At 33.3% G+C, this 142,348-nt stretch overlaps 16 protein-coding genes and 1 pseudogene across 20 annotated transcripts; 8 read left to right on the top strand and 9 right to left on the bottom strand.

The window, feature by feature from the left end:
- Nucleotides 1-3,828: 3,828 nt before the first annotated feature.
- On the bottom strand, nucleotides 3,829-5,931 carry LOC123893734. The gene has a single exon (XM_045943533.1). It carries the CDS (start codon nucleotides 5,929-5,931, stop codon nucleotides 3,829-3,831), a length of 2,103 nt encoding a protein of 700 aa, XP_045799489.1.
- Nucleotides 5,932-19,575: 13,644 nt separating this feature from the next.
- LOC123893711 (protein NRT1/ PTR FAMILY 1.2) lies at nucleotides 19,576-22,714 on the top strand. Its single transcript, XM_045943506.1, has 4 exons — nucleotides 19,576-19,751; nucleotides 19,907-20,124; nucleotides 20,814-21,367; nucleotides 21,839-22,714. Exons 1-4 carry the CDS (start codon nucleotides 19,640-19,642, stop codon nucleotides 22,677-22,679), a joined length of 1,725 nt encoding a protein of 574 aa, XP_045799462.1. The 5' UTR covers nucleotides 19,576-19,639; the 3' UTR covers nucleotides 22,680-22,714.
- Nucleotides 22,715-25,551: 2,837 nt separating this feature from the next.
- LOC123893712 (bark storage protein A-like) lies at nucleotides 25,552-28,257 on the bottom strand. The gene is made up of 5 exons (XM_045943507.1): nucleotides 27,948-28,257; nucleotides 27,614-27,681; nucleotides 27,348-27,503; nucleotides 26,312-26,569; nucleotides 25,552-26,037 (listed from the first exon to the last, which is right to left on the bottom strand). Exons 1-5 carry the CDS (start codon nucleotides 28,177-28,179, stop codon nucleotides 25,684-25,686), a joined length of 1,068 nt encoding a protein of 355 aa, XP_045799463.1. The 5' UTR covers nucleotides 28,180-28,257; the 3' UTR covers nucleotides 25,552-25,683.
- Nucleotides 28,258-32,900: 4,643 nt separating this feature from the next.
- On the top strand, nucleotides 32,901-33,437 carry LOC123893739. The gene has a single exon (XM_045943540.1). The coding sequence runs from the start codon at nucleotides 32,901-32,903 to the stop codon at nucleotides 33,435-33,437; it is 537 nt and encodes a 178-aa protein (XP_045799496.1).
- Nucleotides 33,438-34,799: 1,362 nt separating this feature from the next.
- Nucleotides 34,800-39,750, bottom strand: LOC123893713 (tocopherol cyclase, chloroplastic). The gene is made up of 10 exons (XM_045943508.1): nucleotides 39,314-39,750; nucleotides 38,972-39,216; nucleotides 38,740-38,819; nucleotides 37,843-37,919; nucleotides 37,595-37,764; nucleotides 37,072-37,169; nucleotides 36,658-36,765; nucleotides 35,928-36,044; nucleotides 35,242-35,391; nucleotides 34,800-35,142 (listed from the first exon to the last, which is right to left on the bottom strand). Exons 1-10 carry the CDS (start codon nucleotides 39,553-39,555, stop codon nucleotides 34,966-34,968), a joined length of 1,464 nt encoding a protein of 487 aa, XP_045799464.1. The 5' UTR covers nucleotides 39,556-39,750; the 3' UTR covers nucleotides 34,800-34,965.
- Nucleotides 39,751-40,464: 714 nt separating this feature from the next.
- LOC123893714 (probable beta-1,4-xylosyltransferase IRX9H) lies at nucleotides 40,465-43,827 on the bottom strand. Of its 3 annotated transcripts, none has more exons than XM_045943511.1 (5): nucleotides 43,566-43,827; nucleotides 42,256-43,151; nucleotides 41,878-42,130; nucleotides 41,372-41,593; nucleotides 40,465-40,983 (listed from the first exon to the last, which is right to left on the bottom strand). In XM_045943511.1, the coding sequence occupies exons 2-4, from the start codon at nucleotides 43,146-43,148 to the stop codon at nucleotides 41,417-41,419; spliced, it is 1,323 nt and encodes a 440-aa protein (XP_045799467.1). In that variant the 5' UTR covers nucleotides 43,149-43,151; nucleotides 43,566-43,827; the 3' UTR covers nucleotides 40,465-40,983; nucleotides 41,372-41,416. The 3 variants fall into 3 exon arrangements, with proteins under 3 accessions (XP_045799467.1, XP_045799465.1, XP_045799466.1); XM_045943509.1 differs by having other exon boundaries at nucleotides 42,256-43,448; XM_045943510.1 differs by having other exon boundaries at nucleotides 40,465-41,003; nucleotides 42,256-43,448.
- Nucleotides 43,828-48,319: 4,492 nt separating this feature from the next.
- On the top strand, nucleotides 48,320-55,761 carry LOC123893716 (ER membrane protein complex subunit 1). Its single transcript, XM_045943512.1, has 12 exons — nucleotides 48,320-48,636; nucleotides 48,970-49,097; nucleotides 49,289-49,351; nucleotides 50,151-50,272; nucleotides 50,885-51,000; nucleotides 51,106-51,907; nucleotides 52,228-52,959; nucleotides 53,501-53,722; nucleotides 53,805-53,900; nucleotides 54,040-54,234; nucleotides 54,374-54,487; nucleotides 55,193-55,761. Exons 1-12 carry the CDS (start codon nucleotides 48,536-48,538, stop codon nucleotides 55,451-55,453), a joined length of 2,952 nt encoding a protein of 983 aa, XP_045799468.1. The 5' UTR covers nucleotides 48,320-48,535; the 3' UTR covers nucleotides 55,454-55,761.
- Nucleotides 55,762-62,334: 6,573 nt separating this feature from the next.
- On the top strand, nucleotides 62,335-63,852 carry LOC123893717. Its single transcript, XM_045943513.1, has one exon. It carries the CDS (start codon nucleotides 62,636-62,638, stop codon nucleotides 63,566-63,568), a length of 933 nt encoding a protein of 310 aa, XP_045799469.1. The 5' UTR covers nucleotides 62,335-62,635; the 3' UTR covers nucleotides 63,569-63,852.
- A 2,677-nt stretch (nucleotides 63,853-66,529) lies between these two features.
- Nucleotides 66,530-69,572, bottom strand: LOC123893718 (UPF0329 protein ECU05_1680/ECU11_0050-like). The gene is made up of 2 exons (XM_045943515.1): nucleotides 68,998-69,572; nucleotides 66,530-66,943 (listed from the first exon to the last, which is right to left on the bottom strand). The coding sequence occupies exons 1-2, from the start codon at nucleotides 69,376-69,378 to the stop codon at nucleotides 66,773-66,775; spliced, it is 552 nt and encodes a 183-aa protein (XP_045799471.1). The 5' UTR covers nucleotides 69,379-69,572; the 3' UTR covers nucleotides 66,530-66,772.
- An 8,323-nt stretch (nucleotides 69,573-77,895) lies between these two features.
- On the bottom strand, nucleotides 77,896-84,815 carry LOC123893719 (protein EMBRYONIC FLOWER 1). Of its 3 annotated transcripts, XM_045943516.1 has the most exons (8): nucleotides 84,431-84,713; nucleotides 83,547-83,634; nucleotides 83,233-83,438; nucleotides 81,987-82,372; nucleotides 81,802-81,906; nucleotides 80,359-81,650; nucleotides 78,479-80,137; nucleotides 77,896-78,375 (listed from the first exon to the last, which is right to left on the bottom strand). In XM_045943516.1, exons 3-7 carry the CDS (start codon nucleotides 83,328-83,330, stop codon nucleotides 78,503-78,505), a joined length of 3,516 nt encoding a protein of 1,171 aa, XP_045799472.1. In that variant the 5' UTR covers nucleotides 83,331-83,438; nucleotides 83,547-83,634; nucleotides 84,431-84,713; the 3' UTR covers nucleotides 77,896-78,375; nucleotides 78,479-78,502. The 3 variants fall into 3 exon arrangements, with proteins under 3 accessions (XP_045799472.1, XP_045799474.1, XP_045799473.1); XM_045943518.1 differs by lacking the exon at nucleotides 83,547-83,634 and having other exon boundaries at nucleotides 84,431-84,815; XM_045943517.1 differs by having other exon boundaries at nucleotides 83,233-83,634.
- A 13,447-nt stretch (nucleotides 84,816-98,262) lies between these two features.
- LOC123893720 (protein tesmin/TSO1-like CXC 5) lies at nucleotides 98,263-104,064 on the top strand. Its single transcript, XM_045943519.1, has 9 exons — nucleotides 98,263-98,572; nucleotides 98,670-99,037; nucleotides 99,808-99,921; nucleotides 100,059-100,236; nucleotides 100,392-100,745; nucleotides 101,060-101,160; nucleotides 101,265-101,359; nucleotides 101,636-102,028; nucleotides 103,222-104,064. Exons 2-9 carry the CDS (start codon nucleotides 98,688-98,690, stop codon nucleotides 103,431-103,433), a joined length of 1,797 nt encoding a protein of 598 aa, XP_045799475.1. The 5' UTR covers nucleotides 98,263-98,572; nucleotides 98,670-98,687; the 3' UTR covers nucleotides 103,434-104,064.
- Nucleotides 104,065-106,267: 2,203 nt separating this feature from the next.
- Nucleotides 106,268-110,402, top strand: LOC123893721 (putative esterase YitV). Its single transcript, XM_045943520.1, has 13 exons — nucleotides 106,268-106,843; nucleotides 106,947-107,023; nucleotides 107,110-107,193; nucleotides 107,295-107,429; nucleotides 107,595-107,681; nucleotides 108,151-108,204; nucleotides 108,370-108,460; nucleotides 108,541-108,611; nucleotides 108,702-108,771; nucleotides 109,229-109,281; nucleotides 109,498-109,591; nucleotides 109,831-109,928; nucleotides 110,146-110,402. The coding sequence occupies exons 1-13, from the start codon at nucleotides 106,537-106,539 to the stop codon at nucleotides 110,251-110,253; spliced, it is 1,329 nt and encodes a 442-aa protein (XP_045799476.1). The 5' UTR covers nucleotides 106,268-106,536; the 3' UTR covers nucleotides 110,254-110,402.
- A 1,308-nt stretch (nucleotides 110,403-111,710) lies between these two features.
- On the bottom strand, nucleotides 111,711-116,699 carry LOC123893722 (protein PEROXIN-4). The gene is made up of 5 exons (XM_045943521.1): nucleotides 116,540-116,699; nucleotides 116,151-116,270; nucleotides 115,397-115,525; nucleotides 112,622-112,751; nucleotides 111,711-112,046 (listed from the first exon to the last, which is right to left on the bottom strand). Exons 1-5 carry the CDS (start codon nucleotides 116,543-116,545, stop codon nucleotides 111,958-111,960), a joined length of 474 nt encoding a protein of 157 aa, XP_045799477.1. The 5' UTR covers nucleotides 116,546-116,699; the 3' UTR covers nucleotides 111,711-111,957.
- A 1,581-nt stretch (nucleotides 116,700-118,280) lies between these two features.
- On the top strand, nucleotides 118,281-119,382 carry LOC123897766. Its single transcript, XM_045948542.1, has one exon. The coding sequence runs from the start codon at nucleotides 118,363-118,365 to the stop codon at nucleotides 119,137-119,139; it is 777 nt and encodes a 258-aa protein (XP_045804498.1). The 5' UTR covers nucleotides 118,281-118,362; the 3' UTR covers nucleotides 119,140-119,382.
- A 1,989-nt stretch (nucleotides 119,383-121,371) lies between these two features.
- LOC123893743 lies at nucleotides 121,372-124,160 on the bottom strand (annotated as a pseudogene).
- Nucleotides 124,161-125,015: 855 nt separating this feature from the next.
- Nucleotides 125,016-133,268, bottom strand: LOC123898620 (TOM1-like protein 9). Its single transcript, XM_045949628.1, has 10 exons — nucleotides 132,876-133,268; nucleotides 131,844-131,922; nucleotides 131,244-131,342; nucleotides 131,033-131,146; nucleotides 129,274-129,434; nucleotides 128,355-128,436; nucleotides 128,128-128,213; nucleotides 127,806-128,003; nucleotides 126,456-126,910; nucleotides 125,016-126,006 (listed from the first exon to the last, which is right to left on the bottom strand). The coding sequence occupies exons 1-10, from the start codon at nucleotides 132,974-132,976 to the stop codon at nucleotides 125,300-125,302; spliced, it is 2,082 nt and encodes a 693-aa protein (XP_045805584.1). The 5' UTR covers nucleotides 132,977-133,268; the 3' UTR covers nucleotides 125,016-125,299.
- A 2,083-nt stretch (nucleotides 133,269-135,351) lies between these two features.
- LOC123898804 lies at nucleotides 135,352-139,147 on the top strand. Its single transcript, XM_045949819.1, has 3 exons — nucleotides 135,352-135,956; nucleotides 137,830-137,910; nucleotides 138,046-139,147. The coding sequence occupies exons 1-3, from the start codon at nucleotides 135,578-135,580 to the stop codon at nucleotides 138,468-138,470; spliced, it is 885 nt and encodes a 294-aa protein (XP_045805775.1). The 5' UTR covers nucleotides 135,352-135,577; the 3' UTR covers nucleotides 138,471-139,147.
- Nucleotides 139,148-142,348: the final 3,201 nt, after the last annotated feature.

Raw genomic sequence — 142,348 nt, forward strand, 5'->3', positions numbered from 1 at the left:
TTTATTTTAATGTCAACCATAAGTGTGACATATAAATATTATTAGAAAAATGGCACAAAATTGCCAAATAATAATATTGAATATGTAATGGCACTAATGCTTTGCCTATATCAATTTTATTTGTTGGTTTATTCGAAATTAGACTTAAGAATAATTTTTTTTTTACTAAATATCCCTTTTGATCGGTTTCTTCTGTGTTCTGAGAAAACAGGGTTAAACAAATATACTTCGTACTGGTGTAAGTATACTACAATAGTAGATCGACAGTTGGTTTGGTAGATAATGCAAAGGTCAGTTGTCTAAGTTTGGGTGTGGTTTGCAATAGGAAAAATTGATTTTCGTAGAATTGAATTTGAGCATATTTCTTCTTGATACAACTTAATATTTTTATTTTTTTGGTATTGATACAACTTAATATTTAAATATAGTGAATCTTTGCATATTTTTATTAGACAACATTAGTTTTGTTTTTCATAAAATAAATAAAATAAATAATTAGTCTTTGACTAAAATATAGTTTCTCCATTTTTTAACAACAAGCTTCTTCTTTATTGTTACAAAGTAGACCAACTAATCCAAGGGGACCAATCTCATCGCCTACTTTCGGGGTCTCTATTTAAAGTCAAAGTTTTTTTTTTTGTTTTATGACCGACTAATCCATGTGGACCAATCTCAACGCCCAGTTGCGGGGTCCCTATTTAAAACCAGAGTTTTTTTTGCTCTGTATCGACTTAGCCTATCGAAATTGGTACCAGTGAGAATCAAAGATGAGACCTTGAGAGGAGCATATTTCAAGGGTCTAAGGCAACACCACTCGACCAACCCCAAGTGGGTTAACTGATATATAATTTAAATAATATTTATCGTAAAGCTGTGATCTTATGATTAAAAACTTAATTAAAAATTATTTTTTTTATATTAATATCTTTTTTGATCAATTAACATAGTTTATTTATCTTTTATTTTATTCAATTTTTAGATTTTTTTTTTGTTAGTTATTTTTTAAAAAATTATTTTCTTCTTTATTGAAAATCACACGAGGGAATACTTTACTTTTTTTTTGTTTGGGCTTCTTGTGGGTTTAAGTTTCTTTGTTTTGTTCAACATTAGTAGCCCATTACATTATTGTATGTTAAATAAATAACAATAAACATTTTTTTTTATTTTAAATTAAATTCATTTGTTATTATTATGTTTATACCATAAAGGGAAAGTAAAGGTCACTATCTGTATCATTTCTCCAAATGTCTCCTCACGTATCTTTCCTTCGAATCGTCTCTCAGTGTATCTTTTCTGCGAATCGTTTTCTCCTTGCAGAAGATCTGATTTCATAGCGTGTCTCCTGGTATATATTCTGTGTATCGTTTCATAGCGTATCTCCTTGCAGAAGATTTGATTTCATCAATGGATTCTTCGAATAAGAGGTTTGTTGCGATTTCTTAAAGCTTTTCTGATGATTTTTTGTTTCGTTGTATAGTTTATTAGTTGTTCATTGTATAAGTTCGAGTTTTGTTTTTATTGTTGGTGAAATATTATCTCAGTTTCTTGCTAGCATTTTACTTTCTGCATGTTATCTGTTTTAGTAGTTTTTTGTTTGGACATAATTTATTTTCGTTGATTTGTAATTAATGATTAGATTTTAGTCTATGTTTGATGGTTTTGTTGATTTTTTTTTTTTTTTATGTTTGTGGTTAGTTTTTAAGTAGTTTTTTTTTATTTTTTTATAAAACATAAATAGTTTATTTTTGTTTGTTTATAACTAATTGTTAAATTTGAGTATATGTTTGAGAGTGTTATTGATATTTTATTTAATTTTTTTAGTTAGTTTTTAAGTAGGTTTTTGTTTCGACGAATATGAATAGTTTGTTCTGTAGTTAATGGTTAGATTTGAGCATATGTTTAATAGTGTTGTTGATATTTTGTTATGGTAAGGTTTATTGATATTTGATTTTGAATCTTTGTAGATTAACAAGAAGTGGAATAAAGAAGATACTTAGCAAAAGTTTTGAGACTGTTGTTGATACAAGAGTGGTATGAATTAAATTTTATTTCATATTTTTCTTTTTTTATATATTTTCCTGTATTAATTTATGGCTAAATTGAATGATTTGTTGAAATCTGGCACGCAGTGAACACAATGCTGCACAAGATGCTATAGCACACGTTGCAGCAAGACAGTCGCAGAACACAGTAAATAAATAAATAAATTGCAGAACAATAAATAACGCAGATAATTGTTAACCCAGTTCAGTGCAACGTCACCTACTCTGGGGGATACCAATCCAGGAATGAATCCACTATAATAGCTCTAGTTCAAAGCCCTCGACCAACACCCGGTACTTGACTTATCACCTAGACACTACCCGTGCAATCCTACCTAAGAACCTCTTAGATAATGAGACCCCGTCCCAAATTCCCTCTAACAACACATACCATGTTGCTGTTAATAATAACGATCAAGATGGAGACACTCTCCTAGAAACTAGACCACACTCTTGCTTAAAAGCTTATGAGTGAATCACACAAACTAACTCCGTGCTTAAAAGCTTAGGAGCAGCTTACAATAAACAACCCAAACACAGTCCTAAACTTGCATCAAAAACGACACAAGAAAGGCTCACAAAAAGGACACACTAAACCTTAAAAAAACTCACGCTTTAGTAATACACGGTTTAGAAAATACATAAAAAAAAATAGCTTGAGGCTTCACATATTTATAGTCTTCAATGTCTTGATGTCCAAGTTAGGTTTGCAGACAAAAACCCTTGCAGCAGCTGCGGCCAAACCTAGATTAAAATTGAAAATATGTTTTGTGTTGTACCAAACAAAAAAAAACGAACAAAAATATAATATAATTATATTTTTGTTTTTAATAACTTTCCTTAGGCCGACTTGGACAATTCTTGTGCAGTAAGTCTCGTCTTGCATATACACACGTGCTGGAATTAATATTTGAAGCAAATCTTGAACGAGATTGACAGAAAAAATTCTGCACTTAAAACAGAGCATCAGGATGCTGTACGAGGATGCTGCAGCATCTTTGTCCAGCATCTGGCAAAGTTGGATTTTACAAAATGTAGCCAAACACAAAACCCAACAATCTCCCCCTTTGGCAAATTTTGGCTAAAACAACTTTGGCCCAGTGCATGGAGAGATACTGTCTAGACTTTCCTTCGAGTCAACATAAACACACAACTAGGAAAGAAAGTAGAACAATGCTAGGCTATTTAAACTTTCCTTCAAGTCAACATGAGCACACAACTAGGAAAGAAAGTAAAATTTCATCAGATGAAAAGGTAGCTAGCATGTAAGCATCAGAGGCATGCAACAGCGGAACATAACACATCTTAGCCTCAAAGTACAGATAGAGAGAAATAAACTCTCACATAGTAGATTCAAGATCGGAGAAATAAACTCCTTAAAATTTAAGCAACGCCACAGAGAATAGGAAAAATAAATTCCTATATAAGCATGCATATTAAAAGTAGTAGAAAAATAAATTCTACCTACTCCCCCTCAATTTATGCATAAACATTCACTCCCCCTCAAAACATGCATATCACATATAACATGCTATACTAGATGCTATAGCATTCTTCATCACATCATGCACACAAACACTTTTACTCCCCCTTTTTAGCCATAAATTCTGACAAATAAAGTCAGTGTCATAGAATAGGATCAAAGCAAAGATCCATAGAGTACCAAGTCACAGAAGTCAGAAGATAGGGGATCACATAGTACATATTACAACCCAAGAGGCCTAAGCCTTCAAAAATAAAATCCAGATAAAGACAAAAACAAAACAGCCAAAAGAAAATAGGCAGCTCATATGGAGGGGCTTTCATCAGAGGCCATCTCCTCTTCTACAGTATCACCACCTGCAAGATCATCATCATGAGAAGCATCATGAGAGGGACCGACTCCATCCTCATTAGCCTGTGGCTGAGCAAACTCTAGGGCTTGGATTACACCATCTACCAGCTCCTTCTTCTCACCAAGCATTTTACTAACCTCCTTGAGATTAGCAATCATCTGTTGCTTGGTCATTCCTACAGCTGGTGTCTTTGCAGATGCTGCAGCAATGTCTGCAACATGTTTGCCTTCCAATAATCTAAAATCCATGGTTAGAGCTGAAGGTCTAGAGACAGGCACATCAGAGTTAGTGCAGATGTCAGGATGTTGAGACAAAACAATACTACAGATCAGAGTGGGAAATGCTATAGGCATTTTTACAGCAGTAGAAGAGCCATGGAGAATTGTAGCATGAAAAATATGAGTGCCATAATCATAGCATGTGCCAGTACCTACAGCATATATAAATTTTGCCAGACCTGTAGCTACACTGTTGGAATGTGTAGTGGGGACCCAGTTAGAGGCTGCAATTTTGTTGAGAAGTGCATATTTGGCAGTCAATTTTGCAGCAGGCAACTTTCCAGTCCTAGGCCAAGTCTTCATACCACCACCTGTGAGAATGCTGCAGATCTTTTTCATAGATACTTCTAACTCAGGTGAGGGATCAGTACTCCTTCCCAGACTTTGATTGATGATGGCTGGAGAGAAGTCCACACATCTTCCTCTAACAAAAACTTTCAAGTACTCAGAGCTCAGAGGATTACCACAGTCAGCTGTAACATTGACCAAGAATTCTCTGGTCAATTTCTCATAACAGTTTCCAAGACCAGTCACAGTCTTCAGCAGCCCAGCCTTATTGATCAAGTCCATAATCTCTTGACAATCAAGAAAGTCTTCATGCAAGTTTCTTTCCAAAGCCAATCTTCTGTTAACTACAATTTTCCACCTTTCTGCATTTTCTACACGATGGAAGGATATATTATCAATAGGAACAGGAGGAATATCTTCCACAGTCTTCTTTTTCTTAGCAGCCTTCTGTGAGGATGCTGCAATAGGTGCTGCAGCATCATCCTCAAAGTCTGAATCACTTGAGGAGACAACCTTTCTCTTCAGGCTTTTCTTCTTGGACTCAGAGGGTCCAATAACCTTACTCCACTGCTTCTTAGGACCAACAGCAGTAGCCTTCTTTTGTGGAGTCTTGGCAGGGGTACCAGAGACATCTTTTTCTTTGCTAGCACTACTTCTTAACCTCCTAGACATAGAGGCAGGAGGTTGTCTGACACCACTAGAATTGAAGTTGTCAACATCAATTACAACTTGATGACCATTACCAGGATTATCATTAGCAGCAGCATTAGACAAATGATCAGCATCAGAAGTATTATCAATCACATTATCAGACACAGGATGGATAATAGGAGTATTAGGATCAGTAGAATTAGGGACAGTCTTGTTAGGAGTGTTGTTAGGACCAACATTCCTTTCAGGAGAATCAGCCACCAAAGAGCTATTAAAATCAACAGGCACTGTAGATGCTGTAGCATGATGTGCAGCATCCTGCTCAGTGGAAAATTTCTTAATTAATTCCAACACAGAGTCAAATTTGGCTTTAGAATAAGCCCCAATATCATCATCAGCACTAACAGAGGTCTCTAAATCCTTTTTCCCCAAATTCTCAGCAGACCTAGGGTTTGATAAACCTAAGGGAACAGACTTTAAATCAAACGGAGAGGTTGTTTTCTCATTTACAGTTGCTCCAGCACTAGCATCAACATTTGGTTCTTCTAAGTTCTTAATGTATAGTTCATGCATTGTATGAACAGATTTGGAAACAGATTTAGATTTCGATTTCTTACCCTTTTGATTCGAAACCTTCGTTGTAGCAGGGGATGAAGTTGATTTGCGTGCTCGACTCCCCTTCTTACTTGACGAGACCTTCTTCGTTGTCGATTCTTCTGGAAACACGGTTTGTAAGGGATAAGCAACGGTGATTTGTTGCGAGAGTGGGTCGATTGGAGGTGTTAGTGGTGGTTCTTCGTTGTTCTTGGTCGGCGAAGTGATTGGAGAGTTTGACATGATGATTTTGATAATAGGATGAAGTTTTTGAGAATGGAGATTGAACCGAGAAGTTGGATGATCGCTGTAGTGAGAGAACGGGAGAGAGTAATGCGAAAAAATGAATTGGAGTAGTTGGAGAGATTTTAGCGTGTAATGGAGGAAGTTGTGGTAGTTACTTCCTAATTTTGCGTGCACCAATGAATGAAAACTGAAATCACCTGCACGCTCTCCAAACTGTAATTGCTACAAGTCTTCAAACAGGCAAACTCCAAGTTTGCCTCGCAATTTTTCAAATTGAACTGCGTCAAGAGCTTTAGTGAAAATATCAGCTAGTTGTTCTTCAGTGGCAATGTGCTCGAGCTTCACAACTCCTTCTTCAACAAGATCTCTAATAAAATGGTGCCTAATATCAATATGCTTTGTCCTGCTATGTTGGATAGGGTTTTTTGATATATTGATGGCACTAAGATTGTCACAGTACAATGCCATAGCATCTTGTACCACATTGTACTCCAGCAACATTTGTTTCATCCATAATAGCTGGGAGCAGCTGCTACCAGCAGCTATGTACTCTGCTTCAGCTGTAGATAAGGATACACAATTCTGTTTCTTGCTGAACCAAGAGATAAGGTTGTTGCCCAAAAAGAAACAAGCTCCTGAGGTGCTTTTTCTATCATCTGCACAACCTGCCCAATCAGCATCACAGTATCCTACTAGCATAGAGTTCTCACCATGAGTATATAAGATCCCATAATCACATGTACCATTCACATACTTCAAAATTCTTTTCACTTGAGCAAGATGACTCATCTTTGGCTCAGCTTGGTACCTAGCACATACTCCTACAGCAAAAGTAATATCAGGCCTGCTGGCTGTAAGGTATAATAAGCTTCCTATCATGCTTCTATAAAGACTTTGATCTACATCAACTCCCTTTTCATCTTTGGTAAGCTTTAAATGGGTTGCTGCAGGTGTTCTTTTATGAGCAGCACTTTCCATACCAAACTTTTTCACTATATTTCTTGCATACTTGCTTTGGGAGATAAAAATAGTATCTTCCATCTGCTTTACTTGGAGCCCAAGAAAGTAGGTTAGTTCACCTACAAGACTCATCTCAAACTCAGACTGCATTTGCTGCACGAAATGCTGTACCATCTCACTAGACATTCCTCCAAAGACAATGTCATCAACATAGATTTGTGCTATTAGAAATTTGCCTTGATCTTCTTTCACAAATAGAGTCTTGTCATTTCCTCCTTTCCTGTAGCCTTGACTAGTAAGGAACTCAGTCAATCTTTCATACCATGCTCGAGGTGCTTGTTTTAATCCATAAAGAGCTTTCTTTAATTTGTAAACATGATTTGGAAAGCTTGGATCAACAAACCCCTTTGGTTGTTCCACATATACTTCTTCATTTAAGTACCCATTGAGGAAGGCACTTTTCACATCCATTTGGAATAACTTGAATTTTAGAATGCATGCCACTCCTAGAAGTAATCTAATGGATTCAAGACGAGCAACCGGAGCAAAAGTCTCATCAAAATCTATCCCTTCAATCTGTGAATATCCTTGTGCAACCAGCCTTGCCTTGTTTCTGGTCACAGTTCCACTTTCATCAGACTTGTTCTTGTAGACCCATTTGGTACCAATTACATTTGCATTTTCAGGTCTAGGAACCAAGTCCCAAACTTCATTCCTCTTGAACTGATTTAGCTCTTCTTGCATAGCATTTATCCAGAACTCATCAGTCAGAGCTTCCTTCACATTTTTTGGCTCAAATTTAGACACAAAACAAGCATTAGAAACTATGTCAAGTGTCCTTCTAGTAGCAATTCCTTGATTGGGATTACCAATAATTAGATCTGTAGGATGATTCTTTTGAGTACGTGTAGAAGGTCCTTTCTTTGGAGTAGCAGAGATTTGGTCAGGTGCAGTAACCTCTGTATCATTCTTTGATTCATTAGTAGTTTCACAATCTACATCACCTGTTATAGATGCTGTAGCATCTTCTGCATCATCTTCAGCCGTTTCACTTGAGGTGTCATCTATTACCACATTTATAGACTCCATCATGGTTTTGGTTCTATTATTATATACTCTGTAGGCTCTACTATTTGTTGAGTATCCCAAGAATATGCCCTCATCACTTTTAGGATCCATTTTGGTTCTTGGTTCTCTATCAGACAAGATGTAGCATTTACTACCAAACACATGGAAGTGCTTAACAGTAGGTTTCCTTTCCTTCCATAATTCGTATAGAGTAGTTGTTGTTCCAGATCTCAGGGTGACACGATTATGAATATAGCAGGCAGTATTCATAGCTTCTGCCCAAAAACCATGTGAAAGCTTCTTTGCATGTAACATTACCCTTGCAGACTCTTGTATAGTTCTATTTTTCCTTTCTACTACACCATTTTGTTGTGGTGTAATGGGAGATGAGAATTCATGTATGATGCCTTCAGAGGCACAGAAGTCAGAGAAACTGGAGTTCTCAAACTCCTTACCATGATCACTTCTGATCCTTAATACCACATTGTTTTTCTCCCTTTGAAGTTGAATACATAGGTCTTTGAACACATTAAAGGTTTCTGATTTCTTTCTAATAAAATTTATCCAGGTGTATCTAGAAAAGTCATCAACAACAACATATGCGTACCTTTTTCCTCCCAAGCTTTCAGTTTGCATAGGACCCATTAAGTCCATGTGTAGAAGTTCAAGAACTCTGGTAGTGGTAAGATGCTGCAGCTTTGGATGTGGCATCTTGGTTTGCTTTCCAATCTGACAATCTCCACATATGCTACCTTCTTCAATTTTGAGATTTGGCAGTCCTCTAATGGCTTCTTTGGATATTGCTTTCTTCATGCTTCTTAGATTGAGATGACCAAGCTTTTGGTGCCATAGTTTTACTTCATCTTCTTTAGTGGTTAAGCATGTTGACATATTTTCTCCTTCTTGGGGAACCCATAGATAGCAGTTGTCTTTCGATCTGACACCTTTCATCAAAATCTCACCTTCGTTATTTGTAACCAGACATTCAGATTTGGTGAAGTTTACTTTCATTCCTTGGTCGCATAGTTGACTAATACTTATCAAATTTGCAGTCAATCCTCTTACTAACAATACATTGTTTAGTTTAGGCAAGCTATTACTTCTGAGCTCCCCTATCCCAACAATTTCTCCTTTTGCACCATCACCAAAGGTAACAAAGCTAGTTGAGTAAGACTTTATTCCGACAAGAAATTTACTTATTCCGGTCATGTGTCTTGAACAGCCACTATCGAAGTACCAGTCTTCCCTTGATGAAGCTCTAAGTGATGTGTGAGCAATCAGAGCAGTAATCTCTTCTTCAGGTTGAGTTGTATCACTTTTCTCCTCATTTTCTTCTTTAGGTTTCCATTCTTGTTGAGTAGGAGCAGTTGTGGAAACAGGTTTGTGCTGAGGACGTCTGTTAGGGTACCCATATAGCTTGTAGCAGTAAGGCCTTATGTGCCCTTTTCTACCACAGTAATGACATCTCCAAGCATGGTGCTTTCTTCTATTTCTTGACATGGGATGCTGCTGATGATGCTGCGGCTTCTGATAAGGCATCCTTTGCTTTTGAGTTTCTTTAGGCTCCATGTACATGAGTTCAGGACTGTAATTTTTGAATTTATTGACATTCTCATAGCTAAGCCCAATATTTCTAGGCTTTCGAACATTTTTCTCTAAGATTTCCTCCAGTTGTCCATCAGCCTTATGAAGTTTGTCAAGATGCTCATCATCTTTATACAACATGTCAGAGAATTTTCTCAGCCGCCAAATGTCAGTATTTAATTTTTCAATGACTCCTTTAGCTTCTTCAAGATCAGAGGATAGATAATTTACCTTCTTTTGAAGTTCCTCCATCTTTGAGATATTCTCAAATTTTTCTGCTTTTAACTCATTGATGGTTACCTTTTGTTTCTCAATAACACTGCAGATTTCTTCACTTTTAAGACAAAGTTCCTTGTAGGATGCAGCAAGTTCTTCATAGGTTACCTCTCCATCATCAGATTCTGTATCAGATGTAACAATACCTGTTAAGACTGAGATATGTTTAGCAGTTACAGATGCTGTATCATCTTCTGAGTCATCATCCTCAGACCAACTGACAGTTAGCCCTTTCTTTGCTCTCTTCTGATATGTTGGGCACTCCGGTCTGATGTGACCATATCCTTCACATTCGTGACATCGAATGTTTCTGTTTAAGTTTGATTTTTCATCACCTTTTGGTTTTCCTTGACCTTCATTGCTGCGTATAGTGCTTGGAGCATTGTTTTTGAAATTTGATCTGGGTCTCTTATCCATTCGTTTCAGAACTCTATTGAATTGTTTTCCCAATAACACCATGGCCTCAGAGATACTCTCATTAGATTCTTCTTCATCCTCCAGTTCTTCTTCATTATTTTTAGATGAGAAGGCAATGCTCTTATTTTTCTTTTCACTTCTTCCATTTGCAACACTTTCAAAAGTTTGGAGTGATCCAACCAGTTCATCCAGCTTCATCTCAGATATGTTTTTGGCTTCTTCTATAGCTGTGACTTTCATATCAAATTTCTTTGGAAGTGATCTAAGCATTTTTCTTACTAACTTTTCTTCGGGAATTTTCTCACCCAAAGCATCAAATTGATTATCATAGTCTAGAATAGTCATATGAAAATCTTGAATTGTTTCCTCCTCCTTCATACGTAAATTTTCAAACTGAGTAGTAAGAATCTGTAATTTAGACATTTTTACCTGAGGAGTACCTTCATGAACAGTTTCAAGAATCTTCCAAGCTTCCTTTGCTGAGACACATTGCTTGATTAGTTTGAAGATGTGCTTATCTACCCCATTGTATAATGCATATAATGCTTTTGAGTTTCCCAAAGCAAGCTCATCCTCTTCTTTAGACCAGTCCTCCTCAGCTTTTAGTTCAGATGTTGGCTTTCCATCCTTGTCCATGACCACAGGGGGGTCCCATCCTTTCAGAACAGCCTTCCAAGTTTTGCTATCCATAGATTTTAGGAAAGCAATCATGCGTGATTTCCAATAATCATAGTTGGAGACACCAACTAGAAGCGGTGGTCTGCTTACAAGCCCTCCTTCTTTTTCAATGTTGCCAGACATTCTCCCTGGAGCTCACCCTATAACCAGAAAGGGTGCCTGCTCTGATGCCAATTGAAATCTGGCACGCAGTGAACACAATGCTGCACAAGATGCTATAGCACACGTTGCAGCAAGACAGTCGCAGAACACAGTAAATAAATAAATAAATTGCAGAACAATAAATAACGCAGATAATTGTTAACCCAGTTCAGTGCAACGTCACCTACTCTGGGGGATACCAATCCAGGAATGAATCCACTATAATAGCTCTAGTTCAAAGCCCTCGACCAACACCCGGTACTTGACTTATCACCTAGACACTACCCGTGCAATCCTACCTAAGAACCTCTTAGATAATGAGACCCCGTCCCAAATTCCCTCTAACAACACATACCATGTTGCTGTTAATAATAACGATCAAGATGGAGACACTCTCCTAGAAACTAGACCACACTCTTGCTTAAAAGCTTATGAGTGAATCACACAAACTAACTCCGTGCTTAAAAGCTTAGGAGCAGCTTACAATAAACAACCCAAACACAGTCCTAAACTTGCATCAAAAACGACACAAGAAAGGCTCACAAAAAGGACACACTAAACCTTAAAAAAACTCACGCTTTAGTAATACACGGTTTAGAAAATACATAAAAAAAATAGCTTGAGGCTTCACATATTTATAGTCTTCAATGTCTTGATGTCCAAGTTAGGTTTGCAGACAAAAACCCTTGCAGCAGCTGCGGCCAAACCTAGATTAAAATTGAAAATATGTTTTGTGTTGTACCAAACAAAAAAAAACGAACAAAAATATAATATAATTATATTTTTGTTTTTAATAACTTTCCTTAGGCCGACTTGGACAATTCTTGTGCAGTAAGTCTCGTCTTGCATATACACACGTGCTAGAATTAATATTTGAAGCAAATCTTGAACGAGATTGACAGAAAAAATTCTGCACTTAAAACAGAGCATCAGGATGCTGTACGAGGATGCTGCAGCATCTTTGTCCAGCATCTGGCAAAGTTGGATTTTACAAAATGTAGCCAAACACAAAACCCAACATTTGTCCATAACTAAGAAGCCAGCTATTGAGACAACTTCTAAGAGATCCACACCATTTGTGAACATTGCTGAGGTTTCTGGAAGAGGTGAGAGTAGAAGACAACCTAAAGGTATTAGTGGTCTTCTTTCTTTATTGGATGGTGTTCATGGTTGGAAGAAAGTAATTACTGCTGCAGATGTTAGGAAAGACAAATTTCAAGTAATGGTAATATGATAATATCTTTGTGCATCGTTGTTTTTTTTTTTTTATATATAAAATTATGTTGTTACTGATTATTCATTATAAATAAAATGAACAGCACTTCCCGAAAAAAGTTGCGATGAATGCGTTGGACAAAAAACAAAGTTTAATCATGGTGCAAACTAAAAGAAATGGAGGATTTATTAAGTGCAGAATTCTTACTGCAAAAAGGAATAAGTTTGAGAAGTATATTTCGAAAGATTGGAGGAAGGTTATGAAGGAAATTTCTGTCGAAGTTGGTGATATTTTGATTTTTAGGTTAACTAATACAGGCAAAAGTATGTTGGTTTTCAATCCATATTCAAGTTGGTAGCTAATGGGTTCTCCTGAAGGATTAGTAATTTGTAATGAAAATCAGTGTCTCTTTCCCTTTATTCTCTGCTATTTTCTCAAGTTGTTAGATTATGAACCTTTTAAGTTAATGTATTTTGTGTTTTTTTCTATGTTGCTACTCTGAATCTTCAAATTTTAAGAATAGTATTATGGTTAGTTGTATTATGTTATGAGTTGAAATGTTTGATTGTGTTTGTTCATCTACTGTTATTATTTGGCAATTGTTCCATGGTAAAAGTTCAAAAGAAGTAGAAAGGAAAAAAAATGATGTGTGCAAGTAGAATTTACGTGTAATGAATAAAACCAGTGTATTTTTTCATGATTAATGTTTTTGGAGAAAATTTGTTTCGAAGGAAGAGCTAACTTTATGGGCTCGATAATTCTATGACAGAGTTTAGTAATGACTAACATTGATAAAAATTTCGTATTAGTTATCATCATAACTCATCAAATAAAAACAATTTGTTGTTACCTTCACTCTCCCCACATCTAACTTAATATATTTCTATACATTGATATTAGTTTTTTCTATAATTTAGTTGTGACTAACATTGGTAAGAAATTCGTATCAAATATAATCATATTCATGAAATAAAAACAATTTTTTTTTAGGCAAGTTAAGTCGTAATTAAGTGATGAAAATTTTTATCCTAACTTTATAATATTTCTATTTATTAAAAAAATTAAAATTTATAATTTGGATATCCAAAAACCGATCCAAAATAAACCGTATAATATTGAATCGGCTTGGATCAGATTTTTTTTATTTATCATCCAAAACTGAACCAAACCATAAATGAATTTATTTCTGGATCGGATGATTTTTTGCCCGAAAATCGATCCAAACCGAATCGCAGCACCCCTAATAACCACCACTAAATAGAAAAAACAGTTTTTCTTTTACAACCAACGTGCATCGCACGGGTCTTGCACTAGTAATAATACGATTGAACATTTCTTACATATATAGTGCTGAGTTGTCTATCAAAGAGGAGCAAGTCGAGTCACAATTTCAATTTTTGTTTGTTTTTAATCTAGTTCGAATGTCAGTTTTGACATCAAGAGATTTGGATCCTCTCAAATTTTCCCTCATGTTTTTTCTCATTTTTTTTAATATAAGAGTTGGTACATTACAAAAAATAAAAATTAAGGAGATAAAATCAACCATTGGATTAAGAAAAAATGAGATAAAACATGAAGGGAAATTGGAGAGGATCCAAATCCATAATCAAGTGGTTACAACGTACCCCTTCCGATCGCAATTGGCAGTTCCGCCATGTCTGCTTGATGGCGCAGTTGTGGGTTCCGCCATTAGATGAGACCTGCAACGCGTCAATTTTTGTCCTAAAAGAGGGGCATTACAGAAAATTTTTTGGGGTATTGCTGCAACAAAAAAAATTGAGGGTACTGAAAAAAAATCATAATAATAACCTGACCAAAGACAAAAATACTAGTATAATAATAAATAAAAAAAAGGTGATACAATCGAAAATAAAAGTGTGGATTGGTCAAAGAAAGATGCTTGCCTACAGCCTGATCACAAGTGTCCAAGTGCACGCTTATGGGTCAAACCTATCCACTAATGGGAGGACCAAATACAATTAGCATGGGCAATCTCTCAACCAATATATTAGACCTAAGGTAAATACAAACTTACACTAATGTTATTTTGACAATGATCAACTATTTTTTTTAGTCGAGTATCTTTCGCGTTCAACTATGAAGATTAATTACTAAAGTAGTGTGAGATTCAAATGAGCAGAAAATTCACCCTAACAGTTTTAACGTTGCTACATGGGAAAGTTCATGTTCGAATCAGAGGGACATTAGTTAAGTTATAAGAGACTCGTGTCATTTGGATATTTCAATTTGTACGCATAAGTGGAGGTACCCATGGGAGGAACGACTATGTTTGGGACTCTGAAGGCGTAAATTTTTTCAGTCGATAGGGAAATGCCGAATGGGAGACAAGACAAGCCCCCTAAGAGGGTTTGTATGAGATCTTACATCTCACATTGTAGGGACCCTATCACGAGTGTTTTATTAAAATAATATTTATGTGTACGGTTTAGTGAGATAGAAGACTATGTATTTTAATTTTATTGATAAGACCATGTATTTTAACCGGAAAAGGAAGATTATTAAAATATATAGAGAAATTTGTAAGTTTAGGGTTGAGTCTCGGACAATTTTTTATGGATTGCATATTATTTGGAATCTTGATTTCAGAGACATCATTTATTCCACTTATGCATTTTTATGCTCCTTTTATCAATAATACTCGTTCTTTTATTTTGAGAGATTGATATGTTGTCTTGACTAATACCTTATGTGAATAAGACTCTTGTGTAGATTGATTCGTTAAATTAGGTGTTTCATTTTCTCATGAACTCAATATCATTTCAAAATGTTTATCTTCGTTATCTTTGTTATTACTTAGCTGATACTTGGATAATCAATTTCTCCATTTGTAATTTTTTTTCTTTCTTGGTTGCCTTTTCTATTTTCTATTGATATAAAAAAAATATATAGATAGAGAAATGTAGTAGCTGTGAAATTCTTTTTCCAACCCTCCAAGCCCCTTGAAAATGTGAAAGGAAAAAAAAAAGTAGAATCCGGCTTATCATGAAAAAATCGTCATTAAAATAAAATTAGCCACAATTAAACCATGACAATGTTCAACTTCAAGAATTTTAAAACATCTGAATTTTAAGATCTGTGTAAAAAGTCTATTTCACATATTTGATTTTAAAATTCAAATGGATAAAAATTCAAGTTTGAAAAATACATTTTACACTGTCAAAAAAAATAAATACATTTTTTTTTTCAAGTAGTCTAATAGCTAGAAATTTCACCCTTAAAAGTTGATAAGTGAAATGTTCGGGGCTTAAACTTCAATCCCTACATATAAAATGCGATGTCTCTACTAATTGAGCTAAATTCATAGAAACAAAATGAATACATTTTGAACATCTAAAATGTGAAATTTGGATGTGTTAACAATCTTGAAATTGCTTCTACCAACAACAACAGCAACAAATCCTAAAATTGAGTTGAATTTAAGGGGGATAAGAGAATGATGGATGGGGTGGTGTGTGGAGCGGGAGGGAGAGAGAAACCTTTGTAGTAAATTGAGTTGGGCTTAATTGTGTTTTAAGAAGAAGTATAAAGTTCCCCTCCCGACTCTCTTTTTTTCTCCGAATTTTCATTTTTGTCTTTGGAAAAAACTTCAGAATGTGTTTTTCGAAGTCTTCCTAGTTCAAATATTATTTTTAACGGCAAAAAAAAGTTTAGAAAATGCATTCCAAAATTTTTACGCAAGAATAAAAATGAAAATTCGGGGGGAAAGAGAGTCTTGAGGGAAGATAATTTTTCAAGTTGTAAATGATTAAGTTGGGCTTAATTGTGTTTTTTTTTTGTTTCCAAAACCAATATGATGATCTTGGATCAAATGGTTAATATATTCAAGTATCTATAATTTCTGGAAGAAAAAAAAAAGTCACATGTTGTTGGTGGCTTAATTGTGTTTTTAGTATGGGTTATGCTAACCGGTGCCCCTCGGGGCACTGGTTAAGGAAACCAAAAAAGGAAATTTTTAAATTGAAAATAACACTCGTTAGACTTTCGAGGCGTTAACTGCACAAAGTTTAATATCATATTACTATATTTGCTTCCTTAAACAGTGCCCCCGGAGCACTGTTTAGCATTTTCCTTTTAGTATTAGTATATACTCGTATATAACAACAATTAAAAAGGAATGACAGGATTAATAAATAATAATAATTTATCTTATTATTCAATTAAAGAGCATTAATAAGTTGAAGGAATAAAAAAAACATAAAGAGAATAAGATGAATGCCATTAAAAAAAAAGACGACAAATGAAATGAATAAGTTTAAGAACCCTAATATTTTAGGAGGGCAAAATAATGCCATGTGTGCATAAGTTAGCGGGTTTTTGTGGAAATTGCCGAAAGTGACTAATTTAACTGTTAGAGGACTAAAATGGAAAGAAAAAATTGGTTTTAAAATGAAACAATTAACAAAAATTAATTATGAAACTTAAATAAAAATACAAAGGTAAGAGAGTAAATATCATGTCAGATACTAACAAATAAAATATTTCAAGGGCACCGGATAAAAAACTAAATACAAAAACATTACCTTTAAAATTTACATTCAACACCATAAAATTTAAAAATTTTGAAAATAAAACCCTTCCATTCAGGGACGGATCCAGAAATCTATAAAATGGGGGGCCGGAATAACTAAATAATAAATATTAAAAAAATAATAATTATAATAGTATTTAAATATACTCAATAAAAAATAAAAAATACATCACATTGTTTATCTAAATTGTACACAACATTGTTCTATATCATAAAATTCATCAACACTGAATTTGTATTAAATAATTTAGCAATTCTTCTCTCGGTGTAAGTAATCACATAATTAGTTTGAAATTCATTTTATCTTGTTTCTCAACCTATTTTTCACAATCTTCATAGCAGAAAATAATCTCTCACTTGTAGCAAACAATCAGAATTAACTTAATTGAATTTGGACTTTAGTAGTGTATAATATATATTATCAAAATATTTTAAAGTAAATTGTTACAATTACTATATTGTGGGTACATATTTTGCACCAAACGATAGTTACTAGTCTTTAAACACATATCTCAAATATCAATTTATGTGTACATATATAACAAGAACAAGCATATGGAAAAAAAAATACGACAAGAGGGGGAGTCTCAGCCCCTACTTGCCCCCCTTATGTCCGGCCCTGCTTCCATTTTTTATTTCCTTTAACAAACATGACATGTTATTCCAAACCATATGTAATTTAGACAAAAAGAAAGAAACAACAAGAAAGAAGATTCGGATTTCGGAGTATGACTACTCATGAGAAGTGTGGTCATTAAGCAACAATTTCCTTAAAATTATGTCTCTCCTATTCCTATAGCATCATCGGATTCTCCCTTAAGGTAATTAAAAAGCAAAAGCACATGGTTGGTTGGTTCTAAATTCTAATCACTAACAGGTGGACCCATTCTTTTTATACTTTTTTAATAGTGAATTCTTCTTTCAATTTAAATTAATCATATTTGTGTGGATATTTTTTCAACTTGGAAGAGTTATGTTTTATAGATTTGGATTATTTCGACCTATTTTTGTGTGTAGTCCTCTCTCTTTTTCTTAATTTATAGGTGAATTGACCCACAAAGTACAAAAAAATTATAGAAGAGAGTGAAAATAAAGTGAATGAATGACTAAGATCAAGGCAGAATGAACAATATGAAAGAATGAGCAGAAAAAGATCAAAATCTCTGTTTTACTTGACCAAATTATTTTCGGTAGAGGCTATTTTGTTTTATTTGGCTCTCTATTAATTCATGATCATTATTGATATTTTTTCTGGTCACAATTATAAAATATAAAATTATTTTTTAATTTATTAAATAACAAATGTATTTGATTTATTTATATTATATATATGAAATACATTCGTTATTCAATAAATCTAAAAAATAAAATTCGTTTATATGAATGATCGCAGAGTAATTGATAACCCAACTCCTATCCTCTACACTCTTTCACCAACTCCTAAGCTCTTCGGTCTTTCACCTCGCATACAACTTAAAAAATCATAGGAGCAATTATGTTTTTTCCTAGCTATGAAATTTAAAATGTAGATTTTGTTAAAAATTTAAAATCTTAGTAGTTTACTATGATTTTGTCAATTTTACCACTTATCCAAATATGTTTGGTTTGATTTTTGGCATCCTTTTACAAGGAAATTTAACGTTAAAAATAGAAACAACAAGATGAAATTTACGACGCGATACTAAACACACATTAAATCTTTTTCACCATGGTCCATGGACTTCGTGGCCCATTTAAATACAACAATCTAATTTACAAGGAACTAATTTTTAAGATTTTAATTTTGATTCCAACATGTAGCATACTTTTTCATAACTACAAAGATTTTTTTTTGTCAAGTGAGAGAATATATTTTATAATCTGTATGGATCTGAAGTAATACATAAATTACTAAAAGAACACATATTGTAGAAACAGGTAAAGTGGCCATAATGAATCTGTAAAATGGATCTGAAGTATAATACATACTATTTTTTTATTAAGGAAACTAGTACACTCATTAACTTCCTTTTGAGTGTGTTTCAAATGCATCCACTAAGTTGGCTGCTTTTAGACCAATTTTAATAATATCAAGAATGAGTTGATCCAAAGAGTGTTCCCACGAACAACTCAAACTCATATTTGAAGCAAAAACAAATTTATTTATTTATTTTTAACTATATATATATATATATATATATATATATATATATATATATATATATTATTAATAATTTGGTCTCTGTACAATCGACAATTGTGAAGAAAAAAGAGCTTTCACTAGACAGTTGTGACTTGTGAGCACAACAAACAATCGACAGAAAATCGAGGTTTAACAATTCATCAAAACCTTAAATAATGTGGCATTTTTCGATAGCAACTAATTAACTTTTGATTATAAGTTTTACTCAAATGTGTCGTCCTAAAATTGTTACAATTTTTTTTTTCCAAACTAAAATAAAACATTGTTCTACAATTTTGTTCTCTCGTGGCCTCGTGGGTCACACGTCTAGTGTCAAATGAATATAACAAATTACAAACCCATCAACTCCATATATTAAAGTGTAAAAAAAAAAACAAAAACTCCAATAGAATGAACACACAAGGTACATTAAAAAAAGTGAGAAAAAAGAAAAGAAAAAGAAAATAGTACTACTAATTAAAAAATGAAAGTTGAATTAAATACTAGTACTAGTAATTAAAAAAACCCGAATATATTGGGAGTTCCATTGGACAAAAAGTAACTAAAGCATGCTAAATGGACCCCATCACCTTCCCATGCTGTTTTTTATATGTCTTATATGATCTTATGCAAATGAAAAAACACTCAAAATTTAATGGAGAAATTGATAGAAGAACCTCTTCTAAGCCATGAGCATAACTCAAATGTCAATGTCGTCAACAACAATAACAACAAAGGTGGTTTTAGAACATTACCTTTTATCATAGGTAATGATTTTCATTTGTTTCACAAATTGTGTGATTAACAAATTAAGTAACTTTAATAATTATTTTGGTATTAAATGTTTTTTGTTATGGATTTTATCTTGGTTGTAGATGTATTTTGGTATTAAATGGATTTTGTTAATGTGATTGTTTTGCAGCTAATGAGGCATGTGAGAGAGTTGCAAGTATTGGATTAATGCCTAACATGATAATATATTTGACTAAAGTGTATAACATGGAAACTGCTGAAGCTACTAATTTTCTCTTGTTATGGTCTGCTGCCACCAATTTCACTCCCATCATTGCTGCTTTTCTTGCTGACTCCTATTTTGGTCGATATCCCATCATCGCTTTTGGTTCCATTGCTAGCCTATTGGTATATGTTGTTATTACTTTTTATATGGAGTCTAACTCATGTTTTATCTCCACTAGTATACATTTTTTGATAAAGCGGAGACCGTCTAGACATCGGGGATCAAACCAGACTTCGTCCCCATCGTCTGCCTATATCTCTACTGTGTTGAGAATATAGCAAGTGTGAGTTTGTGGAAATAAGTCTCACATTAGATAGGAATGAGGTGACTTGAGCATTTATAAGTGGGAGAACCCACTCATCTATCACCTTAAGATTTTGGGTGGACAAGTGGTGTGTCTCCTACAAATGTGTGTTGCTCAAAAGAACAAGTGCCACAAAAGTGAATGCTCCTCGCTCGACCCTCCCCCGATTGTTGCGCTTTCATACTGAACACTTCTCATGTTTGTTTGTACGTTCATAAATTTATACAAACTTGTAAGGTGAAAAATGTCGCTCTTTATAAATTTATTTCAGATTTTATATATATATATGTTCATAAAAAGATTGAATTGTCCGATCAAAGTATAATACTCTAGGTTTTCATTTTGGGTCTAGTTCGTGCTTATAAAACTGAGCGAAATGTGTCTCTCTAATTATAATTTTTTTTAGACCTTATGCCTTGGATAGAATATGATAATTTGAAGATTCAAAATCAACACATTCACATTAAAATTGATTTTTGTCTCTTATCTATACTGGGGTTAATGCAGGGGATGATTCTTCTATGGTTAACAACTATAATCCCACTATCAAGGCCAAATATGTGTAACCAACTCACAAACAACTGCAACTCCCCTACAACAATCCATCTTTTGTTATTGCATTCTTCTTTTGCTCTCATGTCCATTGGAGCTGGAGGCATAAGATCCTCCTCTTTAGCCTTTGGTGTTGATCAATTAAGCAAGCAGAACGAAAATGCAAGAATCAAAGAGGGTTACTTCAGCTGGTACTATGCTTCTGTCGGAGTGGCGTCGCTCTTAGGATTCAGTGTTGTTGTCTATATTCAAGATAGCATGGGGTGGACAATAGGATTTGGTGTTCCTGTTGTCCTTATGTTTATAGCCACATTATCATTTTTCTTAGCTACTCCATTTTATGTAGTGTTGGAAGCTAAGAAGAACATGCTAACCGGTTTAGCACAGGTCCTTGTTGCTTCTTACAGAAATAGACTTCTGCAGTTACCACAAGAGGATGTGAATGTGAATGATATCTACTACCATCATGACAAGGATTCCAATCTCCTGGTACCAACTGAAAAATTAAGGTACATCATGCTTGTTAGTATTGTTAGTTTATGCTGAGGGTGGGAATCGAACCTCTGATCTCTTTATCTCCACTCCGTAACACATCCACCCTCGGTCATCAAGTTATCCTATTGTTATGAGATGTTCACAATTGCTATAAACATATATTACTAATTGCATACAACCGTGCCATATTTTGTATATGGATAATTTATGCTTTTGGTCTTCGTAATATGATCACTTTTAGGTTTTAGTTCGTTGAATAAGTTTTTTACATTATGTACCTGTAATTTAAGATTCTCATTGTTTTAGTCTCTCATGTCATCTTTTCACCCAAGTTAGATGATATGGCATGCCATAGCATATTTCGGGTGGATAGATGACGTAAGGGAACCAAAACGATGAAAATATTGAATTACATGGATAGAATCTAAAGCTTCGATAAAAAAATAAAAAGAGAAGAGGCTAAATCAATAACTTATTTTTTACAGGTTTCTCAACAAAGCATGCATAACGAGAAATCCTTTAGAAGATCTAACACCAGATGGAAGAGCTTTAAATCCATGGAATCTTTGCACAATTGAACAAGTGGAAGATATCAAGGCACTTTTTAAGATAGTTCCAATTTGGACAACAGGAATCATGATGAGTGTGAATGTGAGTCAGAGTTCTTTTCTTGTACTTGAAGCTTCCTCCATGGACCGTCACATCGGTTCGAATTTCCAAATTCCTCCGGCCTCCTTTGCTACATTTATGATTTTATCATTAATACTTTGGGTTATACTTTACGACCGATTTTTAGTCCCTTTATCATCAAGGATACTAGGGCGCAAAACATGCTTAGGAGCGAAACAAAAAATGGGAGTTAGTCTATTTTCTTGTAGCATATCAATTGCATCACTTGCTATTGTGGAGAATATTAGACGCGGAATCGCAATCGATCAAGGCTATTCAGACCAACCGGAAGCTGTGGTGAATATGTCTGCATTTTGGCTATTGCCGCGCCAAATCATCGATGGATTGGCCGAGGCATCTGGTGTAGTAGGACAAACTGAATTTTTTCTCAATGAGTTACCTCAATCTATGTCTAGTATAGCTTCTACTCTTGGTGGACTTGGGATTTCTGTTGCAAGTTTGGTTGCAAGTTTTATTCTGAGTATTGTTGATAGTGTTACTGGAATTGGAGGGAAAGAAAGTTGGGTTTCAAGCAACATAAACAAGGGTCACTATGATTACTATTATAGTTTTATTTGTGTTTTGAGCATTTTAAATTTTGCGTATTTTCTTTATTGTAGTAAATCTTATGGTCCTTGTAAGAATAGACAGAAATAATTTTTCTAGAAATAAAAGTTTAGGTGAGTTGGATAGTTGTGTCTCTTTGCGTCAATAGCGAGGAGTTGAATTCATATTCTTGTAAAAATGAGTCAATTTCTTACCAACTAATCGACTTTTGTTTGGCTGAGAGAAATAAAAATTTAGATATATTATAATTTATATTAAGATATGTTTTTTGTTTCTTGTATTTGGATTCTTGTATTTGGATTCTTATTCTTGTTCTTGAACATAAGCTTTTTAACTGAGATTCCAATGGTCATTGTTATTTCTTCCATCTACTAAAAAATTTACCAAAAAAAAAAAAAAAAAACTGTATAATTAAAGTGATAGCTGAGAATTTATTTGCACTTGGCCAAGAATGCTCTTTAAGCCTCATACTTCTAGTGCCTCCCCTCGAAAAAATCGTTCTAAATGAATACAAATTTTAAAATTCAAACGCATTTGATTATAAATTTCGGACTTTTATTATAAGAAATCTCCCATTTTATAATTGAGATCTTCTTTTGTCATCCTACTGACTCTGGGGCGCACTCTACAAAATTATCAACATACCTCAAAACACCCTACTTTTATAACATCTGCTACTTAAGTCGCGGAGGTTATTTTTCAAAATTTCTGATTTTTGTAACCTCCGCTACCTAAGTCGCAGAAGGATAAAATTGAAAAATTGTATGGCGCGTGAGTAACCGGTAGAGTGGCAAAAGTAATTCTCTTTATAATTTTAAAAGAAACACATCCAAATTTTAAAACCTAAATGCCTTGTAAAAGAGTATTTTCGAGTTTTTGGTTGAGGGGCAAACAGAAAAGCCCCTAGTTTGTTTTTTTCCTTCTTGACGAACCTCCCCACCCAGTTGATATTTTCTCTTCGGGCCCCCCGTGTTTCTTTTATACCCCCTGAATTTCCAATTTTGCCCTTGCAAAAAACTTCGGTTTATAGAAACCGAAGTTTTTTTTTGCCTTGAAAACAAATTTCGGTTTATAAAAACCGAATTTTACTCTAAATTTGTACTAAAAAAATTCGGTTTCTGCGAACCGAAGTTTTTATCAAGGGCAAAATTGGAATATTTGGGGGTATAAAAGAAACACGGGGGGCCCGAAGAGAAAACATCCACCCAGTTTTGTAGTTGGATTTGAACATAACTGGATTGAGGCCCAAGTTATGAGCCCATGTAATGTATCAAGAAGCACCAAGGCTCCCCCATCCCGAACACATGCTCCAGACCACATATATAGTTTGTTTTTAGCGCCCCCTGAAATTTCAACTCCTCGTCTTCTAGGAAGTTAGCAATTTTCGCATTCAAAGTAGCGAGTGGTAATATTTTTAATTCAAACCCAACGTCTAAACCCCTTTAGATAAAAAAGATCATGAAAAAAAAAATTCGCATTCTAGAAAGCGAACTCAATTTGCAGTTTCCCACCTAAAAAGCGAAATCAATTTGCAAATTGATGTATTTTGTCTCAGATTAACCAACTTAATTTTATTTATACTTAAAGATTAGAGGGACCACTGATTGGAACAAATTTGACCAAATTTTATTTTTCTCGCAGTCAATTTTTTTTATTTACAATAAAAAAATTTTTATTTACATTTACAATAAAGTTAATAAGGATTGAATCTAAGACTTTATGTATGCTACCTAAATTTTTTATCACTAGATCAAACTTAATGGCTTCTCAAGGTCAAATTTTAAATTATTAGAATTTTTTCACTTAAAAATCTCCTAAAATCATAGGGGTTATTAATAATAAAAAAAAATTAGAGTGAGTACCTTAGGGTTCATGCCCTCAACCTCAGTATATTAAAAAGACAGCAAGGAAGGGGTTTGGAGTTTTGTGATGTCGTATTGTACGTACTGCGACATGTATCAGGCACACTTTTTCCATATTGCAAATTAAGCTAAAATCCAATTTTTGTACAAGTGGCTTCCGTACTACTTTTCAACAAGATACAGGAATTGACATTTCCTTCCAACTGCAACCACAAGCTCTGTTTGGGTTGGTTGGAAAAAATCATGAATTATGATTACGACATACTCACCAAACCACAAAATAAAAATATGGGAGACGAGGTGTGATTGATAGATCAATTGGTTAAGCTAGATGAATTAAGGATTAATGAGGAGGTCCATATTCAAGTTCTGGCAAAGGAGAAAACACTAACATAACATTGTAATATTAACGATTAATCAACATTGCTTATAAAAAAATATGGGACACATGCTGATAATAAATATTAGGCAACATGTGATATATATAAAAATACACATTAAAAGTATATACTTTTTTATATCTTAAGATTCGGTTTGATGGTTTGGAAGGAAGAGGATGGCTTTGGGCGAGAGAAATGAGTAGAAGAAAAAATGGATAATATTTTTACATTTTTTTAGAGGATTCTTTTGTAAAAAATAATTAATAAATGTTTATAATTAATATAATTTTAATATTAAAAGTATTATACATAACACTATAGTTTGGATTTGGATGACTTATCCAAGCTCGTGAAAAGTCTCTTAATAGGCATTAAAAATATGAGGCATGTTATCTAAACACATTCTTGCTGACAAAAATACGACATCTTAACATAAAAAAGGCTATAGACGCAAATCGGTAAGCATAATATATTATTAAAAAATAAAAATCAGTATATTTGTCCAACCTGTGTTCAAAAATTATGTTTAGGTAACATTTCTGTAAAAGTATTATACATAACAATTTTGTTATGATTTTTCATTCAATGAATAAGTTTGGATATTTAATCTTTAATTGAGTTGGAAGATGATTTTGCTCCTCCCAGTAATTCTTGGATGAACCAATTCTATCACCTATAATGCCTTTTCAAATTCACGTGAAAGAAATGTTAATTTTGCGATTTTGAATTAATAGATTTATTTATGCTTTATCAAATTCCGGACAACCAAACCAAGGACAAAGTTGTTGTCTACAAGGTGTGCATCATCATTGCACAAATTACAGAATATTGAAAACATGATCACATAATAGTTCACAACTTGGAGTGGTGGGTTGACAAGAGCTTAACAAACTCAATAACCACAGCAACAGAGTTAGTGGCGGCTAGCGGAGAGAATGTATCAGCTTCGTTCTCCGCGGTGCCGCCACCAGCCAAATCAGAGAGAGCTCTGATAGCAATGAAGGGAATTCTTTGTTGCAAACATATAAGTGCAACTGATGCACTTTCCATGTCAACTGGACTCACATTAAATTTGTTGTAGATGAAGGTTCTGTATGCTGCATTGTCTAGATAGAACCCTGCACTTGTTCCTCTGTCTACAAGTACAACCTTTGGTGTTGTTGTCAAACATGTGTCTGAGTCTATGCACGCATCTAGCTTCAAGCTCTGAAAAATATATTACAAAAAGAAAAACATAAACATATTGTTTAGTTGAGTAATTGACACAACAAAAACTAGTTTTTTTCTAAAGAAAGCAAAACAGAAAATGTTAAATTAAAATATTAGGCAGTGTCGATCATCAAAAATTAAACTCATAAAAAATTTGTTACCACTAATATTAAAGGCTATATATGACTAAAAGAAATGTATAGTACTGCATTAGTTTACGATGGACCACTTGTTAAACTGATACACCGTAGCATTGGCCTATAATACATACCTCAAGATTTTTGGCAATACGGTAGTAGTTGGAATCAACAGAGACCCAAAGAGCATGTTGTCTTTGTTCTGGAATTCCATCAACCGGAAAAATCTCTTCGGGTTGGTACCAAAGATTGTTGAGCTGATTGTCAACTGTATCACTGTCAGCAGCACTTATGTTTGAAGTGAAATCTGAAAATTTTAAGAACCCTACGTCTCTTGTGTAGTCTCCATTGTTTTCTAATGGTAACGTATCATCAGCACCTTGACCATATCTCTGCATATTTTCAAATTAACTATATATTAATTAATTAATTTTGAAATAAACAAAAAATAAGAGTTATATTGTCATATCCGAAGAAGGCAACTCATTTTATATTAAATTAAGATTAGCTAATTTTCTCTTCATGTTTTTTTTTTACAAATTTTTCTCTTCATGTTATGTACATGTACACGCATAGAAAATATCTCATTATTATTGTCCAATAAGAGTTAATTCATTGGTCAAAGTTTGACATTTTGATCTTAAAGAGATAGATCATTTTAAAACTCTCTGAAAATGATTGTAAAATAGTTATACGTATCAATTTATAATTACTAATAATTTTTTAATTTCCTCAATTCAATTTTAAAAAATTATATATAAATATAATACTCTCTATTCCTTATAATTAGAAGACATTTTTCCTTTTTTTTTCCTTTGTATTTTAATATAAATCTTTGTAAAATTAAGCGATTTTGCCTTTATAAAATTATTATTTTTTTGGTAATATTTTAACTATTTATTTCTATTTCATTTTTTTTGTTTTCACCACCAGTATTCGGCTCAATGGACCGCCTAATTTAGTTCGGAGGTCAGTTCTGGCATCAAGTGATTCCAACCTCTTCTGATCGCAGTTACGAGGGATTGAACCATTGTTCTGCCTACCAAGTTCAGCGTCAATTACCACTAAATCAACTAACGATATGTTATTTCTATTTCATTTTGATTTGTATATACTCCAATTATATAGGAAATTATTTATTGTGGAGTGTGTATATACTATAGTACTTACCTGCCAGCTCCAAAGTCCCAAATGAGCCCAATAATGAGGAATAGCAACATCTCCAATATGTAAGGATGGGTTTGCATTTCCAGCAATGCCATAATGAACCACTCCATCAACATCGAAAAAGCTTAATAGAAGCTGTGTTGTTATAGCTGCATTTATCTACGTAATTAATTCATGGATGTTAGTACAAAATATTAATTAGATTGATTCATTCCAATAATTGATTAATTATGTAGTACTATAATCTTCAACTATGAAATTGTACGTACCACACTCAATCCGGTCATGACCAGTATAACAGGTTTGTCACCAATGGATCCAAAACGAAATCTCCTTCCTTCATTATTATTAGCCATAAAAATTTATTAAAATTAGGCAAATTAGAAATTGTACTATAAATTAGTAACATTATTTTTCGGAACCATCTAATATAGACCTCTAAAAAATAGTCTAAAATTGAACTTTTACTATTTTAAAAAAATTATAATAAATAATAAAAAATGAATAATAGATGTAAATTTTCATATTATAGTTTTTCTGTCCTCAGAATAAATATGTATGGTTTTGGGTCTTTTTTAAATGGAAATTGATTCATGCACGTACCTGCAAAATCTATGATGGTGTTGGTGTCACTGGGAGTATAGCCTGGATTTTTAAGAAGGGGGTTAAGTTCAAAATCATTTGGTATGATTAAACCCAAATAAGGACCCTCGTGGTTGATTTTAGCAATTTTCCTTAGTAACTTTGGTGTTAGGGCACAACTCACCAATGTATTTTGGATATTAAACCACATAAATGCTGCAAGAAATATGAACAAGACTATTCTCCCAGCCATTTTATGCAAGCAATATAGGAAGAAGAGAAGTGTGATTTGAGTAGGAAGAAGAGAAGAACAATGTGATTTGAGAAATGAAGGACCTAAATGTGTTGCCTTTTATAGAAGGATAAGCGTTTGTATATAGTACGACTACGACCATTTAAGTAAGAATAAAATATGGGATCTTTGTTAACATGTTCTTAAAGACACGTATTAAGATATTCTTAAATTACTTGTGTCAAAAAAAAAATTCTTAAATTAAAAATTTATATTTAATAATACACAAAAATTTATAACGTTTGCATTACAAAAAGGTTTAGCATCCTCTGACAATCAACACGTTTTTATACCGTTTGCATTCGACACTTTTGGTTTTCTAGTACTAGAGGTTGTAAACCTTTTGAAAATAGTTCAAAGGTCATGCATAGTAATGTTGTGTCGTCCAAGTCTAAAAATGTAGTTTTTTAAAGATTGAGTTTTGTTATGCAGAAATGTTTAACGGTGCACCTTGTTGCCCGTTTACCTTTTATTTATATGTCAATGAATGAATTACTTTAAAATGATGCGACTATATTAAAACTCGTCCCGTGAGCTTAGCTCACTTTGTAGGACATTGCATTTTATATGCAGGAGACCGGAATTTGAACCTCGATCATCTCATTTATCCATCTTAAGGGTGAAATTTCTAACCACCAAATTGTTTTAAAAAAAAACCTTAAAAAAAACCCACAAAATATCACTATGTAAAATATTACGGTAAGAGTATATTGTCAAAAAAAAAAAAAAAAAATACAGTAAGAGTAGAGATGCGGACAAAACATATATTTTCACTCTAGTCGAAAATCAAAGGAGCAATAAATAATGATGTTGCATTCACGTGGAAGATTGAGCACCAATAATACAGCAATGTAACATCATCTGGGGTATCTTCCTTCTTTTTAAGGTATAGGAAGTACTAGTACTAGTACATATCTGTTTGGACTATTATCATTCCATCCTTCATGTCATGATCAATCGGATAAGAAATCAACGTACGTATGCTTTAAATTAAATTTGAATAAACAAACAATAATAAATATGTTTCTTCTTCATCTCGAAACTTTTTATTCCTCCTTCTAGATCTTTAGTTGCTTGGAAAATTATGCACCATGTTATTATCATTGATGATAACTTGATCAAAAGATGTCTCACGATTGTTTCTTGTTGTAGTCTTTGTGGCAGTATTTACGAAACTGTTACTCATTTCACTACAACAAAACTACTTTGGAGCGTCGGTCAAAATTAAACGCTAAATGGCAAAAAACGGACTCTAACAGGTTTTAGCGCCAGCTTAGCGTCCATGTCGTGGTAGACGCTTAAATGCTCGAAGTTAGACAGTTGTGTCCAGCAGACGTTATTTGGCATCCGTCCAATTAGACGCTACATTGAAGCTAGTGACCTGTATATATGGCAGACGCTAGTAGCTTCGGTTATTGCGTGATGCTACAGATATATATATCAGTCTCATAAAGTGTCACATGTAGAGTCCACTTGACAGACGCTAACTGTAGCGTCTGCCCCTGATGGATGCTATGCGTTGGTTTTAGAATTATGTAGCGTCACCTAACAATTAGCTAAGATGACGCTTTTGTATTTTATTTTTTTTAGCTAATGGAAAGTCACCTAACAATTACTATTCATGCATTTGAAATATAATTTTTTATCAAGACCAACTATATATATATATATATATATATATATATATATATATATATATTATAACCATATAAAATGTCAACATAAAGGTCTATATATCCATCAAAATAACCCACAAAATATATAACCCACCAAAATATATAACCCATCAAAGCAACCCTTAAACTTCCATCAAAATAACCCTCAAAGTCTACAATCATCAAAGTAACCCTTAAACTTACCATCAAAATAACCCACAAATCTACAACCATCAAAATAACCCATAAAATCTACGACTATCAAAATCAAGCATCTTCTTCGTCATTAACCGATTGATCATCTAATTCATCATCATAATGAGGATGAGAACTATGACGAGAATGACCACTTCAAGAGCCTGACTCCAAAGCCATCATGCGTCTACTGAATTCTTCAAACTTCATTTCCAAGTTTTGTGTCCGTTCTTGAGCTTTAGCAGCATCGTCTTCAGCTTTAGCCGCTCTCGCATTTGCCGCAGCTCTAGCAGCATCAGCATCTGCACGTGCTGCAGCAGCCTCAGCTCTAGCAGCCTCAATTAGTTGGTTATCATGTTCCCTAATGTGAGTTTCATCTGCCTTATAAGTCAAGTGTGTGACACCATGAATAAGGTTTACAGCCAAGTGCCCAGTTCCATAACACCTTCCCTGAGACTTACCCCCAGAAACATCTTTCCATAAATAAAGTTACATCGTCTCTTGATAATTTCATTGATCACAATTAAAAAGCCTACAACTAAAAAGGCCACACTTTTATTGGACCTAAGCACTATATATAGTCCACCGCATTATTCATTATATTTTCATTGATTTCCTTGAGACAATTGACTATATCTTCCATTCAGTGAAATTACTATAAGTGAATCCAAACATGAACTAACTCAAAATTAAAAGACAAGAGATTAAGGAACACACTTGTTAGAACATGAAGTGCAGAAATTAACACCAACAATGTTGTCCAAAACTTACACAACAAAAAACAGTTTCAATTAAACAAAAATGAACAAAATCGATTTCAAAAAATAAAAATGAAAATTGAATTAACGAAATCAAAAACCCTAACTGAGAAAAACTAACAAGTCTCTAAACACGGAAAAAAATTCGGTGACGTTACCTTCAGCAAAGTGGATATGATTTGGAGTCGAAGAAATTTGTATTTGTTGGTGTTTTGATTGGCTACATTTTGCAAAAGCCAACCAGCCAGATGCTGGACTGAGGTGCTGTAGCATTATAGTACAGCATCCTGATGCTCTGTTTTTCGTGCAGAATTTTTATTTCAAATCTTGGTCAAGATTTGCTTCAATTATATATTCAGGCACGTGCGTCTGGGCAAAACGAGCCTTGCTCGGCAAGTTTTATTGAAGTCGGCTGAAGGAATGTTATTTAAAACAAAAATATAATTATATTATATTTTTGGTGTTTTTTTTGTTTGGTACAACATGAAACAAACAAATTATATTTTTGAAATTAATTTAGGGTTGGGCCGCAATTCTTACAGTTGTACATGTCTGAAGACCTAACTTGGACATCAAGACAATTGAAGACTATAAATATGTGAAGCCTCAAGCCTTTACAACTCGTGTATTCTAAACCTTGTATTCCAAAAGTGTGCGTTTTTAAGGTTTAGTGTGTGTGTCTTTTGTGAGCCTTTCTTGTGTCGATTTGATGCAAGTTTAGGACTGAGTTTGTGTTGTTTATTGTAAGCTGCTCCTAAGCTTTTAAGCACGGAGTTAGTGTGTGTGATTCACTCATAAGCTTTTAAGCAAGAGTGTGGTCTAGTTTCTAGGAGAGTGTCTCCATCCTGATTATTATTATTGACAGCAACATAGTACGTGTTGTTAGAAGGAATTTGGGACGGGGTCTCATTATCTAAGAGGTTCTTAGGTAGGATTGCACGGGTAGTGTCTATGTGATAAGTCAAGTATCGGGTGTTGGTCGAGGGCTTTGAACTAGAGCTATTATAGTGGATTCATTCCTGGATTGGTATCCCCCAGAGTAGGTGACGTTGCACTGAACTGGGTTAACAACTATCTGTCTTATTTATTATTCTGCAATTTATTTATTTATTTCCTGTGTTCTGCGACTGTCTTGCTGCAACGTATGCTATAGCATCTTGTGCAGCATTGTGTTCACTGCGTGCCAGATTTCAGTATTGTTGAATTCGAGTATCTGCGATGAACCAAAAAATGAAGATTCAAAAAATGAAAGGGTTCTTATATATATATGTGCGAATGATGTTTAAATTTAACATTGTTGAAAATGAGTAATACTCAACTTGGTAGTGTGACTGTGAGAGCTAAAGAAGAGATGAAGTTACTTACCTTGGAACCGCGAGAACGACGAATAACGGCAAAGAGATTGACGTTCTTGACGGAGGATTGTTCTTCGACGGCGGAATGAACGACAGATGGAGAAGGCGAAGGATTATTCTTCGACGGCAGAGTGAACGGTGGATTAGGGTTAAGAAACTATGTTTGAGCTCTGTATTTCTTTCGTTTTAGTCAATTTGAGATTTGGGAAGAAAAGAAAAATTGTTTTAAGATGTATGATATAATAATAAATATAATGATTATAATATTATAATATTGCTGATCAGTGGGAAAATGAAAAAAAAAGTGGAAAAATGAAAAATTGGGAATTTTTTTGGTGCTTAACAAATAGTTTTTTTTATTTAATTTATTATATTAATCATTAGAGTCCGTCTGTGTAGACTCTATAAATTCATTAAAAAATATAAAATGTTTGAGTCCAATTTAATATATGCTAAGATGAGTCCGTTCTTTATTTTTCCTTAGCATCTTAATAATGTATCTGAAAGTAGACGCTACCTATACTTATTAAATTAAAATAAAGATTTATAATAGAAACTGATTAGCGTCTATCTAGCAGACTCAAATGGGACACTTGTAGCGTCCGTGTCGTGGCCGACGCTACACTTTTTGACGCTACAGAGCAGTTTTGTTGTAGTGTTTGTTCTTGCGCTGCCCCTTTATAATGCAGTATTGGAACTGATTATCTTCTTTGCTAGGCATGCCTCTTGATCTCTCAAATTTTGATTCCCTTCTTGGCATGTGTAACAAAGGTTGGAGTCCTCAATTACATGATCTCATTATTGCAGCCATTGTCAATATTTTGTGGAAGGTCTGGAAATGCAGGAACAATGTCAGATTTAATGATATTTATCCCTATTTTTCTCGTGATCTGATCTATGTGAAAAGTCTTATTCATCAAGCAGCTCATTATTCCAAAGGTCACATGTACTCATCTATAAAAGAATTTTCTATCCTCAAGCATTTTGGTGTTGATTGTCATCCTCCCCCTCCGCCATCTATTAAACAAGTCAATTGGATCATGCCCCCTAGTTTTTGGGTGAAGTGCAATACTGATGGAGCCTCTAGAGGTTCTCCAGGTATATCTTCTTGTGGTGGCATCTTTAGAGACCATCTTGGTACTTTTTTAGGTGCATTTTCAGCTAACATTGGTGTTGCAACCTCTCTTTATGCTGAAATTTGCGCTGCAATTTATGCTATTGAATTTGCTTCTGCTAAAGGATGGACCCGTCTTTAGCTTGAATGTGACTCTATCCTCTTAGTTCAAGCTTTCACTAATGTGAATGTGGTCCCTTGGAAGCTGAAGGTTAAATGGAAAAATTGTCTTCATATCGTTAGAAATTTTCGTTTTAGATTTTCTCATATTTATAGAGAAGGAAATACTTGTACAGACAGATTAGCTAATGCGGGTTTTTTTGTTGATGGGTTAGTCTGGTGGGATCAATTACCAAGTTGCTCTAGAGAGAGTTTCTTTAGAGATAGAGTTGGTTTGTCTAATTATCGTTTTCGCTAATCTTGTTTTGGTGGGTTTGGTTTATGCCCCCCACCCTTTCTTTTGTTTTTCATTTTAATAATACTTTTGGTGAGATGGTAGAAGAGTGGTAGTGCATTGAGGTGTCAACTAGGGTTGGGAACAGGCCAGGCCAGGCCTTGACAGGCCTAAGCCTGGCCTACGATTTTTTTTCAGGCCTGAGTCTGGCCTGCGGCCTATTAAATGTTATTTTTTTTGGCCTGGCCTGAGCCTTTTAAAAGTCTGGCCTGACCTTGTACCCTGTTTAAAAGTCTGTGTTACATTAAAGCTTCTCTATATAGTTTTTTTAAATAGGCTAAACAGGCCTTAAAAAGTTCACATTTAAATTTTTATAATTTCTACAACATTAAGAAAAAGCTAATAAATGATTAACACAATAATTAAAAACTAATAAAATAACAAATACGATTACGAAAAATAATAATAATTATAAATAATATTTTTTTATAAGATATAAATAATAATATTATATAAATAATAATTATTATAAACAGGCCGGTCTATCAGGCTTCGTATGCCTTTTTAGAAGCCTAAGTCTGACATATTTATGTAAACAGGCCGTTTTCAAAGCCTAAGCCTGACATTTTTAATAACCAGGCCAGGTCAGGCTTATACAGGCCAGACCGAAGGCCCTTGTAGGCCGTCTGACCTATTCCCAACCCTAGTGTCAACATAGTTAGGATGTCGATGACTTACTATGATGTCATGCTCTCCATTTTTGCAAAAAAAAAAAATGCTTCTTCCCACTTTTTATTAGAAAAAGAAAAAAATACGAAATTTATACGAGTTTCTACGATACATATGAAAAATTTCGATGTATCAATTTTTTATACAGATTTCAGAAAAAAGGGGAATAAAAGTTTAAAAATATCAAATAGAGATCCAAAAATTCATTTAGTCTATTAAACACTAATTTAATAATAATTATATACATTAATTTAGTAACTTTCTATAATTACACTACTAACTTTATCTTGGCCTTTAGATTAACAACCAGGAGTTGGTGTCATTTGATGTTATGCCTATGAAAAATGTGCAATGAGTGCTTATAAAACGGGACAGGGGGAGTATAAACAACTAAACATACAATCATTTTCATTCCATTCTTTCTATGTATAAACATTGTACGCTTCTAATCATATGAAATGAATCCCTTCCAAAATTTTGTTCTTACGGTGAACACTTACATGCCCCAAGAAAAAGGTTTTACAGGAAAGGATACTAAAACAACTTACTACAAGCCTGGTGGTTTAAACAGAGGAAACAAATTATAGATGCCATCTACATCTACAGGTAATCCAATAGCACGGCTAAGAACAGGTGGAGTTGATGTTTTGCCCTTCCAAGTGTTAAACCATGGACCTCCTCCGACTTCTAGAGCTGCCATGTCACTTGTCACGTCCAATATGATCTGCCATTTTCACATAACACATTCATCAGCATGCATGTTTCATTAATAAAATCAAACACCAAGTATGTGAACAATTTTTGTGTGTGAATTAGAAAATACCTTTCCCTTGCTGCCATCATATCTTCGTTCCCACAATTTTAATTTTAGAATTCCAAAGCATGTATCTTTACAAGCTTGAGAAAGGCCAGCTTCTGAGGTTGGAGCACGCAATGTAGTACCTGGATCATCTGTTGTTGCTTCTAATTCAACCTGCAAAAATATCATAGATTGAGTCCGTCATTACTTAGCTTAGAAGACCCTTCTAGGTTGTTTACTTTGGGAAAACCTTTTGTGTTTTTAGTAATAAGTGCAAAAGTGCGCCTTGTTTTCACCTTTTCTTTTTAAAGATTCATAGAGAAACTATGAAAATGGGATAAAAAAAACTTGTGTTCTTTCTCGTCTATATAAATCTTCGAAAAAACACGAAGCAAGGTGAAAACAAAGGAAAGTTTTACAGTTAAAGTAAAAATAGAAATTGAAAAATCAAAGTTTATTGAAATAAAGGACAGTTTTACAGTTAAAGTTGCACAAAGCAAGTCCCATTTGCTAGTATGAATTGCACAATCATTAACATGCTCAGAATTCAGATCATTCAACTGCTTACCCTCTCCCACAGCAATCATCAAAAGAATATTTAGATTTCGTAGTTTAAACATCTAATGAAATGGAAATGAGATGCAAAACTATACTAGTTGTAATATTAAACACCAACATAAAATAAAATGTACGTGGAGAAAAATACTTACCACATAATTGCCATTGTCTGCAGTCATAAACCAATAACCCCATGTAGCAACTTCCCAGCTTACAACACCATTCCATGGCACAAATTCATAAAATTTTCCACCATAATGAACTCCAATCTGCGTCAATTTGCAACATTGTAAATATTACAAGTTAAGAAAAATCAATAATAATAACAATAAGATAATATATAATAGAAATAGAAAGGATTGTTGCATGTGGTGACCAACATAAAAGATGGCAAATAGACCCAAAACTAATCCTACACAAGAACACCATCTTTACCACAATTGGAAACAAAAGAAATCACTAACTTCCATTAGATATACCTTCTTAAAAAATAAAATAAAAACTGCCACTAGGTATACGAATTAGAACACTTCAAAAGAAATATCAACCTACTTGAGCCACATGACAATAAATTTTAACATAACTCCACATCATTCATGATTTTATGTAGAGAACCCATGTTTTCCTGAAGTGTCAGTAATGCAATTGATGCATAATTAAAGATGCTAAAAAACTCAAGCACTTCATCATCTTTAGATTCAATAAAATACAAAGAAAAACTAACATGAGCAGAGACATGTTATTTTAACCAAAACAAAAATCAAATTTGCTTTACATCCTTGTCCAATATTTGTTTTAGATGTAATCTTCAATATTACTAAAGTCAGTGTAATAGATTTTTGAAATGAGTCCAATTGATAGTGGAATGGCATATGAAGTTACCAATGCAGCATTTTCAAATGTCTCGGTTAATCCAGGAATTTGTCTCAATCCACCAGCTGCTGTAAGTGCAATTTCTCCACTAGCACCTTCAAAAACATTACATTGAGCCTGCATAAGACATCCACTACGTGAGATACAAAAACAAAAGTTATTCAAACACTCATCGAAATGTTGGTGAGAATAGGTGAATATCAATATAACAATAAGAAAGCGTATTAACCTGCTGGAAAAATTCAAGTAACCATAAAACCAGGAAACACAGCAAAGTGGCCAAAATTTTCAATCAACATACAAGAAGGCTTGCAATTGATTGCATGCAATAAGCTATAGCTTAAGTTTCATAGCAAGCCATGAAACCAATTTGTAGATAAACTCTATGACATATACTTCATTGAAGAAAGAGAGTTTTTTTACCCAAAACCATTTTCTCGGGAATGCTCCACCCCAGTTCTTTTCTGAATAAGATGGGGCATTTTCAAACTCAATCCTCTCGCCATCCCACTCTATCCAACCTGATATTCAATATTAATATAAGAAAAAATGAGAGAACACGCATATGACAGACATGAGTGAATAGTTTTTAAAATACAAGTGCACCTTCACAAACTAATTATAAAGCGCTATCCTAGCATTTCAGTTTTAGTCTAAAATTGACCTCGTAAATGTTCATTATCATACTCCCACTCTCCTATTCCTGACTCGCCACAAGCTCTAGCAATAATTATATATGTTCAATACCACAATCTTTTTTTTTATACAATCAATACCACAATCTTATTGGCCTGTAATATTTTTGTAGATATCAAACGACTAAATGCCAATCACTTTGGCAAATTACATCAGCGGACAGCCATAATAGCTTCACATAAACTGATCAAATCAATCTATTTCGGTGCAGACATAAAAAATGCAGATACTAGAAAATGACAACACATGCCTGTTGACAGTCCACCGGCCATGCATATTTGCCAATGTGGTTCAAAAACAGGAAAAGCCGCAAGCCAGCCAGCAGTTGACTTCTGAGTGGACCCAACATCACCCCAACCATATACAGGACGTGTACTATACTCCCAGCGAGCCGTTTTTACTGTTTCTACGTAATTCGACCTATAATGAAAATTTATGTCAAACAACAAATTTAATCAATCAAAGAAGTCAATATTTAAAAAGCAATGTAACTCCCACCTTCCATCATCGCAAATGAAACCTTGATGCCAAAGGGGAGTGACTTGAAAACCTTCCAACACTCTATCATTAAATTCCTATGCAAAGGGAGCAAATAAGAAGCATTTTTAAACGGAAATAAAGAGTAAGTCTTGCTCCCATAACTCACTTTTATAACCAGTAATGTAACTATGACAGGATATAAACCATTTGCCCGCTAGTCTATAATTGTTGGGAATTTAAGGAAATTATCACCAACAGAAGAGTGTATAGAACTACCTATGAAGTACGAAAAGCTAGTCCAAGGAAGAGACAATACCAGAGGTCCAGAGCCATTGAAAAATAATCACTTATAGCTCAACAAAGGTGTAGCGGTAACAAGGAAGCTAACACTTAGGGCTGTTTGGATTGACTTTTTGAGTTTATCCACTGGTAAAAGTACTTCTGAAACTCTTTGAAAGAGCTTATGAAAACAGCTTATGACATCCATAAGTTGTTTTCAGCTTATTTTCATAAGCTTTGGCCAATTTTCTTTATTTTATCTTTTGTTATGGAAATAGCTTATACATAAAACACTTATATGATAGGCACTTATACAATACGTGCTAATTAGGCTGTTTATCTGAATAGAGCATTGATGATAGTCAAGCACCTTAAGAAGAAAAACGATCCACAAGGTATGCTTAAATGGCACGCACACACCCAACAACGCTCACCACATATCCCATATAGTTTGTAGTAAGTGTAATTGAGCTATTGAAGGGTGTGTGTATTATTTAAGACATATCTCATGAGATGAGTTAGTTTCTCAAAACTAAAAAATGCATGATAGTGGAGTAACAAATATTTGCAGACAATTGACTGATACATAGCATAGAGTCATAAACAGTTACATTGAAAGATTATATATAAACCTACCTTAGGAGGAACCTCCTTGTTTGGAGGTTTAGAATTTTGTTTAGCCGCAAAAGTGTTGCCCAACATCAGTTCATTTCTACCTAATCATTCAAAAAACAGAGACTTATTATAAGTTATATAACAATGTGATGATGATCATCATCATTATTACAATTACATAAAAATACAAAATTTATGTATTTATTCCCCCAAATTCAACCAACAATTCATGAATATGGAAAAAATTGCTTACTTCCCCAGAAGTTATTTGATTCCTGAGTGTATTGGCAAATGTATTTATCATCAGCACCAAGAATTTGTGCCCCAACGCCAGTAAACCTAGGCCCGTATTGCGCCAATTCGAACGTCGTCAATTGCTTGGGAAACGCAGGATTCTCAACGGAATACATAAAGCAAAAGCTTTGCCTCCTTTCAGGAATGGAAACTTTGAAGTACCAACCTTCAAAGAATTTCCGAGCAGTTCCATCAAAGTGATACCTAAAACCCCAATTTCAATTTCAATTTCAATTTCAATTTCAATTCAGTAATGTAATAATTATATAGTGATAATGAAATTAAAGAAATGAAAGAATACCCGCTGTGAGGGGTTCGAAGTTGTCGATTGGGGGGTGTAGGAGAGTAAATAGGTTTTGAAGATTGAGATTGTTGTTTATCTTGAATGGGATCGGTGTGTGAATTGTGAGCGAGTAGTTTAAGAGAATGATGATTATTACGAAGAGGAAAGGGGAAGAATGTGCGTGTGAAATTTGGGGTGGATGAAGAAACAGAGGGAAAATGAAGAGAAAGAATAGGAGGATCTAATAGCTTAGTTTCCATGGATGAATATGAATGTTGTCGTTTGTTTCAGAGTGACGTGACGAGTAGTTAGTTGTAGAAGAAGAAGAAGAAGAAGAAGACGCTGCGACTGTTTAGGACTTTGTTGTCATCTCATCTCATCTCCCACTTCAATTCAAACCACATGACATGGGAGTAGTTTACTCACGTAACTCACAATGTTGTACACTTGTCAATAGTAGATTGGTTTATAGTCAATAATTTATTTATAAGATACTCTCTTCGTTCTTAATTATAAGCAAAAGTCTACGTTTAGGATGAATTAGTCGATTAAATTTGTAATTTTTAATAAAACTATAGTTGAACTAGGATTTGGATTCGATGCATTCAAAAAATGATGCTGCAGTCATGCTGTCAACAAATTCTAGACCATAGATTTTGATCAGACGGTCTAGATTTTATCTCAATTCTATATTAAACTAAAATAAAAAATTATCTTAAGATCCGAACCGTTTGAACTTGATCAAATGGTTTTAAGTTACTGACTACACCCGACTGCATGCATTTCCGATTGCACTTAATCTAATACTGGTTGAACTAGCTTATAAATACGAAAAGAGTCTAACCAATGGAAACAACCATTAGAGACTAGCCAGCATATCAGCACAATTGTTTCTCTCTTTATAGATGAGTAATTTTGAAGTTCATGAAACTAGTCAGACGAATACAATTTATCCATTTGTTTTTATCTTCCAAGGATGCAGAAACATGTTATTGAAAGTGAAGCAACTGAAGTAGTTGAATTGCCAATATTACAAGCAAAAGCTGCTAAAAAAGTGGCATTGGAGTCTCTGAACAACGCCCCACAGGCATCATAACCAGGAAAACCAACAATCACTCATGTGTTGCATTACATGTACGCGTATATCTGTTTGGAGTCGTGGTTCTAACTTTTGCCCGATAAGCTCCTGTTGGCAATCAGTGTTTTCTCTTCTGACATTTCGTCTTAAAATTTAACATAAGTAATTCATGTGATAATCTTACATAAAGTGTCAAACGAAAAAGATTACAAATAGGTACACATTCAAATAGTTAAATACCAAGTCCGAGTATTAAGGGACTCGTACATCTTAAACAAGTGGCCAAAGATTCAATATCTAGCTCTTATGTATGCTAAACGGTAGTATATGCTTCGTACCTCTCAATAATATTTGGATTCAAAATTGCTCTCCATGTTATACAAGAGACACCAACTGGCCAATTGAAACATTCCTGCCTTTTCAAAGTTCAGAATGAACCCCAATTTTTAATTATAACGCGAGGTTAAATTGCAGTATTAATCGATGGACATGTTGGGATGGTATCATAAGCCACTGTCACGGCGAATGGGATATCAGAGTATCCATATGAGAAGATGAAGATAAATAATAAAGCACTAGCATGATGACTTCCAATTCTTTATAATCTTCCCTGCAATCCAAAACAGAATGCTGAAATAATTTAAATTACAAGTTCAAAAATGGCATGAATCATGTACTATTATGGGGACATAACAAATTGAGTATATGAATATGACCACACATTTAAAACAAAAATCACCCCTTCTTTTACAGCTTAGTATATAATTAATTGATGTTTAAACTTTTTTTTTTTATATACTGGAGGGCCTAAGCCCAGAAAAAAAAAATTACAACGATGTTAACCTGAGAACATTCCTCCCGGTTATATCAGCAAAATATAAATGACTAATTTGAGTCGGACAAGACTCATAAAACATCACATTGGAGTATTAATCTATTTTAAAACAAATGTAAATAGGATACAAAGTAGTAGTTTAGAGACTGAAGTTTTCACTTACAACAGGATGAAAATATAGTGCTCTCGACTTTCTTTATCAAGAATTTCACGCAAGTGGAAGATTCCAAATGGCATCGAGGTTGTTCTCGGTAATCCATTTCTGAGGATAGAAAGAATAAGACGACTCAAGATCAATATGCCAAACCATAACTCTTGAGCAGTCGTTCATTAAACCCTCCATTTCACCTTCATCTTCAACAATCTGCTCAATCAACGTGCTAACCTGCATAAATAGAAAAAATAAATAAATTAACTATTGATCAAAACATCATTTTCATGTGTATAATTCAGTAAGCTATATTTTTTGTGTCACTCAACCAAGAGAGGAGAGCCATAGCACGAGGGAATGTAGAACATCCCCCCACCACAAATTACAAATGTTACCTGATCTGAAATTTGATACATTTTTTTGCAAACCAATTTCAACAGGTTGGATTGGATACAGAAAAAGACACTATACTATATAATAATATGTAAGAGCACCAAAGAAGAAGATAAGTTACCAACCCACAAATTTTCCTTGACTGATTCGAGCTGTCTGATAGGTTGAGGATTGGGCCGGTGCCACTTCTTTCGATCCCAAAGTATCGTGCTATTGAAGGCGAAACCAGGCATTTCAGCGTGAAATCTTTTAGATTTCCCATCTGATTCATTATTTGTGTGCCATCCAATCACTTGACTTCCATCACAAATGGGCCCTTGCAAGACAATGCCACTTCTATCCTCCGATAGTCTTGCAACAGTCCATGTTCCAAATCGCCTGCAAAAACATTGTAAGAAAGAAGAATATGCTAAAGATTTTCTGCATAACACAATTTGACTGAAGAGTGAGAGGTGAATAACAGATACTATCACACAAAGTAGCATCGATGGAACTAAAAATACCTTATATCTCTCATTTGCTGAAAGAGTTCCACCGAGTAGATGTTATCATCGTCTGCAAAATACACAATTCCATTGAGGCGGTGAGTTTCAATGTGAGCTATTGCAACATTTCTCATAAGAATGTTCCTATGGCTTGTGTTGGTCAGATTCATTTTGCAGACGAGATGCCTATACATAATCCCGCTACTCCTCAAGATGTCAGCAGTTTCATCAGATTGAGAATTCATCTCAATAACAATCCATAACAAAGGAGGTGAGACCAATTTCAAAGTTTGTGACAAGTGATGCAAGTAATATGCTTGAAATAGACGATTGTAAGTCGGCGTGACAATTATGAGAAGCTTTTGAGAATCCAAATATAGATCTTCACCGAATTTGCTATCCGAGGCATTATATGCTACACCATTTGTTAGTTCCTGTTCTTGCACTTCTGAAATCAAAGTAGCATCAAATTTCACATCCTCATCAACTAATGATGTCTCATTTGTCTTCAAATTTTCAAGCGACCGTAAATTTCCAACTCTAGATATTATCTCAAAAGAGAAATCTTGATGTTGTGAGTCTTTCGACATGAGATTCAAGGACAAGTTAGTTGATGCGAGCGGAATGAGTCCAATAGAAACACCAACCATGAAACAAATGAAAAAATGGAAAAGCACTTTCCTCCAAAGCTGGCCCTTAGGCTTTGAATTTGATCTCTCAATAGCCCTCAAAGATCTTGGGTAGAAAACACCAAGCAAAAAAGCACGGGAGTCCAATGATGTGACCGACGAAGGAGAGTTTTGAGGACTTGATGAGGACTTAGACAAAGGGGAAGCTACTGAAAAGCCTTCAACATTTGCTACATTTCCGGCTCGAGCAACTGGAGACAAGGTTCTTCTAATAGATGCCATTCACTTAAAATAAACCCAAACCAATGTTCACTAACCTTAATTACTCCAATTGTGCACAAAAAATGCAAGTATAGGTTGTATTTAAATGTAACCAAAGTGGTCATAAAAAAACTACATGTCTTTCCTAGCCAAAAACAGTAATAACAAAGTCATAACAAGTGTGTCATACTCATAAAAAACACTGTAAAAGGAAAACATGGAGTTCAATTCTAATTAGAAAGCAATGTATATGAAGTTAACTTGTCTGGCATATATCCAAAAATGAGTTTTTAAGCTGCAATGAGGAACCACTAGTAGAAACTGAAAATACATGAAAACAAAAATTGACAATAATTAGGGAGCTGAGTATACAATATTGAAGATAGCAACTTTAGCAAAGTTAATAAATGAAGAATGGAACAAGATATAAAGTATTACCTAAATGACAGCGAAGTAGAATGGAGGCGCATAATGGTTCCAACTATGCAACCAAGTGGCACTGTCTGAAAAGAAAAGACAGTGCCATCTGAGATTGAGATTCAGGATTTTGTGCTTGCTTACTTTTTAGAGATCTAAAAGATGCAAACTTCTTCAAAACTAAAATCCTGAGGGGGAGGGAAAAAAAATATAAAATGAAAAGTGAAAATATAGTTTTAGAAAGAGACAGACAATGATGTGTTTCTTAGCTGATTCCTTATCACAAATTCCCTATCATCACGTGCTTGACAAGGGCAAGCTGGGGTTGATGCAAGCTAAAAAGTTTAACAGTGTTAAAACAGTCAAACACACTTTTTTTAAGTAAAATAAAAATACTAACATTCTTTTTTCAAAAAATTATGTTGGATTAGTTAGAGGATAAAATTGAAAGGCTTAAATGCAGTTTTACTCCTCCTGTTTTGAAAAATGCGGAATTTAATCCCCCTATTTTAAAATGCGAAATTTTACCCCCCTATTTTATAATTTGTTGGATTTTGCCCCACACAAAAATTCTGCACAAAATCTGCTTCTGAGCCTCAAGTTCAAAGCTTCGCACAGAACTCAATTTGGATCAATAATTCACAAAATTGATACCGAAACGACCGTAATCGAGTTAGCTTTCCACAGAATCAAAGCCCACTAAATTTGGAGTTATAGAGAGAGAATAATTACCGTTTTAGTGAAGGTCTGTCCAATTACTAATTCTGCAGAAATCTACTTGTGACCTTCAAATTCAACATCGTCTACCGAACGCATCGTAACTCCAAATTCGACTAAATTGAAATGCCAACAAGGGTAATTTCGTTAGATTTCCATACATGTAAATATTATTCAAAAATGAGCTACGGGGTGAGAGGCATGACGAAAATACCAGTAGTAGTTTCATACGATAATTAATTTGAACATACATTCACTAAAACGGTAATTAATCTCTCTCTGTATCTCCAAATTTAGTGGAGTTTGATTCTGTGGAAAACTAACTCGATTGCGGCCATTTCGGTACCAGTTTGGTGAATTATTGATCCAAATTGAGTTCTGTGCGAAACTTTGAACTTGAGCCTCAGAAGCAGATTTTGTGCAGAATTTTGGTGGGGGGCAAAATCCAACAAATTATAAAATAGGGGGGTAAAATTCCGCATTTTAAAATAGGGGGGTAAAATTCCACATTTTTCAAAACAGATAGGGTAAAACTGCATTTAAGCCAAATTGAAAAGAACTAATTAATATTTTATTAAAAATTAAGAGGTAAGCCAAATTAAAACAGATGGGGCAAAATTTGTCTTCGCCCTTCCCCCCGGTGTCACGCCTAAACATAAACAATATTTTACGAGTCTTATTCGGATTAAATTATTCATTTTTGGGTAAATAGTGTTATACCCCCTGCAAAATAGGTGAGTTTTGCGTTACCCCCTGCAATTTTTTTTTTTTTGAGATTACCCCCCTGCAATGTCAAGATTCCTTGCGTTACCCCCCTGGCTCAACAAGTGGACATATGACATGGACGAATCTTGACGTGGCATGACACGTGGAAATTAATTTATTTTTTATTTATTTTTAATTGCCAACTCAGTAATTATTTATTTTTTAATTAAAAAAAATGAAAAAAAAACTTTTTTTTTTAAATAAACTTTTTTTTTATTTTCCATAAAAAAAAAGTAGTTTTTTTTTTAATTTTTCCGTAAAAAAAAAATGAATCCCAACTTTCTATCTTCTTTCTTTCTATTTTCCGTAAAAAAAAAGTTGTTTTTTTTTTATTATTAGTTATTATTATTATTATTGTATTTGCTATTATATATATATATATATATATATATATATATATATAATGTATTATATTTTTTTTATATAATAAATGCCAACTCAGTAATTATTTATTTTTTACTTAAAAAAATGAAAAAAAAAATAACTTAAAAGTTGTTATATTTTTACGAACATACTTAAAAGAAAGTTTTGTTATTTTTTTTTTTTTTTACTAAAAGTTGTTATTATATAAAAAAAATATAATACATTTTATATATATATAATAGCAAATACAATAATAATAATAACAACTAATAATAATAAAAAAAACAACATTTTTTTTTACGGAAAATAGAAAGAAAGAAGATAGAAAGTTGGGTTTTTTTTTTTTTGACGGAAAAATAAAAAAAAACTACTTTTTTTTTTACGGAAAATTAAAAAAAAATTCTTTAAAAAAAAAAGTTTTTTTCATTTTTTTTTAATTAAAAAATAAATAATTACTGAGTTGGCAATTAAAAATAAATAAAAAATAAATTAATTTCCACGTGTCATGCCACGTCAAGATTCGTCCATGTCATATGTCCACTTGTTGAGCCAGGGGGGTAACGCAAGGAATCTTGACATTGCAGGGGGTAATCTCAAAAAAAAAAATTTGCAGGGGGGTAACGCAAAGCTCACCTATTTTGCAGGGGGTATAACACTATTTACCCTTATTTTTTATAGCCTTAATTAGGGTTACTATTCTCCACATAATTGTAATGTAGTTTCACTTTTTTTTTTTAGGAGAGTTCGCCCTCTCTATAATGAAATGAAAAAAGTATTGCTTACCAAAAGAAAAAAGTATTAAGAAGTTTTTTTTTTTGGAATACTCATTTAAGGCTCTGTTTAAATAAAGGTAAATAATTTATACAGATACTTATAGTAGTAGAGTTTGGATGAGTTTAGGGGAGTTTGCTTAAGATTTAAAAAATGATTTTGTTTTGAAAAAATTTAGAGATTCCATTTTGGAGATTTTTTTAAAAAAATTTAAAGTTATTTTTCGTTTGTTTACTATAATAAAAATGACTTTCTTTTTTTTAAATGTGAAGCTCTTAGCTCTTACACTTAGGTTCCTTAGTTTAAAAAATATATATTATAGAAAAGCTATTAGGATTAATTTTTTTTACAGAATGATTTTGTTAAGAATCCGTAACAAACACTATTAAAATGATAAAATAGATTTTATTTAAGAAAAAAAATTAAATCCTTTCTTAAAAAAACTAAAACAAACACACCATTTTATAACCCAAAGCAGGGCCGACCCTTTGGGTGTATAGTATAAGGTGAGCCACCGCACAGGGCCTCAAACATTTAGGGGTATTAAATTGTTTATATCGATATATTAAAAAAATTATATATTAAAAAAAATAATGATTTTGTTACTACTAAAAATATTTTAGTACTAAAAAAATTAATAGACACACTCTTAATTTTATAAGTAACTTGCGGTTGATTGTAAAAAACAGAAACTAACATTTCAAGAAAGTTTTTTTTTCCCGAAAGAACCGTAAGTTGATAATGATATTAGATTGAAAATGTATTTTAATGTTATTGATTAAAATATGTCACTTTTAGATGTTATTTACTATGATGACTATTTTTTATGTTATTTACAATTCAAATAGAGAATGACTTTTAAAAAAATTGTATTTTTTATTAAAGATCTATTTTTAATTTTCAAACAGGGCCTCCAAATACTCAGGACCGGCCCTGCACCAAAGGTTACATCACAAGCTCTTATACTCAATAAACTCTTTATGTTTAAATATGTACACAAAAAAATATTTTGCATAAATTAAAGTATTTTAAGGTGTCATTACATAAACAATTATAAAATTTAAGATTGACTCAAAAAGATAAATTTTAAAAAAAGATAAATGCAATACTCTTAATAATATAAGCGTGAAGATAAGTTTAAAATTTACTCAAAATAAATTTAAAAAAATATGTTTATGTGTAGAATGGAGCAGTGAGAATACAAAATGAGATATTTTTTCATAAGCTTCATGTTAAGCCAATAATAAATATATTATGAAAACTTATTAAAATATCACATGACTAGTGACCTATGAAACTATGATAAACATTTTTTATTACTAACTTATCCAAATACTAAAACAACGACTTAAATAAAATATATAAATTAACATAAGTTTAAAATAAGTCGATCCAATTATATTAAAAAAGTTAATCCAAATGTACCATATAGGCATGACAATGGAGCGGGTCGGGGGTGAATTTTGCTTTTCATAAACTCAAACCCATAAAGTTCGAGTTTTTCTAAATCCGTTCAAATTCTCAATGGGTATGAAAAGTATAACCCCAAACTCATACCTAACGAGGTTCGGGTATTCCCGTGGATTTCAGGTATCCCCATTCCGACTCGCTTTCATATGAACTTGGTTAAATTTTGGTAATTTTTTTATTAAAAAAGGGGTAAAAGTTGAAAACTATTTTTTTCGACAATATAATTATTTGTTAAATAAAAAATATAAATAGAAAAAACAACTTTATGTAATACTCAACTTAAAAATAAACCAAAACATATGAATATAATTTAAAATTTTGTTTATGCCTTTATAATTTAAGAGAGGTAAAATGTAATTATATATAAGCGGGGCATGTTCGTGGACGATTTCAGGGTCGGTATCAATGTCTCTATTATCCGCCCACCACATTTTAAAATCGGGGAAAATCCTAACCCAAAGCCAATTAATTCGGTTTTTCCTATCAAAATCGGGGCGGGCGGGCGGGTACCCTTTGATATGGGTTATATTGTCATGGCTAGTACCTTAAATATCACTCATTAATATCAATTTAAAAATTTAGTAAAAAAAATAAAAATTTAGAAAAAAAAATCAATTTAAAAATAATTGTAAGATGATGAAAGTCAATAAAAAATAGATATTCATAATTGCGTAAAATAAAAAAAAGATAGATATTCATAATTTACACTGGCCCTAATTTTGTTATTTTAATAGTACTATAGTAACCTTAACCACGAACCAAAATATAATCCAAAATCAAAAAATAAACAAAACATTGCGTTCTGGGAGAAGTCAGCAGCTACGATCTTTCTAAAGAACGCCGTGGACTGCGAACATTACAACATACTCACTCATTCAGATCCATCCCTCTGTGGCTGAATCGCCATGGCCATGGCGATTAGGGTTTTTCTCTCCTTTCTACTTTTCCTTTCACTAACCAACCTCGCTTCTTCGCTTTACGAAGATCAAGTTGGCCTCATGGATTGGTTAGTTCAATCACTCTTATTCATTCGATTCGTTTTAATTACTTTACCTTCATTCAATTCAAATCGTCTTCATTATTCACTTGTAACCGTAAAACTCGATCTATTTTCATTGAAATTCTTTCTAATTTGAAACTTATCGATGTCGTTGTTGTTGTTGTTGCAAGTGCTAGCTAATTAATCTAAACCTTAGTTGATTTATTGATCGGTGGTTTTTATCTTTGAGCATAATCAAGTTTACATTGAAAACAGTGATTCTAAATGCATCAATTTGGCTTTTAATTATGTATTTTAAATATTAGTGACTGGTTAATATGTTTTGGTTATTAATTATAGGCATCAACAGTATATTGGGAAGGTGAAGCATGCTGTGTTCCATACTCAAAAGACCGGGCGAAAGCGCGTTTTAGTGTCCACTGAAGAGAATGTCGTGGCTTCACTCGACCTTCGCCATGGAGAGATTTGTATGGCCAATTTGCTCATCTGGTTTTGCAGTTTATTAGTTTAGTTATTTTTTAAAACAATTTTAATATTGTTTTGCATTCTTGAACTGTTTTCAAAGTAAATTGAGCCTTTCCAAGCAATAACCATTGCTTGGTTATTTGTTTTTTTTTTGGAATTAGAAAATGATGAACTGTGTTTTTGTTGCTTGCAGTTTGGAGGCACGTTCTTGGCACCAATGATGTTGTTGATGGAATTGACATTGCCCTCGGAAAATGTATTATGCCTAACCCGTGTTTGTTTTATATCTTTTCATGAAAAATGATATGACATGCTATCTAGTCTTAATTGCACAGCTGAGAAGTGAGAAGCTATACTTTTGTTTTAACGTTTATTATTAAGAACACTATTTTGTTATTGAGACGTGACATTGATGTCCAGGATTCTTCTTGTTTACCATCATCCATGTCTGTTCCTTTTTATACTCAGTTTAGCTATTTGAAACGTGTATTCCTTTTGAAAATATATTGTTTGGATTTCTTCTGCTAACATATTTGAATAACAAGCTATTGACCAAATATATGACATATTTCCTCATAAAACACATAGTCACATGCAGTTCTTTTATTGCATTCTCTGTTGTAATTCTCATATGTGGTTACACTTGAAGATGTTGGGATTACACACAGATCTAAAACCTAGGTGCATCAATCTGATGCCCGTCTCACTCTAATTTCATAAAGATATCAAAGAGTAAATTAGCCTCAAATTAGCTCTTTTCATCACCACTTAAGTGTCTATTGTCCAAATATTTCCTTTGGCTAATTGCATCTTGGAAAGCAATGATATTCCATGTGTTTGTTGTCTCATTGTTTCAAACTAAAATAAATTAAATGATGTCTTGCACTAGTACAAAAAGACAGTGATTTCCTAGCTTGAAATTTCATTAACCTGACTTTTTTCTCCGTGCTCTTGTTGTTACTTTGTTGGAGTGAATTGTTTTCTGCATCAATTTTTGTTTTAGTTTCAGCATATTTTAGTAGCAGAATCCATGATTGTGTTTTTAAATGTTTCAGATGTCATTACTCTTTCCTCTGGTGGGAGTATATTGAGAGCATGGAACTTACCTGACGGGCAGATGGTTTGGGAGTCTTCCCTTCAGGGATCAAAGGCATCAAAGTCAATATTAAACATTCCAGTAAGTGTATTTTTATAAGTACTATAGCTTTTCTTGTCTTGTTATATACATATGAAATGTGACTGTGGTTTCTTCTCGAGTAAAGTAAGAATGTTACGAAAAGGGTAAGAAACAATAATTGATATAATGGGTACAACACCCTCCAAATCTATGAAAAGGACACACACATTAAGTGAGCATCCTCCAAAGGTTTGGTCTAGTGGTAAAAAGACAGGCGTTGGATCCGAAAGTTCCGGGTTCGAGTCCCGCTAGTGCCTTTGGAGGGAGTTAAAGCATCTACGGTGGAGAATTCCATTTTTTGGTGCCTAAGTGGGTCTTACGTGTACACACCACTTATTTATAATTTTTTAAAGATAGTACTTAATAAGTACTTTATCCCTCCAACTCAACACCTCTAAAATGATAGTACTTAATAAGTACTTTATCCCTCCAACTCAAAACCTCTAAAAATTTACTAAATGGGTCTCACTAATAACTTTATGAACCTGCACCGACCCTCTGTTACTTTCATGAACCTGCCTTGGCCTTGGTTTATTTAGTTGTATTTGAACTTGGAAGTGCATGAATATTTGATGCACACATGCAATTAACTGCTGTTTTTACTTTTTGCAGAAAAATTTGAAATCTGACAAGGATGATTTGATCCTTGTTTTTGGTAAAGGTTGTCTCCATGCCATTTCTAGCATAGATGGCGAAGTTCTCTGGAAGAAAGATTTTGCTGGTGAGAGGTATGAATAAACAGATTTGGAGTTTGAAAAGCCAAATGTTCTTTTTGAAGCAAAAGAATACCATTGATGTTTTTTTCCTTTTATTTGTCTTAATTGTATTTGCAGCATTGAAGTTAGCCATATTATTCAGTCTCCCGAAGTGATCTATGTAGCTGGTTTTGTTGGTTCTTCAAAGTTTTATGTGTATGAATTGGATGCTAAGAGTGGAGAGTTGTTGAAGAATAATCATATAGCACTTCCCTTTCGAACTTCTGGGGAATCATTATATGTCCCAGATGATAAGTTTTTAGTATTGGATGATGCAAGGTCAAAGATAGTAACAATAAACATCAACAATGGAGATATTAACTACAACCAGAAGCAAATTTCAGACCTCGTCAAGGATTCGTCGGGACAGGCAGTAATATTACCATCAAGGCTTCCAGGACTGTCCGCATTAAAAATCAATTCCCAAGTTCTTTTAATTAAAGTGACAAATGAAGGTGAGTTGGCGGTGGTGGACAAAATTGATAATACAGCAGCTTTTAGCAATGCTCTGTCAATTTCAGAGGATCAACATGTTTTTGCATTTGTTCAATATGAAGACAATAAAATTCACCTCTCAATAAAGGATGTTAATGATTGGAGTCGTGATTTGCTAAAGGAAAACCTGGTAATAGACCATCAAAGAGGAAATATTGAGAAGATTTTCATAAACAATTATGTCAGGACAGATAGATCTCATGGTTTCAGAGCATTGATGGTAATGGAGGATCATTCACTTCTATTAGTTCAACAAGGAGAAATTGTCTGGAGTAGAGAGGATGGTCTTGCCTCAGTTGTTGATGTAACAACATCAGAACTACCTGTGGAAAAGGAAGGTGTATCTGTGGCAAAAGTAGAACAGAACCTATTCGAATGGCTTAAGGTATGTCCTTTATATGTTTAACAAGGATAACCTAATTTTTTTATACGATTTTGTGTGTGTGAAGTGCGAGCATCTCTCATTAGAAGAATTAATCTTGACCATACAACAGAAATGTATGATCAAGATTGTATTGAAGTGAACAATCTTGACTGTTACTGTATGATTGTGTGGTCATCAAGATTAGACTCTCACACACTTCCGCTCGATATGTATCTATATGTATACAAACTGTTGTTTTAATGTTATTAGTATTTTTATGTGGATAGCATTAACTACTGTTCTAACGGTGAAACTTTCATATGACAATTTATTATTTAAAGGGACATGTTCTGAAACTCAAAGGAACTCTAATGATTGCAAGCCCTGAGGATAAAATAGCTATTCAAAAGCTTAGGTTGGGGAGTTCTGAGAAAAGCAAAATGACTCGTGATCATAACGGTTTTCGTAAGTTGCTTATAGTACTTACAAGGGCTGGAAAGGTTTTTGCTTTGCATACCGGGGATGGACACATCGTTTGGTCTATTACGCTTAATACTCTGCGTAAATCAGAGGACTGCGAACATCCAGTTGGGCTTAACATTTATCAGTGGCAGGTTCCACATCATCATGCACTGGATGAGAATCCATCTATTCTTGTAATCGGGCGATGTGGACCAAGTTTGAGTGCACCCACTGCTCTTTCTTTCCTTGATGCATACACAGGGAAGGAACTCAATTCTTTGAGTCTTGCTCATACTGTTGCTCGAGTTATTCCACTGCCTTATACTGATTCAACTGAACAGCGTCTGCATCTTATTATAGACTTTAACAAACATGCACATTTATACCCAAGAACTCCTGAAGCTAGTGAGATTCTGAAACATGAGTTTTCAAATATATACTGGTACTCTGTTGAGGCTGATAATGGTGTTATCAGAGGTCATGCCTTGAAGAGTAATTGCATTCATGAAGTTGTGGATGAATACTGCTTTGTATTCAGGGACTTGTGGTCAATTGTATTCCCATCTGAATCAGAAAAGATTATTGCAACAGTGACAAGAAAATCAAATGAGGTACGATTTTGGTTTTGAGGTTTTTACTTAAAAGAACATATTTTGTTATGTTCTACTGCATCTAATACAGATCATCTTATGTTTTAGAAAAAATAATATCCTATCTAAGGTATATAAAAATGCATTATTCAAAATTTATTTCTTCTATCTGATAAAAAAATAAATTATTTCTTCGAATGAATATGTGCGTAAGTAGAGAGGTTGTCTTGCTTGAGGTGGGTTTTATCATAAATAAAACAATATCATTATAAAGAATGAAATTTTGTTTTTGACTTGATCTCTACCAATAATCATGTAGTGTAATATTTGACAATCTTAATATCCAAGTTTGGTTATGCGCCCAAATCAATATGCCTGTAGTTTTTCCAAAGTCATTTGCGTTGTATATGTAGTTACCTTTCAATATAACAATCAATCGTAAGTAATACGACAATTGAAGATTTTCAACGCACTTAAACTTTATAATAACTTTCTCTTTCATTGAGTCTTTGGTCATTTATTTGTTTCCTTCCTAAATTTGTTACTCTTTCATTTCATTTAGGTTGTTCATACTCAAGCAAAAGTTATGACTGACCACGATGTCATGTACAAGTATATATCAAAGAATATACTTTTTGTCGCAAATGCAGCTCCAAAAGCCAGTGGGGACATCGGAACAGCAACCCCAGAAGAGGCATTGTTGGTTATCTATATCATTGATACTGTTACTGGTCGCATATTGCATCGCATGACCCATCAAGGTTGCCAGGGTCCTGTTCATGCCGTAAGCTTTTGAACTACCTTCTCATTCAAAAGGTGTATTATATGAATTTGACTCTCACATGACATGAATATTATTTCTGTAGGTATTTAGTGAAAACTGGGTTGTCTACCACTATTTTAATCTCAGGGCTCACAGACATGAGATGTCAGTTATCGAGGTCTATGACCAGTCTCGGGCGGTATGTCAGCCAACTTGTGTATTGTTATTTGATTATTATTCTTCTATCTAATTTTTTGTTCATTCATTCATTATTTCTACTATTCTTGTCTTTGTTCATTCTAATGAGATATGTGATATATGCTGAATATATTTCACAGGATAACAAAGATATTTGGAAGTTTCTTCTTGGGAAGCATAATCTTACATCGCCCATCTCTTCTTATTATCGACCAGAAATCTCTGCAAAATCACAATCATACTTCTTTACTCATTCTGTGAAAGCCATTGAAGTGACTTCAACTGCTAAGGGTATAACCTCTAAGCAGCTTCTTATTGGAACAATTGGTGATCAGGTAGGAATTATTTGTGCGACTGTTTTCCCCCCATGAAAACTTGACAAATGAAACATGAAACAATTTGTTGTTTTCTCATTTTAATTTGATTCAGATTCTTCAAGCTAATGACATACTGTATATTTTTTTGTTGCTGCAGGTTTTGGCAGTTGATAAACGATTTTTGGATCCTCGGAGAACTCTTAATCCCTCACAAGCTGAGAAAGAAGAAGGAATTATTCCTCTTACCGATTCATTGCCAATCATTTCTCAGGTATATTTTCATCCGAGGTTTCCTTATTTAGATACCAGCTAAAAAAATCCTTGTTTATTTTCTTAATAGAAATTTGTTAACTGTAAAAAAGATTGAAAACATTATTAATTAGTAGTGCTATCACGGCATACTGTACATAATTTGTGACGTGAATTTTGAAATCGTTGGTAAGTTTACAAATTCCTTACTTTTATCACAATAAATATCAAAATCCTTCTGGTCAGGGAGACAGTACGTTGAGAAGAGGGGGATGGGGGACATATTTTGGATGACAAAAAGTTTTGAACGGATTAAAGCAAAGTACATAACAGGCCAACATATATCCGTGCATGCGTGCGGAAATTCTGGTTTGACTATACATAACACACCCTGTCCCTGTCCCTTCTTTTTCTCGGGAAATTTTGCAGTGTACCAGAGGGAGTAGCCAGAGAGTTAGACACCAATGGTTCACAATTGTTCCTAGTATATACCACTATGAGAACTGGTGATTAGTAAATGAGAATAGAGAAATGACTTTGAGCCTTGCTTTTACTTGCCGTGGCTTGCATTTGCATATCCTCCTTCCTACCTCAGTTAACTAGTAGATCTGCTTGAACAAATACATAGTAGTTAGATAAGCATTTGAAACAAACTCGGTACTTGTACTTCTCTTTAAGCTTACTGTACTTAACATGAAATTCACACATTCTGTTTGAATCTATGCAGTCCTATATTACACATTCCCTAAAAGTAGAAGGTCTGCGAGGTATAGTAACAGTGCCTGCCAAATTGGAGTCTACATCCCTCGTCTTCGCCTATGGAGTAGATCTATTTTTTACTCAGATTGCTCCTTCTAGGACTTACGATTCACTGACTGAAGATTTCAACTATGCTCTACTTCTTCTAACAATTGTTGCACTTGTAGCAGCATTATTTATTACTTATGTATTATCGGAGAGGAAAGATCTACAAGAGAAATGGAGATGATCTGTCATCCATATCTGTCGTATAATTTCTTAAATTTTGAACTATTAAGTAGGTCTTAGTTTCTTTTTTATTTATTAGTTCATTTCGGAGGTTCGCTGAGATCTTGTAGCTTGAATTACAAAAGATGTAAGATTCCATTACATTCCACTGTTTGAGGCTGAATGGATGATCTTAATGTTGTAAATTGAGGATTATATAGGAGAATCACATACTTTCAACTGCAGTTGCTTTGTGAAACAAATAAGGTAGGCTGCATTTGATGAAATATTTTGCTCCTTATTGTAATTGCAGTGACACATTTACAGATTCCTCTTTTCCAATCATTTTCCTTCAGTCGAATTACAGATTTATATAGTATGAATTTTGTTCTTTTTTTAATTGTTTTGATATTTTACAATTTAAAAAAAAATAAAATAAATATGTATAAAATTGACAAATTAACAATGATCTAAAGATGCGTCAAAAAAAAAAAACGATGATCTAAAGGTTGACAATTTTTTATACTTTTGTTAGAAAATTCTCAACCCACCTGCTGAATTTTTCTTTTAGCACAGAAAAATTCGGTAAACGTGTTTTCTAATTGTTTTTAGTGTAAAAATTCTGAACGTATTTTCCAAAAAATTTAGCATGCTAGGGGGTGAAAGAGAAACATGATGGGTGGGTTAAGAATTTTTCCTTTTCTTGCATGGGGGAAAAGAAAAAAGAAAACAAAAATCTCAATAACGAAATTACATTAGCATCGGTGAATGATGTTTTCTCTCCCCACCCCCCGTGAATCTTTTATCCCCCCTGAGTTTCCAATTTTGCCCTTGAAAAAACTTCGGTTCGTAGAAACCGAAGTTTTTTTTTGCCTTGAAAACAAATTTCGGTTTCTAAAAACCGAAATTTACTCTGAATTTGCACTAGAAAAAATTCGGTTTATGCGAACCAAATTTTTCTACAAGGGTAAAATTGGAATATTGGGGGGTATAAAAGATTCATGGGAGGGGGGAAGAGAAAACATCTCAGTGAATAGCGCCAGGCCCATTGACTAGAATATATGCATGATAATAAGAGTTTTTCTTCTCGCACCCCCGGGTTACATACGTGCCTCTGATATTTTCATTTTACACCCCCCGTTATTTAGAAAGCGAATGTGTAAATTGTGGGAAGAGGTGGAGGTAGGTAGGATTTACCGAATATTTTCTCCGGCAAAACTAGTCGGTGGTACCAAGTCTACACTTGGGACCACACAAATGGGGCTCTCTCATATACAAATGACATTGTCTCATACTTCAAGTGGATGACTTAATAATATATTATTTTTGTCTAAATCCACAAGTCCGGGTTTTCCCATTGTGTTAAGTGTAATTTTTCGGTTCATGTTTTTTCTTCTTCTTTTATTCCCTTACCAAAACTGAAAGCATTTATTATGAAATGAAATTTACACTAAATTTTATAGTACTAATTCTATTCAGGATAAAGCCACAAAAATGTCCATTAACATTGACACTAAGATTGAGTAAAATAAAATTCACACGTTCCGGTAACTTTAACTCAGTTAACATGGACGTCATATTTTATATGTAAGGGCTGGGTTTTAACTCTAGATATTCATTTATTCATCTTAAAGGTGAAATTTTCTAGCCACTATATGCTATCTGACAAAAACAATTATCTTTATTCTATGTAATTTGTCCATATATTCATGTTTGAGTTAAAAAAAATATTTTCTATCGAAATAAAATAAAATTTATTCGGTCTCCATGAGCTTAATTCAGTTGATAACGGACATCGCATTCTATATGCATAGACCGACGTATTCATAACATTGTCACCATCTTTATTTTCATTCTTAATTATAAAATTACTCATATGTTTACTTCCACCTTTAAAATTTGTACATACAACAGTAAAAATAATATTTTTCCCTTATGCTTGTTACCATATTTGAAAAGTGAAAACAATTAAGAAGCGGAACAAGGACTAATTGTTAGGTAACGTAATGCAGTAATAAGTTGTTAGGTATTGAATGGTAGCTCAATATTTTGTTTTTTTTTTTTTTTTGATAAGCAAAAAAATGAATTATAAGGAGTACAAGGGGTACTCAACCCTTACAATTCAGAATAGATCACTTTAGATGCGTTGAAAACAATCTAAAGGATTATTACGCCATTCAGAAAAAACTAAATTAACATTGTTCCCTGTTCGGCCTATAAACCAAAACCAAGAAAAATAAACAATTTGCTCCACTAAAGATGATATGTTGACACAGTCTCCTCTAAAAATAATGTTATTACGCGTGCGCCAAATACTCCATGTCGTCGCCAGCCAAATTATATGACGAATTCGCTTGCTATGGTTGCCTTTTGCTAATTCACCAAACAAAGTGAAATGGCTTGTGACGTCCTCAAAAGAGATCACATTAGTGCCCAACCAAACAAATATTTTCTGCCAAATTTGTGAAGTAATGCAGCAAGTGAAAAAGATGTGTTGTATGTCCTCTACCTCTTTGAAACAAAATACGCAACTTCTCTCATGATTATTCGTGATAATACCTTTGCAAAATAAAGCCTCCCGGGTTGGTAATTTTTCAAGTAACAACCGCCAACCGAAAACGCTAACTTTTGATGGAACATTGTTCTTCCATAATCTTTTCAATGCTGCCACTGTATTTGTATCAAGAGTAGTACCTACACGTTTGTCCTGCAAAACCATGTACGTTGATCGAACCGAAAAAGAACCATCAGAATTTGATGACCATCTTCGCCTGTCGCTAGAAGCTCTGTTAGGCCGAACTTGTTCAAGCAATTGATGCAATTCATTGAGGGATTCAATATCTGCATCATCAAGTGCTTCCATCCAATTAAGTTTCCAAGACCACATGTTGTTATTCCATATCCCCATATTTGAAATGCAAGCATCTTTATGAGTTGATTTTTGGAACAAAGATGGATACAGTTCACTTAACGGTTCCATTCCTAACCATTTTTCCTTCCAAAAAGCTATATTGTTACCGTCGCCGAGAATGCTACTAATATTATTAACAAACCAACCCCCTTCCTCCGCTCCTCCTGTTTTCCACATATCCCGCCACCAGATTGAAGCATGTTTGAGACTCTCCCTCCCTTCCCCATATAAGAAATTAGCGGCAAAAGAACCATAACGAAAATGCAAAAGATTGAACCAAGAAGCAGACAAATCATTCAGACACCGCCACTTCCATTTACATAAGAGTGAATCATTAAATGACTCCAAATTTTTTATGCCTAACCCTCCTTTATCCTTTGGTTGGCAAATATTATCCCAACTAACCCAACATATTTTTGATCTATCCATTCCTCCACCCCATAAAAAATTCCTTTGAATGCTCACCATTTCCTTCAACACACAAACCGGTGCTTTAAAAAAAGAGAAGAAATAGAGAGGTAAACTAGAAAGAACTGAATTTATGAGAGTGACTCTCCCTCCAATAGATAAAAGACGACTATTCCAAACACCAAGTCTCTTTTTCATGGAATCAATAATAGGTAGCCAAGTAGCCTTTCTTCTCGGATTAGCACCTACCGGTATGCCAAGAAAGCGAAAAGGGATAGAATCCACACCACAATGCAAAAAAGACGAAGATGCGCGCAAAAAACTATCATCCAAATTAATACCATAAAGCTTACTTTTGAAAAAATTTACCTTTAATCCAGAAACTAATTCGAAGCTTCTCAACACAGTTTTAATAGTCCAAAGGTTGTCCCAATTGCCTTCGCCTACTATAATGGTATCATCCGCGAATTGCAGAGTATGAAACATTAAATTATTGTTTACCTTGTAACCATGAAAAGAGCCGCTTCCAACCGCTTTATTCATAAGTCCCGAAAGACCTTCAGCAACAATCAAGAAGAGGAACGGTGACATTGGGTCACCCTGCCTCAATCCTTTACCAACACTGAACTCCTCCGTAGGACTGCCATTGACCAGTACGGACATAGAACTCTGACAAACGCAAGCACGTATCCATCGCCTCCAACCTTCTGCAAAACCCATTCTAACCATCATATAATCCAAAAAATGCCAGTTCACCGTATCATAGGCTCTTTCAAAGTCTACTTTAAACATCAAGCATTTATCTTTCTTTCTTTTTGCCAAATCTATCAATTCATTCACAACCAACACACCATCTAATATCTGCCTATTGGGCAGAAAAGCCGATTGGACGGTCGAGATTACCTTTCCCAAAACTTTCTTCAATCTTGCCGCTAAGACCTTTGACAAAATCTTGTACAAACTAGAAACCAAACAAATAGGTCGATAATCCGATAAAGTTTGCGGATGATCCTTCTTGGGAATGAGAGACAGAAAAGATGCAGTAATGGCTTTAGGAAGTATTGCACTATTATAAAATTCATGAAGAAAGTCTATAATATCACCTTTAATAATATCCCAACAAGCCTTCAAGATTAAATATCACAATCATATACCTCTTCTCCTTCAAATAAATCTCAAACCCTAATCTCCATCTCACCTCTCTCTTTCTCCAAAAACCATCATCATTTTTCACTAGCGACCATCATCAACCTCATATATTCACCATCTACTTTACTACTAGTGATGGTGACAGGATCGTATACCGGTGATGGTGGAGAGATAGAATAGTTTAGTGTGAGAATTTCACTCATGATGTACGGACTGTATTTTGTTGACCAACTCATCTATGATCTATCTACCACTTTCCGTTTGAATTTTCTGTTGGGTATTTTCTTTTTTTCTTTGACTGGTTGTTTTACTGGGTATCTTTTTACTTCTAGAAATCTTCTGTTGAGATCACTTCAAAGTTTTTTTTTTTTTTTTTTTGGTTTTTTACAAATGCTATTCAGTGCCCTAGACACTTACTTAAGTACTTCTTCCGTCTCAGAATAATTGTCACTTTAGGAATAAAATTTTGTGTCAAAATAACTGTCATTCTCACTTTTCAACGTAATATATACTTTCCAATTGTACCCCTAATAATTACTATATGCATTATTACCAAGAAAACAAACCTATAATTTATAAGGGTAATTTAGTAAAAATATTATTTCTTTTAACAACACCATTATATTTCTTAATATTTTGAAACTTATGTATTTAATACCTTAAAATTATAAAAGTTACTTTTTTATCATTAACTGTCATTGATTTCCATTTTTTTTAATATCATGATATTGGGACCAAGATCCACTACAGCTGAATTTTCCTGCAGTTTGCCAAAGTTATGTGTAAATGTGATAAAGTCATTCTTTTTTATTTATTTTTTAAAAACTTTATTTTCTCTCTCTTCCTCAAATAAACCTCTTTTTCTCAATAGCATGTAAATGCAGGGAAACTCAACTTTAGGAAATCCATTTCCATGATGTTGTATGAAGTTTTCCACTACACGATTTATGGTGATTAACCTCATTCGGAGCACTCAAGAGACTCTTCTAACAAAAGAAATTACATTCGAATATATATACTATCTTTGTCCCTAATTAAAACACCGTTGAGAAAATTGCGGAGAATAAGAAAGTGGGTTGTGACATTAAATTTGTTGACAATTAGTATTGTTTTTATAATTTATTTTTTAAAGAAGCTAAAATGATATATATATATATATATATATATATATATATATATATTAAACTAAAAATAGTCATCTCAGCACAAGGTGTGCCTAGATGAGCTACCAGAGTTTACAGAAAGACAGAAAAGAAAAATATAAAGATCAACATCATACAAAGCCCAAACATAACAAAGGACTAGACCACCAACTATGGTAGTTTAAAGCCAAAGTAACATTCTTCGACTTCAACCACCTATACGAAAACAACTTGATCTTGTCCAATAACTGTCATTGTTTTTATAATTTTATCTTCAAGAAATAAAATGAGTTATTGTTTTTCTAAAGTATTTATTACAGATTATAAAAAAATATGCATTTTAATTAGGGGTATTATTTATTAAAAACTACTACAAGGATTACTAATACTATAGACACAATACAATGAGGCAAAGCCTTATATACAGCAAAGAGGAAGAAAATAGCTCAAGAAACAACCACGGTAGCAGGTCGAAGCCAGGCCAGAGACCAACAAAAACACCTATCGACGGAGATGAATTCCGAGATCTCAACATCATTCATAAAACAAACACAATGGAATCTTCCGTCGAATTGTCCCCCACTGTCAAGAGATGAGTTTAATCTCATCAACAACCTTAATCGGATCTTTCACCCGTTTGCAAACATAATTTCATTCCTCGAACACCAAATGATCAAACATAATTTACTATGAAAATTTTATATTTTAAAAATATTTATAGAGAGAAATTGAACAATATTTTATATGTTATCATTTGTTTTTATATATTATTAAATAACTATGGTCAAAATAAATTATATGAACAATGCACAGTGGTCAAAAGCGACACTTAAAAAGTGACTGAGGAAGTAAAATATTGATCCGGTGGTGGAGCCAGAAAAATTATAGAGTATGGATAAAATTTTACATGCGACATAATAATATATAAATAGTTCAACAAAGAAATTCAGTTTTGCTCTAAACTAACTTCTAAAAATCTCATTTTTAAACAAAAAATCTCTATTTTATCCTAAACTAACTTATAACAATCTCAATTTTACCTTAAATTAATTTATAATAGTCTCAATTTTGCCTTAAACCAATCCTTTGATAATATAATTTTTTTGGCTAAAATTCGGACAACTGCCCAGATTGCTGAGCCTCGGCTTCGCCCATGTATTGATCTACGGTTATAATTATTCAAAAGTCAATTGTATAATAATTAACCTAAAATCGATCCTAAAAGCAAAAATTTCCAATCCAGACCTAAAAACGTAGTAAAGCCAATTATTCTAATCCAAACCTAAACATAGTAAAATTAGCATTTCCCTTAAGTTAATAGTCTGAAAAGTGAATTGAACATCAACCGTGCAGTATACTGTTTTTGAGGAAGGTGAGCACACTGACAGAAAGCAAGAACCACGTCGTACTGCACAGAAGCAGTAGTCACAAGTCACAACAGTGTCTGTTGGTACTGTAGAATCATTGTTTCTTTCTTCAATTTTCAAAACACAAAATAGGAAGAATCACTTCAACTCAAATAAAAGAAAAAATAGCTTAAAACACAACCATATCATATATCCACTTTAACTACTACTACTACTACTACTACACCATGAAAAGCCATCAACCAAAACAACAGCTTAAAACTCAACTATTCTCATGTGGCTTTTTTCGACAGTGTGGCCAAACAGTCCTTAGTCCAACCGCCACCGCTCCCACTCCACCACCACTCACTCTCCCCTCAACTACAACAACATGTGAATCTTCCACTTCTTCCTCTTCAAATTCCGCTACCACTTCTCAAAGCTTCACTCAGTGGCGTTTCTCTATTCCCACCCCCACTTCCACTCCAAACACCCCTCCACCTACACACACTCATACTCATACTCCACCATCACCACCACCACCTCCTCTTCCTTTTCTTTCCACTATTACAAATCTCCAAGAACTCTTCCACGTGTCAGACCTACAATTAACCACTGATCTCAACGCTGCACTTCATCTTCTAGAACGTTCTCTTGTTCCCAATCCACCACAAGATCAACCACCGTGTCCTCCTAATCTCATGCGCGCGCTCATCCGTAATTTACGCGAATCCAAACCAGCTACCAAGATTCTCTTCGCGCTTTGTCTCTCAGAAACTAACCGTCGTGTTGCGGTGGAAGCCGGCGCCGTTGGCGCCGTCGTGGAGTCTGCTCCGGAGCTAGATTGTTCTCCTGCTGAGAGAGCTCTCGCTGCATTGGAGCTTATGTGTACGGTACCGGAAGGTGCGGAGGAGGTTAGAGCTCACGCGCTGGCGGTTCCGGTGATGGTTACTGTGATGGGAAAAACGGGAGCGCGTGGGAAAGAGTATGCTATTGGAGTGCTGGCTGTGATTTATGGTGGTGATGCGGCGGATCAGCAGACGGCACCGCCTGAAGAGGTGGCGCGTGCGGTGGAGTTGGCTCTTCAAGGAGAGTGTAGTGCTAGAGGGAAAAGAAAAGGGGCCCAGCTTTTGAAGACGCTGCAAAATCTGTCTAACCCTCACTCTCATGAGACAAGTTGAATTGGAGAGTGAATGCCACTCGCGTTCAGAAATTAAATTTAATTAAATTAATAATGTATGTATGTATGTATGTATCCATGAAGTGTCAATTTATTTTTCTTTCACCACTGGTTCCAGCTCTTCCGATCACAGTTGCGGAGATCGAACCGTGGTCCTTCGTTCAGCGTCAATCACTCATGAACTAACTAACGATTGGTCATGAAGAGTCAATTTGTTACCACCCCTTTTGTTCAGTTCTGTGTCATTATCGCTTGCTGCATCAATGCATCATCATGCTTGTAATATTTGCATGCTTATACTGTTTATGATGATATTAATTAATTTTAAATAAAAATACATAGTAGTAACAAAAAAATAATTAATTGATAGATATAGAATTAAATTGGAGTTAGTACATTATATGCAGTTGCAGGCACTATTTAAGTGGTAGAGAAGTCATATTCTTTCCATTTTGAGTGAGACCGATCTTCTAGTATTGAAAGCTTACTTCATTGATTCCTTAACTTAATTGAAAAATGAAAGGGGCAACTGGCAAGCCAACCATCTTTTCGGTGTTCATGTTAATATTTTGGCTAAATTGCAGTTTTGGCCTCCCACGTTTCATAATTGTGCGATTTTGGCCCCCCACATTTCAAATGTGCGATTTTGGCCCCCCACGTTTCATAATTGTGCGATTTTGGCCCCCCACGTTTCAAATGTGCGATTTTGGCCCCCCACGTTTCATAATTGTGCGATTTTGGCCCCCCACGTTGACTATTTTGACCAAAAAATTGATGACATGGAATATTTTTTACACGTGTCTTAATTGTATTGGCCAACCAAAATTTATTATTGTTTTTTTTTTTTTTTTTTTTTTTTTTTTTTAAAAAAGGATAGGTTTCAAGAATTGATTATGCTATATTGGTTTCACGTGACCTATCCTTTTTTTTAAAAAAAAAATAATAAATTTTGGTTGGCCAATACAATTAAGACACGTGTAATAAATATTCCATGTCATCAATTTTTTGGTCAAAATAGTCAACGGGGACCAAAAAATACAAAAGGGGGCAAACGTGGGGGACCAAAATCGCACATTTGAAACGTGGGGGGCCAAAATCGCACAATTATGAAACGTGGGGGGCCAAAATCGCACATTTGAAACGTAGGGGGCCAAAATCGCACAATTATGAAACGTGGGGGGCCAAAACTGCAATTTAACTTAATATTTTTATTCAGTAAAAAAAGTTACAGTATTTGTATTTTTGTATTTACTTCATTGATTCCTTAACTTAAATTGATGTTTAGGCAATGTAATTAATTTATGTTTATATGATGAAATTGAGCGTGTCAGATTCACGTGGAGTGGGGTTAAATTTCTGGAATTGCTGAAAATGTGAGTTGGTTTGTCTAGGAAAAATGTCAGATTTGGGAGAGAGAGATGAGAGAATAATAGTTGTGGCTCCATTACCTGCACCATTTACACATGGTAACATACTGTAGTAATTAGGATCGAGCACGAACCCGCGACCCGACTCAAAATTGATACAATTATAATACATTGAAGTATTTGGTTGGTGCGGGTCGAATTTCGGGTCAATTGAAAAAAAACAGACATGAATAATTGCGTACGAACCAGTGCGAGTTTCTGAAATTTTATCTCTTCGTAACTGAAATCGATCGAACAACCATTAAAATTCAAATTACTCTCTCCGGTCCTATATATAAGAAAAAGTTCACTTTTTAGTTCATTAAGAATCTAATGTATTTGATCCATAATATAGTCTAAATATATTATATTCTTAATGAATCTAAAAAGTGAATTTTCTCTTATATATAAGACCGGAGAGAGTATTTGCTTCGTTGATTTTTATCCATCTTTAATATAAGATATGAATGTTAAATGTTACTACCTTATAATATGTTGACGAAGGAGGTGCGAAATATATATTTATATTTCTCTTCTATTTTATCTATTATTGTCTTTGAGCCCTTTTATTACCAAAAAAATAATAATTATCAAACGCAACAATTTAATTAAAATACATAATAAAATAAAGATTACTGTTATATACAACGAACACATATTGCTTCATGATTGTCCCGAATGTATGTTTTTTCTTTTTTAGAGGTTGGTCAAATTTTTAAGTGACTGAATAACAGATGGAGGAACATGGTGAAATTAGCAAATAATATTATTTCGCTGTTTGGAGGTAAAAATCATTTTCCTAAAATAAATTGCGAAATAGATAACTTCTCAAATACTTGTGATTTTTAAAATTTTGGCTATCCTTTTTTTGTATTTATAATAGAACCGGTGATCGAACTCACAACTTTATACATATTACTCAAATATCTCAACACCGGATCAAATCTAATAACTTAGCCATTCATTTTTTATTTTTTTTTGAAACTAAAACAAGATATTATTAAGAATCAGGAGGATGAGAGATTGGCAACATATCTTTGTGGATATGGCCTACAATGTGGGGGGGTAGATTATCATCCCAAAATTGGTTGTTAAACATGCTAATCTAAAATTATTTTTTTAAACTATTTTTTTCTTCATATTTTCAGTGGGCCGGCCCAAAGCCTCATGAATCAAACTGGCCCATACTAAAATACATGACCAGTGGGATAGACCCATTTTGACAAAATATCATGTACGACAATAATCATAATCAGCATCACCATCATATCATGTTATCATAGTTGTAGCTAGGTAGTCGAAATAGCAATATATATATATATAGAAATCGCTGGGTTGAGACAGGAAAGTCGGAAAAAAAAAGCTGGAAATACTCTCCCTAATGTTTTTAGCCTCAAGCAAGCAAGGGATTATTTCATACACATCTTTCTCTGTGACCAACTTCCCGAGATGAAGTGGGAAGTGAGGTAATGGCCTCAATGTTTTCTCGGAAGATATCATGAGTGTGGATTGGTAAGGTATTATTCATACTAGCAATTGCTATAATCAGACAAATATTGGGGAAGACGATTTGCTTTTTTCCAGTATAGATGCGTTGTTGAATTTGAAAGAGCGTCATGAGCAAAATCATGTTTTAAGGCTTTAGGACCACAAACAAGAAACAAAGACGCCACATAACTTGTGTAGAACAACAACTAACCACATGATTTACTCTTCATACAAGAATTATTTTCTATGCGGCTTCTTTGAACATATGACTAGATTCTACTAACCAGTAGAAATATGAAACTGCAAGGGGATCAAAGATATGTTGTAGCAATTACAACACTTGTTATTTCCTTCTCGAGTTCGGCTTCATCAACCCACAACGAACTTCGTTTATGCAATAATTCTTTCTTCTCAGCCTTCTTCTCTTCATGTTTCTTGGTTTGCATCCTCCAACTTTCAAGTTTCTCTGCTCTCTCTTTTAACTGATTCACGAACATAAGAAATATATCAATATCAATAAGCAAAATCTATACCAACAATGACTGTTTAATTTAAAAACATGAAACAAACATTGTGCACAGTAACTAGACATAAAATTAAACAAGAAATTAATTCCACAATTCCACTTGCATAACTTATTTGAATCTAGATGTTCGGTATGGACGACAAATGCATCAATTAACTCTAGTTGAAATACGGAGACAAAAGATGGATTGGCTTGCCTTTCAAATTTTATACTAATAATAATGTTGCTTAGAAAATGAAGTCTGGTTAACTGTAAGGTATAAATACAACACACAGACACCTAATTTATAACTTCACAACTAGTCTTTAAAGTTCATCGACTCTCTGATCCTGCACATTGTCAATGTGAAATCCACCTTAACTACAATAAAATTAGGTTCTTATAAGTATTAAACTAAAAGAGCAATATTGTAGATTTAAAATGTTTTCACTTTTCACCGAGTAAGATGTGATAAATGTATTCAGGGATAAGCACGAATATTAACAGAACATTATCTTACATCAAAGTAGACTTCCAGGTTCGAAATTTAAAGTTTAGACCAAGTTAAAAAAGAACAAGAAATTGAATTTCAAATCTCAAATATGAACAAATAAAAAGAGACACAGGTTAGTTCAGGTTTATTTTACTTCTGTCTAGCTTATGACCATTTACATTCAGTTATGTGTTGCTAGGAAGTCAAACATAGAGTTAGACAACCCAAACATCCATTTATTTTAATATATTTAACAGCTACCTTCTCAATTAAATCAAACATAATTCAAAGCATGCAAAGCGATGTATACTGTCATCAAAGTTATAAGGTATGTGCTTTTGAGTCATGATGCATAAATAACCTAACCATAAACACCAGTGATCGGCCTATCTGTAAACTAGCAACGAGACTACAGGAGGAATCCAACGTTATTTTCAATGCCAAATTAAAACAGAGACAAAAGAAATGACATGCTTTGGACTTGGACAGCACTTTTGAAACGCTCTAATATGAAGCTTATCATTACCGTTAGAAAGAGGAGTCGACCTATCATACAAAAAGTTTAACCCTAATGACACGTGGTTGAATTTCAGACATATGTTCTCCACTATTTTTCTTAGAGCCGTGCTCTTGTACAAGATCTTTACCAGTTAATAAGAATGATGGGTTTCCTCAATAGTTGGTCAACACCAGCAGTCATCGTAGTGATAAACCTCAATTAAACTAACTAACTAATAACAATTATTGAAAACAAACAAGTGCATATGAACAAATCAAACATAAAGATCACATTTTCAAACAATGATATGTTCCAACTTCAAAACAAGTAAAAGTAGATGTAAATAGTTGTTCCCTATTTGACCTTTACAAGCAAAGTTGTAATGATAGATTAATTTATATAAATAGTTGTTTCCCTATTTGACCCTTATAAGCAAAAATTGTAATGAGAGATTAATTTATACACGCAAACAGTGTAAAATATATTTATGCACAAGTTACACCATAATGTCACTGTCTCAGATCATTCCTATAATAATATCTTCATAAATATTTATATAGTAATATGTAATTGAATATAAGTCTCATTTATCTACTGACTACTGACATAAACACAAGTGAAACTGTTTGGGAAAGCTTATGAAAAGAACTTATTGCAAATATAAAAATAGTTTGCCCTTATTTTATATTTTGAGTCCGTTTGAATTGACTTATTTTTGAGCTTATGCAAAACAGCTTATGAAAATAAATAAGCTTTTAAATATTATTCATAAGTTTGTTACCGTAGTTTATGAAAACACAGCTTATAAAGATACAATTTTCATTGGTGATAACTTATGAATTAACATAAAAACAAGTCAATTCAAACAGGCCCTTTGTCATATAAAGAGCTTTTAGGTAAGCACTTATGTGATAAACAATTATGCTATAAGTGCTTAATTAATAATAAGTTGTTCATCATCTAAAACAAATCATCACATTCATTCACAATATGCAACACACATTTCCACAATAATAATTAAAAATTGAAAAAGACTTACAAGAGTTTCTTGAAACTGTTGTTTAGCAATATTACGTTCCTGAGCTCTAAGTTGAGCAGCCTGAGCCTTAAGTTTCTTACGCTCTTCATTCGCGACTCGAAGTGATTCCCTCCGAGCCTCGTCCTTTCGCTGCTTCTCCAAAGCCATGGCCTCCATTTCTGTGATGTATTCCTTCCGAACCTCTTTCACTTGCTTTGCATAGTCTCTACGAAGCTGAGCAAGCATTGCTTCGGCTTCCTTTGGATCCTTTGGAGCTTGCCAGCTTCCAACAAAGGAACTCGGTGAGAGGAACTTGTGATTTTCGCGGTGGTTGTTATGGTGGGAGTTTGACGCACGTGTAGCGAATGAACGCACGTGTGAACGCGATAATTGTTTCCACATGATTGAATTGAAATCGAAACCCTAGCAGAGAATGTTGTGAGTGAAGAAGGGTTTTGAATTGAAATCGATTAATTTTTGGGATGTAAGAGAAAAATTTCAAAAGCCCGCACTGAAAAATATAACTGCAAAGTATGCAAAGTAGTTTTTCGGACACCAGAAAAACATGAATTGGCTTATTGGTCCGGTGGTAAGCGAGTATGAAGCAAGAACACCTTTATGATTAGGTGTGTGCGGTGTCCGACACTCATATGATATTTGTATGACTTGTGTCGAATAGTTTTGACCGGTGTCCAAAAAAAGTCAACCTTTTGTTTACTTTGATACTCCTTCGATCGGTGTCCGACACTTGTAAGACACTCATATGACACGTATCGGACAAGTGTCCCAAACAAATTATTTTTTCTTTACTTATACTCTCCTTAGGCACATATCAGACATATCTACAAGAGTGTCGAAACAACAATATCGATCAATAAAGAATCAAAGATATTACATTTTAATTATAATATTTTTAGTTTTTTCGATAGTAGATGAATAGATAAATAATAAAATATTGTTATATCTTGTTTTAAAACTTTTTTTTTTAAGAAATAACTTAATCAACTTAGATTTACATTACATATATAATGGGTATATATAGGCTTTGTCTAACATGCACAAGCTCCTTATGTTGTGCATGGTGGACAAGTAGTCATTTATATTATAACGAATACGAATTTTACAAAATCCACCATTGGATTGAAAATTTATATCATATAGATCATCCATACAAAATTTGAAAATTTTTGAAAATCATTTGATATGTTATTGAGACTCATCAAAATTAACGGTATTCAATAAAAACTCATAAACCGTTAATCTTGATGACTCTCAATAACATATCAAATGATTTTCAAAAAATTTTAAAATTTTTATGGATGATCTATATGATATAAACTTTCAATCCAACGGTGAATTTTAAAAAACTCGTATTCGTTATAATATAAATGACAACTTGTGCACCATGCACAACATAAAGAGCTTGTGCATGGTAGACTTGGCCGGTATATATATATATATATATAGGCATATTAAGTGAGAATGACTTTTTTATATGAGAATAATTATTAACCCTTCGATTAAAATTGATTGGTTGAGATTATTTAATGACCCATGTGTCTTTCCATACCCTATTATTTTTATAATTCTCAATTCTCATTAACCTTTTTATAATTCTCATTACCATTTGAATGCAACGAATCTCTCTCATTGAGTGTTATCCTTATGTTGGTTTGGAGATGTAGAATCCCCTCAAAAATCAATTATGTAGATGATTATCATTAATCTCTTTTCAGAGATGGATCCAGAAAATTATCTAACGGGGGGCTAGAATATATAAAGCTAAATAACAAAAAAATATTGGTTCTTAAATATGTCAATCCTTGTGACTATAATTTTAAAATGGATCAAAAATTTGCAAACACATTCATGTGTATCTTTTATTAGTAATTCAATTGACAAAACTTCACATTTGATGACTAAATAAGTTACTTAGAAATACATTTGAAGACAAAAATATAACTAATAAAATAGAAATTTGTGAATATGTTTGTCATATTAAATATTAATATATTCAGAGACTATTATAATATCGTCTCATCTTCAAATATAAAAATAATTGTTCACCCTAAAATTAAATCACAATGAAATTTTTGACAAGTAGCTTAAAATGAAATAGTTAATTACAAAATTAAATAATAGTAAATACATATATATGTAACACATATATAACACAGGGAGGAGGCCCCCCAATCCGTCCGTGCCTCCTCCCCTACATTTTAAAGTAAATGATGGTTCTCATAATTTATTTTGTTCTTTTGTTTTTGTTTATGGTGGTCTCAGGATAGACATGTCATTAGAGATATGTAGGTTAACAAACCAGATATTAAACTCAAATGGTTAATGAACTTTTCCTAAAACGAATCGCACGATTAATGATTATAATGTTTTCACGAGTTTCCTAGATCGTCAACATGGATCGACTTAATTAAAAGGAGTACAACCTAGCTAAAGCTGCAGTTTCTTATATGATGATGATGATGATGATGATGATGATGATGATGATTTGTGTACATACATGATGATGATGATGATGATGATGATGATGATGATGATGATGATTTGTGTACATACATACATGAACTGTGCAATTCAAAGCCGAGACAGTTTGCTGGCATAACTTGGAAGCCATCATCAACACAATAGAATGCACTTGCTGTGTGGTATGGAAATACTATTATTCTATAGCCAGGCAGAACCAAGCTGGTTCATTTAATTCTCTAGGACATACTTAATAAAATTATACTTTAATGAACTGTATATTAGTTTGGTTATTATATTTTATTTTTAGAGGGATTAACATTGATTTAAATGTGCAGAATTAATTCTGATATTTTATATTTTTCAAAGTATATATAATTAATTTTGTCTTTAATTTTTATTTCAGACAGCAAAAGGTGAATTTTTTAAAATACTTACAAGAGTATTATTAACCACACTTGTGAATAGAGTACACAATAAAAAAAAGATCACACTATAAATAAGACCCCAATTCTCATATACAAATACAGAATCAGGAGACACATTTGTAGATACTTGTAGATACTGGTAATTCAAAATAAAGCACATCACTTTAGCAGCACTCATGTAATCCTGAAATTGCAGTTTAACCAGTTAATTACATTCCCTTACATTGTAAACAAGAAACAAATTAGATAGGGAACAGGAACATCATCGTCATTCGCTTAATACTATAATAGACTCTAGAAAAAAAGAGTACAGTACTATACAAAAAGATATTAATTGGTGTTCTCTCATAAATGGGTGTGTGGTTAATATCCACCACTACTACTACCACCACCACCAAGGTCTTGTCAAAAAAACAAGGTAAAGTTTATAGCTATCTACATAGCTAGCTAGGTATATTACTTTCATCAATAACATAACATCATGAATGAATGAATGAATGAATGAATGCCTCTTATATGAGTCATGACACATCATGTACACATGCAGCTTTTTATTTTATTTTTTGGTTACTCACAAAACATATAAAAGTATAACCAACGATTAATGTCTAAAACCGGATCATGTCATGGTTTATATATAAGTTCTTTTGCATCTACATTTCTGGTTCTGGGTTTTAGAATCTGATTCTACTCATTACTATTTAAAGAAAGAAAATAAATTAAAGCTGTTATATACTATAGTAACATTCAACAACATTCATGGTTCTTCTTAGGGTTCGCTTCAAGTCACTAGGAAAATTATCTCCTTTCACAAATTCAATGTATACACAGTTCATGCCTTTAATTATATTTTCTTATCTTTTTATAAAAGAAAATTACTTATAAATTCCTCTATATATGAAAGAAAAACAGCCACTCTATAAACTCACTTGCTACAAGTTAACTTATATTTTTTGTTGTTAGGATAGGGGAGTAGTAATAAGAAAATAGCAAATTGGATTCCCCTTTCAATTTAACATTTTATTAACAGTACATTTTAAAATGCCATTTTTTTCAAAAAAAAATTAAAAAATTAAATGCCATTAAAAAAACAGTACATTTTAAAATAAACTTATTATTTATTGTACTATAATTTTCCTTAAATAAAACCAAAAGTACTAGCCTATTTATTTATTTTTTGCTTTACAATAGAGCTGAAAATCGAACCCAGAATAACCTCTAGCATACTATCCAAACCCCACCACTAAACTCAACCCAGTGAGTTTAAAAGTACTAGCATATTTAATAGTACATAGTTAATATACATTAGTATTTTAAAGGCCACTAAAAAAATTAGTGCATATAACAGATGTTAAAAAAAAAAAGTTTATTAACATATTTTCAAACTTTATTTGAATTTATAATTTATTATGTTTCCCATTAGTATGTCATATATTTATATTTTCACATGCATTTCATCTAATGAAAATATTTAGATATTAGACTTGCCAACGTGACACAAACATTTATGACTCCATCAAATTTACTTAAAAAAGTTTACTTAACCAAATGTTAGTTGGTTCAGTGGTGATTGACGTTGAACTTGGTATGAAGAACCACGATTCGATCCCCCTTTCCCTAGGACCCAGAGGGTGAAAACAAAAAAAAAAGTTTACTTAAAAAAAGTGGTGTTAATAAACTTTGGCGAAAAATTATTTCACTAGAAAACTTAAAATAAAAATAATAAATTGGATTCCCCTTTCAATTTAACATTTTATTAACAGTACATTTTAAAATGCCATTTTTTCAAAAAAAATAATTTAAAATGTCATTAAAAAAACAGTACATTTTAAAATAAACTTATTATTTATTGTACTATAATTTTCTTTAAATAAAACCAAAAGTACTAGCCTATTTAGTTAATTTTTGCTTTACAATAGAGCTGAAAATCAAACCCAGAATAACCTCTAGCATACTATCCAAACCACACCACTAAACTCAACCTAGTGAGTTTAAAGGCCATTAAAAAAATTAGTGCATATAAAAGCTTATCTGACAGTTTATTAACAGATGTTAAAAAAAAAAAGTTTATTAACATATTTTCAAACTTTATTTGAATTGATATTTGAATTTATAATTTATTATGTTTCCCCATTAGTATGTCATATATTTATATTTTCACATGCATTTCATCTAATGAAAATATTTAGATATTAGACTTGCCAACGTGACACAAACAGTTATGACTCCATCAAGTTTACTTAAAAGAAGTTTACTTACCAAATGTTAGTTGGTTTAGTGATGATTGACGCTGAACTTGGTAGGAGGATCATGGTTTGATCCCCACAACTGTATTTAGGAGGGGACTGAAACCACTTGATGTCAGAACTCGCCCCAAACTCTGGACTACTAGGACTCCCTTCCCCTAGGAACCAGAGGGTGAAAAAAAAAAAAAAAGTGGTGTTAATAAACTTCGGCGAAAAATTATTTCACTAGAAAACTTAAAATAAAAATACTTTCACATATATATTTTTTTTTTGACGGAAAAAAAATACTTTCACATATTGTGTGACAAAAAGTCAGCATATTATATATGGAGCCAATGTTTTTTTTATATATAAATGCAAAATTTGAATAAAATATGGTATTGGTGTCAAATTGTGTGGCTAAATTTTTTCTCTAAATTTAAATGGGACCTATATCCTATAGGAATTAGGAATATCTCATGATCGACCACTTGAGAGTAGAGACTTTATTGGTTGTAAATTTGATTAAAAAAAGTCCAAAAAAAAATTAATGAGTTAAATTTTTAGGTACTGGTTTGTTTTTTCCTAACTTACTTTTTTAATCATACTAATCAAGTCTCAACCTCACCGGTTAGCATGATGGAGTATCGTGAACTTTTATTTTCAACTATTATTATAAGTTGTTTAAAAAAAAAAACTATTATTATAAGGTTTTTTTTTCAAATAATTTAGTGATTAGATTATTAATATTTTAAGTGTGAAATACTAAAAATTTCAAAGTTCAAATATATATTCCTGCATGTCAACATAACAAAAAATCCACCTTAAATTAACTATCAAAGTAATCCACATATAATTTCTCCATCTTATACTAATAAAATTTATAAAAATATATCTCGGTAAATATAGCTTGTTATATGAGAGCTGAAATTTAAACTCTATACTTTCCCTTATTCGCTTAAATAATTGAAATTTAAGTCATTAGATTACTTGTTGTTGACCAAATAAAAAAAAATAATATAAAAAAAAATAAAAAATAATATAAAAAAAATTCCGTAAGTCCTAGCTCAACTGATAAAAAATGTCGAAATTGTTAGGTCGGACGTCGTAACCCGAATTCGAACCCTGAATCTCATAATTATGTGAGTTTAATTTCGGTGAATTTAACGCTTCATTTAAGAAAAAAAAATGATATTAATAGACTGTGGCTTAGAATCTGCAAGATTTCTACATTTATGAAACAAAAAAAAAAAAAGAAAAAAAAAAGAGCGAGAATCTGCAGAAATAGAAACAACAAAACAAGATCTATTGAAGAAGTCGAGCATTCGATCTATCCGTGAAATTGAATCATTAAATATAATCGCTATAGGATCTTACACATATCATACTCTATCTATCTATCAGTATCATCTTAAATCCTAATTTCGCACACAAGATTAATAAAGTTTTCAATTTCGATTTGTTTTGTTTTGTGCAATTGGGGATTTATTATTATAATATAATAAGTATTCTAACCTACTTAGTAACTAATATTATTATTTTCCTCCAAAGCTGAAAAAAAGGGGAAAAGCAAACTCTGTCGTCGTTTTGTTTTGGGTATAATAATCTTGTCCCTCTTTTTCATCTCCAATTTTCCTCCCAAAACCTGCAACTAGCTTTTTGTTTTGCTTTCCATCGTAAACAAAAAATTACTTTTGTTTAGCTCATTTTGTTTCATGTTAACCTTTGTTTTATGTACAGTTCAAAATATCAATTAACAAACATAAATGTAAATGTATGTACCACCTTGTTATTGTATTTCATATAGTTTTATATGTACATTTTCTTGTTAAACTCGTTTCGAACTCTAACTTATGTATATATAAAATATGTCTAAAATATATTTCTATAAAGCCATTAGGTTTAGTCTAGTGATGAGAATTTAGGTAGTATGTTATAGGTCCTGGGTTCGATCCGTAAATAAATAAAAAATCTCTGTAAATTAAATTATGCTTGCGAGAACCGAAGTACCTCTTATTTGTGACATATTAAAGTGCATATCTCTTTTCCTTTTACCTTTTAGGTTTTAAAAAGAAAAGAAAAATTCATTGACCAAATCAACAAAGCATAACAAAGACAACCCTAAGCCACATGTATAATTTATTTATATTAAACTCACATATAGAAAATATTTAATTTTTATCCATGTATTCCTGACCACAATGTACAACGAGTCTCATTGAGATATCTAAAATGGTTCTTCTTCCATATAAGTTTAATTTCGTATTTGGAAGATACAATTAAGGGCATAAGGCATACAAAGTGCCTATTTGTTTCTGCCAAACACACGCAAAGAAGATCAATAATAATATTCATGAGATATAGCAGCACAGTTGAGTAAACATTACAAATTCTCAAAGGTAAACCTGAGTTTAGAGCCACCTCGATTCGGGATGTCTCTAATCTTTCCAAACAAAGAATGTTTTCTACAAATGAGATTTTACCACACAATTACCAATTTATCATATGGGGAAGACCTCCTTAACCAGAGAATTATCAAGACAGAAATCAAAACAGAAAGAGAATGAACTTCCATAAGTTCCATTGTTGATCTTCTTACTCAAACAATACACCAAATCGAATAATTTGATTGACTTTGTCGACCATAAATTCAACTAAGTAGCTATCTATAAAGCATGGGTATTCTTAAAATAGTAAAGTACCGTATCGAATTCGTATCGGTACCGAGTATGCGTACTAACTATATAATAATGTCCACATTTTGCTACCACCATAACATCCTTCCAAATATATGGTTTATCCGTCAAAAAATAGGTTATGATTATCTGCTTTCAAAGAGGAAAAGACATATGCGTACCTTCCTCTCTATCTCTCATTTTTTATATTTTATTTCATCTTTTTCCTCCCTATTTATCAATATCCTTCCACCTTCTTCTTTGGTCTATACTCTATATACAATTATACATCATCAATTCAGTAATTCACTTAGCCCAAATAATTTTTGTTTCATCTTTATCTCCCCCTTCAAGAAATCTAAGTTGAATTTGAACCATTATTTTCCACACTTTTATTAGCATATTTCAAAAGGACAAATAAAATATGAAAAATGTTAATGAGTGCGTTTGGTCCGGAAAGCTCTTTAAATATTTTAAATAGTAATTTTTTTAAAACAATAAATATAATTGATATATTTATTTATTTTTTGAATAAATAATAATTTCTATAAATAAAATATTTAAAAAATATTCTGAAAACACTCGTTAACAAGACCGATAAAATATTTGTATACTACCCAAAACATATTTATGAGTACTAGATCCATCAAGATACTGTGTAAATGGAATTTTCCCCCACTTTTCAATTTAGTAAGTGTGTTGCCGTAAATATAGGAAAAGTCCTCCACATTGCCGTAGATACCATCCTAGATATACCTTCATTGCCCATGATTTATCCCCACGTGTCTCTTACATGAGTATAGTGTGTTGACATACCGGAGATGAGACACACTATGAGTCCATCATGGTAAATAAGAATTAAAGGTGAAAAACACCCTAAAATTATAGTTTCAATAATGGTATTTGGAATTAATGGATTTTATCATGAACTACAAGAAATAATACATGCCAAATTTTTTAAAGAGAAAACTGACATTGAACTCAGTCTTTGACAAAAATCACATAAGGTATGAGACTAGATTCTCACAATTTGTCGAACAAAAGTCCAAATTTTGGTTGCAAGAAGTATTCATGTAAACCTATGAAAACTAACAAAAAAAAAAAGACCAATTGCAAACTCCCGCACCCTTTCACATACTTTCGTGATTTTTTTTGTCACAAACAGACAGTGTTTTCCTTCAAGTTTTATACCAAAAACTAACACATCTCAGCAGCAAAATGTATCTTTTACCATGGTTTAGCACTTGTATGAATTGTAACCATAGTATATTATGTCTACACGGGGCAATTTTGAGTTTTCCCCATAAACTTTATGACATCATACTGATACTTTAATACTTAAGGGGCTATAGGTAGGCTCCTCATAGATTATACGACACCAACAGAATATCTGAAGCACGTATTGTTTACTAATTTACAACATGTTAATTGCATAATAGATGTATGATTCTCTTCTATTCAGCTGTCGATGTGGCGTGGCATCTTGCTTACTCCTTCCCGAGTTAATCGATTTGAGATTGCAAGTCATAGATCACCTTCTACACTGAGATGAAAGTCATTTGCTATTGGTTGCATGAAGGACTCGACCTGCTGAAATATTTGAAAAAGACAGGAAAAATAAGGTTTATCAAAGAAATTCTGTAGTATTAATTTGTAGCTAAACAACAAAATTCAGGAGATTCCAAAGAGCTACCAAATCACAGAATACTGGAGAATTTCAATGTTTTGAATGTTCTTTCATTTTCATTCCCTTCAAATTGCTCTGCTGCTTTTGTGCACAAGGAATAGGGAAACGATGCTTGTTTTTGGGACAACTCTTCTCAAATTTCAGATCCTCTCCTCTGATCATATAGACATTTCCTGTTTCCGGAACGGTGAACTCAGCAGGATTTCTGTTTACCGTACATGAGATGCCAGATGTGATCTTTACTGGCGGCATAGAGGTATGAATACCATGAACTTCCAATCTGCGTTGCAGTGAAGTGTCTGTTTCACTATTTGATAAGCTACATTGCTTAACAAATCTATTCTGAAGGGATGAATTGGAGCTCTTCATATTTTCTTTCTGTCCAAACTTTGTTGAATTTTGACCATTGGAACCAGCATCTTTCTTAAACTTATTACTGTGCTGGGCTGATGAAGACGCATCAAAGGTTTGAGAGCCAATAAAACAGCCATGTGATTTATCCGGTAAGTAACTTCTGTTGTAATAGTCAGATGGCTGCCTTTTCAGGGTACCATTGGTCTTAGATGCACCTATCTCCAACTTGGTATTGCAATCACTGGGATAAGAAGGTCTTTTGAGCATTTGAGCACTACCACCGACATTGAAGGGTGTACGGGACTGCATGCCTGCATCCATAAGGCTAAGTAAATGCATGGCAGGTATTGTCTCATTAGAATACAAATCCAAAGATCCCCTCAAATTTTGATGAGGCTCCATTCCATTATGTTTGCATGGAAATGGGTATTCTCCATTCACCCTGTTGAAGACTCCAGGACCCGTGATCCTACTATGCTTTTCTTGGCCTGTGGCATTGATATTTGTGTAGTTAAGATCAAAGTCCCTCCTCATGTTCTGCTTATGAGCTGCACCAGATCGGGGTGAAGATATGTTCATGTTGCTACTACTAGGCTGAGAAACAATCTTTTGTGATACATCATACCCTAAGGAAGAGTGATTCGGGGGCAAGGATGCCCAAATGCGAGAAGCTTCATTATCCTGCTGTAATATATTCTTGTGTAAGCTACATCCTCCCAGGGGTTGCAAACTAGCATTAGAGGACACACGCTCTTCGAGACTCCCATTAAACTTGATATTTCGTGCACCACCAAGCTGGTTAGCAATCATAGGTGAAAACTGGAATCCATTTGACTGCTGCTTTTGGGATTGAGGAACTTCAAATCCGAATGAGGGTTGTGGTGGGTATGGATTATTCACTCCCAAACTACTTCCATCAAATGGAGAAAAGTAATGATTTGGCTTTCTTTTGTTAGGCTTCACATTCTCTCCTCTTGTGACTGTGTTATTTTTCCTAGGTCTTCCTCTTGATTTCTCCTTCTGCCCTTCTTTTAACAAGCTCATCTTCCCTTTGCCATAAACAGCAGTACCAGCTGTCATCTGTGTGTTCCTACTGATAGAGGATTTTTCAAACATTGAGCATCTATTTTCTACGTCAGGGAGACACCTCTCATACTGATTCTTTGCCATGAGTTCCACAATTTCCATGGGTATGTCATCTAGTGTTCCCTGCTCAGACACCTCAGAAGCTCGTTCATTGTATCTTTTCTTAATACCTAGTTGTTCCACAGCTTCAACAGTTTTTCCTGTGTTTCTTGCACCAGTAATTTCCTGCAAAAAGAAAATCATGATCTTTCTAGAAACGTGTTTAAAGAAGTCTATAGAAATGCAATGCTGAATAAAAAATACTACACTCTGCTCAATGCTCACAGAAACGAGGGGAAAATTACATAATACCATTAGCTTGTTACAGAAATTAATTCATCTTCATCCAAGAGATTTATTCAACTAATCATGGAAAGTATTCTCTGAAGATTTTTGTGGCAACTTACTTTACAGTGAACTTCTTTTCCAGAAATGGTATTTGTTGTGTGCCTGGAAGGAATGCTTGGTCCTCCAAAAACATTGGTTTCACTGTCTTTTCTATTAAACAGAGGTACTCTTGAAGTGCTCTCTTGAAAAGGCAATGAGAAGGGAAGGCGGTTTTCTATTTGATGGATACATTTCTTGTTGTAACCATGATCTGACATATAACTGTTCAAAGAAAGATGCAAACCCTCCTCCAGTCCTTTTCCATTCATCATTCCTTGGTCCGAAGGAATTGGAACATCTGCATGAACACTAGATCTGATTTTTACCCCGGAATATGCAAATGAATCTCTGACAAGCAAGTCATTTCTGTGGCAAGAAAACGAATTGAGTTCTTCATCGTTTTGCAGCATTTTCCCCTTTTCTTTGTATGAATTGAACTCATTTTCTATTCTTGGGGTGTAGAAAGGAAAATTATCCATCCCTTTCCTTGTGAACACAGGAGTTAAACTAGAAGAAACAGTTTTAGATGCATATGCCTTATCTGTAGTATACATAGTGTCCTCATTTTGTCTTCTTTGTCCTTGTTGCTCAGGAATCAAGTAATTGTCTACAACTTGATTCTTTTTGTTCTTCTTCTTACCCACAATATGGCTTCTTTCAGGTTCAGATTTACTCCAGATGCCTTTCTCAGCAACTTGTAAACCAGTCCCTGCTAGTACATCTTTGGAATTGGATCTCTTATTGAAAACTGTGTCAGTTGTTTTTGCAATCCCCTCTAAGTTTTGAGCTTCAACTCCAGCCCTCTGAAAACGCATACTTGCTGTACTCCGTACTTCATCCGGGATAATTTTCCTTTTTCTACTCAGACCCATATTTGTTAAAGTCAGATCTCCTTGAATATTTCCTGGGAAAATTGAGCGTGCCTGTGAAGCTGCAGAAGTATTGGAAGTACCATGGGATGTGGATTCTTGTACAGCAATTTTTCCAGCCTTCAATTCACCATTTTCACGCAACAAGTCAGTCATCAAACGCACCTTCCGAGGTCTCCTACGAGACAAACTAGTGGACTTTTCTGAATGATTATCATCAAAATCATCTTCAACCATGTTGTCTGTAAAATCAAATGATTCAGTAGGTGGTCCAGATGTGTGATCATATTTATTATCTGCCTCCATGGCTGTTGTTGCTAAATCTTTCGTGCATTGGTTATCTGCAGAAGGTGTTCCCCCATTACAAATCTCAGCAGAATTTTTATCCGTGCATTTAAGATTGTTAGCAAGCTGAACATAAGAAACTCCATTACTTTCACTGCCTGTCCCAATAAAAATAAAAAACTTTTACTTGAATTGCACAACTTTGAAATCAAGAACATATTACTATAATATACACTAACTTGCCACTTCGATAATACCAAAAAAAAAAGTGCTGCTGTTTAGTAAAATGTCCTATTCAGTTGAAACTACCTCTTTTAGTTGTGCTCACTTCTTGTGCAATGTCTGGATAAATTTTTGGTGATAGAACACTAGTTACTTGGTGATTGAGATTATCCTCCAATCCGTTCTCAAGGTCTGGAGGAAACAAACATAATTAAACCACCAACATTAAAATAATAAACAAGATAGTCTTATAAAACTGATATTGAAGTTACCAAGTCTGCTGCTGAGTCCAACTCCAACTTTGTTTTCTTTCTCAATACTAACTGGTAAGCAACCATCAACACTGCTCAAGTTAGTATTGAGATCAATGTCTCTTCTCACGATAATGTCAGATATTGGATCTTTCCGAATACAAGGTTTGAGCGCTGCATTACTACATTTAGTATCAGATCTGCCTCCAGTACTATGACAAGTAACGTCTATTTGATTATCTTTAGGAATGTCTTTTGCAGCATTTTCTTGTTGAGAGTTTGGATATCGGCAACATATGTGTTTTGGCACATCTAACGGTGGAAGTGACGGTTGCTTGTCAGACTCATCTACTGGAAATGGCCAACAAAGTTTCCAGTCTTTTTTTCGAACTTCTGAGACATATTCACTGCACTAACAAAAATTAAGATGGTGTTAAAGATTTTGAAAGGGAATCAAAAGACAGTTCCTGATTCCAATAAGAAAATCTAATTTTATTTTTTAGATAAAAGAAAATTAAACTTTAATTTTTATTCTAGAAAGAAAGTTTGATATCATCCCCCTCCCAAATTAATTACAAAACCAAACACTTCATGACATAATCCAACAATAGTCCGAAGTCCGGTTTTTCTATATTTAGGCATCACCCATCACCACTATTTTCATGCATCAAAATTTCGTTCCAATTTCAAACATTATTGTTGTTTTTTATTTTTGAAACAACAAAGAAATTTATTAAGAAAAAGGAGCACTAGGGATACTCCAATCCAAACAAACAAAAGAAAGACAGAAAGAAAACTAGTAAGAAAACAGCACTTACTTCTTATACACAGACAATATAGAAAAATAGTAAAGCGATTACTTCAGATATTATTGTAAAAACATACACATTGCAGTACTGTCCTATAGTAGTGAATAAAAATTCAAATACAGACATCAGCTACAAGATAGTACCACACAATAAACTATATATGTTAATGAAGAGTCTCTGAAAGAGTAGCCTAATGGTATGAGTTGGGACAATGGAAAAGTTATATATGTAGGGGGTTCAGTGTTCAATCTCTGCAACTAATATTTCCTCCTCCCCTAACAACCTATCTACTAGTTACTAGTATTAACATTTGCCTATAAGAAAAAGATTTGTTAAGGAAGACATAAACTATATAACTCAATATGCTCCACTCACCTGCCGTTAAAAAAAATATGTTCCCCTCACCCTAACAGAAGTACAGTATATTATTAAGAATAATATGCGGCGTCAACGCTTACCGTATTGAGAAATGTTCACATTTGCCTGCATCCCTCTTATCAATAGGATTGGCAAGATCAATAGAGATAGAGTCAATCTGGATAAAAGAAGATCCCATGAACTCAGTGTGACAATATTAGAATCACCTTGCAAATAATCCTCCACTACTGTGCATTTACATCAGCAAAATACAAGTAACCGCAGCTACAAGCACCAACAGTGTTTCCTATTCACACGTATATTAAAGTCAAAATGGAAACAATTGGTCAAAATGTGTAACACTTAAGTCAACTATTATCATTAATAAAAAAAAAAAAAAGTTGCAAATATATACCAATGTAAGAAAAACACTACTATCGTATGATAACATCTTTAATCAAGCTTTGAAGGGGGCGAAAAAAATAATTAGGGTTCATCCAAATCTACTCACAAATGAAAAGGAAAGACAAGGTCAACAAAGTCAAAGTCCAAAATAAACTTATACAGAAGCAATGAAAACGCAAAACAAAATAATTAATCACATAAAATAATAACATCCAACATTATGAAAGTTCCTAAACCCTAGGTCTACATTGAATAAACGAACCAAAAATACTCTCAAAATTAATAATAGAAGATTTGAAACGCAACTACAATAACAAAGTAACCATCTCAATGATATAATTAGTTCAATGATAGAGACAGTTAACAAAACCCAGCAAAGCACTAGGGTTTTATTTTAAAAAAATTGAAGGAGAAAATTGTCATCTTACAGCAAAAATATCATCAAATTATATACGAATTAATGCGTGGCAAGAAACTCACCTTACAAATCGCATGTAAGAAGCTGAAAGAAACGATGATGAAACTATATGCACAAATATCCATAAAGCCAAATTAATATCCTAGGGTTCACCGTTTAAAATAAAATTATCTCTCTCATCAAATAGATAAACATGAATTAACTAACTCGGTGCGAATTAACAAAAAAAAATTAGAAAAAAAGGAGCGTGAAACGGTAGCACAATAAAGCAAGAGGCAAAAAAAAAAAAGGAAAATGCAAAGTAAAAGCTGAAGTGGACACACCATAAACAGTACAGTGAGCTTAATATTATTATCAAAGAAAAATCTCGAGATTTATCGGAGAACAAGTTTCCGATCAACACGGATTCAATCACCGAATTGTGAAAACGAAGCGAAAATTATTGATCTAATAGAAGAAGGTACACGCGAACTCACCTGCGGATCACCGTACACGATCTCTACCAGAAGCTTAACCGATTCTCAACGGCTTTGAATAGAAACGACACCGTTTGATAGACCTTTCGACGGAGAACGAATCTAGCTTAGCTCGGAGTAGTGATTCGCTACAACGCCGGCATAATTTAAGCGCGAAACACGCACAAACCCTAGAGAGAGAAAGAGGCTTTCGATTCTTTCGCGATGAGAGAGAGAGTGAAGATATAGATGAGAGAGAATTTTTATCTTGTTGTGTCCTTGGAAGAAGATGTGTTTGTTTTTTGTAATAAATTTAAAACTTTAAATTAAAATTTTTAAAAAAATGAAAAATGAAAAGAGAGAGAGAGAGAAAAAATACCGTAGCAACTACTAGCAAGTGATGTCTATGTAGAAAGAGAATGTTAGGAGAGAGAAAATAGATCCAATGAAATGTATCCACGTGTCGATAATGTGCGGCTCTTATCACTAACCATTTATAATGGGGTTTGTGTTGTGGACGGCGAGGAAACCCTAGATAGAAGGGTGAAAATAAAGCGGGTACACTATTCGCGCGTTGATCTCACGCGTTTCTTTTTTCAGCGTTTCATTTATTAAATTTGTACCTGTCGTGTCATCTAAGGTTAAAGGTACTGATCATGCCATTTGCACATTAATTCATTTTGATTGGTACGTGTCATGCACTGTCGGTTGTGAAGAGTGGATTTAGGTAGAGATTTGGATGTTATTTGAAACCCTAAAATTTTGGTATTTGTTTTGGAGGGTAACGGAGGAAGAGGCACGTTTAACCCTAAGCATGAGGTAGCACACAATATCTCTATTCTGTCCTAAACTAGTAGTAGCGGTAGTAATAGAAAAAACGTTATTGCTTTTATCGATTAATAAAAGAACGATATTCTCAAATCTGCAGCTTCAACGTGGTGTGTAAATTTTCGGTATTATTTCTCATTTTGTCTATAGATAAAAAATCCTCGAGTTTGATTAAGAAGATTATTGTTGACATTTCAAATTTTGATTATAAATAATTCGTCCAAATATAAATTTTTTATTAATAATAATGAATTAATCTAAGTAATAATATAATTTAAGTTTATTTTTTAAATATGTAGTTAATGGTTCGATTTTTTGACTTCTATATAAAATAATATAAATATTTTGAGAGCGAGATATAATATCATATAAATAAACACAAATGCTAATAAGTATCCTCAATAGCTAAATACTAAAAATCTAATTATAGCAATTGTTTATTTTATTTTTATCAAGTAGTCTGGTGGATAAATTTTTTTATCTTAAATGTGAATAAGTTGAATGTCTGGGGTTCCAACTCCTACATATATAGTGTGGTGTCCCTACCAACTGGATAAGCTCACGAAAACCTAAAAATATTTTTTTATACACCGTGTTTCAACATATTAAAAATTTTAATTTTAATTTTAACTTTTTTCAAGACAGAAATCACTTGTTAACAAAATTCATTGCTTATAAGTAAAATGTTTGTGTTCCTAATTCATGCTAAGTGAATATTTTTATTTATTTTTGGTAGTACATCCTAAGTGAATATTCGTCTTTGAGAAAAAATGATTAATAGGTTTTATTTTTTAATGGCATTAATTGGGTGAGATACACGTATAACCTAACTCATAAAACATCTCAACGCAATAAAAAATATTAGTGAAATTCCCATACAGTTAATGGTATTGTTCTGATTCTTGAAATTAATGACAAGTAGACGAATTAAATAATATTTATGCTATATATAATTTCAAACAAAAATAGAGTAACTTTTTTCCCCAAATTTCGGACAATTTTTCCTGGGGTTTTATTAATATGAGCTGGATATACAGGTAGAATAATATCTATACCAATAAGGGCCTAGATTCTTTGGATTGCCGTTTATAATCATAATAATCATGTTGTTGTATATACTAGTAATAAAAATGGTATGTTGTAGTATGCTACCTATATAAATAGAGTTTACATCACCCCGAAAGTTTCTTACCATATAAGCACACTATTATTCCTTAAAAAAAATATAAGCACTATTATTTTTTCTTATGAGACAGCATATAAGCATTATTTCTAAGCGCAGTTTCAGAGACAAATTCTTTAAACGTAATGAGTGGCAAAACTCTATTTTAAAAGATTTAACATTGTTATATTCTTTTGATTAAATTCGAACTCAAGACATCTCGTTAAGTAGAAGATCTTTTACAATTTCATTTAAGTGTTATTGAATATATATAATAGTCTAATTATGAAAGTATAGAAAGGAATAAATGTATGTTAACTCCTTATTTTTATTAACTAAATGTTCAAAGGAGTTTGATTATGCTAGATCACCAAAATTATGTTGTTGTTGTTGGATGCAAGCTTTGAACCGAAGACCTCGTGGTTGAAGAATAATCTTCATACCAAAATTAGAGCAAACTTCAAAACTAAGAAATCGCATACCAAATTGAGATTTACTCCGAACATGTCCTATGCTTAAGAAAAACTTATACCCAGCATTAGATTATAAATTACAATCGATATCACTCTTAATTCAATGGATCAAATTTCTTAGTATAGAGTTTACGATGGAAAACTGAATGACTTCTCTTCTAGTAATACATGAATGTTTAATTGTACGTACCATCTTCCATCTCCGATGGTTCATGTACAAATACGAGAGTGGTGTGTGTGTGTGTGTGTGTGAAATTTTTGTTTTGAAGTTGAAAAATGATATTTGCAACAAGAAAAGTACAAGGAAGTGGCTACATGACCCATGTGGTCACTCATATATATGAAATGAAAGCAAATGTAATTAAAGAAAGCAGTACAAAATTTTCGCACTTGTCCAAAACCTCCACACCTACCCCACGTACCATCATAATATACCCAAATAAAACGACCCATCTATATAACCCAAAAGTTTCATTTATTTTGTCCTTGCATTGCATATAATTATTTTATTTATATATTTTTTTTTATCCTATAGTGGAATCTAATGCTTTTTCCCTGTCAACTTTAATTTGTACAACTTTGCTTCGGATGATTATTCTCACTTACCCTTCTCCAAACATAATACAAGCTAGTTTAATCATTTATACAATGGAATATTTATTTCGGTTCAACCACAGTAAATTGTTGGATTAATAACTAATTTAAAAAATTGCAAAGGAAAAATAAAATCAATTAACCAACCAACCAACTGCAGTTACCTTGTTCAATCTGATTGGAATATAAAATCAAATCATCTAACAAATTGGCCCTTTCCTTTTGTTGGTTCGGTCCATTTTAAAAGCATTGAAGATGAAGTTTATTATTCTATAGCAACATAAAAACAAAATAAATAAATGAAATTGGCACATATTAAAAGAGAAATATTAAAGCATATTGGGAACACATCCCATTCATGATACAACCAAAACTCACTTTTAACATAGCCAAAATATCACCTCCCAGAAAAAACCTTAACATTGGCCACTATAGTAGTCGAGACTATAGAGACGCAGCAGCAAAAATATAGGTATTCCTCATATTCTAATTACGGAGTACCTCACAAAGCAATGAAGAGATAGCCCCTTAAGATCACAAATCTCGAGGAGTATTTTTAGTTTGGGGGTGTTATTAGCTAAACTTCTAACTAGAAGAGTTTTGGTTATAATAAAAGGTAGTAGTATTATTAATATTAATAATCCCCATGATTAGTTTGTGTCGTGTGTTTTGTGGAATTGGAGGACATTAACCGTCTCTTCTTTAATCGTAATTTTTTAAGAAATGTATGGAAAGCATATTCAGATGGATGTAGGTTGATGATATTAGTATTTTTTTAGGAGAGTTGGAGTCATTTTAATGCTTTTGGGTCTTTGGTAAAAAATAAGAAATATGTTAAAGTCTGAAACTTAATTTGGTTAGCAATTATTTAGAGTATTTGGTGTTTAAGGAACAACATTGAGTTTAGGGGAGAATTGTCGAATTTATAAAAAAAGAATGTTTTTTTGTTTTGATTCATAGGTCGTGTAGAGATCAATTATTCTTATTGTTTTTCTGAGATTTGTGTAATAATCACTTTTTTTTTTGAATGGCTATGTAATAATCATCCAGCTTGTCTCTATGATATCTAAGATGATTTAGGAATTATAAAGGTTAAATATACTTTATATTTTTTATAATTCAATTTTTGCTTATAAAAAAATAAATCTCCAAGACCAAATTAAAAGAGAGTAATATTGAATAGAGAATGAGAAAAATATAATGAGCACTAAATCCAGTAATCAGAAAATAGTTTAATGGTAGTATCTAAATTTGATACTGGATAATCAATAATAGTCGCAGATGAATTTTTTTTCTTTTACGGATCGCAGATGGAATTTTATACATTAATTATCCTATTAATTTTTTTAATATCTATAACAAGTGTGAAAAAAATAGTTAGAAAAGTGAAGGAGATAGTAACACTATAACAACAGGTGACCTAGTTAGTTGCTAGTGAACGGGATTTGTGATATGACAAGTTTCGTGTTCAACAGTGTAGTCAAGGAGCCTGAGAAGCCTTCTTAGAAATAGTTACAGCTGAAGAGATATTTGACAGGATGGCATTATTGGCACCTTTCTATGCAATATGCATATATGCGGATGCAACTAAACCTACAGATAGAGTTCTTTGTAACAACACAAATAGGAGCATATATATGTGTGGTTTTTATTCTTTTAGGTCACTATTTTAATTTGGACCAATTCAACATACATTGAGATCTAGCATAGAGTCGGAAATTAAGAAATTCAAATTTAAAAATATAATTTAATAAAAAATAATTAAAAATGTACCACATATGTACGTAGAATATTTTCAAGTAATTACAAATTTACAGGATGTGATTTTATTGAATATACCTATAAAAAAAATTATATTATCAAAGTATACGAATTAAATTCTAATATTGATGAAAAAAGTTATAGGTTAAATAACATAATTATAGATTAAATTATTGGACTTCTGTTTAAGTCCAATAACATTATGGTTATATTCTCTGACACACTTTTATAGCATAAATATATTAACCTAATATAGAATAATATGACTTGAATATGTACATTAAATAGTATATTGTTAATATAATAATTTTTTAAAAGTAAAATATGTACTGACGTACAATCTCAAGAATTTACCCAAATTCAATTTTCTTTAAATGGGAAAAGAAATTTATAAGTAAAACAAAAACGGTAAAATAATATATTTTTTAATATAATAAATATAATATTTATTATAAATAGAAAGAGGATAAAATTCCGAAATACTAGTAGAAGACGTACTCAAAAAAAATTAACCCAGACAAACATTAAGAAAGACCAAAACAAGAAAAGAAAAACACTAAAACGATTCCTAAAGATCAGAGAGAAAACTGCACAATCAAAGAAGAGAAATTGATACAAACGCTAAAGAGAAAGCAAAAAAAATTATAAACCAAGAAACCACACTCTAAAACTACTTGATGTGCTCTACAAACCTCGATCTCATATGAAAAACTCCGCAACATACCACAACTAAATTAAGCAGAGTTGGTTTTGATGGTGCGTGTTATCTTTTTTTTTTTTTTATGAAAATGGTGTGTATTGTATAATTATATGAATAGTGTACATGTAATTAATTACTAATGTGAACCTCAATTTATTAAATAGTCTTGGGTTAGGGGTGAGAGAGAGCCTCTATGTGAGAGAGAGAGAGAGAGATAGAGAGAGAGAGAGAGAGAGAGAGAGAGAGAGAGAGAGAGAGAGAGAGAGAGAGAGAGGTATATATAGTGATGTGAATGTAGATGCTTTCATATGTAGTGAAGAATTTCATCCGATAATCAAATTAAAGGGGAAAACTAGATAACAAAATATGGATTAGGTTAAGAAAATGAAAAGGAAGGCACCACAATTGGAAAGTTGACAAGTCAATGAAGAATCACTACAAGAAAACTTATAATTTGCAGCGACTTTTATCGTTGTCAAAACTTTAAAGTTGTTGGCAAAATTACTTTCCTCAACGAAACAAAAGTCGCTGCATGTCGTTGTTATAAGTGCCGTTGCAAAAAGTTTTGCCACAACATTTAAAGTTGTTGCCATTTCTAATATTTTTCACAACAACTATAGTCGCCGCAATAAAGATGTTCTTGAATCAAATCAATATTATTAAAATATTTTTCTTTGGTCATTATAAATGTTCTTGTAGTGTTTTTTTTTATTATTATAAAAATTGTTAAATATTTAATATCTCATATAATAATTGATTTGAAGGAATGTCCAGTTAAATTTATAGATTGAGTTCTTATAGATTATATTTCTCTTTTGGTCTGGTCATTCGTTATTTTTGAGTACTGCTCATGTGCAGGCTAGCTTTCATAGACATGACATTGGCCTTATGACATTTTTCTCTTTTTCATCTGACGTACACCATATTCATAAACTTTATTGACTTATTCTTTTGCTCTTTAGTCTTTGCTCACTAAAATAGTTTTCTCAAATGCTCCCTTATATTAGATTGATTTTGTGCACCCTAAAAAAATATAACAAAGTCAATTAGTAAATAAAAAATATGAAGAGCAAAATGATGAACAAATTAAAATGAAGAATAGAGTGAAAGTAGTGTACCATGCTCATGAACTTGATATTGACCTATTCTTTTGCTCTTCAATCTTTGGTCACTAAAACATTTTTCTCAAATGCTCCCTTATATTATTGATTTTGTGCACCTTAAGAAAAAAATAATAATAACAAAGTGAATTAGTATATATAAAATATGAAGAGCAAAGTGATGAACAAATTAAAAGAAGAATAGAGTGAAAGTAGTGTACCTAATTTCCATGAGGTTTGAGAATTCCATACAAAAAAAAAAAGAGTGAGCTTTGAGGGATGGATTGATATTTAATTTTTACGTTGAGGAAGTTTCCCTTAAATGACTCATGCACTTTCAAATTCATAAATTAATAGTTATCACTACATTATTATATAACAACTTCTCTAAAAATAAGATGAAGGTTGTTTCACATATCATAACTGCACCACTATGGTGGTGGTGTGTGATACGGTTATTATCTCAAATAGTGGATTTTTTTGTTGATAATTATGGATGAGTGGAGTTAATAGTGGGTGGTATTTTTAATTTATTTATTTTTAATTAAGTATTTTTAATTGTTGTTGGGATAAGTCATTTTTTGTAGCAATAATAATATTGTTGAGAAAACAAAATCATATTGCAACAATTTAAAAAGGTTGTTGTTAAATCTATATTTTTGCCAACAAGTTGATTTTTGTTGAAAAAATATTGTTGCCAAAATTCTTTATTCTTGTAGTGAATCGCCATAATATGATGTATTTCAAACAAAAATATAATATAATATTATTATAAATTTCCAAAATTCCTCTTTGAGTTTTTGGGATTATATAACTTGTTTGATTCTCATCATATAGTTATATAATCAAACAACTGGAATATTGACAAATCAATGAAGAATCGCCACAATAAAATTATATAACTTGATAAGAATCAAACAAGTTATATAATCCAAAAGACTCAAAAAGGAGACATTGTCCATTCATCATTCTCATAAGAGAAAAATCTAATCTAATTAATTTAAAACTTAATTGTCTCAAACGCCGAGGTTACAATACTTGTAGCAAAATCCATCCTAAATCTAAATGAGCTATAAATGACATCCTTTTGAACACGTAATGGACATACATAATATTTCCCTAAAATAAACTAAATATAAGGACTTAAAGTTCCTACACTTACAAAAGTCATCAATTAAATCAAAATTAAAATTATCTACCAAAAAAATCTAAATTAACATTATTATATACAATTTGAAAATAAAATAAATTAATAATTATTATAAGGAAAATGTTAAATAGTACGCCCGGTGCACTAGTTAAGCATACAAAAAAGGAAATTTTGTCTTGAAATTCGTGCATTCAATGTATTGAGAATGTAAAAAGTTGTTTTTATCAACGTTAACTTTATGTTTTATTTCTATTTTTTGTATGCTTAACAAATGCACCGGGAGCACCGTTTAACATGACCCTTATTATAAAGTACCGTAAAACAAAATAAACTTTATCTTAATTTTTTATTAAATTTGAAATGTCTTCATGCTCTTGAGATCCTCGTCATATAGAGTATGTAATATGTATACCGTGATTTTTGAACAGGTTTCCTTTTACTATAGCCAAGTTGTTGGAGTGATTTGGTGGGAATGATCGTTGTGAATTAGAAAATCACGGATTCAAATTTATGCATCAGCCTATCAAATATTTTGCAGTGATATTTAGTAAAAGAGACATAATTCAAAATTATGTGTGTAAGATTAAAAAAAAGTTTGTCTAATTATTACTTTAACTATGTATGAATACTAAACTTTTGAGAATGAATCCGAATTTTTTTTCTCAATTTTCACATCTCGATCTTTAATCAACTTTTTTCTCAATTTTCACATTTCACTTGAAAGAATCATTTCTCCTAAACTTCAATATAGAAGTAATATTTTCTATAATCGGGGATATATGTGACTTTTCGATCCCATTTTGATAGTTAATTTATTATTGAAAATGCTAAATGGTGAGACTTGAAGTACTAATTAAGTATTTTAATAAAAAAATAATTTTTATATTTATGCATCAAATATATTCAAAATATAAAACATTAATTTAACTTTTATTTTAATTTTTTTATATACTTGAAGACAATATTTAACATCGCCCTAATTATTTTTTTATCCTAATGACTAAAAAATTTACCATTAAAGTGAATGCGTGGCGGTGTCCTCTACGTATAAAATGCAATATCCCTAATGGCTAAGTTAAACAGACGGAGACTATATAGCTTTAATTTAACATGCATTGGAACGCATTTTAATTTTTCCTTTTTATTATAACAACAAAAAGAAAATACTTTGAATCGGATCTGAATCGAACAACTAGTGATAGGTGACTTGAGCAAATCCATGTCACCCTAGTACTGGATCTCCTCTTCCATTGAATTGAAGATTTCACTTCAATTTAGAAAATCGTTGTTGTTCTTAGTAGTTACTTCTGGATCTAATGGTTTGCATATCAGATCTAAGAATTAAAATACTTGGGTCACTGTACTTTAATTATTTAAGGATCTATTTGTTCCGTGTGTTTATAATATTCACCTAACTTGTATGGATTTTTGCTGTGAACGTGCAAGTGGCGTGGCATCATCGCAGATAATCCTGAATATTCTTAATTGGAGTATCTCTAATTAACATTTATTTAAGGATTAAAATACTTCTATATGATTTGAAGACAGAATTACAGTTTAATGATTTAGTTTGACTGGAAAAAAGGGGGATCGAAAACCCATAGATAGATAGATAGATAGCAAGAAAATGAATATCTGATTTTATGAATTTTGATTACAACCTGTCACGTCATTTTCATGTCTCTAATAATTCGTATCAGATGAATTGCCAGTATGTTTCAGAAAAGCTGAGGAATAGGGCCCTTGTTTTTTTTATTTACTGTATTTTATAATTTGCTTGCAGAGAGAGAGAGAGAGAGAGTGCCATATAGCTCTCTACTATTTTTGTAACTTGCCAACTAAACTTTTTTTGCCAAACAAGATAGTACATTATAATTTCGTAATTTCAATTTCGATGATATTAAGACAGTGCTTAAGGTGCATTTCTCAACAACCAAAAAGGCACATCACAGTACTACTTATTCTTAAGGATCTAGGTTATTGATGTCTGGTGGTGTATGTGATTATTGTAAATTTGAGGTATTCATTTTGCAAAGATTTGCTCAAGTTATTAGAAAAAAGCTCGTAAGATACCCATGTTTTTGTGCGGGTCGCGCATTTTGTCATCAGGACGTCTTCGAGTTTTAGGAGGTTCTGTGCAAAATATAAAAGTGGTCCCTTAATAAAAAAAAATTATTGATTTAAAATGCATATAATATAAAAAAAAATTCTTGTAAACATATAAATTATCAATATTAAATCTTACATTAAATTAAATGGAACAAGAAATACAAAATAATTATCTTTGAATATAACGTCAAAAAGGAACATCATAATCTAAGATTAAATTTTATGCAAAGATTAAAATGGACTAGAACTATATTTACGAGTATAGATAACTAATATATTGATACTCATGATATTTATGAACATTAACAATATATAACTATTATTTTATAGCCTAAAAATTAATCTATTAATATACATCTGATATTTTATAGGTATAAATAATATATAACTAATATTATAGGACCTCAAAATTTTGAGTTGAGGCCCTCAAAATTTTGAGACCCTATGCCGTCGCACACCTCGCACATGCATGCAAGCCTCCTCTGTTTGTCATGTTGGTTTGTCATTTTAGTTTGTCCAATTTTGTCATTGAATTCAGTTGATAACCGTAAATTAAAGATATTGATATGCATTGATCTGAGTTTGAATTCAAAATTATTCACTTTTATAGTACGTGTTAATATAACTAGAAGGCGATTTAACAGAGTAATTCATCTATTCTCATTCATCTAATAATTTTCCAACCAAAAGAAATAATTCATCTATTCTCATTTATCTAGTGTTGCGAACATAACTCTGAGATTGAGAAGGAAGACTTATCATGAGAGTGAATCAGTAGAAGGAATGCTTTGTGGTGGAAGTTGAAGTCAAAATCTAAAGTGGTGCTGCAAAAGTCACTATATATGACGTTTAAGTCAAAATTAGCTTGTGTCAAAAAAAAAAAAAAGTCAAAATTAGCTTGAGGTGGAGATGATTTTAATTTTTATGAGAAATTATTAAAACCAATTTCTCATTTTGAAACTTTATTTTTTTAAACAATCAAATAAAGATATAACAAAAAGATGATACACTATAAAAATTATGTTTAAGAAAAAGTTATAACAAACGTGGTGTTGGTGGGTGTGCTTCTTTTTTTTTTTTTTTGCAAGGATGCTTTTGTTCTCATTTTTCTTTTTTTGCAAACGGTATTACCGTAATAGGATCATGTTTTGTTTAATTTTAATGAAAGTGAGCACGGTATTATGAATTAAATGAGTTAATTTGGTTTATGTGAAAAAACAAATGAGAGTTTAAATGTTTTAGTGAAGAGAAAATGGTAATAGGATCATGTTTTGTTTAATTTTAATGAAAGATGGCATTGATCAACTCAATTCCCATAGGATGATAGCATAGTGATTTTCATCCTACAATGTCCAATTTTATCAGATTTTGTTGAAGGTGAGACAGCCAATAGTTTGAAGTGTGACCTCCCTCGTTTTACTGATGAATTACCCATATGTTAATATAGTAAAGTTCATTGAGTAATTCATAAAATTGCAAGTACACGACAGTACTAAAGAGCTAGTAAAGACTACTAATAACACCTACACCACCATCATATATCTGCCAACTGCCATATATATTGATAAGGTTGGGAATAGGCCAAGCGGCCTGTAGACCTTTCGGTCTGATCTGTGTAAGTTTGGCTTATTTATTAAAAATGTTAGGTTTAGACTTTGAAAAAAGCTTGTTTACATAAATAGGTCAAACTTATGCTTTTAAAAAAATCTACAATGCCTGATAGGACAGTCTATTTATATTCAATTATTATTATTATTATTATTATTATATAATATTATTTTTTTTTTTTTGCCAAAAAAAAATATTATTATTTAATCATATTTATTATTTTATTAACTTTTAATTATTGTGCTAATCATTTTATTAGTTTTTTTTAATGTTGAAGAAATTAAAAAAATTTAAATGTGAAATAGGCTTTTAAGACATGTTTAGCCTATTTAAAAAAATTATATAGAGACATTTATGTAACACCGACTTTTAAATAGGCTACAAGGTCAGACAAGACTTTAAAAAGGCTCAGGCCAGACCAAAATAAATAACATTTGATAGGCCGTAGGCCAGACTCATGCCTGGAAAAAAATCGTAGGCCAGACTCAGGTCTATCAAAACCTGGCCGAACCTGTTCTCAACCCGGAACAATTATATTCAATATCCTCTTTGAAAAGAAGCAATATATTATTATGATGATCACTTTTAAATAGTCTAAGAACTTCTCTCAGGTTATCTAAGCTTCAACAACCCAAACTGAAACTTGTTCCTCCTAGGCCTTGGAGTATTTTTTATTTTTTTTAAATGGCAATTATACATGAGTAACTAGTCACAATTCTAAAACAAATTTATTTTGAATATACACTCACACATAAAAATTAAAATAAAACAATCTAGTCACGTCGTCTAATATTATTTAATTTTTTTTTAAAAAAAAATATTAACTTATGTACGTGGCTAAATATTTTTCATTTGAAATCGTGTACAAATAAGTATTCTTCAATATAAATACACCTCTCACTTGTAATAAGTATAAAAGGTAATACAATACTCACAAATTTAATAGATTTTTCAATTTCTTTTAAAATTAATTATAATTCCTTTTTTATTTATACTTCTTTTTTCTAAAAAATAAATGTCGCACTTAACAACTTCATACAAATTAAGAAAAAAATAATAGATAAATAAAAAAGATAATTAAAATCCTCCGTTATGAGTTAAATAAACTAAAAGAATTTTATAAAGTTTATTGAAAAGAGTTTTTCTAACTTGCACAGGATAAGTAACAATTAATGCAATACTTTATAAGTTATTATTTTTTCTCTCTCTTCTCCGTTAACTTTTACATATTTGACTTTTTTTTTTCTTTCATAGACTTCTTTATTGCAACATCACCGGCCACCGCCACCTCCATCACCGGCGACCACCAGCGGCACCTCAATCTCCATCTCGCTTGCCGGCCACCACCACCATTTCAAGCCGCCTTTCCTTCATCATTATAGATTCACCGGTGACGATGTCGGTCTCTTGCCGGAGTTGTTAGCAATTAAACTTGATCTTAGACTTGTTTGGAGTAATTGAATTCAAGAAAGTGGTGTGAACATAGATAACATGAATGCAATTGAGATAATTAAGAATCGAGTTCAGAAACAACATTCCATTCAATTTCATGTTCAAGCTTCATATATTGTCTAGGTTGAAGTGTGAAAATCAAGCATAGTTTCATGCGAACGAGATCTTAAGATCCCTAACTCATCAACCAACAACTTAAGATCTCACTTGCGTCCATGTTATCTATAAAGAAGCTTGAACATGAAATTGAATGGAAGATTGTTGTTGAACTCGTTTCTTCGTAATCTCAATTGCATCCATGTTATCTATGTCCACACCATTTTCTTGAATTCAATTACTCCAAGTAAGTCTAAGATTTTAATTGCTAACAACTCCGACGAGAAACCAACATCGTCGTTGGTGAATCTATAATGATGAAGGAAAGGCGATGGTGAGCTTGAAATGGTGGTGGTGGGCCGGCAAGCGAGACGGAAACTAAGGTGGCGGTGGTGGTCGCCGGTGATGTTGCAGCGATGAAAAAGTCCATAAAAAAAGAGAAAGAGTCAAATATTTAAAAGTCAATAGAAGAAAGAAAAAAAATTAAATAACTCATAAAACAGTGCATAATCATTCGTTATCTCGTACAGGTTTGAAAAACTCATATTTTTTAAAATAATGAATTTTAAAGTCATTTTACTGTATTTTTTTCCTTAACTAATCTTTTATTTAAAAAAAAATAAAATGTTACAGCACAGATCAATATGGCTCAAATCCCAGTATCATTTAGGTTAAATTAGCGCCAAAATTTATCTCCGTTACTTCCCCGAAAAAGTACCGGTACCATGTCACCAAATCCAACGAACACATAACACTTACATCTCCTCCAGTTAATCCCAACCGTCAAATTAAACCATTCAAGTTTCAAATTATAAATAAATTAAATTTTCAAAATCTCAAGACTCAGAGAGAGAAAACAAAGTGACACTAACCAGTAACCACTGCCACGGCGGAGTCATCACCGCAACAAATCCTCCGGCGATCGTTCTCCACCTACAATCTTCATTTCGCACCGAAAATTTCATTCTCTGCATGTTTTCTTCTCATCGATTACCACAACCTTCTCTCACAATCGCATCGATTCTTATAACTTCAACAATTACAATCCGTAACGCACGAGAAAGGTTTTTCGTTACTTTTTAGCTCCGATAAATTTATTTTCGTATGTTTCGGAAACTCAATTTGAAACGGTGAGTCGTTAAGATTTCACACATTGTGATTTGTAATTTGAAATCGAAGCTTTGCGAGATCGATATTTGTTTTTAGCGTTGAGCGTTTTTTTTACAGGTTTAAGTAGAAACGGTGATGGAGAAGAGTGAAACGACGCTTGATTTAGCTTCTAGGAAATCGGTGAGGCAATTGGATTTCACTGCCGTTTATGGAGGTCCGGTACACCTGACACTGTCGCCACCGACGCCACGGTCACTTTCACAAACTATTCTACAGCCGCCGACGAAATCACGTACTGCGGCGCAATTGCAATTGGATTTTCAGTTACTAGGGCGACGGACGTGGTTATGTTCACCGCCACGGTGGCAAGAGCAGAGAACGTCACAGTCTCCGCCGGTAATGCCACGTTTACAATCACCGGAGTCACAGTTAGTTTCACCAGTTCGTCGAATACAGAAGCTTCCGGTGAAGAGGTTGCAAGCTTTGTGAGTACTACTCTTAAGTCTTATGAATTGAAATTAAAAAAGGAAAAAGTAGAAAAGTAAAAAATAGTCTTATGAACATGTGTTGCATTTAATGATAAGGAATTTTCGGATGCTGTAAAGTGTATGGATTGTTGGTGTAGCGATATTCATTTAGAACGTTGAATTGGATGTATTAGTCATGTATTTTTTGAATTTTAGTATGGATTAAGATAGTATAGTAAGAAATAGAAGGCTTTTGCTAGAAGTTAGCTTCTATTTGAAGACAAGGGTTCTTGTCTATAGTTTGATTAGATGTGCAAAAAGCATGATTCTTGGAGAATTTTTAAAGGTAGGGATGGTCGCATGAGTATTTGGGATGAGAGGTTTGATTTTGCTACCAATTGTAGTCAATAATTCATTTCACTAATCATATATGTTTGCACTTGTTTTTACATTTGAACATTTCTCATCTATCTTTGAAAAAAAGAACTTGGTTTGCTTAATCTAAGCATTATTCTGAGGTTGGTTATTACTCCTAATGTAACTTGTGGGTAAAAAGTGAAAACAGTAATGCTTGAACATTTTTTGGAAAGAAGTATTATAAATTTGTCACAAAACTGCAGCCATTAGCTTTCATGAAAGGAAAGAAAAATGACCTATCTGTCCATTTAAATTGTCCTCTCAAAATGACTGTTTTATCTTTTACTCTATGAATGAATTTCGCCTCACAGTAAGAACTTTTGTATTGATTTGCATTTTATTGTGTTTGAATGCATCTGCTTTCCTTACAGGAAGCACGAATCTCCTAGTCCTAGATCACAGTCTCAAAATAATGCTGGATTAAAGGACAACACCCCAAAGAAACAAAAACATTGCAACTGCAGAAATTCTCGATGCCTTAAATTGTAAGTACTTTAGGTTCTCTGTATGAGAAACTTCCATCAAGAAAATTTTATCACATGACCACACTATATTATCTGAACATCTTGCGTTCTTTTTCTCGTTTTCGTTAACTAACAATGGCTAATTTTGTAACTGCAAGGTACTGTGAGTGCTTTGCAGCTGGGATCTATTGCGATGGTTGCAAATGTATAAATTGTCATAATAATGTGGATAATGAAACTGCCCGACAGGAGGCCGTTGGAATAACACTGGAAAGAAATCCAGATGCTTTCAAACCAAAAATTGCAAGCAGTCCACAAAAACCAGAAGTTTCTATGGTTAGTAATTCAATTCAACTCCCACAAGTATTTTTATTATTGGTGTTTTGCACCAGTCTTTTGAGCTAAAAATTTGTGATGCTAATAACTATTCTGGATTTAGCTGATATTTTAGCTGACTTGTGGGTGCATTTAAATGTCTTGAACAAACTCAGGAGGAAGTGTCTGAAACTCAAGTAATAGGAAAGCACAATAAAGGATGCCACTGCAAGAAATCAGGTTGCCTTAAGAAGTATTGCGAGTGTTTCCAAGCCAACATCCTCTGCTCTGAAAATTGTAAATGCATGGACTGCAAGAATTTTGAAGGAAGTGACGAACGGAGAACAGTTTTTCAAGAAGAGTGCCCTCTAGTTCAAATCAGACAGACAACTAATGCTGCCATTGATGGAGCAGTTGGACCATCCATCTCTGGAACACATATAACACCCAAGAAGAGAAAAGTCCAGGAAATATTTTCTGGCAAATCAATCGTAGATCAAACTGTTAACACAACTGCTCAATACCAACAGGTCTTTCCTACTTTGCATTATTGATAGGATTTACATGGATTTATTTAATAATCATTTAGTTATTATTTCTGTTGTAGGGCCACCATTCAAATTCATTATATTTGGATTTGAAATCATATGAAACTAACAAGGCAATAACGTTGTCATATAAATAATCACCGCAGACCACATATATCAACTTCTTAGTTCTATTTTTATCCTTTAGAGCCATCAATTTCCTTGTTACTTCCCTGTTAATTTAGTTATGGGTTTGCTCCACGTTCATACATCCAATTGCAATTAATAATTTTTACGTTATCTTGAATTTTAATCAGGAACTTGATCCTATAGCTTCATCACCTTTATCCGTATCAGCTTCCTTTGTTTCTGAAATGGCCAACACAAGAACTTCAGGATCTTCAAGATCTACGTACAGGTATGTTATTTTTTTTTTTCAATCATTAGGTGAGGAATTTATATTATGCTTGAAATGTGAATATAATTTTTTTTGTTGGGAATTAACAATATTTCATGCTGAAGGTCTGTGTTGGCTGATGTCCTCCAGACACAGAGTGTGAAGAATCTTTGTTCACTTTTAGTTGTTCTCTCCGGAGTAGCTGCAAATACAAATGCAGGTTTTGACTAACACATAGATGAATACTATATTAATCTTATAATAATTTGATTTATCTACTTTGTGGTGAATGATCGAGAATAATTGTGTTTTCATTTGCGAACTTTTCAAGTTTTATGCTGTTAGGACATTTACTTAAGTAAGCATTAGTATTCTTTGTACACTTCAATATGTTTGTCTTTCTTTGCTATTCTCTAGCTTTTCACTCGTCCCCTACTTTTTCACACATTTGATATGTGAGACCGGTTGACATTGTTATTGTTTTTCAACTTTCCAGAAGTGAGAGGGGAAGTAGTTAGGAAAATAGGGCCCAGGAAATATGAAGCTTCTATTGCTTCATCAGCTCAACCGCTGCAAGACAGTAGATCTGTTCTCAAGCCTGTTTGTGAGAATCACGCAAATAAAGATGTTACAGATGCAGTTGATATTGACATTGGTAATAGGCCACCGTCACCAGAAACACTTGGATTGATGTGTGATGAACAGGATGGGATGTTTTTTGGTAATGGTTCTGCAAATGGAGTTGCAATTGACAACACTTATCTGAACATGATTCAGACGTCTTCCAATTCTGATGGATGCACCGATGCTTATGCAGAGCAGGAAAGGCTTATCCTGACCAAGTTCAGGGATGTTCTTGGTGGACTCGTTACTCTTGGTAGCATAAAAGGTCAGGCTTTCATATTTTGACACTTACAATTTTGACATTTTTGGGACAAAATTAACCCGAGTTTTCGTATCTTAAATATACCTGTTATATTCTATGAATAGTCATTGTTAAAATCCAAACTTGACATAGCTGACAAATTTTTAATTCAAACGGGTTTATAATGAGGGAGATAATTAACCCATGAGCCATCTATAGATTTCTTGCTTTATATTGAAAGAGACCATCTTTTTGTCACACTCACATGTCCTTATGATCCAAGAACCATTTTGCAGGGTGATGGTTATTGATTCAGCTGACCATGTAGTGTAGTCATACGTGGCCTCTTTTCTTTATGATGCATTACACATTGTAGCAATTTGTCTTACCGAGAATACTTTATAGAATGATCATATTCATGAAATTAAAGTTGGAACATAAAAATTATGAAACCATATATTCACCCATAGCAGTGTCTCCTTGTTTGTTGTCATGCATCAACTTATATCTGAATCAAGAAGCATTTCTGGTCACCAAGGATGAAATTGGTGACAAGTATGGTTTCATCATTTGTATGCTTGTAGGCAAAAAGAGCTTTGGCTCTTCTGCTGCTTTTTTTTCGATAGAGTATTGTATTTCAGTTTACAATTTCCCTGTGTTCTATTCTCAAGAGAACTTGTTCAACACAGCAGAGGTATTGCATTGTTCTATAACCAGCAGCCCACTTGTTTTTGAGACCTCTTGTTAGAATTTGAACTTGTAAATTTTAAATTTTTCCACAACTGAAAAATCAAAAGTGCATTGTTATTTGGTTAAATATGTTATGCGATTGAGGTAACGAACAATTTCTCTATTCTTAGTGACTCATCCCTAAATTAATTTTTAAAGATATTGATTGTATGCATAAACCAAATTCTAGAAGCAGAAAGTGGGAACAGAAATAAATTACCATGTTTTCTCAACCTATATTCTTGTCTTGTGTGATCAATTGGAATGGCAGGCGGTTTATCTTTAGTCATATGTTTGATTGGATACTTGAATACCTAGAAATAATTGGTGTGTCCCTAATAGTAGCTTTGATAGTTTATTTAATATCAGTCGCCGAGACAACTGAAAGAATAAAAATCAACTTGATCCCTCAAACTTCTTTATGAAGAAATACTGTAAGAACTTCACTAACTTTCATTTACTAATATTAGTTATCTTTAAATTTGTAGAAACAAGGTACTCTTCACTAATGAAGAAAGATGTGGGAATCAAGAAAGGACCTACAGACAATGGTGATAGGGGTGCTGAAACTAAGGAAATTCTTGGCAACTACACGACCAATTGCTCCATCCCAGCGGTTACCGAAGTATTTGAGGCTGCCTGTGCAAGAACTAATGGACATGATACTATTGATCTTTCATTGAGGTTACCTGCAGTTTGAATAACTGGTGGTGATAATCTGATGTAAAGTGAAAGGCTTCCTTTTTTTGACAGGACCGACTTTGAATTGTCAAAGACTTTCTAGTGACCTGACTTGTATATTGTAGTGAAAAAAAGGTTACCAGTGTTGTCCAGCCTGTTGCCGCTGCTGCTTGTGTGCATAGTTAGATATCGGTCCGGTTCCCTTTCAAATAGTTTGTTTGGAATAACTATCAGCTACATGTAACTGGAAACTCTTTCCTGACATGGACACAAATATCTTTTTGTGCTTACTTTCAAGTATATTGATAAAGCTATGTAATTTCCGCTGAAAATTCATTTTTGGTCTTAGAAAGATGCATCTTATCTCTGAAGTACAGCCGCTGACCACGAAGGCACAAGTACTCACATTTATACTTGTATAATTTTCTGTTGGAAACTCAATGTTAGGGAGTTATGTGAGATATCTGACTAATAAAATTCACTAATTAGTGAGGTAAAAAGATAATAAATATTGCCTGTGTAAAATGTAAGCATTGTATGCCATGAAAGGCTCCTGCAAGGTGCAGATTGAACAAAAGTTGCAGAAAATGTATGAACAAGAGATAGGCGCAAGTTGAGCCCAATAACAGAGAGAATTCTTATTCACAAAATTCAATGTTTACAATCACTATATTGTGTTATATACTAGCTACTGGTTATAACAGAAACTCAACTACCTATAACTGCTTAACTAACATCTAAGGACAATTAGTGTGTGTTACAAGTAACTGAATTAACAGCTCAATTATTTGTTATCAACAGCCTGTGTGTCTAACGGCTACTGCACGACCACATTCATTTTATGCTTTGTGAGGAAAGCTTTCCTCGGAATGCGTTGTGAGGAAAAGTTTTATTGAAAATCGTCACGGTCTACTCACATACATACCGATAGAAGAATTATTCCTCAAAAAATGTCCACGTTTTATGTAATTTTTCAGTCCTTATGGATATTTTGTGAAAAATATTTCCTCGGAAGTCGAGGATTTCATTTTCCTCGAAAAATTTGGTCCGAATTCATCAATTTTCTTCTAGTGATACCTAAGGAGAAAAACTAAAACATCTTAAAAAAAATAAGCATGGGGAAAGAGATCCTAGTGGTATCGTCAACTAAAAGAATCTTGGATTCATATGAGGAGAAGATTTTGAAGTATGAATAACTTCATATTGCTCAAACGAATACTGAAATTTGCAAGTCAATTTGTATAATGAATTTCTTCACACCAAATATGATTGAATTTGACGTGTCATTCCTTCTTTTTGAGCCATCTTTCTTATTCTATAGACTAAAGTTAGCATAATGTGATCATTCATGGTATCCTGTCCTGTCGTCTATCAAAGTTTTAGAGTCACATTCCACGACTTGCTATTTCCATACCACCATGCAATGATGCAACATTTCCCACATTCCACGAGTAAGAGCATTGCAATGGTCAATTTTTCGAGCATACCCTTTACTCACTGCTCTGAGAGACATCATCATCACGTAAAAGACACTCACATTTCACAATAAATAAAGTGATTTTGGAAAACTAATTATTTAACAGGCCCAATTCGAATAGCTCAACTCATCTACACGTGTAAACAACGTCCTCGATTTTGTCTTGTCATCTTGCTAACACTAACACCGAAAGATAAGTAGTAGTACTCACAAAGATCATTCATTGTACTTGATGATAAAACCATGAGCTGAAGCTTCCTTGCAACAATTAATAACTACATTTTTTCTTTCTTTGTGTCATGTATTCGACAAAAGACATGATTACTTTTTTGGCAAACATAAATTAAGCTAATCTCAATAAAGTATATAATAATTAATTATCTATATTTTGTAGGGATGTAATGAGTTCAATTTGAACCCATTTTTAGTAAAAAAAAAAAATCTAAACTGAAAAGTTTTTAGTATTTTTCAAATAAAACTAACTACTTTGATTTGGTTCGATTGATTGGTTTAAAATGTTTTTTTTAAATAATACATTTATTTTGTTTATTCTCTACTATATGTTGGTTCAAGTTATTCAAAATGATCATCTGATAGCCAAAACTAAACAATTAGTATAATTATAATTTATTTTATTTCACACTATATTAGTAAAATCTAGTTCAACCAGTAATGTCGATATTGTTAGACTGAACATCTATATCCGAGTTTATATATGGATCTTACGGTTGTGTATTTGAGTTTGTTTTCATAGACAAAAGGAAAACTATGAGAGATGAAATAAAAAAAGAATATAGTAATAATGAATATTGATTAAAATTTTCTAAAAAATATTTATATTCTAGACAATTACACATGGAAAGTATAAAGACAATAAGATGTGATGCTAAACTTTTTTACATAGCAAAATAAATTTTCTGAAAAAAAAAAAAAAAAAACTACACTCATAGACCTAGGAGACACGATATTTCTATGTATGACATTTTGAACTCTTTCAAGAAGATCTAAAGCTTATGGTGCTAGGAAGCCAAAAGATTCAAGCACAATACAAAATATGTTGATTGTTAGCGCAATTTCTCATGTTTAACCACTTTACTTGAAGCAACTTTGAGGGTTTTCTCACAATAAAATCCTCAGTTCCAGTTCCACAAGCGAAGAAGCTCTAGTCAAGTCCACGCAAGCATATTTTCGTCCTACCCATCCATACACCAGGACATATGTTGGTTGAAGTAGTGTTAATCTCCCCTCTTATGAGTGAGTCAAGAAATTCACATGCGCTTCTTTCCTCACAAATATTCTCACATGGCACACCTTAAGAGAAATAAGGCGAATCTCATCAATAAAGAATAATAAAATCCGGTACCTAAAAATAACTGGGACATGTGCTGGCCCAGGACCAACTCAATAAATATGAAGACTTAAGACAAATTTAAAGATGAGGTTCATTTATTCACCATCTCTATGAATATGATTACAACATCCACTATTGAGCTTGAAAAATCACAAAGAATCTTCAAACCGCATACCTATTAATGAGGGAAAAACATGACCAAAAAAAAATGAAGGGACGAGACAATCAGGAAGCTACCTTCCTATCAGTACCACCCACTGTGTATCTACTCCGTTGCAGAAGTTCAACTAAACGATGAAAATCACACCCGCAAATCCACTCCAAAAATTGCACGTGCTAACTCTGTTCACCCACACGTGCCTCCTTCACCATTTAACTGCTACCACTATAACCAACTCCCCCAAATTTTTCAACTATAAATTCAAAACGCATACAACACGAGTAACAACCAGAACCATAACCGCTCAATCACACACTCACAGTGAATCTCAAAACCGCATAACAGAAACCAAAATGGAAGAAAATAAAGAAGCCATTGAAGCTCAGAGCAAGTTCCGATCAGAGTTCCTGCAAGTCCTCAGTAGCAGAAGACCTCCTCAAGGTACGTACAGTACAACAATCAATTTTCTCCTGAATTTCATTATCTCAATCGCTAATGTGTATTCATTTTTCAACGATTCTTTGTTTTTTTTATATCGTTTCAGTTCCGTTAACGGTTGAAATCGGAAAACCAGTGGTGGATCAATGGTATCAGAAGAACTCTTCTCCGTCAACCGATGAGGTTAATTTCATTTTTCAAGTTTCAACACTCAATCGTTTTTCTTCTTCTTCGTTAGTTTGTTTAATGGAATAACAATTTTACTGCAGGAGATTATGAAGTCTTGTCCTAAAAAAGACATTGAGAACTTCAAAGATTTGCTCAAGGAGGAGAATCTGTATTTAACTATAGAGGTAATTAATTTGTCTCGGGAGTTTGGATTAGTATTTTTGTTATTCGGATTTGAATTTTAGGTTTCGAGAATAATTCGTTGAAATGATTGTTGATTATGTAGGAAGGAGATCAAGGACGGTTGCCTGTGTTGATTTTGAGTTTGAAGGAAAGTGATATACAGAAAAGAAGAAGACCTGCAGTTGTTTTTCTTCACAGTACAAACAAGTATAAAGAATTTCTGCGTCCATTGCTTGAGGTTGCTTACTGCATTTTCTGTGTTTCAGTCATTGCTCATTTCGTTTTTCTACTACTATGAAATAGGATTTATGATTGATTAGCTTATAGGAAAAATGATTTAGGATTGGCTATAATGTGGATTTATATTTATCTTTGATTTATATTTTTGTTCTTCGTGTTTCAGGCATATGCTTCACGGGGATATATAGCAATTTCGATTGATTCTCGTTACCATGGTGAACGTGCGAAGGATGCAACTACTTATCGCGATGTATGTGTTTGCTTTGCTTTACTCATGTTGTTCTAATCTATGAAGCAGTGACATGGACACTATATGTGGCATTGGCTATACAAACAGCACTACACCCTGTCACATAGACACATAGATACAAATAATTTGACAAACTCTTAGTTCCAAAATAGATTTTGATTTGCAAAAGAATTCCAGACATAGGAATTTGACTTTAAAATAAATCAAAACGGACATTTTAGTGATTCTGAATAAACCGTGTGAAAGTTGCCGATAGAATTTAAGCTTTACGATAAGTAGTTTGTCTTTCATATTTATCGTTTTTATGTTCATCTCATCTTTACATAAAATAGAAATTAATTATTTTTCTCAAATATTACTAGTACTCAAGATCCTTCACAAAGAGAACTTAACACATCTGTATAAAATTCAAAACTGATAATTTGTTTTTCACTTTTGTCTTGGTTACCCCTCGGGGTAAAATGAGCAGGCTCTTATTTCCGCATGGAAGACCGGAGACACAATGCCATTCATATATGACACGGTAAATTCCTTCTATGTGTATCATGCTGCTTTGTTGTTTAACTCAGCCACTTTGTGCCCTAAATGATTTGGTTGACCTGTAGTTCCGTAGGTCATAGTGTTAACGCAGTTTGAACTCGTGATTAACTTTGGTTTGTAAACGGTGTATTATTCCTTGATCTGGCAGGTATGGGACTTGATTAAATTGGCAGATTATCTAACACAGAGAGAAGATATAGACCCCTCTAGGATAGGAATCACTGGAATATCACTTGGAGGTTGGTTGAGAGAAGTTGAGAGGAATACGTTGTATATCAGGCTTGTTATGATTCATCACTTACATAATTCCTTGATTCAGGAATGCATGCATGGTTTGCTGCAGCTGCTGATACACGCTATGCTGTGGTTTCTCCCCTGATTGGTGTACAGGTAACATTGTATTGTTCAGTGAAGCTTATTTTTTACAAGGTGGGCTTCTGAAACAAAAACTTCAACACTTTTTGCATCATATACTTGCAGGGATTTCGATGGGCCATAGACAACGATAAGTGGCAGGGTCGAGTTGACAGTATAAAGCCTGTTTTTGAAGGTATGATTATGTATTGTTTTGGAATTATTTTTTTGTATTTCAGTGTTTTTTACTTTGCATTTGTTATTGCTCCTTCTACTTCATTTAGATTTATATATTATATATGTAAAATAGAAGTCACTGTTCATATAATCCCAGTAATCAAGTATATATGTAGACAGTTTTTATGGGTAGCGCTTTCACAAATTATAGTTAGGATTTCACATGCAACGTCAAAAAAATTCTTAAAAGATTAATGTTCTCATTTAGGATTTGTTATTTATAAATTATGGTAGGCTGCCAATAGGTTAAATTACAGATTTACGTGGTGATGTTGTAATGATGTTCGAATAAGACCCAGAAGGGAAATATGATATGAATCTGGGTCCTATGGTTAAGCATACCAGCAATGAACGAACAAATATTCTGAATGTGCCTTGGAAATTACATCTTAATGTTCTTGTGTTCATGTATGCAGCGGCTCGTGATGATTTGGGCAAAACTGCTATTGACAAAGAAGTGGTGGAGAAGGTATGCTAAGTTTCATTTTATAATTCTAACTAAAATTGTCTCGAGATCGAGACTCCAAAAGAATTTCTATATGCTTTGATATGTAGTATATGTTTACTACTCTAACAAAGCATTCATGACAATCATCGGTGGGTGCCACAGTACATATAATTGCTACTTATTCATCCACGGTAGATACTGGATACTAACCTCAAGAGTTTATTATTTCTGAATCAGGTTTGGGACAGGATTGCTCCTGGTTTAGCTTCCCAGTTTGATTCCCCATACTCGATTCCATCTATTGCACCACGTCCTCTGCTTATTCTCAATGGCAAGATCCTTGTATTTATTGTTTATTTAGCATTTTCAAATTGTAGATGGCAATACTCATATACAAATTCATATATTGACAATTCAATTTAACCGCATTGCAAAACAAGTTTTGCACTTCTTTAGGGTATATCGATTACTTATTAGACATATGCATCCATATTAGTCAATTTAGATGCTTTTGGAGGTTTTAAATTTATCTTGAAATTGAAGCATTTGCTTGGATGTTCATAACTCCAGGTGCAGAAGATCCTAGGTGTCCCCTTGCGGGCTTGGAAATTCCAAGGTCAAAAGCAAGTCAGGCATATGGGGAGTTTCACCGCTTAGATAATTTCAAGGTATGAACTCATATTGTATGGTCACTACTCACTACTGTCACATTGTTGAGAAATCTCACCTGCCAAAAGTGGTGTTCCATCATCAATTTGATAAAAATGCCTAGATTTAATATTGGCTGCAACCTTCGATTTCCATTTCCAATGTTACTCGTAATAATGGAAACGGTAATGAAGTCGCTTGAACTAAAGTTTTGCAATTGATTCCTTTGACATGTAGTTTATTGCGGAACCCGGAATTGGGCACCAGATAACAAAATTCCAGGTGAAAGAGTCATCTGATTGGTTTGACAAGTTCCTGAAGCCTCAGCTTGTGCCCGGATTGTAAAATTATAACCAACTCGCTCTGGCTCATTCGAGTTGCCTCTATATGATTGTGTGTGTGTGTGTGTGTTGTGTTATGATTTTCTGTTTAATGTATCCTCTAGTCCATGTTATTGCAATAAAATGAAGAACCATAGTTCTATGTGTGCCTAACTTATGCAAGGAGACATTATTCTTTTCTGCTTTGGATGCAGACCCCTTTAGAGTGTGATGGTTATATTATCTTAAATCATTTAACAAAGTTTATCTAATTAAATAATACAAATAAATTGAGTTCTTTAACATATTATTTAATTAAGTTCAAATAAAAACAATAAATTAATATAAAAAAATACCGAGTACTTAACAAATTAATCAAGTGAATTCATATAAAAAAAATAATTATTTTATCAATTGGGAGTTGACTCTAACACATCTGACTAGAGTTTCATAATGTAACGAACCAATATTCAAATTTCAACTTGAAGGTACACATTTAATATCTAGCACACCTTATCTTCGACAGAGACAACCAATTTAAAATAAAAAATAAAAAATCAAATGCCTATTTCATGGGTGTAGTGTGAGAAGAGCTAGAAGCTTAATTAAACAGTAATTTTTAATGTAAATCCTCAATGGGATTGGTACTTTTCACTTACCTACCATGAATTGTGTCTCCCTTAGTCTAACTCTTAGTTAAATTGAAACAAACATGGATTTGGATATCGCTTTCAACCCTTCCTCCCATGCAGGTTCTTTCTAGTGTTACCCAGGTTGTTTTCTCAAAGATAAATATTCGGACTGCAATGTTAAATTGATAGGTTTACGGAGGTTCGTTGAATTAATTAAGGGTGAAAAACTAAAGTTCTTGCTTTGCAGATTGATGGGTTGATGCAAAGAGTGACATGGGAAGGAGATTCGTGGTGTGAGAATGGGAAAAACTTTCTCCAACCCCAACGAGTTCGGATATATCCATTTAAACATCATTAATTCGGTGATTTGGTAGAACACTTCCAAATAATTTTTTTTTTTGCCAACACACTTCCAAATAATTTATGCTGCCCAAAAATGTACATCTATAAACGTAGGAATTTTTTAGAAGTGATGGTGTAAACAGTAGCGAGCAAAGAGAAGGATGGGTGAAGTCCGACCGATTCATGGTGAAGTAGTTTATTGTCACACAAGCCCTCTCATGTCAACCAATTTTTTTGCAACTGACCATTATAAGAGGTCAAAGAATCCTAACATGAAAGCAAAGCACAATGGCAAGAAGCGAATGTACACAGTTGGCCGACGTGGGATGTCCAACTTCGTCCCTGGAGCTGTCATAAGTCCTAACAGAGTCTATGTTACAAAATCCCTAAAATGCTTGGAAGAATAAAACACCGGTGCAACTAGCTTTAACCAGTCAAAATATAGGGTCCAAGTTTGGATCACTTTGGTTCTTTAAAATGTCTAACTCGAAATATGGCTTTCATAAAATGGAAACAATCAAGGATTATTCAAGCATGTTGATTGTTGAGCTCAACTCTGGCTCATGTCCAGATACATCAAGTTACAAACACTTTGTACAAGTCACCACTTTAATACATCTTAAAAACAGTGAAAAGCATGTCTTAAATGAAATGTATACACACTTTAAACAAGTTAAGATTTGAACAAAGAACTGCTATATCAATTGCTAACTTGTTACCTAGACAAACATAGAGCAGAAGTTATCAGAAATCAATCAGCCTTTCTTTGGCATTGCTGCAAGCCTAGTGTACATTCTTGCCATGGACTGGTACCCTCTAACATCACCAGATCGCAGAAGATTACCTGCAACACCAAAAGGAAGATAAGTGAGAAAAGTCTCCTTTCCTACTAGATCGCAAGTTTTTTAGTTCACTGTTTTAGGTTTCACTACAAAGAAATTAGGGCGTATATATTTTGGAATGAGTTGTGGGCTTAAGGGTTTGATGTTCTTTATCTTCCAAATAATAATGATATGCTAATAGGCAATTCTACAAGGAACAAAGCAGATCTGAAAGCATACATGTAAATTCAAATAGCACAGTTAAAGAACAAAAGGGTCATCATTAAGTGAAATGACGGATCCTAGTAGACCACCACACCCATTTTCTCAGGCATAATTGATAAGCATGATGATGTTTAAAAATAGTTAATTGGCATATCTTTTGCAGTTTCTCAATCCATAAGTCCAACTTTATTCTGATCACCTGTATTAAATAAAGCCATAGTGATACTACATTGGATCCATATATGAATACAAGTTTCTTTTTCTGGCAATTCTATTTTTCATTTGGAGGAAGGAGAAAGAATATAACTTCTTTTTATTCCACGATGTTAGAGACAAATAAGAAAATGATGTGAAATAAAGAAAGTTTGACAACCTGAATCACAATTCAATGGGCTGTCAGGTTCTGGATGAGCCATCAAGGCAATTATAGCCCTACAGACAGACTGCAAAGTCCAAGCGGGGCTCCAAGCAGTTTTCAAGATATCTAGGCAAATCTCCCCAGTCTGGAAAATTACTAGAAGTTTAAAAGGATTCGTGAAAAAATGTCAATAAAAACAAATTCAATTGAATGGAATGAAATGAAATTACCTATCAAACATATAAAGAACAGAAGGAAAGTAAAAATAATTGACCAGGAATTCAAACCGGTCTAAATCTTAATTCAACCGTTTCATTCGGATTGGCTGGAGGAAAAAATGAAAAGCCAATCCAATCACAGGCAACATATTTGGATTCTCCTATACCACAAACTTGAAACAAGCCAACTTGTCAATACCCCTAATTTCACACATATGGTTGGTAGCACTGTAGAAGAGACTACTAGGGTATCCGATCCCATTCATTCTTCATGCAAACAACTACTAGATATTTTTAAGGGCAAATTACAATGAACTGCCCTGAGATATCTTCAAATAACACAACTATTTTTAAATCAAACACTATCCCCTCTTATTTAATTTCACAAGTGACAATTACATCCTTTCTAAATAACACTGCAATCCGTTATAAGAAATGCCTCAGACTACTTTCCCTCACTCAGCAAATAATCTTCAAGGAAAGGGAATATGCAAAGCACTACCATGTTGCTGAAGCTACTCTCTTACTAAATCTACCTTTTACTTTTTCCACCACAATTAAAATGACAGCACCTGGATTAGCATGCGCGCCAAATTAACATTGACTTACAGGTACCTTTTATTTGGCTTATTAGGGGGGTGTATTGGATTAGGATTTCATGGGATTTTAAAAGACTTTTTTATTTTAAAAAAGTCATGTGGTATTCAATCAAGACTTTTACAAAAGTTAGGTAAATCTTGTGGTATTCAATTAAGACAATTATGATTTTTTTTTTTCAGGGCAATGAAATTTGTTGGTATTCAATTGAGATTTCTTGTCATTTATAAAATGTCCATTGGTATTCAAAAATCTACCGATTTTGATGGATTTTGTTATGGAATGGATTTCATGAGACTTTTTAGTTGAAAATATAAATACTACACTTCTGAAACAATCCCACTCCAAACCCTGAGATTGTTCATACTCTCTCAAAGACTTTTTTCCTATTGCCGTCATACGTTCTTCTCCAAACCCCGGTGAATGCCAAGATCTTTTTTTCTTTTCACCACGTTCACTGCTACTATTGTTCATTCACTGCTACTATTGTTCATATAGGTTCACATAGATTATCGATATCAATGGGCTATGTGTTCAGATATCTACTAATCCATCCAATATAGTTTTCATTAACAATGATTATGGTTAATTTCTTTTTTGTGATTCAATGTAACACTACAAAATCAATAGATCTAAACAACTCATGTTCACTCACATCGCAAAGAACAAATCATATGCTTCAATCACTAATAACATAATTAGTTAAGCTTATTGTTCAAGAATTCGTATTCATCGGTGTTGCACATTTGACACCTACACAAAATCAGATACTCCCCTAAAAAAATGCAATCAACGATACAATCATACTTCCTTACAAAAAAAATAAAAAAAATGCAATCTTGTGTTATTCTTTTTACAAGGTTAACTTGTTTTTTTCTCCTTCAAAAAAAAAAAAAGGTTAACTTGTTTCTTCATTTTTTTTTTTACAATTCAATGTTTACAATTTTATTTTATTTTTACGGAAATCTTCTCATTTTTTTTATAGAATTGTTTTCTTTATTGATTTGTGTTTTTCTTTTTTTGGTTAAAATTTATTGACTTAATTGAAATCTTAAAAATCCATAAAGTACTTTGAAATCTTGAAAATCTGTGTCATAAATTCTTGAAATCCTGTATTAAAAAATCCTGATTGTAAAAAGTCTTTTAAAAAAGTCTGTTAAAATCTCACAAAGTTAATATAATCTCACAAAATCTTTTAAAATCTTCAAGACTTTTTTTGTCAAAAAAGTCTTTCAAAATCTTAATCCAATACACCCCCCTTAAAAGTCACAGTTCAAAAGTTCACTGAAATCCACAGAGGGTAAAGTTCATAGTTCATCTAGTAGGCTTCTTATGAATCACCCAAATTTGTTGGCTTATTATTAACATGACAACAAGTGGCATATTAGTGTTGCCATGTTCCAACTTCCAACCAATTTGGTAAGTTAGCTGCTCAATTTGGCAAAGAGCTATTAGTTTTACCAGTCAAACCAAGATGAAAATAGACCAACCAATTCGATATGTTAGCTATTTCCAAGTTCTTTATTTTATAGACAACATATGAACTCAAACACCAAACTGAAAATAGCAAAGGCACTTAAGTTCACCATAAAAAGGGTGTATCCATCACTCACGCAAAACTTTAGAAAAACACCATTACTACCCTCCAGCAGAGAAGCTTTAGGTTCGGGAAGCCAGTTTCACAGGTGAGGCACCAAATGAAGAAGACGACTGACGAAAACTTTTTTGGGGGTTTCTAACAGCAAGGTGACAGTGTTAAAGTTAGGGGAGGTTAGTGTCTCTGGAAAACTAGAGGGAGAGTGGGTTACATTTTAACATATCTCAGAGGATCTCTATGCAATTTTCCCTATTTTTAAACTACTATCATCACTTCACTGATATGGAATGTTTGAGAAATCATTCATCAGCGAAACAAAAAAGCATCGGCAAAAAAAAAAAAAAAACTGATAGTCACTTACAGAGGGATCCATCCTACCTTAAAATGCACGTTCGGGTGAAATATTTTAGTCAAAAACCGTACTTGAGGTGGTTGTAGAGGATAGTGCTCTGGAACAGAAAATGCAAGCTGGAAGACACCCCCTTCATAAGGAGTCTCTGAAGGTCCCTAATTGTACACAAAATAAACCAGAGAAAACTTCAAGACCATCCCAGACCGGCTGAAAACCTTATATACTCCCTCCGATCTCAAATATAAGCAACAATTTTTGTTTTGTTTGGTGGTCTAAAATATAAGCAAACATTAACTACTTCAATCATATTTAATGTCATTATGGCTAAATAATCTCATGGAACAGATTCCTAAATACAATTACTTTTCGATTGCTATATGAAAATTAAATGTGACTAACTATTTTTCATAATAAGGGCCTATTCGGATTGACTTATTTGATCTTATCTACTAGCATAAATTTTGCAAGACTGTTTGGGAGAACTTATGAAAAACAGCTTATGACCATTTTAATAAGTTTTTTTCAACTTATTTTCATAAGTTCTCCAATATAACATAACTTATGAATATAGCTAGTAGCATATATAAAAACAATTTATCTTTATTTTATCTTTTACTATAAAAATAACTCATGTAAGCTTATGCATAAGCTCTTATCATGATAAAGGCTTATGCTATAAGCTGCAAATAAGCTGTTTATCCAAATGTGAAATTGGTTTTTGTGTTGCTTATATGTGTGATCGGAGGGAGCAGTCTTCTTCGAGAGCATTAGCTACCATACCTTGATAAGAGCTGTCCACTTAAAAATGTTAGAATCATCACAAACCAATTGAATATCAGGATCAGCTGTCTTCTCTCGTTGCACCTCTTTGTACTCCTTGAATAGCCTTGCTCGCGACGCCTGCGGTAAAAAACACAACCAAATCCCAATTCAATGCTAAGATAAGCTTGCTACAATTGCAAGAAATGGCAACAAAAGCAGCTACAAATTCTCACAAATGCAATTTTATAGCATTTCAATTGTAACAGTTAATTAAAACACAACCTAGTTTTTTGCATAACCCTAATTATACACAAATAAGAGCTACTACTAGTAAATTGAATACAAGTTAACTCAAAACACAAAAATTACATCGATTAAAAGAAGAAGAATAGTGAGTGGTAACGAACCTGCATATTTGATATTCGGAAATTGGTAGTGAATTTTCTGGATTGAGAAAACGTAACAAGAAATATGCGATACGAGAAAGTGTTGTTGATTTGGGGATTTTTGGAGAAAGGAAAGAATAGACGGATCGGGAAATGAATAAAGAAGAGGTCAAAATATGCGATATTCTATGCCGTTAGATTAATCAAACGGATGAGTGACAAAAACTCGAGAGTCAAGATTAATGGTGTGTTTGTTTTAGGTGAAATAGAGAAGAGATAAGTTGGTGAGAGAGAAATTGGAGAGAAATGTCTAATTTCTCTTGTTTGGTTTGGAGAGAAATAGGGAAGAGAGAATAAAAATATATGGGTCCAACACTCCTCTAAAATGAGAAGAAAGGAGAGAAGTTATTTTTTTACTTTGTTCCATTTTTAGCCTTACATTGTTCCTCTTAAATGATGTGGGTGAATACCTTTATTGATGACTATTTTTGTCATTTTAAAAATAAAATTATTTTTCTTTTTCAAAATAAAACTATTTCTCTTCTATTTATCTTTTATTTCCCTTATACCAAACAACACTACTAATCTACTATGTTTCGTATCTTTCTCGCTTCTCACTATCTTTCTCATATTTTTCTCTCTTCTCATTTTCTCTCCCAAGCCAAACATACCCTAAGGCAAAATCGGTGAGTGAAAGAAGTAGATAAATTGAAGTGGTTGAGATTTGGCCTTTCTGGTAGAACAATAAACTTGTTCATTATTGAATTATAGTGTACATAGAGAGCTTGAAAACTAACTTTGTTGACAACAAAAAAGAAAAGATATATATGACATTTATGATAAGCTTATGCTACAATATGCAATCAAGATAGTTTATATTTCAAATTAAAATAACCAATGAGTTGGCTGGTTTATAAAAATACATATTATCAATTATCAATGTAAAATGGTCGAAGGATTTCGTGATTCCTATATAAAGGTTATTAAGTTTTTGCACTTGAAAACATAAACTTTCTTTTTAAACAAAAAATATTTATAAATTTCATTAAAAATAAACCAACGACAGCACATACTCATATTCTCTACTATCTTTGCAGATCGTTAAAAGAATTCAACAGACTCATATTCTCTATTATCTATGCAGATCGTTAAATGAATTCAACAACTAACATTTATCCCTACAAAGATAGAAAAGAATCTCAACTCACACCAGAAACAAAACATTGCATAAAAAATGCAAAGAAACCCTAATGGTCACTTTGCCAAATTTTTTTTTTCTTTTTTCTTTTTCAAATGAAAATTTCTACATTTACAAAATCTCTCAATTATTTGTTGTTTCAATCTCAATCATAAATATTCAGTTCAACGGATTTGGATTCTCTAAAGTTTCAATTTCCTATATTTAAGCAAAACTTTAAGGTAGTTTGCTCTTTATACCATACATAAATGCATTTAAATATGCCACATTTTCTATTTCTTAGTTAAAATTTATTTAAATGTATGTGAATTTAGAACTTTTGAACGTAGAAAATCTAATCATAGTTCAACAACTCTAATTATACAATACAATTTCACACAGTTTAAATATTGATCATAATCCAAATCATTTCACACGAAGTAATTGTGTGTAATCCAAGTTCCATCATTTTGGATAAAAGAGGGAAAATCCTCATTTATAAAATATTTAAAAAATAAATTAAAAAAAATGCTTCATTATTATATTTGTTTTGCCGTTTGTTGTTCCCAAAAAGTGTTAGATACACTCATACTCAGTATTCCACTTTCTCCATCACTATAGATATAGTCACACGCTTCTTCTTCTTCTTCCACTGACGACCCAGAAAATGGAGACAGACGCTGAACAACCCTACCACTCCTCTCTCAGTCCAGCCGTCGCTATGCTCTCACGCAAAATATTCCCGACATGCCGCAGGTTCATAGAACGTCAACCAAGATCTGATCCCAACATTGTTGCTCAACTTGACCACATGCAAACCATTGTTGATGTCCTTGAATCTGCATCTCTCCGATTGGGTCCCCATCCTGACCACTATTCTGTCCTCCAACTCAAACCATCCGACGCTTCAAACCGTGACCTTGTTCGACACCAGTTCAAGAAGCTTGTTCGTTTACTCGATCCAAACAAGAATAAGTTCCCTTTTGCTGATGAAGCTCTCATGAGAGTTCGTGAAGCCTGGTATGTTCTCTCTGATCCCTTTAGATTAGACCGATTTGAACGTGAAATTCGTGGCGAAGTAGATGATGGTATTTCATCTGCTTCTTTTTGGACTATGTGTCCTTATTGCTGGTATTTACATGAGTATGAGAGAAAGTATGAAGATTTTACACTTCGGTGTGTAAATTGTCAGAGGACTTTTCATGGAACTGCTGTGAATCCTCCGGATCCCGAATCAATGGTGGAGGGGAAGGAACAGTATTATTGCTATCACTTGAGTTTGCCCTTAAGGTACCCTGCTGAAAAAATGTCTCAGTTTGAACTTGGTGGAAATGGTGGAAGGAGGATGAGGATTAAAACTGTGGCTAAGAGAGTTAAAATGAAAGGGTTTATTCTGGATAGTGAATCGGATCCAGAAATGGACGTGGAAATAGGAAAACCCTAATTGCTAGATTACTTTTAGGAGAAAAAATGACAACTTGTTGGTTGGTAGTAATATTTTGTGGTAATGTGGTAAAATTGTGAATGGAAAATGGCATGCTTTGCTTGTGTTATATAGATTTTAGCAATTGCAATGCCAATTCCAACTTGTTGTAATCATGTAATATATTTTGAATGACTTGAATGGATAACTCATGTTTGACTTATGAGTAACTTAAGAGGATGTGATTATTTTTCTTCTTGATGATTTGGTTGTTTTCTTAGGTTTTTTGTTTTTTGAGAATATTGCTTGTTTGTTTAGCTTGATATGTCCAACGTACTGCTATGTTTTTTGATTGTTCATTAAAGATGATTATGAACCATATTGCTGAATTTTATCAATGATAAGATAAGCTTGATAAGGTTGTTCAAGTATAAAATGGGTGAACTGAAAATTGAGTTGATTCTGTGAATAATTCAAGTGTATAAGGATTCTATAACCTTTTTTGAGATATTCTCTACATCTGATTTTCTTTCTTATCATTAAAGTTGGATAATAGTCAGACTTTTCGGTACAAATTCTTCTTTTTTTTTATTGTGTTTATTTAGATGATGACTATATCTTATGGATATCTCGACAGTTAATAATATAGCTGATGAGGCTTCTGTGTGTAATCAAATGGTGGAGATGGACTTGATTTTGGTTTTGTATGATGCTTTTATGTGCTATTATGAGATATATGGTGTTGTTGCTTGCATTTGATTATGCAGACAATGGTGCCTAGACAATTTAAATCATTTAAGAGTTTTAGGGTGGTGTTGGGTGTGGTTGTCGGAGCCAAATTATATTTTTGTATTGAGATCTTGTAATTCTATTTTCTTAATCTTTTCAGATATTGTGTTTGGATTGATGCCTTTAATTCATTTTGCTTTTTCAAAAAAAATAATGAAAATCCTGTGAATATCACTGTGTTGCACCTAAATTACCACATTTGTAGGATGCGAATTGTGATAAAAAGGAGCCAATTATGGCGAGATATGTTATAGTTTGAGGTTGATGAGCAAAAAACACCGGTTGTAAATTCTTTGATATTCTTTAAATTAATATGTTAGATTTGAAAAGATGGAATGAGCAAATTGCTAGCTTTTAGTGTTTTACTGCATCACTGTATTTTACCGCCAAAAGTACAACCACCGCCAAAAGTACTGCCTAAACTTGTGATGATTTTCTTCAAATTCAATGCTTTTACAACCACTGCAGGAAAGGAATATGTGGATTGTATCGTAGCAAGTCTACAATGATGCTTTAGCGGAAGTGAGGTGCTTGTGTAGTTGCCAAGCTTAACCCTCAAATGTATGATAAGTGAATCCAACTAAATGCACACTTTAAATTAATGGAGATTGAAGAGGAATTGATTGAGAGGTAGAAAAGCTGAGGAAGGGAGCAAATTTTGTGACAGAAATTAGAAGGGGAGACAAGAGCTAGGTTAGGGTTAATGAGATGAAAGAGAAACAAATTAAAAGCATATTTTGAAATGAAAAGTTGGTATATATGGAGAAAAAAATAATCTAACAAATAAACGTATAATATTTCTTCGTATTTATTACTTCAGGCACGCATAGCTTCAATTATTTTATATTTCGACACCCTAACCAACCGCCCACAACCGGCTAAAAGGGGAAGGACCATGGGGGTAAGAAAATCTATTATGATCGGGCTAGTGTAAGCAAAGCTATGGAACTTAGGTATAAGTATTTTGTTTGAAACCAATGGCTTTGCCTGATGACCTATGATCGGGCTAGTGTAAGCAAAGCTATGGAACTTAGGTATAAGTATTTTGTTTGGAACCTGTGAGTTACCAATTTTCCCTAGTTATTCGATTTCAGGTTGGTGGCGAGGTCAAATTGCCCCCCTCCATTCGACGATTTTATGTTAATTTCTTAACTCTTGTATTAATCAGTTTCAATTCGTCCCGATTTTTTCACACTATTGTTTCTTCAGTGTTATGTCATAGTCAATCATTTACCCTTGGATGTGACTTTTGCCCATAATTTCATAATACTTCATACAAGTTACTAGCAGCTGCCGTGAGAGTTATGCCACATAGATGTTTCAAAACTGCAAAACAATTATATTGTTTACAAATAGTTTAACAAAGTTGCTAAATTACAATAATTCCTAAATCCATTGTGTAAACAAGGTTTCATATCAGGAAACTAGTCCTATTAGCAGCACATAAGGCAAAACTTTAATATGTACTGAGCCAGCATGTGCTTAATCACATCTTCAAATGAAGTTGCATCCACCTTGAGTAAAAATATTACATGAAAAATATAATTCAAAGCCTCAGTGCTTATAAAACTTCAATTCCCAGCTACAATTGGCTTTCAGTGTATCCTCCAAGTTCTCAACTTTGTCAAAATCAACGTTAAAAGTAACCATGGATATGTCATCTTTACCCGTATCGTAATCCTGCTTCATGTCTTCAACATTAAAAGATTGCAGCTGAAAATGACATTAACAACGAGCATAAGATGCATACACATTTAACATAAACACATAATACAACTTTTGCAATAAGAGAAAGAGATTCTAGCGGTTGTTATGACTAGCAATAATAGATTGCGGAAAATAGCGGAACACAAAAAATAAAATAATAGCAGAGCGTTGTGGGAAAATAGCGGAAGCCACATAGCAATTGAAATAAGTCAATTATTATACATATAAAAAGGCATACTGCATACAAATAAAAAAGACAATGAATGCAGAGTATAGATTACATATTGGAGGTTTACCTAACATATTATGAATATAAGAGTAATACTCACTGACTCTTCATCTTTTCTATTATGAAAATAGGTCATATTTGCCACATGCAGATTCTTCATTTTAATATTTTAAAACACCAACTTTTTTTTCCCTCACTGCATCAGCTAGCAGAAACTGTAGAGAAACTAGGATAGCGTCGCTAGCAGATTCATCAAAAATCAAAGGTTCCTTATAAAGGCATCATCTAGTAGGGCATACGTTCCCCCATCCATATCTATCATATGTGTTGGGTGAAGAGCTAAGACAATGCCTGGGCCGGGGGAAGAGTCTGCAGGAGCTCATACTCTCCTTATAAGCTGATGTTGGTTGTTGTCAGCTATGCTATAGTGCCACTGTCTCAGCTATTTGACAACGCTGGTAATTACATTGCAACTTAGATTTGTTTACACACACACACACACACACACACATATTTATACAGTTACACTCTGACCATCTTAAAATACTACTGGCACAAGTACCAGAAGCTAGGTTATATAGACATTACTGAATTAGAGTTATTCCACCAGCAAAATCACTCGGCTTTGATTGGGAGTTACGATAGAAAAGGAAGGGATGCTAGACTCCTATCTTGTTCAAATGTAAAGAATCAAACAATTTGGGGGAACTTCAAAAATCAATAAGAAATCAAGAGAATGGTTTATCACAATATTACAACCCCGTCTCTTTTCTCCCTCCACTTATAAAGTCTGCTTCCAAACAAATCCTAATGAGCAAAAGTTAAGAATGCCATCCAGACATGACAGACAGGAAAACAAGGAACGGATATAAGAAATCAAGTTTTGCTGCTCAAAACTGATGTACAATTCATTAATTACAACAGTTAAACATATGAACATCCAAACACATTTGTGAGAAAATCGCATACTTGTCATCAGACTCTTCTATTATCCTACCCAAGTCACACTATAAGAAGGATATTCATAATCATAATCAGGGAGTTATCAATATAAATATCCAAGAACAAACCTGATGGTAGAGCACTCCAAGTAAGTCAAATGGAACTTCTACACAAAATTTTATTCATAAATTCACACATCGTGAGTAACACTAGTTCCAAAAACCTTTCAAGAAAGTGATACTCTAGGTATATAGACAAAACCAAAGATGTATTACAGGCTAAGAAATGAACCACCTTTGTTTTCACAAGGCAAGTCGGAGCATTCTTCAGACATTCTGATGCAACTCCTCCATAAGCCCTGACCAATCCCCCAAGATACCTGAAAGAGTCGACATGGAACTGATGCAAACTACCAGAAGTAGTTAGCTACGATTAATTGACATTAATATACATATGTTAAAATAAGGTTGTTAAAGTATTAACCTGATCACAACCACCATTACTCTATCTATCTATTCCTGAAGTAGCAATAGCAGAATATATTGGTTTCCCAGCCGTACCTGAAGGTTCACCATCATCATTGGAGCGATATTGATCCCCCACCTGTTGAACAAAAGATAAGATAAGAGTGTACAAGTAGTAGCAACTAATTAGTAACATTATACACTATTATGTTTTTCTAGCTTCAATTGTACCGTGCTTCTTCTGTGTTCCAATCCAATCACAAAAGACACATTGCTTATTCAGTGTTTCGAACAATTAAAAATAGAGTGAATACGAAAATTTGTCTTTGTTGTGACCATAGAACAAAGTAGTTCTAAATTTTTTTGCAAATTGGCAAATGCATCCTTGATATTATGAGTCGCCAAAATGGTCCTCCGTTAACTTCTGTCGTTAAAGGCTATGAGGTAGCACACTAAATGAACATTTTTTTTTCAATAAGTAAATATTATATTAAAAAAACATTTAGCTTAGCATCATTAGTATTTAGTACATACTCTCTCCACATTCTATGAAGGTTTTGAGCCTTGAGGGGATACCTAAACATGTGATATATAACTAAATGCAAGAAAAAGTATACCAAATTCAAAAATAATAGAGCTCTATTTTGATCTGTAGAGCACTACACTGAAAAAATACCTACTACATAAGAAATAACAGTGATCAAAATTAAATTAGGCATCCCACAATTGAACAAAACACTAACTACTAGACCAAAAAATCACCCCAAGTGCATGAGGCCCATAGGATATCACCCAACATAACATTACACTCTTGATTGGCAAACAATCCCTCATGAAGACTCCATAAAGGGCACATATGCAGTTCCTTCACACTCTGGTTATGGAAGTACTAGAACTACATTCACCACCATATTAACGCCAAGCCAATAAAGGAAGCAGCATCACAAGCACATTACCAGCACATATCCATAGAATCTAAGTCCATAAAGCTTGTGTCAATCACACACTAGCACCTTATCAAGAACGCAACACACTTGAAGCATTTACGCAGTCTAGTTTAGAGCATATTAACAACACTAGAGCATGGTAAATAATAAACCTGAGGCTAAAATTAGATGCTAAAAAAAGCTGAAATCCATTTCTCAGACCAAAAAATGCTAATCTAACTGTATAACACAATACTTAGATACTCCTCCTCAATCTCCATTCCCATAAATTGACAATCCAAATTTATGATAGTAAGAAGCAAGATCTTAAACAATGGTTCATCAACTTAAAATATAAACATGTGAGATGAATCATAGAAAAAAAAATGTATAGATAAATGTTATCATCACTTTTGGGTTCTTATGAAGTTCGTCATACGAGTAAAAAAATAAATTAAAATGATGATATGATCCAATAGAACCCACTTAATCAACTTTATCTTTAGTTCATCAACGGAGCTGCTCTAAACACTCCCATGAAATGAGAGATATGAAGAAAGGAGGACAGTAACAAATGTCATTAGAACTCCATTCTAACTCTTAAAATGCTCTGATTTTCCTTTAAACTTTCAGTGCCTTCTTTTCCTTTAATATATTCATTTTTAGTCCTCATTGTTGTTTATATATATATATATATATATATATTTCATTTAAGTCCCTGCGATAGTGCAATATACATTTTTTCATTTAAGACCCATTATTTCAGTTTGAGACTCTATCATATATAGGACTCATTAAAGCATAAACCAAATATTACAGTGAGAAAAACGAACATAAAAATACAGGAACCAAAAAATAACAAGACCATAATGAAAAACACATTTTACAGAGATCACTTCAAAAATAAAAATATCAGGGACCAAAATGAAAATGTAGGTATATTACTGTGATAAAAAAATATATTAAGCCTAAATCTATCGCCAATTGGCAGAGAAGCAAAACAATATGGGACAGTAACAAAAAAAATATACATATATTAAAATATATAAGTAAAATGTAAAGAATAAACAAAAAAAAAAAAAAAAGAGCAAGAGTTGGCAAACGAAAAAATCCAATCATAGTTTTTAAGGACCGGGAGTAGATTTTGGTTTCACTCTTGCCATGTCAACAAGGTCACCGAATAACTTATCCTCTGGCCTGGAAGGCTTCCCGGGTGGCGCATAAGATGCAGCAGAAACCTGGTAAGGATTTCTTAGAGAATTATCATCTCTCACAGATAAGCCATACATTTGTTGCTCGACATATTGAAGCCCTTGTTGTTGTTGTTGTTGTTGTTGTTGTTGTTGCTGCTGCTGCTGTTGCTGTTGCTGACCATAGCCATATCCTAAGAATTGGTTACCATACATCTGTTGAGGATACATGGAAGCCACAGGACCATTTTGCATTTGATGTGGAACCATACCCATATAAGGACCCGGAATATACGGAGGCTGCAAGCCGAATTGGTTACTTTGAACCTGGTTATTGATTGTAGGAATTGTAGGAATATGGCTAGCATTTGGCTGCATATACATTCCAGAAGCCTGGTCAAACCCCATTGCTTGAGGTCCTTGAGGAGGTACGGAAGTTTGTACATGTGTCATGACCATATGAGTGAAGTGCATTGGCTGCGGATATTGACTGCCTGCTACTAGATTACCATTCTGCGGATATTGACTGCCTGCTACTAGATTACCATTCTGCGGGTATTGACTGCCCGCTACTAGATTACCATTGTCTGCAGGTTGAGTTTCCCATGGAGGAGGCGGAAATGATCCACCACTTTGTGTACCTGTATACAAAACAAAAAGGTGAGTTGTGCAAAAATGTCCCACATAAATGAGAGCAGAAATCCTATATATTGACATTCTCCTATATCCAACCAATCACAAATCCAACAGGTTACTGCTACTGAGTTGGAAAAGAAAACACCACCGAAGACTTGCAAATTTTCCATGAACCAACTTAAAAGCAAGGATCGAAAATCTTAGAAACTACCAAAAAAAGAAGAGACTATAAACAGTAATTTAAACTAACAATGAAAACACCACCGAAGACTTGCAAATTTTCCATGAACCAACTTAAAAGCAAGGATCGGAAATCTTAGAAACTACCAAAAAAAGAAGAGACTATAAACAGTAATTTAAACTAACAATGAAGCATTAAGTGCATTTGATGTGAAACTACCAAAGGATTTGAGCTAAACAGTAACTAAATCTAACAAAGAAGCAGTAAGTGCACCATAAGCGGGTGAAGGTGGCTGCTGCTGCTGCTGCACAACCTGACCATTCCAGGCAGGACCTGTGTTTTGAGTATATAGTGGTTGCGGTGACCCCACATTTGGCATACTTCCGTTGGGGTAAAATACACCTTGAGATATGATAGTTTGTTGTTGAAATTGGGGGGGAGCTATTGGCTGGGTATTAACAGGAGTTGGCACATTGTTTCCATTAGAAAACATATCAAAAAGAACAAGGGCATTATTCTGTTGAGGCGCAGGACTGGCTGGCTGTTGTTCTCCTACAGGAACAATAGCAAGTGAATTATCTGCTTTTGGTGAGCCGTACTCTTCACCACTGAGCAGATCCAATTTGGGATCAACCTTTAAGGTAGGAGCTGAGCCATTTGATGTAGAGGGGGCAGGAAGCAACAACTGATTCAGTGTTTGAGACCCTGCTTCAGCACCAGAAGATGATCTGCAAAAACATTTTAACTTGAGAGCCATATAATATAGCCAAAAGGCACCAGACAGGTTTAGTCAACTTGAAATGTGATTCCACGCCAATCTATTAATCTTTTACTTAAAACTGGGGAAGGGAAAAATTTCATTAATTTAAGTGACACTAATGACCATTTTACAACAGTCTGTGAGGGAGTTTGGACTATGTACCCTGAGATTACAAAGCTAAGCTCTTACCACTAAGCTAGCACCTCAAATGTGTATATTTTGTCTATTTCTGCATGTTTATACATTATTTACATAAGTCTGCAGCCAAAACCTATGACCCATTGCTCTGGCATACAGTAAAACACACAAGGGTTTGTTTGATTCCCCTATTAAAATCTATTTTTCAGTTTTTAAATTAAAAACTTGTGTCAAAAAGAAATAAATTAAAAACTGAAAAACTTGTTAAGTAAAACTGTTTTACAAAGTTGTTTCTTATTTTCTTTTGTTCTTAAAACTAAAAAAGGTAAGACTTGTTTTAAAAACTAAAAAGCCAAAACACAACCAAACAAGCCATACCCATCCAAAACAATAATAGCACAAAACTTCACAAAGCCCTAGCTTTGAAGACAAAAACCCAAAACTCATTTTCAGCTCCCAAACAAAGCAAAGAGATCACACCACTAGAAACAATATAAACAAGTTTCCCGGTTTCATTGGCAGATAGAATTTAGAATTTATTTTGAACTATAAAATTCACTGTGTCAAGAAGAAATAGCAAAACAGAAATGAATTGCATGTATTATAATAGGGGAGAAATGAATTACGTGAATTCTAATTGAGCAAGAGTTAATATTGATGGTAAATATAGCAGCATACTGTTAATGAATGCAGAGTAGTAATGGAGAGCGACAACACTGGACTACCTCGCATCAGTTTGTTTACTAGTATCTCCAGTATCAACTAAAGGATCATCAGCATCTACTAGTGCTCTGCTAGGTGCAGGATTTGGTTTCTCAATGTGATTTTGAACAGTATCTGCTGAAGCAATGGATTCATGCTTGGCAAGTATACGCTGCAGATCATCATTAAGAGCTAGTCCTTGGCATAGCAGTGACTCATCCCTATAGAGAAAGGTTCAACCATAAATCATAACTAGTTTTTTCTTTGGATTTAAATAAACATGTAAAGAATATGATAATGTGGCCATAATATCATAGTATCATGAAAAAGAACACCAGGACTTACGAAGTTGAATTAACAAGGTGTACCACTCTCTGCTTGTATGTTCGACATTGGTCCACCAAATCAACAACAACTTCCTGCCGAAGCCCCTAAACATAGAAGTAATGGTCATACAATGTAATGTTACATCAATAAAATCAGGGCTTACCATTGATAAAACCCTCAAGTTTCGCATGATATTTTTTTATTTAGATACACCATAATTTGAAAGCTCAAATTGAACATCTTACTTCTTTGTTACCAGGCTCTAAAGCAGTAAGTATTTCAGTAAGAACGTCCATTATACCACGTGCATTCTGAATTTCGGACAAACTGGCAACAGAAAGCTCAATTAGAATAAATCAATGCACAATCAGATATGGCAATCTGTATCACATGGAATAATGTTTATCATCATCATCATCATCATCTAATAATAGTTAAAAATACAAACACACTTTTCTCAAAACCTTTAATATTATTGGGTAAGTTTTTTGTAAGTCCCTCTTAAAAACCTGGGTCCACTCTCTATTTAGTGGGACCAACATGAAAATACTAGCATTTTTTAAGCTATCATATAAATCGAGAAACAAGAGGAAGCTTTAAAATACAATTATATATCAATCATCTAAAGCTATTTTACATAGATCTAGAAAAGAACAAACAAACAAACAAACAAACAAACAAACAATAAATATGAGAATGGAGTGACAAAGTGATTTGAGGAACATAAGGGTCGGAGAGATAAGGTGCTGTGGGTTTGAATGCCCTCGCTGATATTTCTAATAACTTACTACTAACGTTTTTTGTTCAAAAAGAAATGAAAATGAAACCCATTTAAGATTGGATTGCTTCTTTAAAATTCTTGATTCATTATAGAAAAAATATAACATAACAACCATCTTAATTGAAAAATAATATTTTTATATAATTATGCAAGGCTATGCCAATTACAAAATGAACAGCACATGTCTTAAAAATGTGGCATTTGAGCTTAAAAAAGAAAATCTAGACAGATAATGGATATGATTATGAGAATGTACTACACTAAAATTATATACACTTAACAAATTCCATTCAATAAAGATATGAAGATAACATGAGAGATAGAAACTAGGAAATGAAAACAATCAAGTTAACTTCCTTTTATGTGATAACAGAGAGATGTACCTGAGGGTTGGAAACTCAGATTCCACTGAGGACTCAGCTGGGGGTTGCCGAGCATCAGAATCGCGTATATTTTGAGGGTATGATCCCAATGGTTGTGTTTGTAGTGGCGTGAATACAGGTGCAGATTGCTCAGACCTTTGAGGGAATGCAGCCCCCGCATGCTAAAAAAAATCCTTTATAGAATTAAAGAAATGGACAAAGAAATTAATTTAAAAAAGGTTTATGCATATATTCTGAGTGCAACCATTCATTCTCAAAACACATAAGCAAACAGATGAGACTTGAGAGCATCCTCAAAGAAAGTGCCAAATGCTTCTCAACTGTAATAAGATATGAAAATATCTTTTAATACCTTAGTATCTTAGATTATCTAATCTCATAGGACTGGTTATTTCATTTCATCTTAGAGGCTCTCACAGGATTAGATTAACTCTTAAATTAGATTCCATATTTCTTTATTATTATTATTATTATTATTATTATTATTATTATTATTATTATTATTATTATTATTATTATTATTATTATTATTATTATTATTATTGTGATTTGCTACCCTTTTTAAATAGGATTTGGAGTCTTTTATCCGAAGTGTTCAATTTTCATGAATCAATCATAATTGTTAATCTAAAACCCTATAACTTTAACATAGATTCAGAGCCATCCTCTGTTACATGTCTCATCATCAGTGTCACTATTCCACTGCCAAGTTCCCTAATGCTTGGGGCTCTACTATAATTCTACTCAAAATCCTTTTTTGCCATCACTGTCTTCCATCGAGGAGGCCGAGCTTTCTAGTTTGGTTGTCATATGTCCAATTGGTTGTTCCCTCAAACAAGGTCATAGGAGGAATCTTACGGATCATCACACAAATAAGTCTAGAAAGCTTCTTGTTGGCACGTGAGGTCCACACAATACCATTGTGTTGCTGGTTAACTTTGGTCCAAAGTCTTTCCTGGTTCTGTTGAGAGTAAGATCACTTTTAGCTTGTGGGTCTCGCATTTGAATTTGATTTTGCCACCGTTTGCATGCAGCTGTTGTGGCCCTCTACATGATCTCCCTAGATATACTCCTATTTCTCCAATCCAACCGACAATGAGACGTTTATTAATCCTAGCTGTTCATAGGCTTTGTCTCAGTTATGGCTTGTAGTTGGTACTGGTTTTGTCTAAGTTGCAGGTTGGCGATGGTTTTGTCCCAGTCACAGTTTGGTATTGGTTTTTGTCTTTATCTGCGCCTTGGTACGGTTTTTTGTCCAAATTATGGTCTCCCAACAGCTACTGTTTGGTTGTTTTTCTCTTATAAAGGATACATCTATAACAACAAGTAACACTTATTTAACTTGAGGGAAATTGTTAGAAGAAACAAAAATATGTTATAATATCTTGATATTATTTAGAACGTTTTTGATTATTTCATAAGATTAAATTTTATCATAGGGTATCAGGTATCTTATATTATCTATTAAAATTAGTTTTGATACCTTTTGGTTATTATCATGATTAGTTTCCCTATTTAATTAGGATTTTGAGTCTTGTACTCGTATAAATAAGGGTTGGCATTTAATCGTTTTGTATCAAATCATATCATAAATTATAAACCATATTCGAAATTCTAAAGTCTTTATTCTTTCTCTTTCCTCTTTATCTAAAACCCTAAAGCGTCAACATCAACTGACGTTCCCTTCCTACTCATAATGGCAAGTAGAGAGCAAATATGTGTTTGAAAACATCTCAGCTAAAACAAGTGTTCAACATACCAACAGTTCCTGGTAGGCAGCATAATACTGTGGATATCTTGCCCTTGGGCCTCCAAAAGCTTCTTGCCAAGTGTCAATAAGAATCAGTATCTTCTCTTTGACATGAGAATCGGGCTGCAATTGGCGTGACAAATATTATAAACATATTTTGCATAAGGAAAGCAGGTATCGAAATAGGAAGGCTACTAAAACATTAAAGAAATATGAATACCTTCTTCTTTACTATTTTCACCATCTCGTGAAGAATGTCTCTCTCGGCAACATGCATGTGGACAATGTCCCCGCAATTCTTTACGATTGTCTCCAGCAACTGGAATGTAACAGAAACAGACCAATAAAAAAATAAATAAGTATTCTAATTGTTAAAGATGATACACATATACAGGCTGTTAGACTGGAGATCCAAAAGTTAAGATGCATGTATTGTCCATTCACAAAGAAATGGTTGAGTCAGGCCAACGTGACGAGAACTAAACAAGAATACAAGATGAATAAAATCTCACTAAGGCATTTGAGACGCCTTTTCTCTCCTAACAGAATGTCGCTTGCAACAAAACTGATTGTAGGCTCTCTCTCTCTCTCTCTCTCTCCCTCTCTCTCTCTCTCTCTATGCTTGCGGATGCGATTGTTTAAAGTGGAATGCTTATTTCAGAAAAAGTGACAAGAAACATTAAATCAATAACCAAGGTCTAAAGAGAAATTAAAAAACAAAAAAAAATGAAGAAAAAGAAAATACATATATCCAAAAGCAGCTTGGACAATGTTAAGGATTTGGATATGAAAAGTGTTACAATAAAGTATATAAGCTTACAGTTAGTGCAAGAAGTTGAATTTTAGAATTTCTATGTCCAATCCGCTTCTTTAAACCTTTAACAACAGCCTTTGATTCCCTGAAAAATCATAAACAAGCTGAATTCTCAAACTATGAAGAAGCAAAACTTAAAAATTATAAATCAAATAAAAGAAAATAAACATCCAGTTCAAAACTGTATATACTCAGAAGTGTATAGACACATAAATATGTACGGACTAAGATATACCACCCTTTTCTCGCATTAGTAGAATTTATAAATAACTCCTGATCAACATAAAACAACAAATAGTAAGTACATTCATATATCGGATTTCCAAAGTTTGATACATAACCGGATAGACACAAATGGTAAGAAAGAAGAAAAAATATATATTGATTTCCTCTAACATGTAAGAGCCATGTACAAATTTTTCTTCCTCAAGGTTAAATAGCCAGCTATGAATGTTTATGAAAACTTTTTTGTTTTTCGAAACAGTTGTTAGTATTGGTAGTTGGTAGTAGTAATTGTTAGTATTATGCTGAGAGTGGCGATTGCACGGTTGATCTCATTATCACTCCACTCTTTAACACCACCAAACCAACCTTATATTCCCTTAAATGTTTACAAAAATTTCATAATGGATGCTATTTTAGATCAATCATACTGGCGAATAAGTGGATCGCGGCGCAAATTTTAAGAATCTACAACACAATAATAGCCATATACTATTCTTATTCCCTAATTGATCAAACAATAACACTCATCAATCCTCGATCACTAAGTCAAAAAGTGAAAACCTGCTCAAATTCAAAATTTCCTATTCCGAATTTTCGCTGTTTCATTGCAATGTTTATTATTATCACAGCCATCAACACAAACTCCACTCTATAACTTAGTTATCATAATTCATTCATTCATAACAGAAAAATGAAAGGAGTTCATTCAGTCTTTTATTATCTTTTTTTTCATTTTTGGTAATTCTGCAAGAAAATTAACTATTCGATTAAAGAACGGAATGAAGAGAAAGAGAATCCCGAAGCAATTCGTACCCGGGATCACGATTGACTACATCACAGATCTCGATGTTCAAAGCCCAATCAGGACCGATGAGCAAATCACTAGTGGCACGTTCAACCAAGGGATGCACCATCGCCGGAGAGGATCGAAGAGTGATTCCGGTGATACCACAGAGATGAAAGTAACTAACTCTTTCTCTCTTTCTCACACAAAGATGGTGATGATGAATTCCGTTGAGGAAATATTGCAAGGGTAGAATTGGAAATGGGACTAGTATTATGAGCCAATGATAAGAGTGCACGTGTTGGTATTCCAGCTATGCCGACCAAGTATGAGAGAAGTGGCGCTTAAAATAATGGTTTGTAGCTTCGAATGTTCAGTTGCACCACACCTCCTGACTCAAAACAAGATTTTGGTAACTTCTAGTACTTTTTGTTCTTTGGGATCTTCTTCTATTTCTATTCGGCCAAGACTTTAATTTCAAGTTTGAATATATTTTTGGTAGTCTGGGACACTAGTTAAACAAACACAAATGATAAAATTAATGATGAAAAAATGATAATTTTTTATATTTTTAAGGCATTAAATCACTATTTATTACTGTATAAGATAATATTTTCATCTTAATATATTTAACTAGTGTCGAGAGCATTGTGTAGCATTTTTCTCAATTGTTAGTGCACACATTATTTGAAATCCAAAGAACTTTCATAAATAATTTACATCCACCTTTATTCAAAGAGATATTTGAGTTCCGTAAAAAAATAATATTTGAGTGAATCCCATATCAATATAAAACATTTTTTTTAAGCAATCCAATATAAAACATATATTACCATGAACAAACAATTTAAACAAGAAATAGAAGAATCATCAAAAATAGAAAATTTGATCGATTAAGAATTGATTAACCATATATGGGATTAGGAAAGATAATGATTATAATTTGTTAGTATTAAACATTATCACACATGATCTTTCTCTTTCTTGCAAATAAATTCCTTACTAAATACTAGCATTTTTCTACCGTAAAAAAAAAAAAAATACTAGCATTTTTCTATTACCATTATCGATTCTTATAATTAGTGATTATTATAGTTTTTTTTTTTTTTGAACAGCTAGTGATTACTATAGTATATTAATGAAATCGAGTTCATTGATTGAAAATGTCATACATTCTATAAAATGTCATTCACTAAATATCAATCATTAATCAATAAATTTAACATAAGCATCTTTCACCAAAAAAATAAATAACATAAGAATCTTAATATCACACCAAGGAGAGCCAAACAAATGATTATCTTTTTTTTCTATATTCTAAGATAAAACATCATTGTCAGTACAACTGTGTCGGAAAAAAAAATTCATTGTCAACTACGTAATGAATAAAAAAAGTAATGATTAATAAATTATGTCAAAAAATAATGAAAATGCTTTATTTAAGTGAAATAGCCGTTGTCTAAAAAAGGAAATTATGGTAATTGGTGATTTGGTGTAGAGTATTTCCTAAGCATCTCGTATGCTAATGTATATGTTGAGTTTTGAAGTGTTATAAAAGGTTTGAGATTCATTTAGGATTGTTGTTTTAAAGATGTTGAGCTCCAAGTAGTTTTTTATTTTATTTTTATAAGTAAAAGATTCCAAAATTGTTGTGCATACTTTGAATAACAATAGAATAGTGTGCCTGAGAATTAGGTGACTACTTATTTTAAATTGAGAGATTAAGGTGTGTCACACTTATCATAAAGCTAACCAATATGTGGATGTTTTTGGCAAACATGGGATGTCATCAAGAGGATGAATTGATTTATTGTGAGCATTGTAATTGATTTATTGTGAGTTCCATATTTAGTGTTTGTTAAATTTCTTTTTTGTGTTTTTTTTTTATGTTTTAGGTATTTCTAATGACTCCGCCAAAATCGGACCTAGCTGGGGAATCGAGACAACTTCCGTTGACATTAAAAATGGTATAGGAGAAATTGTTGTTATTCCACTTGATAACTCTATCAGCTAAATTGTCATCGGATACCGGGGAGAAACAATTTTTTTTAAGTCTCAACCATAGACTTGATGTTAAAGGAGAGTTTGCTTAAAAACCAAATATTCAAACACATCAGGTTGCGATGTCTCTATGCCCACCAAACACCTGCCAAAAGAAAGAGAGTTTGGGATCCGATGATGTCCATCTTAAGCCAATCATAAGCATCCGTATTTGAGAAGAAATCTAGATTGGTAAATTCAATGTGGTGCCAACAATTCTAAGTTCGACTATTCTAAATTCAAGAATTTTTTTCTTTTTAATTTCCAACATTATTAGAATTTTTAGTCATTAGACTACTAAAAAAACTCGAAAAAGAAATTCTTCGTCCACAAATATATCGGATGCGAAATTAGAATTCTAATGAGTTTTATTAAATGGTTTGCGATTTCTTTTATAAAAAAAAAATGAAAAAGAAGTACTTGAAATAATTTATAAAAAAAATAGTATATATTAATTTCCTACGTTTAGCTCCACCGTTTAATCTTTTAATTCAACAAGATTCAAACCCTAACCCCGCAATTACAATTTTAAATCACTGTCACTTTGTAAGTCATAGATTCCAGTGTTTAAATTCATCATAGCATCATCATATTAGGGTTTTGAAAAATCAATTTGGAAGAAATTTGAAACCCTAGATTGCATAAATCCATGTCGATTTGATGATGTTTTAACCGCTCGCTGCTTCCATCGATGTCGATCATCAGCGACGCGCTCCGGCAAGCGTTTATGCCAAAGCGCGAGTACGAGAGTCTCAGGGAAGAAGAAAAAGCATGGAGCAAGCTTCAGAGACCGGTGACAGTTACTTTTGTCGCCGGAATCTGGCTTGCAATCATCGTTTCCACGGTTATCAGTTTGAATATAGTGTTTCCCGGTAGCGATGGGAAGAGACCGTTATGTGTTGATCGAAGTCTTCAAACGGTACAATTAGGAATGAAAGGTGACTCTGAATCTGATCTGTTTCCCAGTGCTTTTTATCTTACGGATCAAGAAATTGTTGATTATTATTGGATGGTTGTGTTCATTCCGTCGTTCATAGTTTTCGCGCTTTCCAGTGTTTATCTCATTGCTGGTAAGAAAATTAATTTCAATGTTGCTTTTGATGAGTTTTTTTGTCTGATTATTATTGCCAATAGAAAGAATGCTAATTTTGCTGTTCATTTTCATACATTAGTAGTGAAATAATCATAGCTTGTATGTAGAACTATGAAGCACGGACACAGACACGACACTCACACCGATAATAATTTGAGAAAATAACATAATTCATTGAAATTATAGTGTAGGTGGTGTCAGACACACATCTAATCTGAGGAGTGTCAGTGCTTAATAGAGGTAGAATAATGCATGACCCGTTAGGGACTATTTATTATATAGTTTAGATACTAAATTGGAGATAGAGTGATAGTTTGGGGACTAAATTGATGGTTTGTTCATATAATAATTGAGGCAATATCATGGGTAACAGCTCTTTAGAGACACAGGATCTTTTGGCATTGAAGAAATTTCAGGAGTAGGCTGCTAGAAAATGGGAAGAATTGAACTGTAGATAATAATCCTTTCACGGTGGAATTGTGATTCATAATTGCTGTTAAATTTTAACTCACTTTTGGGGCGATGAAAAATTAAATCCTTAGTCCATACATCGCAGCTAAAAGGAAAAAACTATGAATTAGAAGTTTAGAAAGCCTAATATGATGATTGTTAATTTCGATAAAAAATTAAGAGAGAGAAATAACAGGCTTTCTTTACGTGATGCAAGTTGAATTGATAAATGACTGTGATGCTTAGAATGGAAATTGTTTTTATTTCTCCGTAAACTTGTATAGTTTATGACTGTTGGAATATGTAGACAATCTATAGTTATAGATGTAGTTGTTTGTTGTATGTTCGATATCAGCAACAGAAGTATGCGATTGTTCTCTTTATAAATTTGAATCTAATCTAAGATTTCTATCATTCTAGAGGAGTACTATTAAAGAAGTCGACCACTTGATGCTTTTCTGGAGTTCTTCCTAGCATTTTTTTTTTTTGTAATTTTCATCACTTGATTATTTCTAGATGAGAATTGAGAAGGGAGAGTGTCGACTCTTTCAAGTAGAGCAATGCTACATTCTCAAATCTTTGATTTACAACTTTGCACACCCATCCAGCCTGCTTCATCCAAATCAAATAATTTTTCATTTTCAACTTAAGATAAGCAATCAACACAGCTGCACAAATTTGTCAATTCAAGAGTTGCACAAATGCAATTCAAGAGTTTCTGTTTATCATTTGTACTTTCAGTACAATTCCCAGACATTGTTGGAATTCCCGATGATAGGACAGATCCAACCACATATTTTCCTTTCACAGATTCACTAAATAATGTGATTCTAAGATTGCTGGCCACATAATTATGTTATGGAATACTATTTTAATCTATAGCTTAAGTTTTTGCCGGAAGTAATCCTTTTATTTTTGTGTCATCTTGAATTGATAATCTTGAACATATTGGATGGTTTGCAGGGACAACAACTAAGAGCATATTTGGATATTAGTTTACAAATGATGGGTTTATATAAAAGGAAATCATTTTTTATTTTGCCAAACGGACTGGAAATTAAGGGGTTAACTGTAATCCAAACATTTATTAAAAGAGTGATTTTCTATTCTCTATACTTTGTGTCTCATCTTGATCCAGAACTTGTTTTTTACTGTACTATACAGCCTATTTTAGTAACACCTCTCTTCTTTGGTCATGTAGTATTATTTGATTGTTTATAAATCACATGCCGTATAAACAACTATTTCATGTTCCTGGTATATTATCTTTAACTAGAATTTAATCTTGTTCTTTTGGTGTGAAAGTGACTCGTCAGCTTCATTCGAAAAGCTTTATGCCATAATTATGGAGAATATCTTGTTGACTTTGCTTGATGGTTTTATATTATATTATTTTGTAGGTATCGCTGTAGCTTATTCTGCTCCAACAAGGAATGGATGCTTGAAGGTGGTTGACAATAATTATTGTGCCTCAAGGCGCGGTATGATTCCTCTGCTGCCTGATATTTCCATTTCTGTCTTTCTGTGCACTTTCAATTATGGCATAACTTTTCATTTAACACTGGAGAATTTTATGGGCTCAATTAATTGAAGTTTTACATTTGGATATCCTGCAGGTGGTGTTCGCTGTCTATCCATCTTGAATCTTATCTTTGCCATCATCTTTGGTATTCTTGCCTTGTTTCTTGGTTCAAGTCTCTTGACATTCACGAGCAAGAGCAACTGTTCTACACCTTTGTTTTGGTGCTATGAAGTTACATCTTGGGGACTGGTTATTCTATACGGTGGCACTGCCTTCTTCCTAAGGAGAAAAGCAGCTGTGATTCTTGATGAAGGGCACTTTGGTGGTCGAAATCTAGGGCTTGAAATGCTGGAAACAAATCCCCTAGAAGTCACACCAGAGGTGGAAAGGCGTGTCACTGAAGGGTTTAAAGCATGGATGGGTTCATCCCTTCTTTCTTCTGATGAAGAAGATGAACCTGACAGTTATGAGGAGGCACCTCATTTAACACATACTAACTCAAACAGGCAAAGACTCTGAACTCGATAAATTCAGTCCTAAGAGCTTGGCGCCGTCCTTTTTCAAGACTTTCATGCCTTGAAGAATGTTATGATGGATCAAATTCAGGTTTGTACAAAAATGTTTTCACATGTATCATACAACAATAACAATTACAAATGTTGATTAATGGAGTATGGACTTGGTGCTCCTTTGAACTAAGGATTTCACCTCATATCGACATATCCCCATATTTTGATTAATGGAGTATGGACTTTGTGCAAATATAAGATTCAAGATGGATGAATCCATTAACAAGGGGATGTTCGAATGCAATACAGATGTTAGGTTTCACCAAAATATTAGGAATGTGACTAGTATTGGATGTTGTTTGTGGGAGTCTTGGGGGGTTTTGTGAAGACTCGCACAACTTGATTTGGTATTTTGTTAAATGAGATATGACTTTCATTTGTGTCGTGTAATGAACTCGAGAACAAGACCTCAACAGTGTGATCTTTTTAGGCTTGATTTTCAACGGGTAAATGAGGCTATAAACAACACTCACAAGACTTAGGGTGCGTTTCATTTGATGAAAAATGTAAGATTGGATGAGACAACTTTAATAGTACTTTTTTATTTTATTTAAAAATTGTGTTTAGAACTGGACAAAATAGAGATAAAAGTCTAGAAAAAAGTGAAATATGTCCTCTCTCTTTCTCCCCTCATCTCTCATCTCTCATCTCTCTTATATCTTATATATCCTCTCTCAAAGAAATTAGATTAAAGAAAAAGAAAATAGAGGATAAAAGAAAGCGACAAATCTCACATGTGGGTGAGTGATAGTTCAACAGTAGTATATGTTTCTAAGTTAGGGTTTTGATGAAGTAGTTTGTTATGTTAATAAACTAAAATGCTGTAAAAAATATATGATTAACAAATAAGGAAAATTGTTGGCATTGTACTTTTATTTTTTGGAAAAACAAATGCACACAAGTTGTGCGAAATTCACAACACCAATGCAAGTTAAAATACAATGCAGCAGCCACCAATACATTTGCTAAAGACCTTCGGTTCGACCAGTATCTAATGCAACAAGCTAGGGAACAATGCTAACTACTTATCTAATATAATCTCGTGATTGATTGTATACGTTCAGGTTGTTGCTCGTCCCATGTTTTCATTCCGACAAATGATGAGAGATACCCGTTTGGATTAGCTTATTTTTTAGCTTATGCAAACAGCTTATGCAATATAAATTGGGTTTCATGTTATTTTATAAGTTCACACTAGTAAAAATTATATTTTTATAAACTATTTTATCATAAACTATCTTGACAAACTTATAATAATACATAAAAAATACATAAGTTCAAAAATAAGTTAATTCAAACGGATTGTATTTCTTAGCTTTCGATTTCTTGTTCAATTTTTAACCTGTATGATATTATTATGATCCCACAATGGTTTGTAATGGTAAATCTAACCATTTTTTTTATACATAAATCTAACCATATTTCTAAAACTTAACATTTGCACGCAAATTATAAAGATCCCCAAATATAGTTTTGCCTGTATTATAAAAAGAAGTCCAATTATGTTAATTAGTTCATAGGCAATATATAGAAGTTCATATACATGTAACTTACGTTATTAATTTTTATTGTTGACTAGTTTTTTTTTAACCCTTATGTATAAAATGTGATATCTTTACTAACTTAACCATATTTTTTTTGTTGATAAAATGATATTTTAGGAATCTATTAAAATTGCAGCATCATAAATGATACGATTGAATGTATATGTAAAAATATTTTAAAATACAAATTTTTTTTTGAGAAACGTATGATTTATTAAATTTATTTAAATAAAACAAGATATTTGTAAATAAAAAATAAAAAAATTATGGGATTGTTTGATTCCATTATCAAAAACAGTTTTTTAGTTTTTATAAATTAAAAATTAAAAATTAAAAAACTTGATTGATAATTGTTCTGGTCAAAAAACAAAGGGGGTTGTATTATTGATTAAATGGTTTGATTACACTTGGTTCAATCCCAACAACCCTGGGAGTTTTATAAGTCAGATGATGATCCTTTGACAAATGAAAGTATGAAGCTATTTATAGACCGCTTAGTCTTCTTCTCCAAGCTAAGATTCCTTAAAATCCGGTCTTTAACGTCTTCTTCGGTGATGCAGCGTAAAAATAGGGATGGTAACCTTGGTCTCCAAGCTATGGCGGTTGAGGGAAGTTGGTTTCTTCCTTCTCAAGTCAGTCTGTTAACGCATGGAAGGAGAAGATATTTATAATAATACAGAGTCCAACCTTCGGGCGTTGTCACATGATTGTTGATCACGCCTTGGCCATGTGTCGCCTAGTGGGTGTTTAGGGCTTGCTGGATTTGGGCCTATCATCCTTCTTATATTAATTGGGCTTGCTGGATATGTTTCTAAGCCCATTGCCCGGTCCACAGCCCCCCAAGCACGAAGTCCATAGGAGTGAAGTGCTTGAATATGATTCGAATTTTCCCTCTAAAACTTGTGGCGCGAGATAAATCTCGTCACGTTCTTTCCCACTTTCTGGTGCACGTTCTTATATATCTATCAACTGTCTCTCCACTTGCTGCTGCCACGATGAGACTTTCTTCTATAAAATGAAGCATTCGATGATAGGATTAACTCATCATTTCTCATTTGCTCACTTAAAAGGTCCTCTTTCTACAGTATGTCTCCCAAAAATCCTCCCTTTGAATGTGGTCAGTCCCCCGCTTCTCCCGTCATTAAGCGGCTCCGGCGTATGTTGACCCTAAGAACGGAGGACCTAATGGACGATTTTGGTGAGTTCTCAGAATTCGTCAAAGAGCTGAATGATTATTGCTGGAGGTTGACCAAGGAAGAGAAGCGTTTTCTTGACAGTGTGTTGCGTCTGGAGAAAGAGTTGAAGGATAATGCCTCCTTTGTGATTGCTGTGGAAAACGTTAAGGAGTGCCATACCGAAGTTACTGAAGCCGTCGACAGCCAGATAGAGATCACGAAAGAGACCATGGGTGTGCAGGAGGAGATCTTGGGTATATGCTTCAATGAGGAGCGAAGGGTAGATGATCGTTTGGCGATGTTGAACAAAGAGATGAAGCCACTCTTGAAGAGGAAGAGGGCTCTTCAGGGTGAGATTAGGGATGATGTCACTAAGTTAATTTCCAGACGTCATTCTCTGGTAGACCTTTTGGACAAGCAGGGCGAGCTGAAGGAAGATCTGAAACCCGTTGAAGAGAACATGGTGAAGGCGAAGAGGGTGAAACGGGCATTGGAGGAAATGCATCGTATCGCCGTCGCTGACGCTGATGAATTAGGAACTTCTACCATGCCGTGATGTGTTTACTTGCTCGCCCTTTTTATGTCTTTTTTCCTATGTTTGTAATTTGCTTCTGTACTTTGGGACCTTTGTTATTTTCATTTCGTATTTTTGCTTCCGTTGTATTTCCTTTGAATTTTAAGCAATTTCCTTTCCTTATGTGCTGTTCTTCCATTTCTTTTGGTATCACCTCCCTTTGCAGTCTTTAATAACTAAAATGGGTCAAATTTTGACTCCTTGGAAACGTAAGAACGACATTTTTCGAGACAGTCAAACCAAAGTGGTTGCGACCGTCCAAGCATTAATTAGGACCATTAATAACGATGCTAGGGTTAAACATAATCGGCTATAAATACCAACCGTTAAACTCACCCGTTTATCAACTTGTTCTAAGTCCTTACGATGGAAAGGAAAAATACCAGGAAGCCCATCGCTGAGAAGCCTCATTCTCAGCGAAGGAAGACAAAGGTGGAAATAACCACTTCGAATTCCACCCGTTCCCGAAGGGCTAAAGGGGTCAAAAAGGTGGAGGTTATCGTTCTTTCCTCTGATACTTCTGATTCTGACAGCG

Source organism: Trifolium pratense, linkage group LG7 (genome assembly GCF_020283565.1).
Source record: "Trifolium pratense cultivar HEN17-A07 linkage group LG7, ARS_RC_1.1, whole genome shotgun sequence".
Classification (NCBI taxonomy): Eukaryota; Viridiplantae; Streptophyta; class Magnoliopsida; order Fabales; family Fabaceae; genus Trifolium; species Trifolium pratense.

Excerpts from the sequence above, each read along its gene's own strand:
- LOC123893734 (XM_045943533.1), bottom strand. The coding sequence starts at position 5,931 with ATGTCAAACTCTCCAATCACTTCGCCGACCAAGAACAACGAAGAACCA.
- LOC123893711 (XM_045943506.1), top strand. The coding sequence starts at position 19,640 with ATGGAGAAATTGATAGAAGAACCTCTTCTAAGCCATGAGCATAACTCA. Across the intron at positions 20,125-20,813 it reads GTTCCATTGCTAGCCTATTG|GGGATGATTCTTCTATGGTT; the intron begins GTATATGTTGTT and ends GGGTTAATGCAG. Across the intron at positions 21,368-21,838 it reads GTACCAACTGAAAAATTAAG|GTTTCTCAACAAAGCATGCA; the intron begins GTACATCATGCT and ends TATTTTTTACAG.
- LOC123893712 (XM_045943507.1), bottom strand. The coding sequence starts at position 28,179 with ATGGCTGGGAGAATAGTCTTGTTCATATTTCTTGCAGCATTTATGTGG. Across the intron at positions 27,682-27,947 it reads CACCATCATAGATTTTGCAG|GAAGGAGATTTCGTTTTGGA; the intron begins GTACGTGCATGA and ends ATAATAATGAAG. Across the intron at positions 26,570-27,347 it reads TGGGACTTTGGAGCTGGCAG|AGATATGGTCAAGGTGCTGA; the intron begins GTAAGTACTATA and ends GAAAATATGCAG.
- LOC123893739 (XM_045943540.1), top strand. The coding sequence starts at position 32,901 with ATGCCTCTTGATCTCTCAAATTTTGATTCCCTTCTTGGCATGTGTAAC.
- LOC123893713 (XM_045943508.1), bottom strand. The coding sequence starts at position 39,555 with ATGGAAACTAAGCTATTAGATCCTCCTATTCTTTCTCTTCATTTTCCC. Across the intron at positions 39,217-39,313 it reads CTTCGAACCCCTCACAGCGG|GTATCACTTTGATGGAACTG; the intron begins GTATTCTTTCAT and ends TTGGGGTTTTAG. Across the intron at positions 37,765-37,842 it reads TTCATTTGCGATGATGGAAG|GTCGAATTACGTAGAAACAG; the intron begins GTGGGAGTTACA and ends TTTTCATTATAG.
- LOC123893714 (XM_045943511.1), bottom strand. The coding sequence starts at position 43,148 with ATGGCATCTATTAGAAGAACCTTGTCTCCAGTTGCTCGAGCCGGAAAT. Across the intron at positions 42,131-42,255 it reads CAGCAAATGAGAGATATAAG|GCGATTTGGAACATGGACTG; the intron begins GTATTTTTAGTT and ends ATGTTTTTGCAG. Across the intron at positions 41,594-41,877 it reads CAGTCAAGGAAAATTTGTGG|GTTAGCACGTTGATTGAGCA; the intron begins GTTGGTAACTTA and ends CTATTTATGCAG.
- LOC123893716 (XM_045943512.1), top strand. The coding sequence starts at position 48,536 with ATGGCCATGGCGATTAGGGTTTTTCTCTCCTTTCTACTTTTCCTTTCA. Across the intron at positions 51,908-52,227 it reads ACCTATTCGAATGGCTTAAG|GGACATGTTCTGAAACTCAA; the intron begins GTATGTCCTTTA and ends TATTATTTAAAG. Across the intron at positions 54,235-54,373 it reads TTGGAACAATTGGTGATCAG|GTTTTGGCAGTTGATAAACG; the intron begins GTAGGAATTATT and ends TTGTTGCTGCAG.
- LOC123893717 (XM_045943513.1), top strand. The coding sequence starts at position 62,636 with ATGAAAAGCCATCAACCAAAACAACAGCTTAAAACTCAACTATTCTCA.
- LOC123893718 (XM_045943515.1), bottom strand. The coding sequence starts at position 69,378 with ATGTGGAAACAATTATCGCGTTCACACGTGCGTTCATTCGCTACACGT. Across the intron at positions 66,944-68,997 it reads AACAGTTTCAAGAAACTCTT|TTAAAAGAGAGAGCAGAGAA; the intron begins GTAAGTCTTTTT and ends TTCGTGAATCAG.
- LOC123893719 (XM_045943518.1), bottom strand. The coding sequence starts at position 83,330 with ATGGGATCTTCTTTTATCCAGATTGACTCTATCTCTATTGATCTTGCC. Across the intron at positions 82,373-83,232 it reads TGTGAACATTTCTCAATACG|TGAATATGTCTCAGAAGTTC; the intron begins GTAAGCGTTGAC and ends TTGTTAGTGCAG. Across the intron at positions 80,138-80,358 it reads GAAAAGAAGTTCACTGTAAA|GAAATTACTGGTGCAAGAAA; the intron begins GTAAGTTGCCAC and ends TTCTTTTTGCAG.
- LOC123893720 (XM_045943519.1), top strand. The coding sequence starts at position 98,688 with ATGGAGAAGAGTGAAACGACGCTTGATTTAGCTTCTAGGAAATCGGTG. Across the intron at positions 100,237-100,391 it reads AAAAACCAGAAGTTTCTATG|GAGGAAGTGTCTGAAACTCA; the intron begins GTTAGTAATTCA and ends GAACAAACTCAG. Across the intron at positions 101,161-101,264 it reads TCTTCAAGATCTACGTACAG|GTCTGTGTTGGCTGATGTCC; the intron begins GTATGTTATTTT and ends TTCATGCTGAAG.
- LOC123893721 (XM_045943520.1), top strand. The coding sequence starts at position 106,537 with ATGAAAATCACACCCGCAAATCCACTCCAAAAATTGCACGTGCTAACT. Across the intron at positions 107,430-107,594 it reads TTCTGCGTCCATTGCTTGAG|GCATATGCTTCACGGGGATA; the intron begins GTTGCTTACTGC and ends TTCGTGTTTCAG. Across the intron at positions 108,772-109,228 it reads TATAAAGCCTGTTTTTGAAG|CGGCTCGTGATGATTTGGGC; the intron begins GTATGATTATGT and ends TCATGTATGCAG.
- LOC123893722 (XM_045943521.1), bottom strand. Across the intron at positions 115,526-116,150 it reads AGTGGACAGCTCTTATCAAG|GGACCTTCAGAGACTCCTTA; the intron begins GTATGGTAGCTA and ends GTGTACAATTAG. Across the intron at positions 112,752-115,396 it reads ACCCGAACGTGCATTTTAAG|ACTGGGGAGATTTGCCTAGA; the intron begins GTAGGATGGATC and ends GTAATTTTCCAG.
- LOC123897766 (XM_045948542.1), top strand. The coding sequence starts at position 118,363 with ATGGAGACAGACGCTGAACAACCCTACCACTCCTCTCTCAGTCCAGCC.
- LOC123898620 (XM_045949628.1), bottom strand. The coding sequence starts at position 132,976 with ATGGTGCATCCCTTGGTTGAACGTGCCACTAGTGATTTGCTCATCGGT. Across the intron at positions 131,923-132,875 it reads GTAGTCAATCGTGATCCCGG|GGAATCAAAGGCTGTTGTTA; the intron begins GTACGAATTGCT and ends ATGATTTTTCAG. Across the intron at positions 129,435-131,032 it reads CTGCCTACCAGGAACTGTTG|CATGCGGGGGCTGCATTCCC; the intron begins GTATGTTGAACA and ends GATTTTTTTTAG.
- LOC123898804 (XM_045949819.1), top strand. The coding sequence starts at position 135,578 with ATGTCGATCATCAGCGACGCGCTCCGGCAAGCGTTTATGCCAAAGCGC. Across the intron at positions 135,957-137,829 it reads CAGTGTTTATCTCATTGCTG|GTATCGCTGTAGCTTATTCT; the intron begins GTAAGAAAATTA and ends ATTATTTTGTAG. Across the intron at positions 137,911-138,045 it reads TTATTGTGCCTCAAGGCGCG|GTGGTGTTCGCTGTCTATCC; the intron begins GTATGATTCCTC and ends GATATCCTGCAG.